The following is a 144,179-nucleotide window of genomic DNA, read 5'->3' as shown; positions in this document are numbered from 1 at the left end:
CTCTGGATTATTACCTGATGCATGTGCAAATTGGTATACAACAAATAAGATTAAAGAGATGAATGCGTGGCTCAAAGACTGATGTGAGAGAAATGGGTTCTGGTTTGTGGTACCAGTATTGGGGAAAGTGGGGTCTGTACCGTTGGCACGATCTACATCTGAACCGTGCTGGGGCTGGTGTCCTTGCAAGCCACATAATAAGGAAGTAGAGGGGTTTTTAAACTGAATAGTGGGGGCAAGGGATCAAATTTGGGAAGATGTGGTAAACCAAAGAGGAGAAACAAGGCAAAAGAGACAGGTATTAATATGGGAAATGATAAACAGACTGTGACAGGAAGGGACAGAGAGAACCAATCCAGGAATACATCAGCAGATAAAGCTAGAGGGTACAAAAATAAAAAAAGGACAAAACTAAAGGCATGGATAGAAGATTAGCTAGCTAACAGGAAACAGAGAGTTGGCATAAATGGGTCTTTCCTGGTTGGCAGGATGTGAAAGTGGTGTGCCACAGGGATCAGAGCTGGGGCTTCAACTTTTTACAATTTATATAAATAACTTGGATGAAGGGACCAAGGTATGGTTGCTAAATGACGCAAAGATAGATAGGAAAGTAAATTGTGAGGGAGCCTCTGAGAATGTCTGACTCCTGTCTGGCTGTGGGCAGCTCGCTTGTGCTCCATGATCAGGGCCATCTCAGAAATGCAGCTCGGAAAGGTTTCACATCTGAGTGACAAGAGCACTGCTCATCAGTACAAGTAGCCATAGGCATTCTTGGGAGTTAATTGACAATAGTGAACATTATGTATAAGTGATTAACACCTGGGCCCATAGCCAGGTGGTTATGGCACTGGGTTTGTAACCCCAAGATCAAAAGTTCAAATCTCACAATGGGAAACAATGTAACTTCATCTGAAACAGATGGAAATGTGTTTGTACTTGAAAGAGTTACATCCTCTTTGAGGCTTGGCCTAAATAGCCAAGTGGTTATGGTACTGGGTTTGTAACCCCAAGATCAAGAGTTCAAATCTCACAATGGCAAACTATGAAACAATGTAACTTCATCTGAAACAGATGGAAACAGGTTTACTCAAAAGAGTATCAAGAGTTCAAATCTCACAATGGTAAACAATGTAACTTCATCTGAAACAGATGGAAATGTGTTTGTACTGCTGATCGCCGCCATGTTGTGGTATCGGCTGGTCACTTTGACCCCTCCCCCGGACTTTGTCACAAGAATCCAGAGATTGTTAGTCGACTTCTTCTGGGACAAAAGATTGCACTGGGTCGCTGCCAAGGTTCTGAGTCTCCCGCTTAGGGAGGGTGGTCAGGCGCTAGTGTGCCTACGCACACAGGTGGCGACTTTCCGCCTTCAGACCCTGCAGCGATACCTCTACGTTGAGCCTCCTCCTAGATGGTGTGCCCTGATGACGTATTTCTTCCGTCAGGTGCACGGCCTGAATTATGACGTGCAGCTCCTGTTTATAGAACAGCTGGGCCTCGGTGGCTCCTTGCAGGCGTTGCCCGTCTTTTACCAGGACCTGATCAAAGTCTGGAAAGTGGTCGCCTCGCGACGCAGCTCTCCCCCGTCAGGAGTAGCGGCTATCGTCAGAGAGCCGCTGCTCAGGAATCCGCCCCTCCGTCCTTTTCAGTGGTTGGCAGAGAGGAGGGCTGTGGCCGCAGGGGTGACCAGGATCGGGGACGTGCTGGGTGGCAGAGGACTGGGCTGGATGCTCCCGCAGGAGTTGGCGCGACGCGCGTCTGTGGGTGTCCAGGTCGCAGCCGATGCCATCCAAGACCTGAGAACGGTCGTGCTCGGACCCGACGTTATTTTGGGTCTTGAGGCGGCCCAGGTGCGCGGTGGTCTTCCGTCTGAGCGTTCCCCTGTTCGGACGGAATTCCACATTGGCCCCAAGCCCTGAACCCTCCCTCGGGTGCTGGTGCCCCGCAATATGAGCCGCCTCGGGGACATGCCCTCTGTGCCTTTTGGCACAGCAAAGAGGGGCTTTTTGTATGGACTGCTGCTGCACACCTTCCATTTTCTCGCCCTTGTCCGTCGACCGGACACGCCCTGGCGTGCCTTGTTGCCGTCCGGCGGCGGAGGCCCTCGATGGGAGGCCCTCTACGGAGGTGTCCTCCCCCTTTCTATCGGGGACCTGGGTTGGAGGGTGTTGCATGCAGCAGTCCCTTATAATAAGAGGATGCATAGGTTCACGGACTCTCAGGACACATGCCCTTTTTGCGGTCTTGTGGAGTCCGTGGACCATGTATACATAGGGTGTTGTAGGCTGCACTCCCTTTTTAGTTATTTGAAAAACCTTTATTGATGTTTTGTTTGCACTTCAGCCACAAGCTCCTGATCTATGGGCACCCGGTGCGGAAGGGGGTCGGGAAGGAGGAGGACCTCCTCGTGAACCTGCTCCTGGGCCTGGCCAAGTTGGCCATTAACAGGTCCAGGCAGCGGGCGATCGACGGGGGAGTCCCGCCCGATTGTTTGTCCCTCTTCCGCGGCTACGTTCGCTGCCGGATGTCCCTGGAGAAGGAGCACGCGGTGTCTGCTGGCACTCTCGAGGCCTTCCGTGCTCGGTGGGCACCGCGGGGACTGGGGTGTTTTGTTGACCCCTTTAATCACATTTTGATTTAAAGTTTGTAAGTTTCCTTTAAACTTTGTTCTTGGTTTTACAGCTGACCTGAATTAGGGGCTGTGCCTGATTTATCCCAATTTTGTTGATTTGGTTTTCATTTAAAAGATTATCAAGAGTTCAAATCTCACAATGGCAAACTATGAAACAATGTAACTTCATCTGAAACAGATGGAAACAGGTTTACTCAAAAGAGTATCAAGAGTTCAAATCTCACAATGGTAAACAATGTAACTTCATCTGAAACAGATGGAAATGTGTTTGTACTGCTGATCGCCGCCATGTTGTGGTATCGGCTGGTCACTTTGACCCCTCCCCCGGACTTTGTCACAAGAATCCAGAGATTGTTAGTCGACTTCTTCTGGGACAAAAGATTGCACTGGGTCGCTGCCAAGGTTCTGAGTCTCCCGCTTAGGGAGGGTGGTCAGGCGCTAGTGTGCCTACGCACACAGGTGGCGACTTTCCGCCTTCAGACCCTGCAGCGATACCTCTACGTTGAGCCTCCTCCTAGATGGTGTGCCCTGATGACGTATTTCTTCCGTCAGGTGCACGGCCTGAATTATGACGTGCAGCTCCTGTTTATAGAACAGCTGGGCCTCGGTGGCTCCTTGCAGGTGTTGCCCGTCTTTTACCAGGACCTGATCAAAGTCTGGAAAGTGGTCGCCTCGCGACGCAGCTCTCCCCCGTCAGGAGTAGCGGCTATCGTCAGAGAGCCGCTGCTCAGGAATCCGCCCCTCCGTCCTTTTCAGTGGTTGGCGGAGAGGAGGGCTGTGGCCGCAGGGGTGACCAGGATCGGGGACGTGCTGGGTGGCAGAGGACTGGGCTGGATGCTCCCGCAGGAGTTGGCGCGACGCGCGTCTGTGGGTGTCCAGGTCGCAGCCGATGCCATCCAAGACCTGAGAACGGTCGTGCTCGGACCCGACGTTATTTTGGGTCTTGAGGCGGCCCAGGTGCGCGGTGGTCTTCCGTCTGAGCGTTCCCCTGTTCGGACGGAATTCCACATTGGCCCCAAGCCCTGAACCCTCCCTCGGGTGCTGGTGCCCCGCAATATGAGCCGCCTCGGGGACATGCCCTCTGTGCCTTTTGGCACAGCAAAGAGGGGCTTTTTGTATGGACTGCTGCTGCACACCTTCCATTTTCTCGCCCTTGTCCGTCGACCGGACACGCCCTGGCGTGCCTTGTTGCCGTCCGGCGGCGGAGGCCCTCGATGGGAGGCCCTCTACGGAGGTGTCCTCCCCCTTTCTATCGGGGACCTGGGTTGGAGGGTGTTGCATGCAGCAGTCCCTTATAATAAGAGGATGCATAGGTTCACGGACTCTCAGGACACATGCCCTTTTTGCGGTCTTGTGGAGTCCGTGGACCATGTATACATAGGGTGTTGTAGGCTGCACTCCCTTTTTAGTTATTTGAAAAACCTTTATTGATGTTTTGTTTGCACTTCAGCCACAAGCTCCTGATCTATGGGCACCCGGTGCGGAAGGGGGTCGGGAAGGAGGAGGACCTCCTCGTGAACCTGCTCCTGGGCCTGGCCAAGTTGGCCATTAACAGGTCCAGGCAGCGGGCGATCGACGGGGGAGTCCCGCCCGATTGTTTGTCCCTCTTCCGCGGCTACGTTCGCTGCCGGATGTCCCTGGAGAAGGAGCACGCGGTGTCTGCTGGCACTCTCGAGGCCTTCCGTGCTCGGTGGGCACCGCGGGGACTGGGGTGTTTTGTTGACCCCTTTAATCACATTTTGATTTAAAGTTTGTAAGTTTCCTTTAAACTTTGTTCTTGGTTTTACAGCTGACCTGAATTAGGGGCTGTGCCTGATTTATCCCAATTTTGTTGATTTGGTTTTCATTTAAAAGATTATCAAGAGTTCAAATCTCACAATGGTAAACAATGTAACTTCATCTGAAACAGATGGAAATGTGTTTGTACTGCTGATCGCCGCCATGTTGTGGTATCAGCTGGTCACTTTGACCCCTCCCCCGGACTTTGTCACAAGAATCCAGAGATTGTTAGTCGACTTCTTCTGGGACAAAAGATTGCACTGGGTCGCTGCCGAGGTTCTGAGTCTCCTGGTTAGGGAGGGTGGTCAGGCGCTAGTGTGCCTACGCACACAGGTGGCGACTTTCCGCCTTCAGACCCTGCAGCGATACCTCTACGTTGAGCCTACTCCTAGATGGTGTGCCCTGATGACGTATTTCTTCCGTCAGGTGCACGGCCTGAATTATGACGTGCAGCTCCTGTTTATAGAACAGCTGGGCCTCGGTGGCTCCTTGCAGGCGTTGCCCGTCTTTTACCAGGACCTGATCAAAGTCTGGAAAGTGGTCGCCTCGCGACGCAGCTCTCCCCCGTCAGGAGTAGCGGCTATCGTCAGAGAGCCGCTGCTCAGGAATCCGCCCCTCCGTCCTTTTCAGTGGTTGGCAGAGAGGAGGGCTGTGGCCGCAGGGGTGACCAGGATCGGGGACGTGCTGGGTGGCGGAGGACTGGGCTGGATGCTCCCGCAGGAGTTGGCGCGACGCGCGTCTGTGAGTGTCCAGGTCGCAGCCGATGTCATCCAAGACCTGAGAACGGTCGTGCTCGGACCTGACGTTATTTTGGGTCTTGAGGCGGCCCAGGTGCGCGGTGGTCTTCCGTCTGAGCGTTCCCCTGTTCGGACGGAATTCCACATTGGCCCCAAGCCCCGAACCCTCCCTCGGGTGGTGGTGCCCCGCAATATGAGCCGCCTCGGGGACATGGCCTCTGTGCCTTTTGGCACGGCAAAGAGGAGCTTTTTGTACGGACTGCTGCTGCACACCTTCCATTTTCTCGCCCTTGTCCGTCGACCGGACACGCCCTGGCGTGCCTTGTTGCCGTCCGGCGGCGGAGGCCCCCGATGGGAGGCCCTCTACGGAGGTGTCCTCCCCCTTTCTATCGGAGACCTGGGTTGGAGGGTGTTGCATGCAGCAGTCCCTTATAATAAGAGGATGCATTGGTTCGCGGACTCTCAGGACACGTGCCCTTTTTGCGGTCTTGTGGAGTCCGTGGACCATGTATACATAGGGTGTTGTAGGCTGCACTCCCTTTTTAGTTATTTGAAAAACCTTTTATTGATGTTTTGTTTGCACTTCAGCCCCACGCTCCTGATCTATGGGCACCCGGTGCGGAAGGGGGTCGGGAAGGAGGAGGACCTCCTCGTGAACCTGCTCCTGGGCCTGGCCAAGTTGGCCATTAACAGGTCCAGGCAGCGGGCGATCGACGGGGGAGTCCCGCCCGATTGTTTGTCCCTCTTCCGCGGCTACGTTCGCTGCCGGATGTCCCTGGAGAAGGAGCACGCGGTGTCTGCTGGCACTCTCGAGGCCTTCCGTGCTCGGTGGGCACCGCGGGGACTGGGGTGTTTTGTTGACCCCTTTAATCACATTTTGATTTAAAGTTTGTAAGTTTCCTTTAAAACTTTGTTCTTGGTTTTACAGCTGACCTGAATTAGGGGCTGTGCCTGATTTTTCCCAATTTTGTTGATTTGGTTTTCATTTAAAAGATTATCAAGAGTTCAAATCTCACAATGGTAAACAATGTAACTTCATCTGAAACAGATGGAAATGTGTTTGTACTGCTGATCGCCGCCATGTTGTGGTATCAGCTGGTCACTTTGACCCCTCCCCCGGACTTTGTCACAAGAATCCAGAGATTGTTAGTCGACTTCTTCTGGGACAAAAGATTGCACTGGGTCGCTGCCGAGGTTCTGAGTCTCCTGGTTAGGGAGGGTGGTCAGGCGCTAGTGTGCCTACGCACACAGGTGGCGACTTTCCGCCTTCAGACCCTGCAGCGATACCTCTACGTTGAGCCTACTCCTAGATGGTGTGCCCTGATGACGTATTTCTTCCGTCAGGTGCACGGCCTGAATTATGACGTGCAGCTCCTGTTTATAGAACAGCTGGGCCTCGGTGGCTCCTTGCAGGCGTTGCCCGTCTTTTACCAGGACCTGATCAAAGTCTGGAAAGTGGTCGCCTCGCGACGCAGCTCTCCCCCGTCAGGAGTAGCGGCTATCGCCAGAGAGCCGCTGCTCAGGAATCCGCCCCTCCGTCCTTTTCAGTGGTTGGCGGAGAGGAGGGCTGTGGCCGCAGGGGTGACCAGGATCGGGGACGTGCTGGGTGGCGGAGGACTGGGCTGGATGCTCCCGCAGGAGTTGGCGCGACGCGCGTCTGTGAGTGTCCAGGTCGCAGCCGATGTCATCCAAGACCTGAGAACGGTCGTGCTCGGACCCGACGTTATTTTGGGTCTTGAGGTGGCCCAGGTGCGCGGTGGTCATCCGTCTGAGCGTTCCCCTGTTCGGACAGAATTCCACATTGGCCCCAAGCCCCGAACCCTCCCTCAGGGGCTGGTGCCCCGCAATATGAGCCGCCTCGGGGACATGCCTGTGCCTTTTGGCACGGCAAAGAGGGGCTTTTTGTATGGACTGCTGCTGCACACCTTCCATTTTCTCGCCCTTGTCCGTCGACCGGACACGCCCTGGCATGCCTTGTTGCCGTCCGGCGGCGGAGGCCCTCGATGGGAGGCCCTCTACGGAGGTGTCCTCCCCCTTTCTATCGGGGACCTGGGTTGGAGGGTGTTGCATGCAGCAGTCCCTTATAATAAGAGGATGCATAGGTTCACGGACTCTCAGGACACATGCCCTTTTTGCGGTCTTGTGGAGTCCATGGACCATGTATACATAGGGTGTTGTAGGCTGCACTCCCTTTTTAGTTATTTGAAAAACCTTTTATTGATGTTTTGTTTGCACTTCAGCCCCACGCTCCTGATCTATGGGCACCCGGTGCGGAAGGGGGTCGGGAAGGAGGAGGACCTCCTCGTGAACCTGCTCCTGGGCCTGGCCAAGTTGGCCATTAACAGGTCCAGGCAGCGGGCGATCGACGGGGGAGTCCCGCCTGATTGTTTGTCCCTCTTCCGCGGCTACGTTCGCTGCCGGATGTCCCTGGAGAGGGAGCACGCGGTGTCTGCTGGCACTCTCGAGGCCTTCCGTGCTCGGTGGGCACCGCGGGGACTGGGGTGTTTTGTTGACCCCTTTAATCACATTTTGATTTAAAGTTTGTAAGTTTCCTTTAAACTTTGTTCTTGGTTTTACAGCTGACCTGAATTAGGGGCTGTGCCTGATTTATCCCAATTTTGTTGATTTGGTTTTCATTTAAAAGATTATCAAGAGTTCAAATCTCACAATGGCAAACTATGAAACAATGGGCTTGGCCTAAATAGCCAAGTGGTTATGGTACTGGGTTTGTAACCCCAAGATCAAGAGTTCAAATCTCACAATGGCAAACTATGAAACAACGTAACTTCATCTGAAACAGATGGAAACAGGTTTACTCAAAAAAAAGAGTATCAAGAGTTCAAATCTCACAATGGCAAACTATGAAACAACGTAACTTCATCTGAAACAGATGGAAACAGGTTTACTCAAAAGAGTATCAAGAGTTCATTTTCTTAACGATCTCGTGGAGGCAATTGTGGATTCAGTTGGTTTCCTGATACTGAGGAGAGAAGCTGTGTGGTGTTGGTGTTGCCGCTCCTCAGTGTTTCAACTGTTTCTGCTGCTGCCTTTGGGGTTGTTGCTTCTGCTGTGTGCTGCTGCTGCTCCTCCAGTGCTGCTGCCTTGCCCCTGTGGTGCCAAAGGAGAGAGAGGGAGAGAAGAGAACAGTTGCTGCTGTTGTTACAGGACAGGAAGGCCAGGAGGCCAGGACTGAGTTGAAAAACAACATCCTAGGTGGGTGTCTGAACTGTGTATTTTTGTTTAAGGTGGGGGCAATTAAGGACTGTGTTTTGTAGGGGGAGGCAAGAAGACTGCCAGAGGAGTTGGGGAAGGAAGAGAGGGAGGGTGTGTGTGTGTGCTGAAACCATCTTTCTGCCACCCCTCCCCCCAACCCAGCCCTTTTCCCAGTAAGGTCAGCAATAGCTGGTGAAGACATCGCCTCCCCCTGCCTGAAGAACATCAGGCCCCCACCCACCGTCCATCCACCATCGAGGACACCCACCTGGACATTTACCTCTTTCCCTCCTGTGCCTCCCTGTCTTTTACTCCTCTCCCTCCTCTCCTCTCCTGCCTAAAAGAGGGGAGGTTGTTTCTACCTCTCTCCCCCACCCCCTTTCCTCAAACAAAATGGCCAATCCTTCCCAGGGTGGGCGTGGCTCTGGCCCTAAGGCCAATTCACCATCGCCTGTGGCCGGGCCCTCGAAGGCTAATGTGGAGGCGGTTTCGTCACCGGTGGCAGGGCCTCAAAAAAAGAAAACCTATGCGGGGGTGGTTGCTTCTGCGGCTCCAGCTGCTCCCGCTGCCCTGTCACCATTCCGCCTCCTGACCAGGGCCCTTGGGGTAAAGAGCTATGCTCACCCTGAAATGACAATAGAGGCCTGCGTAAAGGCTATGGCTGGGGTCGTCAGCCCCTCAGCCATTGTCGCTGCCTCTAAAATGTACGGGAAGGCCATATTCTTCTTGAGGTCCGAGCGGGCGGTGCACCTCGCCCTGCAAAAAGGACTCACTGTGGGCGGGACTTTTCTGGCGGTGGACCCCCTTGAGGCCACCGCCCAGAGAATTATTATTTTGAACGTCCCGCCTATTCTATCCAGTGAGCACCTCCTCCCCCACCTTAATAAATTGGGGGAGGTCAGGTCGGGGGTTGCACCAATCCCGCTCGGCCTCAAAGACTCGGCCCTCCGCCATGTGTACTCCTTCCGGTGCCAGGTATTTGTCTGCTTGGCCCGGGAGGAGTGCCTGGAGGGGGCCTTCATTATCAATTTTGAGGGGACCGCCTATCGGGTCTTCTGGACCGTGGAGGGCGTGCGGTGCCATGCTTGTAAGGAGGCGGGGCACGTGAGGAAGAACTGCCCCGCCTCCAAGGCCACGAGCCCCACCCAAGCGGCCACGGCTGGCACCGCCCCTCCTCCCCCTGCCACCACTCCATCTCCCTCCCCGCAAGGGGAAGCGACGCCGGCGGCCACTGCCATCTCGGCTGCCGGTGAGGCGGGGGGAGAGCCCCCGCGCCGTAAGAAGGCGCGGAGGAAGACCCGCAACCTGGAGGCGGCCCCTGAAACGCCCCAAAACCCCCAAACACCTGCAAGCACTGGCTCGGGGGAAAAGACATCATCCGGCCCCGGCGTCGTGTCCGCGTGTGGGCCCGGGCCCGTGGGTGCTAAGGCGCCGAGTGCTGGGCCCGGCGTCATCCCTGCGCGTGCTCCCGGGGCCGGCAGGGAAAAGACGCGGGACCCCGAGCCGGGGAATCTAACACCCAAAACCCAGAGGGTGGAGTGTCCGGGAGGGCTGGACAAGGAGGAGGGGGCCTCGGAAATGGAGGTCTCCCTAGCCCCCAGCCTGACCCGGAAGAGACGTCACGCTTCGGAGGAGGAGGTGGGTGATGCCCAAACTGAAGAAGTTGGGTGTGTCCCTTCCCCCGATGAAGAGGTGGTGGCGTCTCCACCAAGTAAAATCTCGCCCTGTCCTCTGGGGGAACTCAAAACCCCTGCACCGACTCCCACCACTGTTACCCCCGTCAACCTGCTGCAGTCCCCTGAACAGGGCCCCTCGGGGGTAAATGAAGGCACCTCCCTTGAGGTGGTGCCCGACTCAGGAACCCTCGATACCCCCGAGGTACTTTCTGGCTCGTCGGGGGACTGTAGCTTTCAAAATTTAAAAAATGTTAACGGGTCATTGGGTGGCAGCGAAAAGGAAGGCCTTCCCGCTCCCTCCCAAACCTTAGCACCGGGCGTCCTAGTTTTGGGTCAGGAACTTGTCCTGAACTCCCCGGACGACCCGGTGCCGGGAGGAGAGCGGGCATCAGAACTGCCGCTGCCCTCTGACCCAAAACCTTTAGAGGAGACCAGAGAGGACCCCTCTGGCCTTGATCCTGGGGGTGGGATCGAGGTACAGGTGGGGCCAGCTGGCAGCTCCGAATCAGCCCCCGTACTCAATGCGGGGGAGGGGTCGGAAGCTGGAGGCGACGACCTGGAGGAGGACGGGGTGTCCATGGTGAGCGCTGGAGATTACGCTGAGTCGCTCTCAAGCGAGGCGGTGGATCCCCTGGTGCCCGCCACTGACTCCCCCCTCATCCCCCCAAGGGAACTCCGGGACTTTTTGGGAAGTCATCGCGGTCGCCGACACAGGGTTCAGTTGGCCTTGGACCGGTGGCATTCTTTTCCGCTGGTGTTCTGGTTCACTCGCGAGGCTCTCAAGTCTCCTGAGTTGGATAGGAACGCACGGCGGACGGTCCAAACGTTTCTCGCTGGGCTCCTGAAGGAGAGGAAGGACTAAAAAGTCCTCTTCTTCTTTTTAATGACTTAAGGTGAAGGTTTGATGTACCTTTGACAATGAAGACGACTATAGCCAGCCTCAACATCCGCGGCAGCAGGGCCGCACAGCGCAGGTTCCAGAACTTCTCGGTCCTCAGGGACGGGAAGTATGCGTTGTGCTTCCTGCAAGAAACCCATACCGTTCCGGGAGACGAAGCCACGTGGCTCCTGGAGTGGCGAGGGGGGGTCTACATGAGTCACCTAGCCTCCAATTCTGGCGGGGTGGCTATCTTGTTGGCCCCGTATTTTCAGCCGGAGATCTTGGGGGTCAAGGAGCCGGTGCCAGGCCGGTTGCTGCACCTGACTGTGCGTCTAGGGGGGGGGCGGTGCTTCACTTTGTGAATGTGTACGCTCCCCTGGGCACGCAGCAGGAAGCGAGCTTCTTTGAAGAAGTGTCCACTCATCTCGGCTCCATCGACGCTGGCGAGTGCATCGTCCTCGGGGGGGATTTCAATTGCACCCTCGGGGTCCGGGACCGTCACGGTAGCCCGCACTGCACGCGAGTTGTGAGTAAGTTGCGGGACCTGGTCAGGTCCTTCGACTTAGCGGACGTCTGGCGAAATCTCCATCCTGACTCCAGCGTGTTCACCTTTGTGTCACCTGGAGTCAGAGCGTCCAGACTCGACCGCCTTTACGTTTCGAAGGCGTATGTGTCCTGCGTTCCGGCTGCTTCTATACAGCAGGTTCCGTGCACGGACCACCGTCTGGTGTGGGCGGAGCTCACTTCGTTCTGCGCTCGGACGGGGTCCGCGTACTGGCATTTTAATAACCTGTTGTTGGAAGACCAGCGGTTGCTGGACTCGTTCCGTCGCTTCTGGGCCGGCTGGAGAAGGAAGCGGGGAGGCTTCCCCTCCTTGAGTCTATGGTGGGACGTGGGCAAGACTCACGTCCGAGTTTTCTGTCAAGAGTACGCGAAGGAGTCGACAAAGAGACGCAAATCCAGAGTCGAGGAGTTGGAGAAGGAGGTGCTCGACCTGGAGGCACGTCTCTGTCAGCCCGACGTGGACCCGGCCCTGCGGTTGGTGTACGATGAGAAGAAGGGCGCGCTGCGGGACCTGCAACTGGTCGGGTCTCGGGGCGCGTTCGTGAGGTCGCGGATCTGTTTCCTTAAGGAGATGGACCGTGGCTCTCCCTTCTTCTACTCACTGGAAAAAAGGCACGGGGTCCGTAAGCAGCTCTTTACGCTGCTGGGCGATGACGGATCCCTTGTCTCGGATCCGGAGGGCATCAGGGCCATTGCCCGAGATTACTACACTGCCCTGTTCTCTCCGGATCCGTCCAGTGAGGAAGCTTGCAAAGTTTTGTGGGAGGACCTGCCGCAGGTCGGCCCGGAGTGCGCCGGAAAGCTTGACTCCCCTATAAGTCTGGGGGGGCTGACCGGCGCACTCGACGGTCTTTCTAGGTGCAAAACCCCGGGACTAGACGGGCTGACCGTGGAGTTCTTCAGGGCGTTCTGGGACGTCTTGGGGAGCGACTTCGCGGGGGTCCTGGGGGAGAGCATTGCTACCGGGGAGATGCCCCTTTCGTGGCGCAGGGCCGTGATTGCCCTGCTGCCGAAGAAGGGGGATCTCCGCCTTCTTAAAAACTGGCGCCCGGACTCCCTCCTCAGCACGGACTACAAAATCTTCGCCCGAGCCATGTCTTCTCGGCTCGGCACCGTGCTGGACCACATGATCCACCCTGACCAGTCCTACACCGTCCCGGACCGAACCATTTTTGATAACATCCATCTGGTCCGGGACATCATCCACCATTCCCAGAGGGCTGGTCTGTCGAGCGCCTTCCTGTCTCTCGGTCAGGAGAAGGCGTTCGACAGGGTGGATCACGAATACTTGCTCGGAACTCTGCGAGCTTTCGGGTTCGGGACGCATTTTGTCGCCCGGATCCGACTTCTGTACACCGCCGCGGAGTGTCTAGTGAAGGTTAACGGGTCCCTGACGGCGCCCCTTCGCTTTGGGAGAGGGGTACGTCAGGGCTGCCCCCTGTCTGGCCAGTTGTATTCTATTTGCGTGGAGCCTTTCCTGTGCCTCTTGCGGAGGAGGTTGTCGGGATTGGTTCTGCGTGGGCCGGGCATCGGGGTGGTCCTTTCGGCTTACGCCGATGACGTGCTCCTTATGTTTAGTGACCCGGCTGACCTGCGGAGGATGCGCGAGTGCCAGGAGGTCTACTCTGCCGCTTCTTCTGCCAGGATCAACTGGGGTAAATGTTCTGGACTCCTGGTCGGCCAGTGGCAGATGGATCCCCTACCCGAGGAGCTCAGGCCTTTCACCTGGAGCAGGACCAGCCTCCTCTACCTGGGGGTCCATCTCTGCCCCGCTGAGGAATCCTGGCCGGCAAACTGGCAGGAACTGGAGACGAAAGTCACCGCTCGCCTGCGGCGCTGGACAGGACTGCTCCAAGTGCTATCTTACCGAGGTCGAGTTCTGGTCATAAACCAGCTGATCGCCGCCATGTTGTGGTATCGGCTGGTCACTTTGACCCCTCCCCCGGACTTTGTCACAAGAATCCAGAGATTGTTAGTCGACTTCTTCTGGGACAAAAGATTGCACTGGGTCGCTGCCGAGGTTCTGAGTCTCCCGCTTAGGGAGGGTGGTCAGGCGCTAGTGTGCCTACGCACACAGGTGGCGACTCTCCGCCTTCAGACCCTGCAGCGATACCTCTACGTCGAGCCTCCTCCTAGATGGTGTGCCCTGATGACGTATTTCTTCCGTCAGGTGCACGGCCTGAATTATGACGTGCAGCTCCTGTTTATAGAACAGCTGGGCCTCGGTGGCTCCTTGCAGGCGTTGCCCGTCTTTTACCAGGACCTGATCAAAGTCTGGAAAGTGGTCGCCTCGCGACGCAGCTCTCCCCCGTCAGGAGTAGCGGCTATCGTCAGAGAGCCGCTGCTCAGGAATCCGCCCCTCCGTCCTTTTCAGTGGTTGGCGGAGAGGAGGGCTGTGGCCGCAGGGGTGACCAGGATCGGGGACGTGCTGGGTGGGGGAGGACTGGGCTGGATGCTCCCGCAGGAGTTGGCGCGACGCGCGTCTGTGAGTGTCCAGGTCGCAGCCGATGCCATCCAAGACCTGAGAACGGTCGTGCTCGGACCCGACGTTATTTTGGGTCTTGAGGTGGCCCAGGTGTGCGGTGGTCTTCCGTCTGAGCGTTCCCCTGTTCGGACGGAATTCCACATTGGCCCCAAGCCCCGAACCCTCCCTCGGGTGCTGGTGCCCCGCAATATGAGCCGCCTCGGGGACATGCCCTCTGTGCCTTTTGGCACGGCAAAGAGGGGCTTTTTGGACGGACTGCTGCTGCACACCTTCCATTTTCTCGCCCTTGTCCGTCGCCCGGACACGCCCTGGCGTGCCTTGTTGCCATCCGGCGGCGGAGGCCCTCGATGGGAGGCCCTCTACGGAGGTGTCCTCCCCCTTTCTATCGGGGACCTGGGTTGGAGGGTGTTGCATGCAGCAGTCCCTTATAATAAGAGGATGCATAGGTTCACGGACTCTCAGGACACGTGCCCTTTTTGCGGTCTTGTGGAGTCCGTGGACCATGTATACATAGGGTGTTGTATGCTGCACTCCCTTTTTAGTTATTTGAAAAACCTTTTATTGATGTTTTGTTTGCACTTCAGCCCCACGCTCCTGATCTATGGGCACCCGGTGCGGAAGGGGGTCGGGAAGGAGGAGGACCTCCTCGTGAACCTGCTCCTGGGCCTGGCCAAGTTGGCCATTAACAGGTCCAGGCAGCGGGCGATCGACGGGGGAGTCCCGCTCGATTGTTTGTCCCTCTTCCGTGGCTACGTTCGCTGCCGGATGTCCCTGGAGAAGGAGCACGCGGTGTCTGCTGGCACTCTCGAGGCCTTCCGTGCTCGGTGGGCACCGCGGGGACTGGGGTGTTTTGTTGACCCCTTTAATCACATTTTGATTTAAAGTTTGTAAGTTTCCTTTAAACTTTGTTCTTGGTTTTACAGCTGACCTGAATTAGGGGCTGTGCCTGATTTATCCCAATTTTGTTGATTTGATTTTCATTTAAAAGATTATCAAGAGTTCAAATCTCACAATGGCAAACTATGAAACAATGTAACTTCATCTGAAACAGATGGAAATGTGTTTGTACTCGAAAGAGTTACATCTTTCGACCAGACATGCCCTGGCATGCCTTGTTGCCTTGGGGACATGCCCTCCGTGCCTTTTGGCACGGCAAAGAGGGGCTTTTTGTACGGACTGCTGCTGCACACCTTCCATTTTCTCTCCCTTGTCCGTCGACCGGACACACCCTGGCGTGCCTTGTTGCCGTCTGACAGTGGAGGTCCCCGATGGGAGGCCCTCTACGGAGGTGTCCTCCCCTTTCTATCGGGGACCTGGGTTGGAGGGTGTTGCAAGGAGCAGTCCCCTATAATAAGAGGATGCATAGGTTCACGGACTCTCAGGACACGTGCCCTTTTTGCGGTCTTGTGGAGTCCGTGGACCATGTATACATAGGGTGTTGTAGGCTACACTCCCTTTTTAGTTATTTGAATAACCTTTTATTGATGTTTTGTTTGCACTTCAGCCCCACGCTCCTGATCTATGGGCACCCGGTGCAGAAGGGGGTCGGGAAGGAGGAGGACCTCCTTGTGAACCTGCTCCTGGGCCTGGCCAAGTTGGCCATTAACAGGTCCAGGCAGTGGGCGATCGACGGGGGAGTCCCGCCCGATTGTTTGTCCCTCTTCTGCGGCTACGTTCGCTGCCGGATGTCCCTGGAGAGGGAGCACGCGGTGTCTGCTGGCACTCTCGAGGCCTTCCGTGCTCGGTGGGCACCACGGGGACTGGGGTGTTTTGTTGACCCCTTTAATCACATTTTGATTTAAAGTTTGTAAGTTTCCTTTAAACTTTGTTCTTGGTTTTACAACTGACCTGAATTAGGGGCTGTGCCTGATTTATCCCAATTTTGTTGATTTGGTTTTCATTTAAAAGATTATCAAGAGTTCACATCTCACAATGGCAAACTATGAAACAATGTAACTTCATCTGAATAGGAACAGATGGAAATGTGTTTGTACTCGAAAGAGTTACATCTTCTTTGCGCAGTGGCAGTATTGTAGCCAATGAGGTTTAACTGAGGTGCGATTATTGCTTATTGAAAACTTTTCCCAATACCCTGCTACGGTGACTTGCAACAAAGTCGCTAATAGCAATTTTTGATAGCCTCTTCGGACTCGAAAGAGTTACATCTTCTTAACTTTCCTTACCCTGCCGCTACATCTTGGTGCTCCCCGGACATCCACAGAGGAGGTGGAGGCAGCCTGCTGACTGTGACGCCCTGTCTGTGATGACTTTGGTGGGCATCCTCTGAAGGACCGAGACTTGGAGGGCCCCAGCCTGCTTTTAGGGTCCTGCTGTGTGGCAGTGGCACCCTCCTCAGCCTGTGGAGCTGGAACTGCGGAGGTCACAGGAAGAGGGAATTCGAATGGGCCGATCACTCCCAGAGTCACCTCAATGGATGGGCCTGGAGTATGCACCTGCTGATCCTCCTCCCTTTGGGTACCCAAGGGCTCCTTGGCGGCTGCCATCCTGCCAGTACTGACCTTGGTGCATCAGCATGCCAGCACTATCGCCTCAGCCTGAAGGCAGATGGGCTCCTCCATCGTGCCTTGCAATCTGAGGAGTGCAGTGGATATCCCTTCCTGTTGTTCCTGACTTTGCCTTTGCAGCTGTGACATGACCGAGTCCAGAGGCTCGTCATCTGAAACAAAAACCGAATTACTGGAAAAACTCAGCAGGTCTGGCAGCATTGGCAGAGAAGAAAAAGGTTGACGTTTCGAGTCCTCATGACCCTTCATCAGTTCTGTTGAAGGGTCATGAGGACTCGAAATGTCAACTCTTTTCTTCTCCGCCGATGCTGCCAGACCTGCTGAGTTTTTCCAGATAATTCTGTTTTTGTTTTGGATTTCCAGCATCCACAGTTTTTTGTTTTTATTTTTAGGCTCGTCATCTGACTTGGACTCAGCAACATTCTGGCTTCCAGCAGTCCTCCAAGTGCTGGGGACCTGGGACTTCCCTGCCTCTGCCTGCTGTCGATCAGAAAGTGTGATGTGCTCACCAGATTGTGGTCCCAAGGCTACTCTAAAGCTAGGTCCCACCGAGGCATGTGTCTCTGCACTGGTGGAGGGTGTGGGTGAGTGCTGTGACGGGACTTCAAGGAGGGTGGCTCCCGATTCCTTTTCAGATGTTTCTTCAGGGCTTGATTGGAGGCCCTGGTCATGGACTCTGTCAGCTGTTCCCCAGATATGCCTGCCAAAGCAAGGGGAGATGCATGGCAGTGGCCTGTGAAACAGGACACATCACTCACTGCATGGTTGTCTGATGGATGTTGCACTGCTGGATCCTCACTTGGTAGAGCAGCGCCGACCTCACTGTCAGCACAGGAATGGTCCAGATCCTCGTCAGCCAGCTGGATGGCTCTGTTTTCAAAGTCCGTGAGGACCTTGATTTCAGGCTTCCCTCCACCAGTCTGCAACCTCTCGCTCTTGTTGTGAGTCAGCTTGTCCTGCATAGATAGAGATGGGGAGAGTGTATCAGGACACCTGCCAAGCCAGATAAGTATACCTGGCCTGTTTGGGTTGTGAGTGGTCCCATGGTTGGGATGAGGCCAATGAAGGTTTGTGTGAGAGAGTGAAGGGTGATATCCCTTGCCTTGACAGTGAGTGAGTGAGGGCCCTGTGGATGTGTGATGGGTTTGTGAGTGTGAGAGTTGAAAGTGATGAGAAGAGTGACTGACCCTGGTGGAACGGAGGAGATCATTCATCCTCTTGTGGCACTGGGTGGCTGTCCTCTTCTGAAGGGCATTGGCACTGACCACTGCTACCATAGCCTCTCAAGCCAGGTTATTGCTGTGCTGCCCATCGTGCAGCCAGAGTTGGGGTAGAGGACAACCCAGTGAACCTCTGCTGCATCCAAGAGGGGCTTGAGGGACTTGCCATTGAACCCGGGGGCTGCAGTCTCTTTCAGTTTCAGGGCCATGTCTTCCATGCAGCAATGGTGAGTTAGAGGCACTGATATGTCTGCTTGTGGCAGCATCGGCGGAGAAGAAGAGTTGATGTTTTGAGTCCTCATGACCCTTCAACAGAACTGATCTTTCTTTATAAGGAGAGGGAAATTGAATGGAAGAAATATAAGACAACTCTGTCAAGCAAGATACCAGTGAGGCAAGTGACCGGGAGGACATAAGACAACAACTGACTGATGCACTGGTAGAAGGAGGTCAAAACAAGTATGCTAAATACCTGCCTGAGCTTTTGAAAGGACAAACTCATCATGGACTCAATGATGAAAACCAGGAACCCAGCAAAAGTTGTTGATGATGCTGAGGCTCCAAGGTCAAACATCATTGAGACCAAAACCAGTAAGCAAATGAGCAGGAACCATATTCAACATACACCTGAGCTGGAAAAGCAAAAAAGATCATCAACACCAGCAATGTCCAGTGAGACATCCAGTGAGATGTCACCAACCAGCAAGGTGACATCACTAACCAGTGAGACAACATCACTAACCTGTGAGACAACATCACTAACCAGCAAAACAACAGCAACAGCGTCAGGAACCGGGGACTTAGAGCCTTTAGCTCTAATATTTTTTTTAGTATCCTTTCCCTGGTGATTGTAAATGTTTTCAGTTTCTCCCTCCCTTTCACCTCCTGATTGACACTTTTTTATGGGTTGTTAATTGTATCCTCTACAATGGAGACAGATGCTTGCCAACTCACCACTGAGAGCAATGAATGGCAAATCTACAAGATGGATCTACAACACCCAACCACCTAAACAGTTTTGGCTTCACCAGGTTTCACCTCATTTTTGTGTGCCTCGTGCTCTTTCCAGCATGTTCTTCTGCACTCCTACTTGAACAAAGGTTGGACTCCTGCCTTGATGATAATGATTAAAACTGCTGTTGCTGTTGGCCCATAGCGCTTCATGGATGCCTGGTTTTTAGTTGCCAGATGTGTTATCAATCCATCCCATTTAGCATAGTGGTAGTGCCACATAACATGATAGAGGGTGTCCTCAGTGTGAAAACAGGACTGGTCTTCACGAGGAACGTGCAATGGTCACTCCTAACGACACTGTCATGGACAGATGGATTGGCGAAGACTGGGTCGTATATGGTTTTCCCTCTTGTTTGTTCTCTCACCACCTTGACAGTCTGACAGCTTTGTCCTTCAGGGCCCTGTTCATCAGCAGTGGTGCAACCAATTCACTCTTGGAGACAAATATTGAAATCCCCCAACCAGAGTACCAGAGTACTGTCTGTGCCCTCGCAACCCCCAGTGCTTCCTCCAAGTTGTGTTCAACATGGAGACATACTGATTCATCAGCTGAGGGAGGGCGGTAGGTGGTAATCAGCATCAGGTTTCTTTGCCTGTATTTTGACATAATGCCATATGCAGGACTCCCAGGGCAACTCCCTCATGACTGTATACCACTGAGCCACTACCTCTGCTGGGTGTGTCCTGGTGGTGGTACAAGACATACCCAGGGATGGTATTCGATTGGTAACTGCTGTTCCCGTCACATTCTGAAATCCACACTCAGTGCCATGCCCCGCCATATGAACACACTCGACCTCTCCTTCCAGCAGCACCGCCGTACCCTTTTTCAAAGCTGCGCGTGCCCCCAGTTTCATTTTAATCTTCGGCTCATCCGACGCCTCAACAAGAAACTTTTTCTCTTTCTCTCAAGTGCTAAGGAACGCAAGCTCCAACAACTCATTGACACCAACACCCATCTAGGACCCTCCACCCCTGCCTGTCCCAACGTCCCCACCCCATCTTCCAATCCCAGCCCCAGCCATGTATTCACTATACCCCCTGACCTTCCCCTCTCTGATGCTGAACGTTCAGTGCTCAGCAAAGGACTTAGTTTCATACCCTTACGCCCTCACCTCAATGAATTTCGGGCTCAGCATGATGCCGTCTTCGTCTCCGGGCTCACTTTTTTGGGCAGGAGTCCCCACCCCATTCAACGGATCCTTTCACCCACCTCCAATATTCTCCCTCCACCTGGACACCTCCCTCTGGATTCTTACCTTCTCTTGATCTTTTCATTGAGAACTGTCGGCGCAACATTAGTCGTCTCAATTTCTCTGCTCCTCTCACCCATTCTAATCTCACTCTCTCTGAACTTACTGCATTCCATTCTCTCAGGTCCAAACCTGATGTTGTCATCAAACCCGCTGACAAGGGTGGTGCTGTTGTCGTCTGGCGCACTGACCTCTACCTCGCGGAGGCTGAGCGTCAACTCGCAGACACTTCCTCCTACCTCTCCCTGGACCATGACCCCACCACTGAACATCAAGCCATTGTTTCCAGGACTGTCACTGACCTCATCTCCTCTGGGGATCTTCCACCCACAGCTTCCAACCTGATAGTCGCCCAACCTCGGACTTCTATCTCCTACCCAAAATCCACAAACAGAACTGCCCCGGTAGACCGATCGTCTCAGCTTGCTCCTGCCCCACAGAACTCATTTCTCGTTATATTGACTCCCTTCTCTCTCCCCTTGTCCAGTCCCTTCCCACCTACATCCGTGATTCCTCTGACACCTTACGTCACATCAATTTCCAGTTCCCTGGCCCCAACCGCTTCCTCTTCACCATGGACGTCCAATCCCTCTACACCTCCATCCCCCACCAGGATGGTCTGAGGGCCCTTAGCTCCTTCCTCGAGCAGAGGCCCGAACAATCCCCATCCACCACTACTCTCTTCCGTCTGGCTGAACTTGTTCTCACACTGAACAATTTCTCCTTCAACTCCTCTCACTTCCTCCAAATAAAAGGTGTGGCTATGGGTACCCGCATGGGCCCCAGCTATGCCTGTCTCTTTATGGGGTATGTGGAACATTCCTTGTTCCAGTCCTACTCCGGCCCCCTTCCACAACTCTTTCTCCGGTACATCGATGATTACTTCGGTGCTGCTTCATGCTCTCGTCGGGACTTGGAAAAATTTATTAATTTTGCTTCCAATCTCCACCCCTCCATCATTTTCACGTGGTCCATCTCTGACACTTCCCTTCCCTTCCTTGACCTCTCTGTCTCAATCTCTGGTGATAGACTGTCCACCAATATCCATTACAAGTCTACCGACTCCCACAGCTACCTCGACTACAGCTCCTCACACCCCACCTCCTGTAAGGATTCCATCCCATTCTCTCAGTTCCTTCGCCTCCGTCGCATCTGTTCCGATGATGCTACCTTCAAAAACAGTTCCTCTGACATGTCCTCCTTCTTCCTTAACCGAGGTTTTCCACCCACGGTCGTTGACAGGGCCCTCAACCGTGTCCGGCCCATCTCCCACACATCCGCCCTCACGCCTTCTCCTCCCTCCCAGAAACATGATAGGGTCCCCCTTGTCCTCACTTATCACCCCACCAGCCTCCGCATTCAAAGGATCATCCTCCGCCATTTCCGCCAACTCCAGCATGATGCCACCACCAAACACATCTTCCCTTCACCCCCACTGTCGGCATTCCGTAGGGATTGCTCCCTCCGGGACACCCTGGTCCACTCCTCCATCACCCCCTACTCCTCAACCCCCTCCTATGGCACCACCCCATGCCCATGCAGAAGATGCAACACCTGCCCCTTCACTTCCTCTCTCCTCACTGTCCAAGGGCCCAAACACTCTTTTCAAGTGAAGAAGCATTTCACTTGCATCTCCCCCAACTTAGTCTACTGCATTCGTTGCTCCCAATGTGGTCTCCTCTACATTGGAGAGACCAAACGTAAACTGGGCGACCGCTTTGCAGAACACCTGCGGTCTGTCCGCAAGAATGACCTAAACCTCCCTGTCGCTTGCCATTTTAACACTCCACCCTGCTCTCTTGCCCACATGTCTGTCCTTGGCTTGCTGCATTGTTCCAGTGAAGCCCAACGCAAACTGGAGGAACAACACCTCATCTTCCGACTAGGCACTTTACAGCCTTCCGGACTGAATATTGAATTCAACAACTTTAGGTCTTGAGCTCCCCCCTCCATCCCCACCCCCTTTCTGTTTCCCCCTTCCTTTTGTTTTTTTCCGATAAATTATATAGATTTTTCTTTTCCCACCTATTTCCATTATTTTTAAATATTTTAAATCTTTTATGCTCCCCCCACCCCCACTAGAGCTTGAGTGCCTTGAGTGCCCTACCATCCATTCTTAATTAGCACATTCGTTTAGATAATATCACCAACTTTTTTTTAAGGGACTCGAACTCAAGTTCTGTCTAAGAGTCATGAGGACTCGAAACGTCAACTCTTTTCTTCTCCGCCGATGCTGCCAGACCTGCTGAGTTTTTCCAGGTAATTCTGTTTTTGTTTTCGATTTGTCTGGGACATTGGCTGGAAGGTATAATTCAGTGAGTATGACTGCTGCATGACCGGTTGAAGGGGCAGCTCTCCCAAATTTGGCACAAGTCACTGATGTTATTGAAGAGGACTTTGGAGGATTGACTGGGCAGGGTGTGCCAGTGAATAGGTCAATGCCTGATAGTCAATTTGGTTTTATTTTCATTATACTTGTTAGGGCTGTTAAGAAGCAACCATAATACTGTGTGTCTAAGATGTACTTGGATTTCCAGAGGGCATTTGACAAGGTGCCACATCAAAGGTTACTACATAAAATAAGAACTCATGGCTTAAAGGAGTAACATGGATGGAGGATTGGTTAGCTAACAGGAAACAGAGTAGGGATAAATGGGTCATTTTCTGGTTGACAAGATGTGCAGTGGAGTGCCACAGGGATCAGTGTTGGTACCTCAACCATTTACAATCCATATCAATGACTTTCCTCAATGATTGGGGAGCTCAGCACATCAAGGGTGAGGTGGTGGCATTGTGGTATTGTCACTGATTAGTATTTCAGAGACCCAGGGTAATGATCTGGAGACCGTTTGAATTCCACCACTGCAGATGGTGAAATTTGAATTCAATAAAAAATTTGAAATTCAAAGTCTGATGATGACCATGGAACTATTGCCGATTGTCCTAAAAACCCACCTGTTCACTAATGCCCTTTAGGGAATGAAATCTGTTGTCCTTATCTGGTCTGGCCTACAGGTGACTCCAGACCCACAGCAATGTGGTTGACTCTTAAATGCCCCTGAACAAGGGCAGCTAGGGATGGACAATAAACGCTGACCTAGCCAGCGGAGCCACATCCCATGAATGAATTTTTAAAAAAGATAAGGCTGAAGCATTTGCAACAATCTTCAGCCAGAACTGCTGAGTGGATGATCCAGAGGTCCCCAGCATCACAGATGCCAATCTTCAGCAAATTCGATTCACTCAACGTGATATCAACAAATGGCTGAAGGCACTGGATACTGCAAAGGCTATGGGCCCTAACAACATTCCAGCAATAGTACTAAGACTGGTGCTCCAGAACTTACTGCCCCCTAGCCAAGCTGTTCCAGTACAGCTACAGCACTGGCATCGACCCGGCAATGTAGAAAATTGCCCAGGTATGTCCTCTAATCAAAAAACAGGACAAATCCAACCCAGTCAATTACTGCCCCATCAGTCTACTCTCGATCATCAGTAATGGAAGGGGTCATTGACAGTGCTATCAAGGGACACTTGCTTTGCAACAATCTGCTCACTGATGCTCAGTTTGTTTTCCACCAGGGCCACTCAGCTTCTGAGCTCATTACAGCCTTGATTCAAACCTGGACAAAAGAGCTGAACTCCTGAGGTGGTGACAGTGACTGCCCGTGACATCAAGGCAGCATTTGACCAAGTGTGGCATCAAGGAACCCCAGCAAAACTGGAGTCAATGGGAATCAAGGGGAAAACTCTCCGCTGGTTGGAGTCAGACCTAGCACAAAGGAAGATGGTTATGGTTGTTGGTCAATCATCTCAGCTCCAGGACATCAGTGCAGGAGTTCCTCAGGGTAGTGTCCTAGGCCCAACCATCTTCAGCTGCTTCATCTTTGTCCTTCCTTCCATCATAAGGTCAGAAGTAGGGATGGTCGCTGATGATTGCACAATGTTCAGCACCATTTGCAACTCCTCAGATACTGAAGCAGTCCAGGTCCAAATACTGCAAGATCTGGACAATATTCAGGCTTGGGCTGACAAGTGGGAAGTAACGTTTGTGTCACACAAGTGCCAGGCAATGACCATCTCCAACAAGAGAGAATTTAACCATCGAATGGCCTACTCCTGTTCCTAATTCAAATGTACATATGTTACAGAAATCTGGTATTTATGGTGTACCACTGCTAGCAATTTTTTTTTTAAATTCCAGATTTATTTAATTAGCTGAATTTAAATCATCAGCTGCTGTGATGGGACCAGGGTTGTGACTTGGCTTGTGAATTGGAGGTGCAAATTCAACTTGAAGGTTATAACATGGCTGAGAGATGGTCAGGACTGAAAACTAAGTATACCAAGTTATAATCTCTTCAAGAAATAAAGGGAAAAAAGGATTGGGGGAAGAGAAGCCCTGGTGATTCAGGATGAAAGGACAAGAGGTTGTGCATATGCTCGGAGCAATGTGTCTGTGCTCTGTTTCCTCAGCATCATTGGGAGATTGCTGGTGGTTAAAATAATTTCTCACAATGCTTCGTAACTATATGGTGTTCATATATCCTGTCTGCCTAGAGTGGCCTGGAGGGACACAAGTCCCTGCCAACCTCACCTGGATCATCAAGGCATCAATTCCTTTTTCTAAGAACTGTAAAGTGTGCAAGATCTGACAAGTCCAGTCTGCATCAACACCATCTTTTCGGATAAAAGCAAAAAACTGCGGATGCTGGAAATCCAAACGAAAATAAAAATACCTGGAAAAACTCAGCAGGTCTGGCAGCATCTGCAGAGAGGAACACAGTTAACATTTCGAGTCCATATGACTCTTCAACAGAACTAAGTAAAAATAGAAAAGAGGTGAAATATAAGCTGGTTTAAGGGGGGGTGGGTGGGACAGTCAGAGCTGAATAGAGGGCCAGTGATAGGTGGAGATAGCCAAAAGATGTCATAGACAAAAGGACAAAGAGGTGTTGTAGACATACCAACTTTTCAGAGTAGGTTTTAGAGTCATAGCAGCATTATGGCACAAAGGAGGCCATTCAGTCCATCTCGTGCATACCTGTTCTCTGTAGAATGATCCAGTCAGTCCCATTCCCCTGATCTATCCCCTTAGCCTTGTAAGTTTATTTCCTTCAAGTGTCCATCCAATTTCTCCTGATTGTTTCTGCTTCAGCACTTTCACAAGGCAATGAATTCCAGGTCTTCACCACTTTGTTGCATTAAAAAAAGAGCTCTTCCTAACACCTTCCCTCCACCCCGCCCCTTATTGTTACCAAAAACCTTCAATCTGTGTCCCCTAGTTCTTATTGCATCTGGAGAAAGCAGAGACAATGGTTATTCACAAAGTTACAAGATCCCAGATAACATCATGGAAGCAACAATGAGAATCTGAGTTTTGACCAACCTTTACTTAGTGATGGTGGGGACTGAACGCAATACGAGGGAATTTTAGGATTGACATTCAAGATAGATTTCAAATTCCAATTAAAATGTACATCTAATTTTATTTACTGCCCACAGCTAGATAGATACATCAGATTAGGATACATATCAAACAAAGCAATGATTCCTCCGAATATCCACAGGTTTCTGTGAGAGTCGTGTGTCAGTGTGTAGATTGTACTAGTATTATAAAGTATTACAAAGTATTGTAAAGTTTTATAAAGAAACACAACCCTGGATGCTCAGTGAATTAGATGAAGCCAGTGTTTTTGGTAGTTTCTTACAGCCGTTGTGGGGGAACTTTCCTTTCTGTGTGGGGGGGGCTGGGGATTGGGGGACGGCATTCCCTCATTAGACAAGAGTTGTCATTCTACCAGGAAGGTCAAGGAAGTCACTCTATGGGGGGAGGGAGAGGAAGGGGCACAGGATGGGATGGTCGCTATACAAAGGAGACCACAGGATGGGGGAAGGTCACAGCATAGGGGAGCAGGAGGTTCACTGGATTGGGCACTCACCGGATGGGGGTCACTGGACAAAGGTGATCTCTGGACACTGGTGTGGGCACTGGACAGGGAAGGGGGGGTCTCAATGGAAGGGGTTCACTAGATAGGAGGGGAGGTGTCATTGTTCTGGTGACAGTCAAGTCTTGCAGCAGTGATTTGTAAATGGTTCCTCCTATTTCGACAGGATCCTGTTTAATGTGGAAGTCTGAGTTTGCTTTGTGCATCAATTAGTGACAGAGTCAGGCAGAGTCCTTCATTAGGAGAAGTTATCAGTGTTCAACAGCTGGTATGGAGCAGGATCAGAGTTCGTCCAGAGACAGATGACCAAAGCTCCCAGGCTCTGAAAACAGAAAAGAATTTTCAGTAAAACTAAAAATGAACAAACTTCAAACACAGATTTTCTGGTTCAGAGTTCATTGCTGAGATAAGTCTTGGTTCTCCCAGATATAGTCAATGTGTGAATTAGTCTCGAGTAATGGCATTACTCCATTTTAGCACTGGTTCCTTGTCGTCATAGAGTCATTTCAGCAAAGGAGGCCATTCCGCCCATCGAGTCCAAGCCAGCTTTCTGTAGAGCAACCCAGTCATTCCCATTCTCCCACTCTATCCCCGTTACCCTCGAATTACCTGCAGACAGAAAACAGCAATGATCCAGCCTAGTGTAAACAATAAGATCCATTGCAGCTCATCTTGTAGGGTCAGGAGGCAGCCCTGGAGTGAGAAAATGCAGAATGATGTTACATTTGGCAGAGACCTGTGCTGTTGAAATCACATCTAACTTCAGAGTCAGCAGCAGTGTGTACCACAAGCAAAATGACGACCATCTCTTTTACCAGATAGTGAGTAGCTCTTGACACTGACAGTGTTGTAGAAAGTGTCCCCATTAACCATCTCAATATGTGCAATTTGACCCCTCCCAATTAATGTGTGCATTACCCTGTCCTCATTCACCATCTCTGTAGCAGTGTTCAGTATCACCCTGTCCTCATTAACCACCTTTATAACTAGCTTCACCTCATCCAATCTCCATTAACCATCGCTGTAGGAAACTGCACATCTGTTTTTATTAACCATCTCTATAACTGTGCAATATCATTAGATATTTCTAGATAATCTCTTCCAGTTTAATAAATCTCCGAGATATCAGTGCTCCCCCACTTCTGGCCTCTTCAGTAACCTGAAAGCGGCAGAACAAGCTGAGAAGGTTATTCAAAAGGCTTTACAGGCATAGAGTACAAAAGGAAGGAAGTTACTATTTAAGCCTTTATAAACCACTGGTTAGATCCCAGCTGGAGGATTGTGTTCAGTTCTAGGCACTACACTTTGGGAAGGATGTCAAGGCTTCAGAAAGGGTAGAGAGGGTGCAGAGGAGGCTTACTGGAATGGCTATTTAGTTTGTGGGAGATTGGAGAAACTGGGGTTGTTCTCTTCGAGCAGAGAAGGTAAAGAGGGGATTTGAAATGAGGTGCTCCAAATCCTGAATGGCTTTGCTACAGTAACAAAATTGTTCCCAGTGGTGGATGGGTTTGTAACCAGAAGACATTATTGAAGGTGACTGGGCGTGAGGAAAACTTTTTTTTAACACTGTCAGTTGTTGTGATCTGGAATGCGCTGCCTGATAGGGTAGTGGAAGCAAAGGAGCTTTCAAAACAGAATTGAATAAATTCTTGAAGTGGAAATACCTGCAGGATTTTGGGACTAATTGGACACCCCTTTTATTTGTTTGGTAGTATAGAATTTGAGTAATGCTGATAAAAGAGACATGTCAAAGTTTTTTGTCTTGCACTCATCAGGACAACTTTCAAGAATAAGGGGAAAACAACAATTTATACTGTATGTGAAGGGAGTGCTGATTGGTTGGCAAAAGGCATTGCCATGAAGCTAGCACAACACGATGGGCCGAATAACCTTCTTCTCTGCTGCAATATTCTATAATTTTACAATTTTGTCACCATTAAGCGACTTGGTAACAGTATGCAATAATACCCTGTCCCCATTAACCATCTCTCTTGCAACACAACGGCCTGTAACTTCTGAGCTTCCAGGAGTGCCTCAGGCATGCGCTGCCCTGCACAGTTCTCTTCTGGTCTGAGTCGGAAGGTCAGGAAAGAAAGGATCGCTGGATTTCCAGGTAGGAAACTAGGAGCGAAGTGGCAATCCGACTCTGATTGGTATTCTGCCAATCGTCAGACCCCCTGTCTCCATTAACGGTCTTAGTCTAACTGCACACTGTTAGGAAGATGGGGTGAAACTGCACGGTTACAAAGACGGTTGTCCCTATTAACCATCTGTGTATCAGAATAGAGTTCGGCCCTGTCTTTGTTCACCAGCATTATGGCTCTGTCTCCAATAACCATTTCTGTAACAACATGCAACATTTGCACTAACCATCACAGTAAAAGCACACAATATCACAATGTTCCCATTAACCATTTACATAACAAAGTGCATGATGCTGTCCCCAGTGTGTCACCATTCCCATCTTGAACCAGCAATGCCGACATTTTAAAATCCTCATCCTAATTTTCAAATTTCTTTCTCTATCTTTGTAACCTTTCCAGCACCACAATTCTTGGGGTTCTCTGCTCTCTTCCACTTTAAGACTTTTTGAGCAACCCCAATTTTAATTGCTTCCGTTAATGATGTGCCTTCAGTTGCTGAGGCCCTAAACTCTGGAGTTCCCTCCCTACACCTCTCCTTCTCAATCTCACTTTCCTCCTTTAAGACACTCCTTAAAACCTCCTCTTTGAGCAGGCTTTTTGTCACCTGTTATAATATCTCTGTTGGATAACCGTCCTGTGAAGCACTTTGTCACTTTATAAATCCATGTTGTTCTTGTTCCTATTAACCATCTTTGTAACATTGTGCAGTTTCAGCCCATCTCCGAGATTACAACAGTGACTGCAATTCAAAAGTATTTCATCGGCTGTAAAGCAGAAGCAGTTTGTGTCCATATGCAGCAAGACCTGGACAATATCCAGATTTGGGCTGACAAATGGCAAGTTACATTAGCACCACACAAGTGTCAGGCAAAGACTATCTCCAACAAGAGAGAATCTAACCATCACCCCTCGACATTCAATGGTATTACCATTGCTGAATCCCCCACTATCAACATCCTAGGGTTACCACTGACCAGAAACTGAACTGGACTAGCCACATAAATACTACATGAGTGGGTAAGAGGCTAGGAATCCTGCTGTGAGTAACCCACCTCCTGACTCCCCAAAGCCTATCTTGGGGGACTTGGGGGGGTGCGTGGGTGCTGGTACGCAGATCACTAAAATGTCCTGAACAGGTGCAGAGAATAACCAAAAGCCCAATGGAGTGTTGAGCTTTATCCCCAGAGGATTAGAACACGAGGGGGTAGGAATCACGCTACAACTATACAAAGCCCTGGTTAGACTGTACCTGGAGCACAGTGAGCAGTTCTGGGCACCACACCATAGGAAGTTGACCTTGGCAGGAAAATAGCATTGATTTACTTGTATGATACCTGAACACCAGAGGGTTAAATTACAAGGAGAAATTACACAAACTGGGGCTGTTTTTCCTGGAACTTTGAAAATGAAAGAAATAAAGTTTGAAGTTTTCAAGATACCGCAGGGAACAGATAGTAAAGATTGAGAGATCGAGAGAAACTATTTCCACTGGTTTGGAAGCCCAGGACTAGGGGCCATTGACTAAAATTAGAATCAGACCTTTCAAAAGTGAAATTAGAAAACACATTTGCACACAAAGGGAAGTAGATATTTAGGAATCTGGGACAGCAGCATATATATTGAGTTAGGTTGCAGATCAACCACCATATTATTGAATGGTGAAACATCCTTGAGGAACTGGATGGCCTCCTGTTCCTATGCCCCCTCTAACCTCAGGTAATATACTCACTGCTGTAACTGTGTGCACTACAATTGGATCCCAATTAACAATTTGTACAACAGTGTGCATTAGAGTCTGGTCTCCAGTAACCATTACTGTAACCATGTGTGGTATAGGCAACTTCCCTGAAGCCCTTGCTGTAACTCTGTGCAAATTAGTCTTGCCCCCATTAACCATGGGCATGTCCTCATTATCCACTGCTGGAACTGCGTAGGTTAGTTAGTCCCGAGTTGACCGCTGTGGTGCTCCAACCTGTGTGTAAAGCAGTTCCGGCTCTTCCAGATCTCCAGTGCAGCTTGTGAGATTCCTGGCACAGCAGCTGTGAGGAATGCTGGCATTTCCACTTTGAAAGAACCATGGAAATTGAGTCCAGTCAGTATAATTCCTCACTCCACAACACTGCATCTGAAATGGAACAAAGCAGAGTCATCACATAAACATCAAAGACTGAGAGAGAATACAGAGGTGGGCAGAGGCTGGGAGAGAGTGGGGGCTTGGGTACAGATTGGGAGAGAGTGGGGGTTGGGTACAGAGTGGGCGAGAGTGGGGGTTGGGTACAGAGTGGGCGAGAGTGGGGGTTGGGTACAGAGTGGGCGAGAGTGGGGGTTGGGTACAGAGTGGGCGAGAGTGGGGGTTGGGTACAGATTGGGAGCGTCAGTAAACACACTGAATCCTGTATCCAGCTCCGATCAGACTCACACTGAATCCGGTGTCCCACTCCGATCAGACTCACACTGAATCCGGTGTCCCACTCCGATCAGACTCACACTGAATCCGGTGTCCCACTCCGATCAGACTCACACTGAATCCGGTGTCCCACTCCGATCAGACTCACACTGAATCCGGTGTCCCACTCCGATCAGACTCACACTGAATCCGGTCTCCCACTCCGATCAGACTCACACTGAATCCGGTCTCCCACTCCGATCAGACTCACACTGAATCCGGTTGTCCCACTCCGATCAGACTCACACTGAATCCGGTGTCCCACTCCGATCAGACTCACACTGAATCCGGTGTCCCACTCCGATCAGACTCACACTGAATCCGGTGTCCCACTCCGATCAGACTCACACTGAATCCGGTGTCCCACTCCGATCAGACTCACACTGAATCCGGTGTCCCACTCCGATCAGACTCACACTGAATCCGGTGTCCCACTCCGATCAGACTCACACTGAATCCGGTGTCCCACTCCGATCAGACTCACACTGAATCCGGTGTCCCACTCCGATCAGACTCACACTGAATCCGGTGTCCCACTCCGATCAGACTCACACTGAATCCGGTGTCCCACTCCGATCAGACTCACACTGAATCCGGTGTCCCACTCCGATCAGACTCACACTGAATCCGGTGTCCCACTCCGATCAGACTCACACTGAATCCGGTGTCCCACTCCGATCAGACTCACACTGAATCCGGTGTCCCACTCCGATCAGACTCACACTGAATCCGGTGTCCCACTCCGATCAGACTCACACTGAATCCGGTGTCCCACTCCGATCAGACTCACACTGAATCCGGTGTCCCACTCCGATCAGACTCACACTGAATCCGGTGTCCCACTCCGATCAGACTCACACTGAATCCGGTGTCCCACTCCGATCAGACTCACACTGAATCCGGTGTCCCACTCCGATCAGACTCACACTGAATCCGGTGTCCCACTCCGATCAGACTCACACTGAATCCGGTGTCCCACTCCGATCAGACTCACACTGAATCCGGTGTCCCACTCCGATCAGACTCACACTGAATCCGGTGTCCCACTCCGATCAGACTCACACTGAATCCGGTGTCCCACTCCGATCAGACTCACACTGAATCCGGTGTCCCACTCCGATCAGACTCACACTGAATCCGGTGTCCCACTCCGATCAGACTCACACTGAATCCAGTGTCCCACTCCGATCAGACTCACACTGAATCCGTGTCCCACTCCGATCAGACTCACACTGAATCCAGTGTCCCACTCCGATCAGACTCACACTGAATCCAGTGTCCCACTCCGATCAGACTCACACTGAATCCAGTGTCCCACTCCGATCAGACTCACACTGAATCCAGTGTCCCACTCCGATCAGACTCACACTGAATCCAGTGTCCCACTCCGATCAGACTCACACTGAATCCAGTGTCCCACTCCGATCAGACTCACACTGAATCCAGTGTCCCACTCCGATCAGACTCACACTGAATCCAGTGTCCCACTCCGATCAGACTCACACTGAATCCAGTGTCCCACTCCGATCAGACTCACACTGAATCCAGTGTCCCACTCCGATCAGACTCACACTGAATCCAGTGTCCCACTCCGATCAGACTCACACTGAATCCAGTGTCCCACTCCGATCAGACTCACACTGAATCCAGTGTCCCACTCCGATCAGACTCACACTGAATCCAGTGTCCCACTCCGATCAGACTCACACTGAATCCAGTGTCCCACTCCGATCAGACTCACACTGAATCCAGTGTCCCACTCCGATCAGACTCACACTGAATCCAGTGTCCCACTCCGATCAGACTCACACTGAATCCAGTGTCCCACTCCGATCAGACTCACACTGAATCCAGTGTCCCACTCCGATCAGACTCACACTGAATCCAGTGTCCCACTCCGATCAGACTCACACTGAATCCAGTGTCCCACTCCGATCAGACTCACACTGAATCCAGTGTCCCACTCCGATCAGACTCACACTGAATCCAGTGTCCCACTCCGACCAGACTCACACTGAATCCAGTGTCCCACTCCGATCAGACTCACACTGAATCCAGTGTCCCACTCCGACCAGACTCACACTGAATCCAGTGTCCCACTCCGACCAGACTCACACTGAATCCAGTGTCCCACTCCGACCAGACTCACACTGAATCCAGTGTCCCACTCCGACCAGACTCACACTGAATCCAGTGTCCCACTCCGACCAGACTCACACTGAATCCAGTGTCCCACTCCGACCAGACTCGCACTGAATCCAGTGTCCCACTCCGACCAGACTCGCACTGAATCCAGTGTCCCACTCCGACCAGACTCGCACTGAATCCAGTGTCCCACTCCGACCAGACTCGCACTGAATCCAGTGTCCCACTCCGACCAGACTCGCACTGAATCCAGTGTCCCACTCCGACCAGACTCGCACTGAATCCAGTGTCCCCACTCCGACCAGACTCGCACTGAATCCAGTGTCCCACTCCGACCAGACTCGCACTGAATCCAGTGTCCCACTCCGACCAGACTCGCACTGAATCCAGTGTCCCACTCCGACCAGACTCGCACTTGAATCCAGTGTCCCACTTCCGACCAGACTCGCACTGAATCCAGTGTCCCACTCCGACCAGACTCGCACTGAATCCAGTGTCCCACTCCGACCAGACTCGCACTGAATCCAGTGTCCCACTCCGACCCAGACTCGCACTGAATCCAGTGTCCCACTCCGACCAGACTCGCACTGAATCCAGTGTCCCACTCCGACCAGACTCGCACTGAATCCAGTGTCCCACTCCGACCAGACTCGCACTGAATCCAGTGTCCCACTCCGACCAGACTCGCACTGAATCCAGTGTCCCACTCCGACCAGACTCGCACTGAATCCAGGTCCCCACTCGGCAGACCAGACACGCACTGAATCTGTGTCCCACTCCGACCAGACTCGCACTGAATCCAGTGTCCCACTCCGACCAGACTCGCACTGAATCCAGTGTCCCACTCCGACCAGACTCGCACTGAATCCAGTGTCCCACTCCGACCAGACTCGCACTGAATCCAGTGTCCCACTCCGACCAGACTCGCACTGAATCCAGTGTCCCACTCCGACCAGACTCGCACTGAATCCAGTGTCCCACTCCGACCAGACTCGCACTGAATCCAGTGTCCCACTCCGACCAGACTCGCACTGAATCCAGTGTCCCACTCCGACCAGACTCGCACTGAATCCAGTGTCCCACTCCGACCAGACTCGCACTGAATCCAGTGTCCCACTCCGACCAGACTCGCACTGAATCCAGTGTCCCACTCCGACCAGACTCGCACTGAATCCAGTGTCCCACTCCGACCAGACTCGCACTGAATCCAGTGTCCCACTCCGACCAGACTCGCACTGAATCCAGTGTCCCACTCCGACCAGACTCGCACTGAATCCAGTGTCCCACTCCGACCAGACTCGCACTGAATCCAGTGTCCCACTCCGACCAGACTCGCACTGAATCCAGTGTCCCACTCCGACCAGACTCGCACTGAATCCAGTGTCCCACTCCGACCAGACTCGCACTGAATCCAGTGTCCCACTCCGACCAGACTCGCACTGAATCCAGTGTCCCACTCCGACCAGACTCGCACTGAATCCAGTGTCCCACTCCGACCAGACTCGCACTGAATCCAGTGTCCCACTCCGACCAGACTCGCACTGAATCCAGTGTCCCACTCCGACCAGACTCGCACTGAATCCAGTGTCCCACTCCGACCAGACTCGCACTGAATCAGTGTCCCACTCCGACCAGACTCGCACTGAATCCAGTGTCCCACTCCGACCAGACTCGCACTGAATCCAGTGTCCCACTCCGACCAGACTCGCACTGAATCCAGTGTCCCACTCCGACCAGACTCGCACTGAATCCAGTGTCCCACTCCGACCAGACTCGCACTGAATCCAGTGTCCCCACTCCGACCAGACTCGCACTGAATCCAGTGTCCCACTCCGACCAGACTCGCACTGAATCCAGTGTCCCACTCCGACCAGACTCGCACTGAATCCAGTGCCCCACTCCGACCAGACTCGCACTGAATCCAGTGCCCCACTCCGACCAGACTCGCACTGAATCCAGTGCCCCACTCCGACCAGACTCGCACTGAATCCAGTGCCCCACTCCGATCAGACTCGCACTGAATCCAGTGCCCCACTCCGATCAGACTCGCACTGAATCCAGTGTCCCACTCCGATCCAGACTCACACTGAATCCAGTGTCCCACTCCGACCAGACTCGCACTGAATCCAGTGTCCCACTCCGATCCAGACTCGCACTGAATCCAGTGTCCCACTCCGATCAGACTCGCACTGAATCCAGTGTCCCACTCCGATCAGACTCGCACTGAATCCAGTGTCCCACTCCGACCAGACTCGCACTGAATCCAGTGTCCCACTCCGACCAGACTCGCACTGAATCCAGTGTCCCACTCCGATCAGACTCGCACTGAATCCAGTGTCCCACTCCGACCAGACTCGCACTGAATCCAGTGTCCCACTCCGACCAGACTCACACTGAATCCAGTGTCCCACTCCGATCAGACTCGCACTGAATCCAGTGTCCCACTCCGACCAGACTCGCACTGAATCCAGTGTCCCACTCCGACCAGACTCGCACTGAATCCAGTGTCCCACTCCGACAGACTCACACTGAATCCAGTGTCCCACTCCGACCAGACTCCACTGAATCCAGTGTCCCACTCCGACCAGACTCACACTGAATCCAGTGTCCCACTCCGATCCAGACTCACACTGAATCCAGTGTCCCACTCCGATCCAGACTCGCACTGAATCCAGTGTCCCACTCCGACCAGACTCACACTGAATCCAGTGTCCCACTCCGATCAGACTCACACTGAATCCAGTGTCCCCACTCCGATCCAGACTCACACTGAATCCAGTGTCCCACTCCGATCAGACTCACACTGAATCCAGTGTCCCACTCCGATCAGACTCACACTGAATCCAGTGTCCCACTCCGATCAGACTCACACTGAATCCAGTGTCCCACTCCGATCAGACTCACACTGAATCCAGTGTCCCACTCCGATCAGACTCACACTGAATCCAGTGTCCCACTCCGATCAGACTCACACTGAATCCAGTGTCCCACTCCGATCAGACTCACACTGAATCCAGTGTCCCACTCCGATCAGACTCACACTGAATCCAGTGTCCCACTCCGATCAGACTCACACTGAATCCAGTGTCCCACTCCGATCAGACTCACACTGAATCCAGTGTCCCACTCCGATCAGACTCACACTGAATCCAGTGTCCCACTCCGATCAGACTCACACTGAATCCAGTGTCCCACTCCGATCAGACTCACACTGAATCCAGTGTCCCACTCCGATCAGACTCACACTGAATCCAGTGTCCCACTCCGATCAGACTCACACTGAATCCAGTGTCCCACTCCGATCAGACTCACACTGAATCCAGTGTCCCACTCCGATCAGACTCACACTGAATCCAGTGTCCCACTCCGATCAGACTCACACTGAATCCAGTGTCCCACTCCGATCAGACTCACACTGAATCCAGTGTCCCACTCCGATCAGACTCACACTGAATCCAGTGTCCCACTCCGATCAGACTCACACTGAATCCAGTGTCCCACTCCGATCAGACTCACACTGAATCCAGTGTCCCACTCCGATCAGACTCACACTGAATCCAGTGTCCCACTCCGATCAGACTCACACTGAATCCAGTGTCCCACTCCGATCAGACTCACACTGAATCCAGTGTCCCACTCCGATCAGACTCACACTGAATCCAGTGTCCCACTCCGATCAGACTCACACTGAATCCAGTGTCCCACTCCGATCAGACTCACACTGAATCCAGTGTCCCACTCCGATCAGACTCACACTGAATCCAGTGTCCCACTCCGATCAGACTCACACTGAATCCAGTGTCCCACTCCGATCAGACTCACACTGAATCCTGTGTCCCACTCCGATCAGACTCACACTGAATCCAGTGTCCCACTCCGATCAGACTCACACTGAATCCAGTGGCCCACTCCGATCAGACTCACACTGAATCCAGTGTCCCACTCCGATCAGACTCACACTGAATCCAGTGTCCCACTCCGATCAGACTCACACTGAATCCAGTGTCCCACTCCGATCAGACTCGCACTGAATCCAGTGTCCCACTCCGATCAGACTCGCACTGAATCCAGTGTCCCACTCCGATCAGACTCGCACTGAATCCAGTGTCCCACTCCGATCAGACTCGCACTGAATCCAGTGTCCCACTCCGATCAGACTCGCACTGAATCCAGTGTCCCACTCCGATCAGACTCGCACTGAATCCAGTGTCCCACTCCGATCAGACTCGCACTGAATCCAGTGTCCCACTCCGATCAGACTCACACTGAATCCAGTGTCCCACTCCCGATCAGACTCACACTGAATCCAGTGTCCCACTCCGATCAGACTCACACGAATCCAGTGTCCCACTCCGATCAGACTCACACTGAATCCAGTGTCCCACTCCGATCAGACTCACACTGAATCCAGTGTCCCACTCCGATCAGACTCACACTGAATCCAGTGTCCCACTCCGATCAGACTCACACTGAATCCAGTGTCCCACTCCAATCAGACTCACACTGAATCCAGTGTCCCACTCCAATCAGACTCACACTGAATCCAGTGTCCCACTCCAATCAGACTCACACTGAATCCAGTGTCCCACTCCAATCAGACTCACACTGAATCAGTGTCCCACTCCAATCAGACTCACACTGAATCCAGTGTCCCACTCCAATCAGACTCACACTGAATCCAGTGTCCCACTCCAATCAGACTCACACTGAATCCAGTGTCCCACTCCGATCAGACTCACACTGAATCCAGTGTCCCCACTCCAATCAGACTCACACTGAATCCAGTGTCCCCACTCCAATCAGACTCACACTGAATCCAGTGTCCCACTCCATCAGACTCACACTGAATCCAGTGTCCCACTCCGATCAGACTCACACTGAATCCAGTGTCCCACTCCGATCAGACTCACACTGAATCCAGTGTCCCACTCCGATCAGACTCACACTGAATCCAGTGTCCCACTCCGATCAGACTCACACTGAATCCAGTGTCCCACTCCGATCAGACTCACACTGAATCCAGTGTCCCACTCCGATCAGACTCACACTGAATCCAGTGTCCCACTCCGATCAGACTCACACTGAATCCAGTGTCCCACTCCGATCAGACTCACACTGAATCCAGTGTCCCACTCCGATCAGACTCACACTGAATCCAGTGTCCCACTCCAATCAGACTCACACTGAATCCAGTGTCCCACTCCGATCAGACTCACACTGAATCCAGTGTCCCACTCCGATCAGACTCACACTGAATCCAGTGTCCCACTCCGATCAGACTCACACTGAATCCAGTGTCCCACTCCGAATCAGACTCACACTGAATCCAGTGTCCCACTCCGATCAGACTCACACTGAATCCAGTGTCCCACTCCGATCAGACTCACACTGAATCCAGTGTCCCACTCCGATCAGACTCACACTGAATCAGTGTCCCACTCCAATCAGACTCACACTGAATCCAGTGTCCCACTCCAATCAGACTCACACTGAATCCAGTGTCCCACTCCAATCAGACTCACACTGAATCCAGTGTCCCACTCCAATCAGACTCACACTGAATCCAGTGTCCCACTCAATCAGACTCACACTGAATCCAGTGTCCCACTCCAATCAGACTCACACTGAATCCAGTGTCCCACTCCAATCAGACTCACACTGAATCCAGTGTCCCACTCCGATCAGACTCACACTGAATCCAGTGTCCCACTCCGATCAGACTCACACTGAATCCAGTGTCCCACTCCGATCAGACTCACACTGAATCCAGTGTCCCACTCCGATCAGACTCACACTGAATCCAGTGTCCCACTCCGATCAGACTCACACTGAATCCAGTGTCCCACTCCGATCAGACTCACACTGAATCCAGTGTCCCACTCCGATCAGACTCACACTGAATCCAGTGTCCCACTCCGATCAGACTCACACTGAATCCAGTGTCCCACTCCGATCAGGACTCACACTGAATCCAGTGTCCCACTCCGATCAGACTCACACTGAATCCAGTGTCCCACTCCGATCAGACTCACACTGAATCCAGTGTCCCACTCCGATCAGACTCACACTGAATCCAGTGTCCCACTCCGATCAGACTCACACTGAATCCAGTGTCCCACTCCGATCAGACTCACACTGAATCCAGTGTCCCACTCCGATCAGACTCACACTGAATCCAGTGTCCCACTCCGATCAGACTCACACTGAATCCAGTGTCCCACTCCGATCAGACTCACACTGAATCCAGTGTCCCACTCCGATCAGACTCACACTGAATCCAGTGTCCCACTCCGATCAGACTCACACTGAATCCAGTGTCCCACTCCGATCAGACTCACACTGAATCCAGTGTCCCACTCCGATCAGACTCACACTGAATCCAGTGTCCCACTCCGATCAGACTCACACTGAATCCAGTGTCCCACTCCGATCAGACTCACACTGAATCCAGTGTCCCACTCCGATCAGACTCACACTGAATCCAGTGTCCCACTCCGATCAGACTCACACTGAATCCAGTGTCCCACTCCGATCAGACTCACACTGAATCCAGTGTCCCACTCCGATCAGACTCACACTGAATCCAGTGTCCCACTCCGATCAGACTCACACTGAATCCAGTGTCCCACTCCGATCAGACTCACACTGAATCCAGTGTCCCACTCCGATCAGACTCACACTGAATCCAGTGTCCCACTCCGATCAGACTCACACTGAATCCAGTGTCCCACTCCGATCAGACTCACACTGAATCCAGTGTCCCACTCCGATCAGACTCACACTGAATCCAGTGTCCCACTCCGATCAGACTCACACTGAATCCAGTGTCCCACTCCGATCAGACTCACACTGAATCCAGTGTCCCACTCCGATCAGACTCACACTGAATCCAGTGTCCCACTCCGATCAGACTCACACTGAATCCAGTGTCCCACTCCGATCAGACTCACACTGAATCCAGTGTCCCACTCCGATCAGACTCACACTGAATCCAGTGTCCCACTCCGATCAGACTCACACTGAATCCAGTGTCCCACTCCGATCAGACTCACACTGAATCCAGTGTCCCACTCCGATCAGACTCACACTGAATCCAGTGTCCCACTCCGATCAGACTCACACTGAATCCAGTGTCCCACTCCGATCAGACTCACACTGAATCCAGTGTCCCACTCCAATCAGACTCACACTGAATCCAGTGTCCCACTCCAATCAGACTCACACTGAATCCAGTGTCCCACTCCAATCAGACTCACACTGAATCCAGTGTCCCACTCCAATCAGACTCACACTGAATCCAGTGTCCCACTCCAATCAGACTCACACTGAATCCAGTGTCCCACTCCAATCAGACTCACACTGAATCCAGTGTCCCACTCCAATCAGACTCACACTGAATCCAGTGTCCCACTCCAATCAGACTCACACTGAATCCAGTGTCCCACTCCAATCAGACTCCACACTGAATCCAGTGTCCCACTCCAATCAGACTCACACTGAATCCAGTGTCCCACTCCAATCAGACTCACACTGAATCCAGTGTCCCACTCCAATCAGACTCACACTGAATCCAGTGTCCCACTCCAATCAGACTCACACTGAATCCAGTGTCCCACTCCAATCAGACTCACACTGAATCCAGTGTCCCACTCCAATCAGACTCACACTGAATCCAGTGTCCCACTCCAATCAGACTCACACTGAATCCAGTGTCCCACTCCAATCAGACTCACACTGAATCCAGTGTCCCACTCCAATCAGACTCACACTGAATCCAGTGTCCCACTCCAATCAGACTCACACTGAATCCAGTGTCCCACTCCAATCAGACTCACACTGAATCCAGTGTCCCACTCCAATCAGACTCACACTGAATCCAGTGTCCCACTCCAATCAGACTCACACTGAATCCAGTGTCCCACTCCAATCAGACTCACACTGAATCCAGTGTCCCACTCCAATCAGACTCACACTGAATCCAGTGTCCCACTCCAATCAGACTCACACTGAATCCAGTGTCCCACTCCAATCAGACTCACACTGAATCCAGTGTCCCACTCCAATCAGACTCACACTGAATCCAGTGTCCCACTCCAATCAGACTCACACTGAATCCAGTGTCCCACTCCATCAGACTCACACTGAATCCAGTGTCCCACTCCAATCAGACTCACACTGAATCCAGTGTCCCACTCCAATCAGACTCACACTGAATCCAGTGTCCCACTCCAATCAGACTCACACTGAATCCAGTGTCCCACTCCAATCAGACTCACACTGAATCCAGTGTCCCACTCCAATCAGACTCACACTGAATCCAGTGTCCCACTCCAATCAGACTCACACTGAATCCAGTGTCCCACTCCAATCAGACTCACACTGAATCCAGTGTCCACTCCAATCAGACTCACACTGAATCCAGTGTCCCACTCCAATCAGACTCACACTGAATCCAGTGTCCCACTCCAATCAGACTCACACTGAATCCAGTGTCCCACTCCAATCAGACTCACACTGAATCCAGTGGTCCACTCCGATCAGACTCACACTGAATCCAGTGTCCCACTCCAATCAGACTCACACTGAATCCAGTGTCCCACTCCAATCAGACTCACACTGAATCCAGTGTCCCACTCCGATCAGACTCACACTGAATCCAGTGTCCCACTCCGATCAGACTCACATCTGAATCCAGTGTCCCACCTCCGATCAGACTCACACTGAATCCAGTGTCCCACTCCGATCAGACTTCACACTGAATCACAGATGTCCCACTCCGATCAGACTCACACTGATCCAGTGCTCCCACTCCGATCAGACTCACCACTGAATCCAGTGTCCCACTCCGATCAGACTCACACTGAATCCAGTGTCCCACTCCGATCAGACTCACACTGAATCCAGTGTCCCACTCCGATCAGACTCACACTGAATCCAGTGTCCCACTCCGATCAGACTCACACTGAATCCAGTGTCCCACTCCGATCAGACTCGCACTGAATCCAGTGTCCCACTCCGATCAGACTCACACTGAATCCAGTGTCCCACTCCGATCAGACTCACACTGAATCCAGTGTCCCACTCCGATCAGACTCACACTGAATCCAGTGTCCCACTCCGATCAGACTCACACTGAATCCAGTGTCCCACTCCGATCAGACTCACACTGAATCCAGTGTCCCACTCCGATCAGACTCACACTGAATCCAGTGTCCCACTCCGATCAGACTCACACTGAATCCAGTGTCCCACTCCGATCAGACTCACACTGAATCCAGTGTCCCACTCCGATCAGACTCACACTGAATCCAGTGTCCCACTCCGATCAGACTCACACTGAATCCAGTGTCCCACTCCGATCAGACTCACACTGAATCCAGTGTCCCACTCCGATCAGACTCACACTGAATCCAGTGTCCCACTCCGATCAGACTCACACTGAATCCAGTGTCCCACTCCGATCAGACTCACACTGAATCCAGTGTCCCACTCCGATCAGACTCACACTGAATCCAGTGTCCCACTCCGATCAGACTCACACTGAATCCAGTGTCCCACTCCGATCAGACTCACACTGAATCCAGTGTCCCACTCCGATCAGACTCACACTGAATCCAGTGTCCCACTCCGATCAGACTCACACTGAATCCAGTGTCCCACTCCGATCAGACTCACACTGAATCCAGTGTCCCACTCCGATCAGACTCACACTGAATCCAGTGTCCCACTCCGATCAGACTCACACTGAATCCAGTGTCCCACTCCGATCAGACTCACACTGAATCCAGTGTCCCACTCCGATCAGACTCACACTGAATCCAGTGTCCCACTCCGATCAGACTCACACTGAATCCAGTGTCCCACTCCGATCAGACTCACACTGAATCCAGTGTCCCACTCCGATCAGACTCACACTGAATCCAGTGTCCCACTCCGATCAGACTCACACTGAATCCAGTGTCCCACTCCGATCAGACTCACACTGAATCCAGTGTCCCACTCCGATCAGACTCACACTGAATCCAGTGTCCCACTCCGATCAGACTCACACTGAATCCAGTGTCCCACTCCGATCAGACTCACACTGAATCCAGTGTCCCACTCCGATCAGACTCACACTGAATCCAGTGTCCCACTCCGATCAGACTCACACTGAATCCAGTGTCCCACTCCGATCAGACTCACACTGAATCCAGTGTCCCACTCCGATCAGACTCACACTGAATCCAGTGTCCCACTCCGATCAGACTCACACTGAATCCAGTGTCCCACTCCGATCAGACTCACACTGAATCCAGTGTCCCACTCCGATCAGACTCACACTGAATCCAGTGTCCCACTCCGATCAGACTCACACTGAATCCAGTGTCCCACTCCGATCAGACTCACACTGAATCCAGTGTCCCACTCCGATCAGACTCACACTGAATCCAGTGTCCCACTCCGATCAGACTCACACTGAATCCAGTGTCCCACTCCGATCAGACTCACACTGAATCCAGTGTCCCACTCCGATCAGACTCACACTGAATCCAGTGTCCCACTCCGATCAGACTCACACTGAATCCAGTGTCCCACTCCGATCAGACTCACACTGAATCCAGTGTCCCACTCCGATCAGACTCACACTGAATCCAGTGTCCCACTCCGATCAGACTCACACTGAATCCAGTGTCCCACTCCGATCAGACTCACACTGAATCCAGTGTCCCACTCCGATCAGACTCACACTGAATCCAGTGTCCCACTCCGATCAGACTCACACTGAATCCAGTGTCCCACTCCGATCAGACTCACACTGAATCCAGTGTCCCACTCCGATCAGACTCACACTGAATCCAGTGTCCCACTCCGATCAGACTCACACTGAATCCAGTGTCCCACTCCGATCAGACTCACACTGAATCCAGTGTCCCACTCCGATCAGACTCACACTGAATCCTGTGTCCCACTCCGATCAGACTCACACTGAATCCTGTGTCCCACTCCGATCAGACTCACACTGAATCCTGTGTCCCACTCCGATCAGACTCACACACTGAATCCAGTGTCCCACTCCGATCAGACTCACACTGAATCCTGTGTCCCACTCCGATCAGACTCACACACTGAATCCAGTGTCCCACTCCGATCAGACTCACACACTGAATCCAGTGTCCCACTCCGATCAGACTCACACTGAATCCAGTGTCCCACTCCGATCAGACTCACACTGAATCCAGTGTCCCACTCCGATCAGACTCACACTGAATCCAGTGTCCCACTCCGATCAGACTCACACTGAATCCTGTGTCCCACTCCGATCAGACTCACACTGAATCCTGTGTCCCACTCCGATCAGACTCACACTGAATCCAGTGTCCCACTCCGATCAGACTCACACACTGAATCCAGTGTCCCACTCCGATCAGACTCACACTGAATCCAGTGTCCCACTCCGATCAGACTCACACACTGAATCCAGTGTCCCACTCCGATCAGACTCACACACTGAATCCAGTGTCCCACTCCGATCAGACTCACACTGAATCCAGTGTCCCACTCCGATCAGACTCACACTGAATCCAGTGTCCCACTCCGATCAGACTCACACTGAATCCAGTGTCCCACTCCGATCAGACTCACACTGAATCCAGTGTCCCACTCCAATCAGACTCACACTGAATCCAGTGTCCCACTCCAATCAGACTCACACTGAATCCAGTGTCCCACTCCAATCAGACTCACACTGAATCCAGTGTCCCACTCAATCAGACTCACACTGAATCCAGTGTCCCACTCCAATCAGACTCACACTGAATCCAGTGTCCCACTCCAATCAGACTCACACTGAATCCAGTGTCCCACTCCAATCAGACTCACACTGAATCCAGTGTCCCACTCCAATCAGACTCACACTGAATCCAGTGTCCCACTCCAATCAGACTCACACTGAATCCAGTGTCCCACTCCAATCAGACTCACACTGAATCCAGTGTCCCACTCCAATCAGACTCACACTGAATCCAGTGTCCCACTCCAATCAGACTCACACTGAATCCAGTGTCCCACTCCAATCAGACTCACACTGAATCCAGTGTCCCACTCCAATCAGACTCACACTGAATCCAGTGTCCCACTCCAATCAGACTCACACTGAATCCAGTGTCCCACTCCAATCAGACTCACACTGAATCCAGTGTCCCACTCCAATCAGACTCACACTGAATCCAGTGTCCCACTCCAATCAGACTCACACTGAATCCAGTGTCCCACTCCAATCAGACTCACACTGAATCCAGTGTCCCACTCCAATCAGACTCACACTGAATCCAGTGTCCCACTCCAATCAGACTCACACTGAATCCAGTGTCCCACTCCAATCAGACTCACACTGAATCCAGTGTCCCACTCCGATCAGACTCACACTGAATCCAGTGTCCCACTCCGATCAGACTCACACTGAATCCAGTGTCCCACTCCGATCAGACTCACACTGAATCCAGTGTCCCACTCCGATCAGACTCACACTGAATCCAGTGTCCCACTCCGATCAGACTCACACTGAATCCAGTGTCCCACTCCGATCAGACTCACACTGAATCCAGTGTCCCACTCCGATCAGACTCACACTGAATCCAGTGTCCCACTCCGATCAGACTCACACTGAATCCAGTGTCCCACTCCGATCAGACTCACACTGAATCCAGTGTCCCACTCCGATCAGACTCACACTGAATCCAGTGTCCCACTCCGATCAGACTCACACTGAATCCAGTGTCCCACTCCGATCAGACTCACACTGAATCCAGTGTCCCACTCCGATCAGACTCACACTGAATCCAGTGTCCCACTCCGATCAGACTCACACTGAATCCAGTGTCCCACTCCGATCAGACTCACACTGAATCCAGTGTCCCACTCCGATCAGACTCACACTGAATCCAGTGTCCCACTCCGATCAGACTCACACTGAATCCAGTGTCCCACTCCGATCAGACTCACACTGAATCCAGTGTCCCACTCCGATCAGACTCACACTGAATCCAGTGTCCCACTCCGATCAGACTCACACTGAATCCAGTGTCCCACTCCGATCAGACTCACACTGAATCCAGTGTCCCACTCCGATCAGACTCACACTGAATCCAGTGTCCCACTCCGATCAGACTCACACTGAATCCAGTGTCCCACTCCGATCAGACTCACACTGAATCCAGTGTCCCACTCCGATCAGACTCACACTGAATCCAGTGTCCCACTCCGATCAGACTCACACTGAATCCAGTGTCCCACTCCGATCAGACTCACACTGAATCCAGTGTCCCACTCCGATCAGACTCACACTGAATCCAGTGTCCCACTCCGATCAGACTCACACTGAATCCAGTGTCCCACTCCGATCAGACTCACACTGAATCCAGTGTCCCACTCCGATCAGACTCACACTGAATCCAGTGTCCCACTCCGATCAGACTCACACTGAATCCAGTGTCCCACTCCGATCAGACTCACACTGAATCCAGTGTCCCACTCCGATCAGACTCACACTGAATCCAGTGTCCCACTCCGATCAGACTCACACTGAATCCAGTGTCCCACTCCGATCAGACTCACACTGAATCCAGTGTCCCACTCCGATCAGACTCACACTGAATCCAGTGTCCCACTCCGATCAGACTCACACTGAATCCAGTGTCCCACTCCGATCAGACTCACACTGAATCCAGTGTCCCACTCCGATCAGACTCACACTGAATCCAGTGTCCCACTCCGATCAGACTCACACTGAATCCAGTGTCCCACTCCGATCAGACTCACACTGAATCCAGTGTCCCACTCCGATCAGACTCACACTGAATCCAGTGTCCCACTCCGATCAGACTCACACTGAATCCAGTGTCCCACTCCGATCAGACTCACACTGAATCCAGTGTCCCACTCCGATCAGACTCACACTGAATCCAGTGTCCCACTCCGATCAGACTCACACTGAATCCAGTGTCCCACTCCGATCAGACTCACACTGAATCCAGTGTCCCACTCCGATCAGACTCACACTGAATCCAGTGTCCCACTCCGATCAGACTCACACTGAATCCAGTGTCCCACTCCGATCAGACTCACACTGAATCCAGTGTCCCACTCCGATCAGACTCACACTGAATCCAGTGTCCCACTCCGATCAGACTCACACTGAATCCAGTGTCCCACTCCGATCAGACTCACACTGAATCCAGTGTCCCACTCCGATCAGACTCACACTGAATCCAGTGTCCCACTCCGATCAGACTCACACTGAATCCAGTGTCCCACTCCGATCAGACTCACACTGAATCCAGTGTCCCACTCCGATCAGACTCACACTGAATCCAGTGTCCCACTCCGATCAGACTCACACTGAATCCAGTGTCCCACTCCGATCAGACTCACACTGAATCCAGTGTCCCACTCCGATCAGACTCACACTGAATCCAGTGTCCCACTCCGATCAGACTCACACTGAATCCAGTGTCCCACTCCGATCAGACTCACACTGAATCCAGTGTCCCACTCCGATCAGACTCACACTGAATCCAGTGTCCCACTCCGATCAGACTCACACTGAATCCAGTGTCCCACTCCGATCAGACTCACACTGAATCCAGTGTCCCACTCCGATCAGACTCACACTGAATCCAGTGTCCCACTCCGATCAGACTCACACTGAATCCAGTGTCCCACTCCGATCAGACTCACACTGAATCCAGTGTCCCACTCCGATCAGACTCACACTGAATCCAGTGTCCCACTCCGATCAGACTCACACTGAATCCAGTGTCCCACTCCGATCAGACTCACACTGAATCCAGTGTCCCACTCCGATCAGACTCACACTGAATCCAGTGTCCCACTCCGATCAGACTCACACTGAATCCAGTGTCCCACTCCGATCAGACTCACACTGAATCCAGTGTCCCACTCCGATCAGACTCACACTGAATCCAGTGTCCCACTCCGATCAGACTCACACTGAATCCAGTGTCCCACTCCGATCAGACTCACACTGAATCCAGTGTCCCACTCCGATCAGACTCACACTGAATCCAGTGTCCCACTCCGATCAGACTCACACTGAATCCAGTGTCCCACTCCGATCAGACTCACACTGAATCCAGTGTCCCACTCCGATCAGACTCACACTGAATCCAGTGTCCCACTCCGATCAGACTCACACTGAATCCAGTGTCCCACTCCGATCAGACTCACACTGAATCCAGTGTCCCACTCCGATCAGACTCACACTGAATCCAGTGTCCCACTCCGATCAGACTCACACTGAATCCAGTGTCCCACTCCGATCAGACTCACACTGAATCCAGTGTCCCACTCCGATCAGACTCACACTGAATCCAGTGTCCCACTCCGATCAGACTCACACTGAATCCAGTGTCCCACTCCGATCAGACTCACACTGAATCCAGTGTCCCACTCCGATCAGACTCACACTGAATCCAGTGTCCCACTCCGATCAGACTCACACTGAATCCAGTGTCCCACTCCGATCAGACTCACACTGAATCCAGTGTCCCACTCCGATCAGACTCACACTGAATCCAGTGTCCCACTCCGATCAGACTCACACTGAATCCAGTGTCCCACTCCGATCAGACTCACACTGAATCCAGTGTCCCACTCCGATCAGACTCACACTGAATCCAGTGTCCCACTCCGATCAGACTCACACTGAATCCAGTGTCCCACTCCGATCAGACTCACACTGAATCCAGTGTCCCACTCCGATCAGACTCACACTGAATCCAGTGTCCCACTCCGATCAGACTCACACTGAATCCAGTGTCCCACTCCGATCAGACTCACACTGAATCCAGTGTCCCACTCCGATCAGACTCACACTGAATCCAGTGTCCCACTCCGATCAGACTCACACTGAATCCAGTGTCCCACTCCGATCAGACTCACACTGAATCCAGTGTCCCACTCCGATCAGACTCACACTGAATCCAGTGTCCCACTCCGATCAGACTCACACTGAATCCAGTGTCCCACTCCGATCAGACTCACACTGAATCCAGTGTCCCACTCCGATCAGACTCACACTGAATCCAGTGTCCCACTCCGATCAGACTCACACACTGAATCCAGTGTCCCACTCCGATCAGACTCACACTGAATCCAGTGTCCCACTCCAATCAGACTCACACTGAATCCAGTGTCCCACTCCAATCAGACTCACACTGAATCCAGTGTCCCACTCCAATCAGACTCACACTGAATCCAGTGTCCCACTCCAATCAGACTCACACTGAATCCAGTGTCCCACTCCAATCAGACTCACACTGAATCCAGTGTCCCACTCCAATCAGACTCACACTGAATCCAGTGTCCCACTCCAATCAGACTCACACTGAATCCAGTGTCCCACTCCAATCAGACTCACACTGAATCCAGTGTCCCACTCCAATCAGACTCACACTGAATCCAGTGTCCCACTCCAATCAGACTCACACTGAATCCAGTGTCCCACTCCAATCAGACTCACACTGAATCCAGTGTCCCACTCCAATCAGACTCACACTGAATCCAGTGTCCCACTCCAATCAGACTCACACTGAATCCAGTGTCCCACTCCAATCAGACTCACACTGAATCCAGTGTCCCACTCCAATCAGACTCACACTGAATCCAGTGTCCCACTCCAATCAGACTCACACTGAATCCAGTGTCCCACTCCAATCAGACTCACACTGAATCCAGTGTCCCACTCCAATCAGACTCACACTGAATCCAGTGTCCCACTCCAATCAGACTCACACTGAATCCAGTGTCCCACTCCAATCAGACTCACACTGAATCCAGTGTCCCACTCCAATCAGACTCACACTGAATCCAGTGTCCCACTCCAATCAGACTCACACTGAATCCAGTGTCCCACTCCAATCAGACTCACACTGAATCCAGTGTCCCACTCCAATCAGACTCACACTGAATCCAGTGTCCCACTCCAATCAGACTCACACTGAATCCAGTGTCCCACTCCAATCAGACTCACACTGAATCCAGTGTCCCACTCCAATCAGACTCACACTGAATCCAGTGTCCCACTCCAATCAGACTCACACTGAATCCAGTGTCCCACTCCAATCAGACTCACACTGAATCCAGTGTCCCACTCCAATCAGACTCACACTGAATCCAGTGTCCCACTCCAATCAGACTCACACTGAATCCAGTGTCCCACTCCAATCAGACTCACACTGAATCCAGTGTCCCACTCCAATCAGACTCACACTGAATCCAGTGTCCCACTCCGATCAGACTCACACTGAATCCAGTGTCCCACTCCGATCAGACTCACACTGAATCCAGTGTCCCACTCCGATCAGACTCACACTGAATCCAGTGTCCCACTCCGATCAGACTCACACTGAATCCAGTGTCCCACTCCGATCAGACTCACACTGAATCCAGTGTCCCACTCCGATCAGACTCACACTGAATCCAGTGTCCCACTCCGATCAGACTCACACTGAATCCAGTGTCCCACTCCGATCAGACTCACACTGAATCCAGTGTCCCACTCCGATCAGACTCACACTGAATCCAGTGTCCCACTCCGATCAGACTCACACTGAATCCAGTGTCCCACTCCGATCAGACTCACACTGAATCCAGTGTCCCACTCCGATCAGACTCACACTGAATCCAGTGTCCCACTCCGATCAGACTCACACTGAATCCAGTGTCCCACTCCGATCAGACTCACACTGAATCCAGTGTCCCACTCCGATCAGACTCACACTGAATCCAGTGTCCCACTCCGATCAGACTCACACTGAATCCAGTGTCCCACTCCGATCAGACTCACACTGAATCCAGTGTCCCACTCCGATCAGACTCACACTGAATCCAGTGTCCCACTCCGATCAGACTCACACTGAATCCAGTGTCCCACTCCGATCAGACTCACACTGAATCCAGTGTCCCACTCCGATCAGACTCACACTGAATCCAGTGTCCCACTCCGATCAGACTCACACTGAATCCAGTGTCCCACTCCGATCAGACTCACACTGAATCCAGTGTCCCACTCCGATCAGACTCACACTGAATCCAGTGTCCCACTCCGATCAGACTCACACTGAATCCAGTGTCCCACTCCGATCAGACTCACACTGAATCCAGTGTCCCACTCCGATCAGACTCGCACTGAATCCAGTGTCCCACTCCGATCAGACTCACACTGAATCCAGTGTCCCACTCCGATCAGACTCACACTGAATCCAGTGTCCCACTCCGATCAGACTCACACTGAATCCAGTGTCCCACTCCGATCAGACTCACACTGAATCCAGTGTCCCACTCCGATCAGACTCACACTGAATCCAGTGTCCCACTCCGATCAGACTCACACTGAATCCAGTGTCCCACTCCGATCAGACTCACACTGAATCCAGTGTCCCACTCCGATCAGACTCACACTGAATCCAGTGTCCCACTCCGATCAGACTCACACTGAATCCAGTGTCCCACTCCGATCAGACTCACACTGAATCCAGTGTCCCACTCCGATCAGACTCACACTGAATCCAGTGTCCCACTCCGATCAGACTCACACTGAATCCAGTGTCCCACTCCGATCAGACTCACACTGAATCCAGTGTCCCACTCCGATCAGACTCACACTGAATCCAGTGTCCCACTCCGATCAGACTCACACTGAATCCAGTGTCCCACTCCGATCAGACTCACACTGAATCCAGTGTCCCACTCCGATCAGACTCACACTGAATCCAGTGTCCCACTCCGATCAGACTCACACTGAATCCAGTGTCCCACTCCGATCAGACTCACACTGAATCCAGTGTCCCACTCCGATCAGACTCACACTGAATCCAGTGTCCCACTCCGATCAGACTCACACTGAATCCAGTGTCCCACTCCGATCAGACTCACACTGAATCCAGTGTCCCACTCCGATCAGACTCACACTGAATCCAGTGTCCCACTCCGATCAGACTCACACTGAATCCAGTGTCCCACTCCGATCAGACTCCCACTGAATCCGGTGTCCCACTCCGATCAGACTCACACTGAATCCGGTGTCCCACTCCGATCAGACTCACACTGAATCCGTGTCCCACTCCGAACAGACTCACACTGAATCCAGTGTCCCACTCCGATCAGACTCACACTGAATCCAGTGTCCCACTCCGTCAGACTCACACTGAATCCAGTGTCCCACTCCGATCAGACTCACACTGAATCCAGTGTCCACTCCGATCAGACTCACACTGAATCCAGTGTCCCACTCCGATCAGTCTCACACTGAATCCAGTGTCCCACTCCGATCAGACTCACACTGAATCCAGTGTCCCACTCCGATCAGACTCACACTGAATCCAGTGTCCCACTCCGATCAGACTCACACTGAATCCAGTGTCCCACTCCGATCAGACTCACACTGAATCCAGTGTCCCACTCCGATCAGACTCACACTGAATCCAGTGTCCCACTCCGATCAGACTCACACTGAATCCAGTGTCCCACTCCGATCAGACTCACACTGAATCCAGTGTCCCACTCCGATCAGACTCACACTGAATCCAGTGTCCCACTCCGATCAGACTCACACTGAATCCAGTGTCCCACTCCGATCAGACTCACACTGAATCCAGTGTCCACTCCGATCAGACTCACACTGAATCCAGTGTCCCACTCCGATCAGACTCACACTGAATCCAGTGTCCCACTCCGATCAGACTCACACTGAATCCAGTGTCCCACTCCGATCAGACTCACACTGAATCCAGTGTCCCACTCCGATCAGACTCACACTGAATCCAGTGTCCCACTCCGATCAGACTCACACTGAATCCAGTGTCCCACTCCGATCAGACTCACACTGAATCCAGTGCCCACTCCGATCAGACTCACACTGAATCCAGTGTCCCACTCCGATCAGACTCACACTGAATCCAGTGTCCCACTCCGACCAGACTCACACTGAATCCAGTGTCCCACTCCGACCAGACTCGCACTGAATCCAGTGTCCCACTCCGACCAGACTCACACTGAATCAGTGTCCCACTCCGACCAGACTCACACTGAATCCAGTGTCCCACTCCGACCAGACTCAGCACTGAATCCAGTGTCCCACTCCGACCAGACTCGCACTGAATCCAGTGTCCCACTCCGACCAGACTCGCACTGAATCCAGTGTCCCACTCCGACCAGACTCGCACTGAATCCAGTGTCCCACTCCGACCAGACTCGCACTGAATCCAGTGTCCCACTCCGACCAGACTCGCACTGAATCCAGTGTCCCACTCCGACCAGACTCAGCACTGAATCCAGTGTCCCACTCCGACCAGACTCGCACTGAATCCAGTGTCCCACTCCGACCAGACTCGCACTGAATCCAGTGTCCCACTCCGACCAGACTCGCACTGAATCCAGTGTCCCACTCCGACCAGACTCGCACTGAATCCAGTGTCCCACTCCGACCAGACTCGCACTGAATCCAGTGTCCCACTCCGACCAGACTCGCACTGAATCCAGTGTCCCACTCCGACCAGACTCGCACTGAATCCAGTGTCCCACTCCGACCAGACTCGCACTGAATCCAGTGTCCCACTCCGACCAGACTCGCACTGAATCCAGTGTCCCACTCCGACCAGACTCGCACTGAATCCAGTGTCCCACTCCGACCAGACTCGCACTGAATCCAGTGTCCCACTCCGACCAGACTCGCACTGAATCCAGTGTCCCACTCCGACCAGACTCGCACTGAATCCAGTGTCCCACTCCGACCAGACTCGCACTGAATCCAGTGTCCCACTCCGACCAGACTCGCACTGAATCCAGTGTCCCACTCCGACCAGACTCGCACTGAATCCAGTGTCCCACTCCGACCAGACTCGCACTGAATCCAGTGTCCCACTCCGACCAGACTCGCACTGAATCCAGTGTCCCACTCCGACCAGACTCGCACTGAATCCAGTGTCCCACTCCGACCAGACTCGCACTGAATCCAGTGTCCCACTCCGACCAGACTCGCACTGAATCCAGTGTCCCACTCCGACCAGACTCGCACTGAATCCAGTGTCCCACTCCGACCAGACTCGCACTGAATCCAGTGTCCCACTCCGACCAGACTCGCACTGAATCCAGTTGTCCCACTCCGACCAGACTCGCACTGAATCCAGTGTCCCACTCCGACCAGACTCGCACTGAATCCAGTGTCCCACTCCGACCAGACTCGCACTGAATCCAGTGTCCCACTCCGACCAGACTCGCACTGAATCCAGTGTCCCACTCCGACCAGACTCGCACTGAATCCAGTGTCCCACTCCGACCAGACTCGCACTGAATCCAGTGTCCCACTCCGACCAGACTCGCACTGAATCCAGTGTCCCACTCCGACCAGACTCGCACTGAATCCAGTGTCCCACTCCGACCAGACTCGCACTGAATCCAGTGTCCCACTCCGACCAGACTCGCACTGAATCCAGTGTCCCACTCCGACCAGACTCGCACTGAATCCAGTGTCCCACTCCGACCAGACTCGCACTGAATCCAGTGTCCCACTCCGACCAGACTCGCACTGAATCCAGTGTCCCACTCCGACCAGACTCGCACTGAATCCAGTGTCCCACTCCGACCAGACTCGCACTGAATCCAGTGTCCCACTCCGACCAGACTCGCACTGAATCCAGTGTCCCACTCCGACCAGACTCGCACTGAATCCAGTGTCCCACTCCGACCAGACTCGCACTGAATCCAGTGTCCCACTCCGACCAGACTCGCACTGAATCCAGTGTCCCACTCCGACCAGACTCGCACTGAATCCAGTGTCCCACTCCGACCAGACTCGCACTGAATCCAGTGTCCCACTCCGACCAGACTCGCACTGAATCCAGTGTCCCACTCCGACCAGACTCGCACTGAATCCAGTGTCCCACTCCGACCAGACTCGCACTGAATCCAGTGTCCCACTCCGACCAGACTCGCACTGAATCCAGTGTCCCACTCCGACCAGACTCGCACTGAATCCAGTGTCCCACTCCGACCAGACTCGCACTGAATCCAGTGTCCCACTCCGACCAGACTCGCACTGAATCCAGTGTCCCACTCCGACCAGACTCGCACTGAATCCAGTGTCCCACTCCGACCAGACTCGCACTGAATCCAGTGTCCCACTCCGACCAGACTCGCACTGAATCCAGTGTCCCACTCCGACCAGACTCGCACTGAATCCAGTGTCCCACTCCGACCAGACTCGCACTGAATCCAGTGTCCCACTCCGACCAGACTCGCACTGAATCCAGTGTCCCACTCCGACCAGACTCGCACTGAATCCAGTGTCCCACTCCGACCAGACTCGCACTGAATCCAGTGTCCCACTCCGACCAGACTCGCACTGAATCCAGTGTCCCACTCCGATCAGACTCACACTGAATCCAGTGTCCCACTCCGATCAGACTCGCACTGAATCCAGTGTCCCACTCCGATCAGACTCACACTGAATCCAGTGTCCCACTCCGACCAGACTCACACTGAATCCAGTGTCCCACTCCGATCAGACTCACACTGAATCCAGTGTCCCACTCCGATCCAGACTCACACTGAATCCAGTGTCCCACTCCGATCAGACTCACACTGAATCCAGTGTCCCACTCCGACCAGACTCACACTGAATCCAGTGTCCCACTCCGATCAGACTCACACTGAATCCAGTGTCCCACTCCGATCAGACTCACACTGAATCCAGTGTCCCACTCCGACCAGACTCACACTGAATCCAGTGTCCCACTCCGATCAGACTCACACTGAATCCAGTGTCCCACTCCGATCAGACTCACACTGAATCCAGTGTCCCACTCCGATCAGACTCACACTGAATCCAGTGTCCCACTCCGATCAGACTCACACTGAATCCAGTGTCCCACTCCGATCAGACTCACACTGAATCCAGTGTCCCACTCCGATCAGACTCACACTGAATCCAGTGTCCCACTCCGATCAGACTCACACTGAATCCAGTGTCCCACTCCGATCAGACTCACACTGAATCCAGTGTCCCACTCCGATCAGACTCACACTGAATCCAGTGTCCCACTCCGATCAGACTCACACTGAATCCAGTGTCCCACTCCGATCAGACTCACACTGAATCCAGTGTCCCACTCCGATCAGACTCACACTGAATCCAGTGTCCCACTCCGATCAGACTCACACTGAATCCAGTGTCCCACTCCGATCAGACTCACACTGAATCCAGTGTCCCACTCCGATCAGACTCACACTGAATCCAGTGTCCCACTCCGATCAGACTCACACTGAATCCAGTGTCCCACTCCGATCAGACTCACACTGAATCCAGTGTCCCACTCCGATCAGACTCACACTGAATCCAGTGTCCCACTCCGATCAGACTCACACTGAATCCAGTGTCCCACTCCGATCAGACTCACACTGAATCCAGTGTCCCACTCCGATCAGACTCACACTGAATCCAGTGTCCCACTCCGATCAGACTCACACTGAATCCAGTGTCCCACTCCGATCAGACTCACACTGAATCCAGTGTCCCACTCCGATCAGACTCACACTGAATCCAGTGTCCCACTCCGATCAGACTCACACTGAATCCAGTGTCCCACTCCGATCAGACTCACACTGAATCCAGTGTCCCACTCCGATCAGACTCACACTGAATCCAGTGTCCCACTCCGATCAGACTCACACTGAATCCAGTGTCCCACTCCGATCAGACTCACACTGAATCCAGTGTCCCACTCCGATCAGACTCACACTGAATCCAGTGTCCCACTCCGATCAGACTCACACTGAATCCAGTGTCCCACTCCGATCAGACTCACACTGAATCCAGTGTCCCACTCCGATCAGACTCACACTGAATCCAGTGTCCCACTCCGATCAGACTCACACTGAATCCAGTGTCCCACTCCGATCAGACTCACACTGAATCCAGTGTCCCACTCCGATCAGACTCACACTGAATCCAGTGTCCCACTCCGATCAGACTCACACTGAATCCAGTGTCCCACTCCGATCAGACTCACACTGAATCCAGTGTCCCACTCCGATCAGACTCACACTGAATCCAGTGTCCCACTCCGATCAGACTCACACTGAATCCAGTGTCCCACTCCGATCAGACTCACACTGAATCCAGTGTCCCACTCCGATCAGACTCACACTGAATCCAGTGTCCCACTCCGATCAGACTCACACTGAATCCAGTGTCCCACTCCGATCAGACTCACACTGAATCCAGTGTCCCACTCCGATCAGACTCACACTGAATCCTGTGTCCCACTCCGATCAGACTCACACTGAATCCTGTGTCCCACTCCGATCAGACTCACACTGAATCCTGTGTCCCACTCCGATCAGACTCACACTGAATCCTGTGTCCCACTCCGATCAGACTCACACTGAATCCAGTGTCCCACTCCGATCAGACTCACACTGAATCCAGTGTCCCACTCCGATCAGACTCACACTGAATCCAGTGTCCCACTCCGATCAGACTCACACTGAATCCAGTGTCCCACTCCGATCAGACTCACACTGAATCCAGTGTCCCACTCCGATCAGACTCACACTGAATCCAGTGTCCCACTCCGATCAGACTCACACTGAATCCAGTGTCCCACTCCGATCAGACTCACACTGAATCCAGTGTCCCACTCCGATCAGACTCACACACTGAATCCAGTGTCCCACTCCGATCAGACTCACACTGAATCCAGTGTCCCACTCCAATCAGACTCACACTGAATCCAGTGTCCCACTCCGATCAGACTCACACTGAATCCAGTGTCCCACTCCGATCAGACTCACACTGAATCCAGTGTCCCACTCCGATCAGACTCACACTGAATCCAGTGTCCCACTCCAATCAGACTCACACTGAATCCAGTGTCCCACTCCAATCAGACTCACACTGAATCCAGTGTCCCACTCCAATCAGACTCACACTGAATCCAGTGTCCCACTCCAATCAGACTCACACTGAATCCAGTGTCCCACTCCAATCAGACTCACACTGAATCCAGTGTCCCACTCCAATCAGACTCACACTGAATCCAGTGTCCCACTCCAATCAGACTCACACTGAATCCAGTGTCCCACTCCAATCAGACTCACACTGAATCCAGTGTCCCACTCCAATCAGACTCACACTGAATCCAGTGTCCCACTCCAATCAGACTCACACTGAATCCAGTGTCCCACTCCAATCAGACTCACACTGAATCCAGTGTCCCACTCCAATCAGACTCACACTGAATCCAGTGTCCCACTCCAATCAGACTCACACTGAATCCAGTGTCCCACTCCAATCAGACTCACACTGAATCCAGTGTCCCACTCCAATCAGACTCACACTGAATCCAGTGTCCCACTCCAATCAGACTCACACTGAATCCAGTGTCCCACTCCAATCAGACTCACACTGAATCCAGTGTCCCACTCCAATCAGACTCACACTGAATCCAGTGTCCCACTCCAATCAGACTCACACTGAATCCAGTGTCCCACTCCAATCAGACTCACACTGAATCCAGTGTCCCACTCCAATCAGACTCACACTGAATCCAGTGTCCCACTCCAATCAGACTCACACTGAATCCAGTGTCCCACTCCAATCAGACTCACACTGAATCCAGTGTCCCACTCCGATCAGACTCACACTGAATCCAGTGTCCCACTCCGATCAGACTCACACTGAATCCAGTGTCCCACTCCGATCAGACTCACACTGAATCCAGTGTCCCACTCCGATCAGACTCACACTGAATCCAGTGTCCCACTCCGATCAGACTCACACTGAATCCAGTGTCCCACTCCGATCAGACTCACACTGAATCCAGTGTCCCACTCCGATCAGACTCACACTGAATCCAGTGTCCCACTCCGATCAGACTCACACTGAATCCAGTGTCCCACTCCGATCAGACTCACACTGAATCCAGTGTCCCACTCCGATCAGACTCACACTGAATCCAGTGTCCCACTCCGATCAGACTCACACTGAATCCAGTGTCCCACTCCGATCAGACTCACACTGAATCCAGTGTCCCACTCCGATCAGACTCACACTGAATCCAGTGTCCCACTCCGATCAGACTCACACTGAATCCAGTGTCCCACTCCGATCAGACTCACACTGAATCCAGTGTCCCACTCCGATCAGACTCACACTGAATCCAGTGTCCCACTCCGATCAGACTCACACTGAATCCAGTGTCCCACTCCGATCAGACTCACACTGAATCCAGTGTCCCACTCCGATCAGACTCACACTGAATCCAGTGTCCCACTCCGATCAGACTCACACTGAATCCAGTGTCCCACTCCGATCAGACTCACACTGAATCCAGTGTCCCACTCCGATCAGACTCACACTGAATCCAGTGTCCCACTCCGATCAGACTCACACTGAATCCAGTGTCCCACTCCGATCAGACTCACACTGAATCCAGTGTCCCACTCCGATCAGACTCACACTGAATCCAGTGTCCCACTCCGATCAGACTCACACTGAATCCAGTGTCCCACTCCGATCAGACTCACACTGAATCCAGTGTCCCACTCCGATCAGACTCACACTGAATCCTGTGTCCCACTCCGATCAGACTCACACACTGAATCCTGTGTCCCACTCCGATCAGACTCACACACTGAATCCTGTGTCCCACTCCGATCAGACTCACACACTGAATCCAGTGTCCCACTCCGATCAGACTCACACTGAATCCAGTGTCCCACTCCGATCAGACTCACACTGAATCCAGTGTCCCACTCCGATCAGACTCACACTGAATCCTGTGTCCCACTCCGATCAGACTCACACTGAATCCTGTGTCCCACTCCGATCAGACTCACACTGAATCCTGTGTCCCACTCCGATCAGACTCACACTGAATCCTGTGTCCCACTCCGATCAGACTCACACTGAATCCTGTGTCCCACTCCAATCAGACTCACACTGAATCCAGTGTCCCACTCCGATCAGACTCACACTGAATCCAGTGTCCCACTCCGATCAGACTCACACTGAATCCAGTGTCCCACTCCGATCAGACTCACACTGAATCCAGTGTCCCACTCCGATCAGACTCACACTGAATCCAGTGTCCCACTCCAATCAGACTCACACTGAATCCAGTGTCCCACTCCAATCAGACTCACACTGAATCCAGTGTCCCACTCCAATCAGACTCACACTGAATCCAGTGTCCCACTCCAATCAGACTCACACTGAATCCAGTGTCCCACTCCAATCAGACTCACACTGAATCCAGTGTCCCACTCCAATCAGACTCACACTGAATCCAGTGTCCCACTCCAATCAGACTCACACTGAATCCAGTGTCCCACTCCAATCAGACTCACACTGAATCCAGTGTCCCACTCCAATCAGACTCACACTGAATCCAGTGTCCCACTCCAATCAGACTCACACTGAATCCAGTGTCCCACTCCAATCAGACTCACACTGAATCCAGTGTCCCACTCCAATCAGACTCACACTGAATCCAGTGTCCCACTCCAATCAGACTCACACTGAATCCAGTGTCCCACTCCAATCAGACTCACACTGAATCCAGTGTCCCACTCCAATCAGACTCACACTGAATCCAGTGTCCCACTCCAATCAGACTCACACTGAATCCAGTGTCCCACTCCAATCAGACTCACACTGAATCCAGTGTCCCACTCCAATCAGACTCACACTGAATCCAGTGTCCCACTCCAATCAGACTCACACTGAATCCAGTGTCCCACTCCAATCAGACTCACACTGAATCCAGTGTCCCACTCCAATCAGACTCACACTGAATCCAGTGTCCCACTCCAATCAGACTCACACTGAATCCAGTGTCCCACTCCAATCAGACTCACACTGAATCCAGTGTCCCACTCCAATCAGACTCACACTGAATCCAGTGTCCCACTCCAATCAGACTCACACTGAATCCAGTGTCCCACTCCAATCAGACTCACACTGAATCCAGTGTCCCACTCCAATCAGACTCACACTGAATCCAGTGTCCCACTCCAATCAGACTCACACTGAATCCAGTGTCCCACTCCAATCAGACTCACACTGAATCCAGTGTCCCACTCCAATCAGACTCACACTGAATCCAGTGTCCCACTCCAATCAGACTCACACTGAATCCAGTGTCCCACTCCAATCAGACTCACACTGAATCCAGTGTCCCACTCCAATCAGACTCACACTGAATCCAGTGTCCCACTCCAATCAGACTCACACTGAATCCAGTGTCCCACTCCAATCAGACTCACACTGAATCCAGTGTCCCACTCCAATCAGACTCACACTGAATCCAGTGTCCCACTCCAATCAGACTCACACTGAATCCAGTGTCCCACTCCAATCAGACTCACACTGAATCCAGTGTCCCACTCCAATCAGACTCACACTGAATCCAGTGTCCCACTCCAATCAGACTCACACTGAATCCAGTGTCCCACTCCAATCAGACTCACACTGAATCCAGTGTCCCACTCCAATCAGACTCACACTGAATCCAGTGTCCCACTCCAATCAGACTCACACTGAATCCAGTGTCCCACTCCAATCAGACTCACACTGAATCCAGTGTCCCACTCCAATCAGACTCACACTGAATCCAGTGTCCCACTCCAATCAGACTCACACTGAATCCAGTGTCCCACTCCAATCAGACTCACACTGAATCCAGTGTCCCACTCCAATCAGACTCACACTGAATCCAGTGTCCCACTCCAATCAGACTCACACTGAATCCAGTGTCCCACTCCAATCAGACTCACACTGAATCCAGTGTCCCACTCCAATCAGACTCACACTGAATCCAGTGTCCCACTCCAATCAGACTCACACTGAATCCAGTGTCCCACTCCAATCAGACTCACACTGAATCCAGTGTCCCACTCCAATCAGACTCACACTGAATCCAGTGTCCCACTCCAATCAGACTCACACTGAATCCAGTGTCCCACTCCAATCAGACTCACACTGAATCCAGTGTCCCACTCCAATCAGACTCACACTGAATCCAGTGTCCCACTCCAATCAGACTCACACTGAATCCAGTGTCCCACTCCAATCAGACTCACACTGAATCCAGTGTCCCACTCCAATCAGACTCACACTGAATCCAGTGTCCCACTCCAATCAGACTCACACTGAATCCAGTGTCCCACTCCAATCAGACTCACACTGAATCCAGTGTCCCACTCCAATCAGACTCACACTGAATCCAGTGTCCCACTCCAATCAGACTCACACTGAATCCAGTGTCCCACTCCAATCAGACTCACACTGAATCCAGTGTCCCACTCCAATCAGACTCACACTGAATCCAGTGTCCCACTCCAATCAGACTCACACTGAATCCAGTGTCCCACTCCAATCAGACTCACACTGAATCCAGTGTCCCACTCCAATCAGACTCACACTGAATCCAGTGTCCCACTCCAATCAGACTCACACTGAATCCAGTGTCCCACTCCAATCAGACTCACACTGAATCCAGTGTCCCACTCCAATCAGACTCACACTGAATCCAGTGTCCCACTCCGATCAGACTCACACACTGAATCCTGTGTCCAGCTCTGACCAGACTCACACACTGAATGCAGTGTCCAGCTCTGATCAGACTCACACACTGAATCCTGTGTCCAGTTCTGATCAGAGTACACTCTATGACAGGAGTCTATCTGTGTGAGCTGTCTGTCAATGTTGGGTCCTGGAGTCTGTCTCTCTGGCAGAGATTTGCATTGATATAGGGCCACACCTTTTCCTGCAGTTGGTCCACTGCCCTACTGTTGATCATGGAATCATTGCCGTTATAGTTCCTGAAGATCTCATTAAAACTATTCAGGTCAGCAGACTCTACCTGGCAAAAAGGAAGAGGACAGGAAATTAAGCAGCTGGAAACTCGTTGTACAGAGAGAGACACCTAGAATGAAAAGGAAGAGAGCTTGGAATTGTTCTTTCACAATTTCAGGATGTCCCAAAGTGCTTTAGAGTAAATTTACAATTTTTGAAGAGAAAAGCAAAGTACTGCATAATCCAGAAATCTGTGCTAAAAACAGAAAATACTCAGCAGATCAGACAGCATCTGCAGAGATAGAAACAGGGTTAACGCTTCAGGTTGATGATGTTTCATCAGTAATTTTGAAGTGTAGTCACTACTGAATTGCCAGCCAATGTGCACAGCAACATCCCACAATGATAATAATCAAATTATTTGTATTAGTTGATGGTTGAGGGATAAATATTGGCCAGGGAGAACTCAACTATTTTTCTTCTAATAATAGCATAGAATATGTTACATTACCTCTAGTTTTACATATTACCTGAAAGAAAGCACCTCTGACAGTGCAGTGCTCCCTCAGCAGTGAAAGGATCAAACTAAATGCTCTGTATCTCAATGCACAAAGCATTCAAAACAAAATAGATGAATTTAGAGCACACATAGAAATAAATATGATAAAACCACTTGTCTTGATTCCATCTCTGCAACATTGAAACCAACATCCACATACTTTACCAGCTCAAGGCTCAACTTCTGCTACTATGCTAACCAGCCTCCTTACCTTAATCCTCCATAAACTTCAACTCATTCAACACATACCACTACGCTTATCCTCATCTGTACATGGCTGCAGGAGGACATGAATTGGGACCTGAATATTGAAGGGTACAGGACATTTAGGAAGGATATGAAGTGAAGAAAAGGTGAAGGCATGGCTCTGTTAGTTGATGATGGTGTTAGCACAATAGAGAGGGATGACCTAAGTTCAGGAAACCAGGATGTGGAAAATGGTAAAGGCAAAATGTTAATTGTGGGAGTGGTGTACAGGTCCCCTAACAGTAACCACATGGTAGGGCGGGGTATAAAGGAATAAATAGTAGGAACTTGTCAGAAAGACACAGCGTTAATCATGGGAGATTTTAACCTACATATAGGCTGGAAAAGTCAGGTGGCCAAAGGTAGCATCGGTAAAGAGTTCAAAGAATGTTCTTGGGATAGCTTCTTAGAACAGCACATTCTGGAGCCAACCAGAGAGCAGGCTATACAAGGTCTGTATTGTGCAACAAGGTGGGCTTAATTAATGATCTCATAGTGAAGGCGCCCCTAGGTAGCAGCCCATAGGATAGTATGATTGAATTTTTACACTCAGTTTGAGGGAGAGCGGAGTGGGTCCGAGACCATATTTTTGAACTTAAATAAAAGCAATTATGAGGGCATGAAAGCAGAGCTGGCTAAAGTGAATTGACAAATTAGGTTAAGACATAAATCAATGGAGATGCAGCGGCTAACATTTAAGGGGATATTTCAGAATACACAGAATAGATACATTCCAACGAGTACGAAAAAGTCTTACTTTTGGTTAACTAGAAAGTTTAAAGATAGTATCAAACTTAAAGAAAAAGCATATAATTGTGCAAGGACAGGTGGAAGGTCACAAGATTGGACAGAATATAAGGAAAGCAAAGGATGGCTAAAAGATTACTAAGGAGGGAAAAATTAGAGAATGAGAGAAAGCTAGCCAGAAATATAAAAACAGATAGTAAGAGTTTCTATAAATATTTTAAGAAAACATGGGTTAACAAAGTGAGTGCTGGTCCTATAGAAAGTGAGTATAGAGAATTGATAATGGAAAACAAGGAGATGACAGATAACAGGTATTTTGCATTAGTTTTCACTATAGAGGATACAAGTAACATCCCAGAAGCAGCTATAAATTAGGAAATGGAAGGGAGGGAGGAACTCAGGAAAATTACAATCACCAGAGCAGTGGCATTGAGCAAATTGTTGGAGCTGCGGGCTGACAAGTGCCTGGGTCCTGATAGACTTTGTCCTAGGATCTTGAAACAAGTGGCTAGTGAGATAGTTGATATATCGGTTTTAATTTTCCACAATTCCCTAGATTCAGGGAATGTCCCTTTAGATTGGAAGGTAGCAAATGTAACTCCACTATTCAAAAAAGGAGGGAAACAGAGAGTGGGAAACTACAAGACAGCTGAACATCTATCACAGAGAAAATATTAGAAACTATATGCAGAGTGCAAGTTCAAGGTAATTAGGCAGAGTCAACATGGTTTTGTGAAAGAAAAATCATGTTTAACCAACTTATTGGCGCTTTTTGAGTAAATAACATGCACTGTGGATAAAGGGGAACCGGTGGATGTAATGTACTTAGATGTCCAGAAGACATTTGATAAAGTGCCACGTCTAAGGTTATTGCATAAAATAAAAACTCATGATATAGGGATAACATATTGGCATGGACAGAAGATTGCCTAGCTAACAGGAAGCAGAGAATAGGCATAAATGGGTCTTTTTCAGGTTGACAAGGTGCAATGAGGGGGTTGCCACCAGGGACCAGTGCTGGGATCTCAACTGTTTACAATTTATATAAATGACTTTAATGAAGCGATGGATGGGATGATTGTGAAATTTGCTGATGACACAAAGATAAATAGGAAAGTAAGTTGTGAAGAGGACATAAGAAGGCTACAAAAAGATATAAAAAGGTTAAGTGAGTGGGAAAAGATCTGGCAAAAGAGAGTATAATGTGGGAAAATGTGAAATTGGCCATTTTGGCAGGAAGAACAAAAGAGAAACTTATTATCTAAATGGTGAGAGGTTGCAGAGCTCTGAGATACAGAGGGACCTGGGTGTCTTAGTGCATGAATCACAAAAGGCTAGTATGCAGGTACAGCAAGTAATTAGGAAAGCTAATAGAATGTTATCACTTATTGCGAGGGGAATGGAGTACAAAAGTAGGGAGGTTATGCTTCAGTTATACAGAGCACTAGAGAGTCCACATCTGGAGTACTGTGTGCAATGTTAGTCTCCTTATTTAAGGAAGGATGTAAATGCAGTGGAAACAGTTCAGAGAACGTTTACCAGACTAATACCTGGAATGAGATTGCTGTCTTATGCGGAAAGGTTGGACACGCTAGGCTTGTATCCACTGGAGTTTAGAAGAGTAAGAGGCGACTTGATTGAAACATATACGGTCCTGAGGGGTCTTGACAGGGTGGATGTGGAGAGGATGTTTCCTCTTGTGAGAGAATCTAGAACTAGGAGTCATTTTTAAAAATAAGGGGTCGCCCATTTAAAACAGAGATGAGGTGAAATATTTTCACTCAGAGGGTCGCCAGTCTTTGGAATTTTCTTCCTGAAAAGGTGGCAGAAGCAGAGTCTTTGAATATTTTTAAGGCAGAGGTGGATAGAATCTTGGTAAGCAAGGGGGTGATAGGCTATCGGGGGTAGGTGGGATGCAGATTTGAGGTTACTTTCAGATTAGCCATGATCTTATTGAACGGAGGAGCAGGCTCGAGGGGCCAAATGGCCCTTGTTTGTATTGTGGGCTCAAGACTTTGGAATGGAATTCATACTCACAATCTTATGACTCACTGGCAAAAGTGCAACCAGGAGGCCAAAGCTGACATTTTGCTTTGCTGGACACTCACGCCCAGTAGAAATATAGCTCAGGTTATCATGGCAGCCTTTAATCACAGAGGAGACAGATTCTACAGTGACCTATCTAGGGTGATGACATAAGAGTATTGAAAAAAACACCATACTCACTCGAACACTGTTGATGTATCCGAGGGTGCCTGTAGTAACCTCCAGACTAAACAGAATCAGGACCAAGTAGAGGAACTGTGAAAGGAAGAGGAAAGGGTGAGAGAGTCAGGTTTACTTTTCAAATAGAAGCAACCACATTGAGCATTGAATTAATAGCCCTGAGCCAAAAATAAACAGCCTCTACCCCACTTCCCTTTCCACACAGTCCAGTTCCCCTCAGTTCTTTTTTGTAATCTCTCTCTCTTTGATTGTAATTATTCCTGCCAGGAGATCTGCTGTCATCATATGTTGCACTCTGTGATGTTTGTCATCCAGCTACACCTAAGTCAACCCCTCTTTCTGCTGCTCTCCACTTTGTTCTTTAGGAGAGATCGCTGTAGTTTTTCAGCTCTGATCAAATGGCCAAAATACTGACATTTTCTTTTCTGGATGTCACTTTTTAGGGTTCTTTTTATTCTTGCCATTTCAAACACCTCTTCATTTGTCTTATGATCTGTATATGGAGTGTGTAGCATATGTCTTAGTACCCACCCTTCAAAGGTCTTGATTTTTTTCCACAGATCTTTATTTATTGTCCAGGTTTCTGAGGCAAACAGGAAAGTGGAGAGAATGGAGCATCTTATGAGTTTTTTTCCTTGTTACAAGTTTGAGTTTGTGTTGGATCCAGTGCCCTTGGTTTGCTGGGGCTAAAGGATCCAGGTTTTATGCTTATTTCAGGGTGTCAGTTGGTACAGAGACAGGGAACATCAGGAGATCGTTGTTAGAATAAATGCATGCTGTTTATTTACAAACTAAGCTCTGCAGTTACACCTGTGTGATCACAACTTAAAACTCTGTCTTCACTCATCAGTGACTAACTCAAGACTCTCTCACATAGAGGTAAGGCGGTCTACTCTGCTATTCGATATTAAGATCATGTGACCTTTACATTACAATACTTGTCTTAAAGGTATATTACATATCAGATTACTACATCCCCTTTACTGAAAAATACATTTTACAATTTTTCAATATATCAAGTTATTGATACAGATCAATTATTTACAAAGTCAGTCTCTCTGGGGGTTTCCTTATGCATGTAGAACGTCTCAGCTCTACAGCTTCTGAAGTTTGCTTTGGAATCTCCCTTACTGAAGTCGTCTGAACATCTGGTTCTACAGTAGGTACCTGTAAATTTGTTTCTTTGATTCCTTCAGATACAGTCAGCCCTTCAAATACATTTATACTTGGTTGAGTTCTTTCAAAAGGAAATGTTGATTCAGTCTCGAACATTGGTGGAATCGCTTCTGAATATTTGGTTTCTCCAATTCATATGTGATCCACATGTCTTCTTACAATTGAATCTCCAACTTCCACGTGACAGGAAAGAGGTCCCATTACAGCACTTATTTCACCAAACAACCATGCTGGTCCTTCTCTAAAATTTTTCACAAATACCATCTCTCTTCCATTCTGTCCCAACTGTGACAATCATGTCCCATTTTCTGATTTTCCTGACTTCTTCCCCCCAAGTTTGGCATGATTAGGCTCAGTCTCGACTAGAGATGATGCTTCATCAAGAAAACACCTGTTTTCAACTGAGGGGTGGCTCTACAATGGAAAATAAGGAAAATAAATCATGCTAATTTAGTCACTATTGAATCTCCAGGTAATTCCTTCATACCAGATTTGAATGTCTGTACTGCTGTCTTGGTGAGTCCATTTGAAGAAGGGTGGTATGGAGATGTTTTTGCATGAACAATACCATTGAGGCTTGTAAATCGGTTAAATTCAGCACATTAAATATTGTTCCATTATCTGATACTAGCACTCCAGGTAATCCATTTATAGCAAAACTTTGTCGTAGCTTGTCTATTGTCGCTGAAGATGTGGGTGACCTCACTTCGTATATATCCATCCATTTTGAATGAGCGTCTATGACAAGGAGAAACACTGTTCCCATAAAAGGTCCCACATGGGCGATGTGTACTCGCACCTGGCCATTCCCAGGGGTGTAACGATGCTGTTGCAGGTAATTTTTGCACTTGTTGACACTGCATACAACTTCTCACTAAGGTTTCTATTTCTCCATCCATTCCCCACCACCACATATAGCTACGTGCTATTGCCTTCATTTTGGAAATTCCGGGATGTGAACTGTGAAGTTCAGGTGATAATGGCTTTCGTTCTTTTGGAGGAACAATCAGTCGAGCCCCCCCACAATAAAATACCTTCTTGGTTGGTTATCTCGTATCTTATCTTGAAATACGGTTTCATTTCATCAGACCCTTGTGCTTGTGACCAACCATAAAGAACTTGATTTCTCACTTTGAATAAGACTGGGTCTCGGTTCATCCAATCTTTAATTTGTTTAGCACATATCGGTGATGAGTGCAGGAAGTTCAATAACAAAACGTATTCCTGAGGAATTGGAACATACTCATCTTTTACTTGCAAGGGTGGAGTGCATCTGCATTTGCAATTTGACTTCCGGGTCTTTGAACAAAAATACTCATATGCTGTCAAGATTAATGCCCATCTTTGTACTCTTGCTGAGGCTATAGAGGGTGTAGCCTTGTTTTCACCAAATAGTACCAATAATGGCTTGTGGTCTGTTATGATAGTAAAATGACGATCATGTACATATTGATGGAACTTTTTAACACTGAAAATGATTGCCAGACCTTTTTTTTCAATTTGTGAGTACTTTTTCTCTGCTGTACTAAGGTTTCTCGACACATACCCTATAGGTTGTTCTGATCCATCATCCATTCGACGGGAAAGCACTGCTCCCACTCCACAAGGTGATGTGTCACACGTTAATATCAACTTTTTCTTTGGATCAAAATGTACAAGAAGTGTAGGAGATTACAGTAACTGTTTCACTTTTGTGAAAGCTTCTTCTTGTGGTGTTTGCCATGACCATTTCTGGTTTCTCTTGAGCAAGTAATACAGTGGAGCCAGTTCTGTTGACAAAGCAGGCAAGAAATGTCCATAGTAATTGATCATCCCCAAGAATGATTTCAGTTTGGATGTATTCTTTGGTGCTGGGGCTTCTTTCACGGCTTTCACTTATTCTTTAACTGGATGTAGGCCTTGTGAATCTACCATGTGACTTAGGTAAGTTACCACTTTTGCCTGGAATGTGCACTTTTCCTTTTTCAATCTCACTTCAACTTGTGAAAAACATTTCAGAACTTGTTCCAAGTTCATCAAATGTTCCTTTTCAGTGAGTCTAGTCACGAGAACATCATCCAAATAGAAACACAGAAACAGAAAAAAATAGGAGGAGTAGACCATTTGGCCCTTCGAGTCTGCTCCGCCATTCATTATGCTCATGGCTGATCATCCAATTCAATAGCCTGCTTCCGCCTTCTCCCCATATCCTTTGATCCCTTTCGCCCCAAGAGCTATATCTTCTTGAAAACATATAATGCTTTGGCCTCAACTACTTTCTGTGGTAGCAAATTCCGCAGGCTTACCACTCTCTGGGTGAAGAAATATCTCCTCATCTCAGTCCTAATCTACCCTGTATCCTCAGACTGTGGCCCTTGGTCCTGGACTCCCCCTCCATCGGGAACATCCTTCCTGCATCTACCCTGTCTAGTCCTGTTAGAATTATATAGGTTTCTATGAGATCCTCCCTCATTCTTCTGAACTCCAGCGAATATAATCCTAACCGACTCAATCTCTCCTCAAATGTCAGTCCTGCCATCCCAGGAATGAGTCTGGTAAACCTTCACTGCACTCCCTCTTTAGCAAGTACATCCTTCCTCAAATAAGGAGACCAAAACTGCACACAATATTCCGGGTCTGGTCTCACCAAGGCCCTGTATAATTGCAGAAAGATATCCCTGCTCCTGGACTCGAATCCTCTTGCTATGAAGGCCAACCTTCTTTACTACCTGCTGCACCTGCATGCTTACCTTCAGCGACAGGTGTACAAGGACACCCAAGTCTCATTGCGCATTCCCCTCTCTCAATTTATAGCCATTCAGATAATAACCTGCCTTCCTGTTTTTGCTACCAAAGTGGATAGCCTCCCATTTAGCCACATTATACTGCATCTGCCATGCATTTGCCCACTCACTGTCCAAATCACTCTAAAGCATCTCTGCATCCTCCTCACAGCTCACCCTCCCACCTAGCTTTGTGTCATCTGCAAATTTGGAGATATTACATTTAGTTCCCTCATCTAAATCATTAATATATATTGTGAACAGCTGAGGTCCCAGCACCGATCCCTGTGGTAACCCAGTAGTCACTACCTGCCATTCGGAAAAAGACCCATTTATTCCTACTTTTTGTTTCCTGTCTTCCAACCAGTTTTCTATTCATTTCAATACACTACCAATGCCATGCACTTTAATTTTACACGCTAATCTCTTACGTGGGACTTTGTCGAAAGCCTTCTGAAAGTCCAAATAAACCACATCCACTGGCTCCCCCTCATCAACTCTACTAGTTGCATCCTCGAAAAATTCCAGTAGATTTGTCAAGCACGATTTCCCTTTTGTAAATGCATGCTGACTCTGTCTGATTCTGCCACCTGTTTTCCACGTGCTCAGCTATTAAATCTTCTAAAATGGACTCTAGAATTTTCCCCACTACCGACGTTAGGCTGACTGGTCTACAATTCCCTGTTTTCTCTCTACCTCCTTTTTTAAATAGTGGGGTTACATTAGCTACTCTCCAATCTGTAAGATCTGTTCCAGTGTCTATAGAATCTCGGAAGATGACCACCAATGCATCCATTATATCTAGGGCCACTTACTTAAGTACTCTGGGATGTAGATTATCAGGCCCTGGGGATTTATTGGCCTTCAATCCCATCAATTTCTCCAACACCATTTCCCTACTAACACTGATTCCTTTCAGTTCCTTCCTCTCACTAACCCCTGCATTCCCCAACATTTCTGTTATATTATTTGTGTCCTCCTTTGTGAAGACAGAACCAAAGTATGTACTTAGTTGGTCAGCCATTTCTTTGTTCCCCATTATAAATTCTCCTGATTCTGACTGTAAGGGACCTACATTTGTCTTCACCAATCTTTTTCTCTTCACATACCTATGGAAACTTTTACAGTCAGTTTTTATGCTCACCACAAGCTTACTCTCGAACTCTATTTTCCCCTGAATTCTAAACTGCTCCCAATCCTCAGGTCTGTTATTTTTTCTGGCCAATTTGTAAGCCTCTTTCTTGCATCTAATACTACCTCTAATTTCCCTTGTAAGCCATGGTTTGGCCACCTTTCCTGTTTTACTTTTGCGCCAGACAGGAATAAACAATTGTTACAGTTCACCCATGCGCTCTTTGAACGTTTGCCATTGACTATCCACCGTCATCCCTTTAAGTAACGTTTCCCAATCCATCAAAGCCAACTCGCATCGCATACCATCGCAGTTTCCTTAATTAAGATTCAATACCCTAGTCTCAGAATCAACTACGTCACTCTCCATCTTGATGAAGAATTCTATCATAATATGGTCGCTCATCCCCAAGGGGCCTCGCACAACTAGATTGCCAATTATTCCTTACTCATTACACAATACCCAGTCTAGGGTGGCCTGTTCTCTAGTTGGTTCCTCAATGTATTGGTCCAGAAAACCATCCCGTATACACTCCAGGAATTCCTCCTCTACAATATTGTTACTAATTTGATTTGCCCAATCTATATGCAGATTAAAGTCACCCATAATTATAGATGTTCCTTTATTGCATGTGTTTCTAATTTCCTGTTTAATGCTATTCCCAACATCACCAGTACAATTTGGGGGACTATATACAATCCCAACTAATGTTTTTTGCCCCTTGGTGTTTCTCAGCTCTACCCATACGGATTCCACATCGTCAGAGCTAATATCTTTCCCCACTATTACGTTAATTTCCTCTTTAACCAGTAATGCACTCCACCGCCTTTTCCTTTTTGTCTGTCCTTCCTAAATACTGAATACCACGGGATGTTCAGTTCCCATCCCTGGTCACCCTGCAGCCATGTCTCCGTAATCCTGACTGTATCATACCTGCTTACATCTATTTGCGTGGTTAATTCATCCACTTTATTGCCAATGCTCCTCGTATTAAGGCACAAAGCCTTAAGGCTTGACTTTTTAACATTACTTGTCCCATTCCCACTATTTTTCACTGAGGCCCTGTTTGATTCTTGCCCTTGATTTCTCTGCCTATCACTTTTCTTATTCTCCTTTCTGTCTTTTGTTCTGGTCCTTGATTCCCCCTCTTCTGACTCCTTGCATTAGCTCCCATCCCCCTAGTTTAAACCCTCCCCAACCACTCAAGCAAATATTCCCCCTTGGACATCAGTCCCAGTCCTGCCCAGGTGTAACCCGTCCAGTTTGTGCTGGTCCAACCTCCCCCAGAGTGTCCCAATGTCCCAGGAATCTGAAACCCTCCTCCTCACACCATCTCTTCAGCCACGTATTCATCCGATATATCCTGTTATTTACACTCTGACTAGCACGTAATCCTGAGATCACTACCTTTGAAGTCCTACTTTTCAACTTACTTCCTAACTCCCTATATTCTGCTTTTAGAAACTCATTCCTTTTTTTTACCTATGTTGTTTGTACCAATGTGTACCACGTCCACTGACTGTTCACCCTCCCCCTTCAGAATGTCCTGTAGCTGCTCTGAGACATCCTTGACCCTAGCACCAGGGAAGCAACATACCATCCTGGAGTCTCGTTTGCGGCTACAGAAATCCTTCCTGTAGTTAGGCGACCAGAACTACACACAACACTCCAAAGTTGGCCTCACCAATGTCTTATACAACCTCACCATAACATCCCAACTCCTATACTCAATACTTTGATTTATCAAGGCCAGTATGCCAAAAGCTTTCTTTACAACCTTGTCTACCTGTGACGCCACTTTCAGGGAACTATGTATCTGACCTCCCAGATCCCTTTGTTCCTCCGCACTCCTCAGTGCCCTACCATTTACTGTGTATGTCCTACGTTGGTTTGACCTTCCAAAATGTAACACCTCACACTTTTCCGCATTAAATTCCATCTGTCATTTTCTGGCCCATTTTTCCAGTTGGTCCAGATCTCTCTGCAAGCTTTGAAAGCTTTCCTCGCTGTCCACAACACCTCCAATCCTCGTGTCATCAGCAAACTTGCTGATCCAATTCACCACATTATCATCCAAATCATTGATATAGACAACAAACAACAATGGTCCCAGCACAGATCCCTGAGGCACACCACTAGTCACAGACCTCCAGTCTGAGAAGCAATCATCCACTACCACTCTCTGTCTTCTCCCACACAGCCAATTTTGAATCCAGTTTACAACCTCTCCAAGGATACCAAGTGTCTGAACCTTCTGAACTAACTTTTTAAACAGGGTTTATACAGACTCTGCTTGCAGTTAATTAGATAACTGGCTTAAACAGGTTTTCAGAGGCTAGATCTGAGTCTAGAGTATAAAAACAGGCCATTTTACAATGCCGACTTTGTCTGCACTGGAGTGCTGCTCTGGGCTGCAGCAGAGTGCTTAAGTTTGGAGTTTGGCTACAGAGGGAGGAGGGAACGAGGTGATCCTTTGAGTGCCGTGAGTATGGTTGGGTAAGTATTTATTACTTTTATCGCTTATAATTTTTGAGGTCTTATTTTGTGGTTCATCATTTGTAACAACAAAGAGCAGGGAAGAAGGGCCCTAGAGTAATTGATATTATTTGATATGAAGTATCTTCCAAAAGGTTTAATTTAATTTAAAGGGGTAAGTCATGGCAGGAGAGCTCAAAGCTGTGGTGTGCTCCTCCTGCTCTATGTGAGAAGCCGGGAATATTTCCAGTGCGCGGGGCTAACATGTGTGCAGCATGTCTCCAGCTGCAGCTCCTGGAAGCCTGAGTTTTGGAGCTGGAGCGGATGCTGGAGACACTGTGGAGCATCCTATGGAGAGTATCGTGGATAGCACATGTGAAGAGGTGGTCAGAGAAGATCTACTAGGATGTTGCCGGGTCTTAAGGAGTTGAGTTACAGGGAAAGATTAAACAGGTTAGGACTTTATTCCTTGGAGCGTAGAAGAATGAGGGGAGATATGATAGAAGTTTACAAAATGATGAGGGGTATAGACAGAGTAAATGCGATAGGCTCTTTCTACTTAGATTAGGAGGCTAAACGTAGAGGTATCGCTGCAGGGTCTGAAGGCGGAAAGTCGCCACCTGTGTGCGTAGGCACACTAGGCCTGAACTTCCTCCCTAAGAGAGAGACTCAGAACCTCGGAGCGACCCTGCAATCTGACGTCCAGAAGAAGTCGACTAACAATCTCTGGAGTCTTGTGACAAAGTCCGGGGGAGGGGTCAAAGTGACCAGCCGATACCACAACATGGCGGCGATCAGCTGGTTTATGACCAGAACTCGACCTCGGTAAGATAGCACTCGGAGCAGTCCTGTCCAGCGCCGCAGGCGAGCGGTGACTTTCGTCTCCAGTTCCTGCCAGTTTGCCGGCCAGGATTCCTCAGCGGGGCAGAGATGGACCCCCAGGTAGAGGAGGCTGGTCCTGCTCCAGGTGAAAGGCCTGAGCTCCTCGGGTAGGGGATCCATCTGCCACTGACCGACCAGGAGTCCAGAACATTTACCCCAGTTGATCCTGGCAGAAGAAGCGGCAGAGTAGACCTCCTGGCACTCGCGCATCCTCCGCAGGTCAGCCGGGTCACTAAACATAAGGAGCACGTCATCGGCGTAAGCCGAAAGGACCACCCCGATGCCCGGCCCGCGCAGAACCAATCCCGACAACCTCCTCCGCAAGAGGCGCAGGAAAGGCTCCACGCAAATAGAATACAACTGGCCAGACAGGGGGCAGCCCTGACGTACCCCTCTCCCAAAGCGAAGGGGCGCCGTCAGGGACCCGTTAACCTTCACTAGACACTCCGCGGCGGTGTACAGAAGTCGGATCCGGGCGACAAAATGCATCCCGAACCCGAAAGCTCGCAGAGTTCCGAGTAAGTATTCGTGATCTACCCTGTCGAACGCCTTCTCCTGATCGAGAGACAGGAAGGCGCTCGACAGACCAGCCCTCTGGGAATGGTGGATGATGTCCCGGACCAGATGGATGTTATCATAAATGCTTCGGTCCGGGACGGTGTAGGACTGGTCAGGGTGGATCATGTGGTCCAGCACGGTGCCGAGCCGAGAAGACAAGGCTCGGGCAAGGATTTTGTAGTCCGTGCTGAGGAGGGAGACCGGGCGCCAGTTTTTAAGAAGGCGGAGATCCCCCTTCTTCGGCAGCAGGGCAATCACGGCCCTGCGCCACGAAAGGGGCATCTCCCCGGTAGCAATGCTCTCCCCCAGGACCCCCGCGAAGTCGCTCCCCAAGACGTCCCAGAACGCCCTGAAGAACTCCACGGTCAGCCCGTCTAGTCCCGGGGTTTTGCCCCTAGAAAGACCGTCGAGTGCGCCGGTCAGCTCCCCCAGACTTATAGGGGAGTCGAGCTTTCCGGCGCACTCCAGGCCGACCTGCGGCAGGTCCTCCCACAAAACTCTGCAATCTTCCTCACTGGACGGATCCGGAGAGAAAAGGGCAGTGTAGTAATCTCGGGCAATGGCCCTGATGCCCTCCGGATCCGAGATAAGGGATCCGTCGTCGGCCAGCAGCGTAAAGAGCTGCTTACGGACCCCGTGCCTTTTTTCCAGTGAGTAGAAGAAGGGAGAGCCACGGTCCATCTCCTTAAGGAAACAGATCCGCGACCTCACGAACGCGCCCCGAGACCCGACCAGTTGCAGGTCCCGCAGCGCGCCCTTCTTCTCATCGTACACCGACCGCAGGGCCGGGTCCGCGTCGGGCTGACGGAGACGTGCCTCCAGGTCGAGCACCTCCTTCTCCAACTCCTCGACCCTGGATTTGCGTCTCTTTGTCGACCCCTTCGCGTACTCTTGACAGAAAACTCGGACGTGAGTCTTGCCCACGTCCCACCATAGACTCAAGGAGGGGAAGCCTCCCCGCTTCCTTCTCCAGCTGGCCCAGAAGCGACGGAACGAGTCCAGGAACCGCTGGTCTTCCAACAACAGGTTATTAAAATGCCAGTACGCGGACCCCGTCCGAGCGCAGAACGAAGTGAGCTCCGCCCACACCAGACGGTGGTCCGTGCACGGAACCTGCTGTATAGAAGCAGCCGGAACGCAGGACACGTACGCCTTCGAAACGTAAAGGCGGTCGAGTCTTGACGCTCCGACTCCAGGTGACACAAAGGTGAACACGCTGGAGTCAGGATGGAGATTTCGCCAGACGTCCACTAAGTCGAAGGACCTGACCAGGTCCTGCAACTTACTCACAACTCGCGTGCAGTGCGGGGTACCGTGACGGTCCCGGACCCCGAGGGTGCAATTGAAATCCCCCCCGAGGACGATGCACTCGCCAGCGTCGATGGAGCCGAGATGAGTGGACACTTCTTCAAAGAAGCTCGCTTGCTGCTGCGTGCCCAGGGGAGCGTACACATTCACAAAGTGAAGCACCGCCCCCCCCAGACGCACAGTCAGGTGCAGCAACCGGCCTGGCACCGGCTCCTTGACCCCCAAGATCTCCGGCTGAAAATGCGGGGCCAACAAGATAGCCACCCCGCCAGAATTGGAGGCTAGGTGACTCATGTAGACCCCCCCCTCGCCACTCCAGGAGCCACGTGGCTTCGTCTCCCGGAACGGTATGGGTTTCTTGCAGGAAGCACAACGCATACTTCCCGTCCCTGAGGACCGAGAAGTTCTGGAACCTGCGCTGTGCGGCCCTGCTGCCGCGGATGTTGAGGCTGGCTATAGTCGTCTTCATTGTCAAAGGTACATCAAATCTTCACCTTAAGTCATTAAAAAGAAGAAGAGGACTTTTTAGTCCTTCCTCTCCTTCAGGAGCCCAGCGAGAAACGTTTGGACCCTCCGCCGTGCGTTCCTATCCAACTCAGGAGACTTGAGAGCCTCACGAGTGGACCAGAACACCAGCGGAAAAGAATGCCACCAGTCCAAGGCCAACTGAACCCTGTCTCGGCGACCGCGATGACTCGCCAAAAAGTCCCGGAGTTCCCTTGGGGGGATGAGGGGGGAGTCAGTGGAGGGCACCAGGGTATCCACCGCCTCGCTTGAGAGCGACTCAGCGTAATCTCCAGCGCTCACCACGGACACCCCGTCCTCCTCCAGGTCGTCGCCTCCAGCTTCCGACCCCTCCCCCGCATTGAGTACGGGGGCTGATTCGGAGCTGCCAGCTGGCCCCACCTGTACCTCGATCCCACCCCCAGGATCAAGGCCAGAGGGGTCCTCTCTGGTCTCCTCTAAAGGTTTTGGGTCAGAGGGCAGCGGCAGTTCTGATGCCCGCTCTCCTCCCGGCACCGGGTCGTCCGGGGAGCTCAGGACAAGCTCCTGACCCAAAACTAGGACGCCCGGTGCTAAGGTTTGGGAGGGAGCGGGAAGGCCTTCCTTTTCGCCGCCACCCAATGACCCGTTGACATTTTTTAAATTTTGAAAGTTACAGTCCCCCGATGAGCCAGAAGGTACCTCGGGGGTATCGAGGGTCTCTGAGTCGGGCACCACCTCAAGGTAGGTGCCTTCAGTGACCACCGAGGGGCCCTGTTCAGGGGACTGCAGCAGGTTGACAGGGGTAACAGTGGTGGGAGTCGGTGCAGGGGTTTTGAGTTCCCCCAGAGGACAGGGTGAGACTTTACTTGGCGGAGACGCCACCACCTCTTCATCGGGGGAAGGGACACACCCAACTTCTTCAGTTTGGGCATCACCCACCTCCTCCTCCGAAGCGTGACGTCTCTTCCGGGTCAGGCTGGGGGCTAGGGAGACCTCCATTTCCGAGGCCCCCTCCTCCTTGTCCAGCCCTCCCGGACACTCCACCCTCTGGGTTTTGGGTGTTAGATACCCCGGCTCGGGGTCCCGCGTCTTTTCCCCGCCGGCCCCGGGAGCACGCGCAGAAACGACGCCGGGCCCAGCACTCGGCGCCTTAGCACCCACGGGCCCGGGAGCACACGCGGACACGACGCCGGGGCCGGATGATGTCTTTTCCCCCGAGCCGGTGCTTGCAGGTGTTTGGGGGTTTTGGGGCGTTTCAGGGGCCGCCTCCAGGTTGCGGGTCTTCCTCCGCGCCTTCTTACGGCGCGGGGGCTCTCCCCCCGCCTCACCGGCAGCCGAGATGGCAGTGGCCGCCGGCGTTGCTTCCCCTTGCGGGGAGGGAGATGAAGTGGTGGCGGGGGGAGGAGGGGCGGTGCCAGCCGTGGCCGCTTGGGTGGGGCTCGTGGCCTTGGAGGCGGGGCAGTTCTTCCTCACGTGCCCCGCCTCCTTACAAGCATGGCACCGCACGCCCTCCACGGTCCAGAAGACCCGATAGGCGGTCCCCTCAAAATTGATAACGAAGGCCCCCTCCAGGCACTCATCCTGGGCCAAGCGGACAAATACCTGGCGCCGGAAGGAGTACACATGGCGGAGGGCCGAGTCTTTGAGGCCGAGCGGGATTGGTGCAACCCCCGACCTGACCTCCCCCAATTGATTAAGGTGGGGGAGGAGGAGCTCACTGGATAGAATAGGCGGGACGTTCGAAATAATAATTCTCTGGGCGGTGGCCTCAAGGGGGTCCACCGCCAGAAAAGTCCCGCCCACAGTGAGTCCTTTTTGCAGGGCGAGGTGCACCGCCCGCTCGGACCTCAAGAAGAATATGGCCTTCCCGTACATTTTAGAGGCCGCGACAATGGCTGAGGGGCTGACGACCCCAGCCATAGCCTTTACGCAGGCCTCTATTGTCATTTCAGGGTGAGCATAGCTCTTTACCCCAAGGGCCCTGGTCAGGAGGCGGAATGGTGACAGGGCAGCGGGAGCAGCTGGAGCCGCAGAAGCAACCACCCCCGCATAAGTTTTCTTTTTTTGAGGCCCTGCCACCGGTGACAAAACCGCCTCCACATTAGCCTTCGAGGGCCCGGCCACAGGCGATGGTGAATTGGCCTTAGGGCCAGAGCCACGCCCACCCCGGGAAGGATTGGCCATTTTGTTTTTTTTTCTTTTTATATTTTTTTTTTATATATATATAGGGAGGAAAGGGGGTGGGGGAGAGAGGTAGAAACAACCTCCCCTCTTTTAGGCAGGAGAGGAGAGGAGGGAGAGGAGTAAAAGACAGGGAGGCACAGGAGGGAAAGAGGTAAATGTCCAGGTGGGTGTCCTCGATGGTGGATTGACGGTGGGTGGGGGCCTGATGTTCTTCAGGCAGGGGGAGGCAATGTCTTCACCAGCTATTGTTGGCCTTACTGGGAAAAGGGCTGGGTTGGGGGGAGGGGTGGCAGAAAGATGGTTTCAGCACACACACACACACCCTCCCTCTCTTCCTTCCCCAACTCCTCTGGCAGTCTTCTTGCCTCCCCCTACAAAAACACAGTCCTTAATTGCCCCCACCTTAAACAAAAATACACAGTTCAGACACCCACCTAGGATGTTGTTTTTTAACTCAGTCCTGGCCTCCTGGCCTTCCTGTCCTGTATCAACAGCAGCAACTGTTCTCTTCTCTCCCTCTCTCTCCTTTGGCAGCACTGGAGGAGCAGCAGCAGAAGCAGCAGCAGCACACAGCAGAAGCAACAACCCCAAAGGCAGCAGCAGAAACAGTTGAAACACTGAGGAGCAGCAACACCAACACCACACACCTTCTCTCCTCAGTATCAGGAAACCAACTGAATCCACAATTACCTCCACGAGATCGTTAAGAAAATGAACTCTTGATACTCTTTTGAGTAAACCTGTTTCCATCTGTTTCAGATGAAGTTACATTGTTTCATAGTTTGCCATTGTGAGATTTGAACTCTTGATAGTTTTGCCATTGTGAGATTTGAACTCTTGATACTCTTTTGAGTAAATCCGTTTCCATCTGTTTCAGATGAAGTTACATTGTTTCATAGTTTGCCATTGTGAGATTTGAACCCTTGATACTCTTTCGAGTACAAACCTGTTTCCATCTGTTTCAGATGAAGTCACATTGTTCCATAGTTTGCCATTGTGAGATTTGAACTCTTGATCTTGGGGTTACAAACCCAGTACCATAACCACTTGGCTATTTAGGCCAAGCAAAGCATGGTCAACTGCTATCAGCTCTTTTGAGTACAAACCCATTTCCATCTGTTTCAGATGAAGTTACATTGTTTCATAGTTTGCCATTGTGAGAGTTGAACTCTTGATACTCTTTTGAGTAAACCTGTTTCCATCTGTTTCAGATGAAGTTACATTGTTTCATAGTTTGCCATTGTGAGATTTGAACTCTTGATCTTGGGGTTACAAGCCCAGTACCATAACCACTTGGCTACTTAGGCCAAGCCAAAATTACATTGTTTCATAGTTTGCCATTGTGAGATTTGAACTCTTGATACTCTTTTGAGTAAACCTGTTTCCATCTGTTTCAGATGAAGTTACATTGTTTCATAGTTTGCCATTGTGAGATTTGAACTCTTGATCGTGGGGTTACAAACCCAGTACCATAACCACTTGGCTATTTAGGCCAAGCATTTTTTTTTAACCACTTGGCTATTTAGGCCAAGCATTACAAGTAACTCTTTCGAGTATAAACACATTTCCATCTGTTTCAGATGAAGTTACATTGTTTCATAGTTTGCCATTGAGAGATTTGAACTCTTAATCTTGGGGTTACAAACCCAGTACCATAACCACTTGGCTATTTAGGCCAAGCAGTAACACTTTCAATATGAACAGTTCAGTAATTGCAACCAATAATATTGATCAGTATTATGCCTTGGTATACGAGTTCAGTAATAACCATCAGCTGTATCCCCTTCCCCCATTCTGGCTCACTGATTTCCAGCCTGTACTTACGGCTCCTTGTTGGCAGTGGCTCTGGCTGACTGCGGCACACAGTCCCACAATTCCGGTGAGTACTAGCAGTCCAGCAACCACAAAGCAGAGGCTGGCCGGCAGCAGCAGGTCATTGTTCCCTATGAAATGCCGGTAACTCCTGTAGATAAAGAGGAAGAAGAGCCCTCCGAGGCTGGGCACCATGGCACTGCCCTTAAAACAAATGACAAACTGACACATGAGGACAAAGACAATGCTCAGACAGCCCATTCCACTCCCAACTTTACCTTCATATCAGTGCGGCTGTCAGGTTGGAAACTGAAGCCCAGCATTGAGCCTCCATCGGCAGCTTAAGTAAAGCAGAGAAAAGGATTGGGATGAGGGTGGGTATGTGAGATTTGGATATTGCTGAGCTCCCCTATTCCCTAAAACCTCAATCTGCAATGAGATGATGGGAATCACAAAGTTGAGTTTCCAGGTGGCAAGAGCCAGCAGTCCAATGACAGGGAGGGAGATAGAGCCCACCAGGGGAAGAGGAGACATAGAGAGAGGAGACAGAGAGAGTGAGAGAGCCCAGGGAAAGATCATAGGAAACAGGAGCAGGAGTAGGCCATTTGGCCTCTTGAGCCTGCTCCGCATTCAACTACGGCATAGCTGATCTCATATCTCAACGCCACTTTCCTACACTATCCTCACATCCTTGATATCTTTAAGATCTAGAAATCTATCAATCTCAGTCTTTAACATACTCAGTGACTGGGCCTCCACAGCCCTCTGGGGTAGAGAATTGCAAAGATTCACCGCCCTTAAAGTGAAGAAAATCCTCATCTCAGTTCTAAATGACCTACCTCTTACTCTGAGACTGTGTCCCCTGTCGACTCCTGTAAGAATTTTCCATGAAATTGCCACTCATTCTTCTAAACTCTAGAGAGTACAGGCCCAATCTCCTCAATCTCTCCTCATAGGGCAATCCCCCCATCCCAGGAATCAGCCTGACAAACCTTTGTTGCGCTCCATCTATGACTAGTATATCCTTCCTTAGATAAGGAGACCAAAACTGTACACAATACTCCAGATGTGATCTTACCAAGGCTCTATACAATTACAGCAAGACATCTTTACTCTTGTACTCAAATCCTCTTGCAATGAAGACTAACATACCATTTCCCTTCCTAATTGCTTGCTGCATCTGCATGTTAGCTTTCAGTGTCTTATGAACAAGGACATCCAGGTCCCTTTGGACATCAACACTTCCCAACCCCTCACCATTTAGGAAAGACAATGCTTTTCTGTTTTTCCTCCCAAAGTGGATGACTTCACATTCTTCCACATTCTATTCCATCTGCCACATTCTTGCCCACTCACTCAGCCTATCTAACTCCCCTTGAAACCCCTTTGCATCCTCCTCACAGCTCACAATCCCACCACGTTTTGTGTCATCAGCAAACCTGAAAATTAGTCATTTGATAGCACAGAACTTGAGTTTTGCTGAAAAAAGACATTTTCTCAAAGCTTTCTGTCTTGCACTCATCAGGACAATCACAAGATTGCATAATGTTCAGCAGCAATCGCGGCTCCTCAGATACTGAAGCAGTTCATGTCCAAATGCAGCAAGGCCTGAACAATATCCAGACTTGGGCTGACAAGTGGCAAATAACATTTGCATCACACAACTGCCAGGCAATAACCATCTCCAACAAGAAAGAACCCAACCATTGCCCCTTGGTATTACTATCGCTGAATCGCCATCTATCAACATCCTGGGGGTTACCGTTGACCAGAAACTGAACTGGACTACCAATGACCGGCTACAAAAGCAGGTCAGAGGCGAGGAATCCTCTGGCAAGTAACTCACCTCCTGACTCCGCAAAGCCTGTCCACCATCTACAAGGCACAAGTCAAGAGTGTTTTGGAGTATTCTCCACTTGCCTGGACGAATGCAGCTCCAACAGCACTCAAGAAGCTTGACACTATCCAGGACAAAGCAGTTTGCTTGATTGGCACCCCTTCCACATTCGCTCCCTCCACCGCCGACGCAAAGTAACAGCAGTGTGTATCATCTACAAGCTGCATTGCAGGAATTCACCAAGGCTCCTAAGACAGCACTTTCCAAGCTGACAATCACTACCATCTAGAAGGACAAGGGCAGCAGACAAATGGGAACACCACAACCTGGAAGTTCCCCTCCAAGTCACTCACCATCCTGACTTGGAAATACTTCAATGTTGCTGGGTCAAAATCCTGGAACTCCCTAACAGCACTGTGGGATTACACCACAGGGACTGCAGAGGTTCAAGAAGGTAACTCATCACTATCTTCTCAAGTGCAATTAGGGATGGGCAATAAATACTGGCCTAGCCAGTGACACGCACATCCCAGGAAAGAATTAAAAAAAAAACAAATGTCAGGGGAAGCAACAGCTTTATACTGAATGAGAAGAGAGTGCTGATTCATTGACAAGTGGACTCTGATTGGTAGAGGTGTTGCCATGAAGAATGCACCAGTTAATGGTGACTGACAGTGAACTGCCAAGCATTGTTTGAAATTCAAACCACATAGTTTGACTCTGATTGGTCAAGGCATTGCCCTGAGGAATGAACCAATGAATGGCTATCACTTATTTCGCTGAAACAGGCACAATGTGTGAACATGTTCTTTCTGTCTGCAAAGAACAGGGCCCTGTGTAGTAATATGCGTAGCTTCCAGTGCATGCAAATGCACCACACTGCAAACCTGACTGATAATATTAAATTGATTGTCAGCGTAATTCTTAGCAATTGAGGATTATTTAGCAAATATTGTCCAATCGCAGAATCACATCTAATGTTGGACACTGTTTTGCAAGCATGGGCTTGCAACCCAACCCAACCAGCCAATGTTTGCAAAACTCAAAACACAGTGTCCAACATTAAATGTGATTCGGTGACTGGACAACATTTGCCAAATAATCCTCACTGTGCTAAGAACTACGCTGATAAGCAATTTAAGGTTGTCAGTCGGGCTAGCAGTGTGGCACATTTGCATATACTGGAGGTTATATATATTAATATACAGGGCTCTGTTCTCTACAGACAAAAAGAATATGTACACACATTGCGCCTGTTTCAGCTCAACAAAATAAGTGATAGCCATTCGCTGTTTCATTCTTCAGAGTCAAGCAACTTGGTTTAAATTTCAAACGTTGCTTGGCAGTTAACTGTCAGTTACTATTCACTGGTGCATTCTCCATGGCAACGCCTTTACCAATTACAGTCCACTTGCCAACCAATCAGCACTCTCTTCTCATACAGTTTAAAGCTGTTGCTCCCCTGACATTGGTATTCTTGTGATTGTCCTGATGAGTGCAAGACAAAAAGCTTCGACAAAACGTCGTTTTTCAGCAAAACTTGGAAATTTTATATTTGGTCCCCATCTACAAGATGCACTGCTCCTTAAACAGCACCTTCCAAACCCACAACCACTATCATCTAGAAAGACAAGTGCAGCAGATAGATGGGAACACCACCACTTGGAAGTTTCCCTCCAAATTACTCATCTTCCCGACTTAGAAATATATTGCCATTCCCTTCACTGTCCCTGGGTCAAAATCCTGGAACACCCTCCCTAACAACACTGTGGCTGTACCGACACCACATGGACTGCAGTGGTTCGAGAAAGCAGCTCACCACCATCTTCTCAAGGACAACTAGGGATGGGTAATAAATGCTGGCCTAGCCAGTGAAGTCCACATCCCTTAAATGAATTAAAAAAAGCCTTCTGAAAATCCAAATACACTACATCCACTGGTTAACTCCTATCTATTCTGCGAATTACATCCTCAAGAAACTCCAACAGGTTTGTTAAACATGATTTCCCTTTCATAAATCCATGTTAACTGTCCAATCCGACCATTATTTTCTAAGTGTCCACATCACATCCTTTATAACAGATTCTATTAGCAGATCTGCTGGACTCTGTTTTCTCTCTCCCTCCTTTCTTAAAAAGCAGTGTTACATCTGCTACCTTCCAATCCGCAGGAATAGATTGAATTTTGAAGGATGATCACCAATGCATCCACTATCGCTACAGCTACCTCCTTCAACATGGATGCTGAACACACCCCTTTACCCTACCCCACCTGCCCCTTGACCCAACCCGCCCCCTGAGCCTCCACCCCACCAGCCCCCTGCTCCCCACCAGCACCCCCAACTCCCAACCCCTCAGCCCCCTGAATCCCCCCAACCATCTCCCCCACTACCAACGCCCTGACCCCCCCACCAGCCTCCCGCCCCCCCACCACCCCCCTGACCCCGCCTCCCCCACGACAACCCCTCCCCACCATCCCCCCAGATCCCCCCAGCCTCCACCACCCCAGCCTCGCCCCCCCCCCCACACTCCCCAGCCTCGCCCCCCCCACCACACTCCCCAGCCGCGCCCCCCCCACCACACTCCCCAGCCGCGCCCCCCCACACCCGCAATCCCCAGCCTCGCCCCCCCACACCCGCAATCCCCAGCCTCGTCCCCCACAACCCCCCCCACCCCCAGCCTTGTCCCAAATCCCCAGCCTCGCACCCCCACAAACTCCCACCCCCAGACCCGCCGCCCCCCAATCCCCAGCCTGGCCCCCCCACACCCTCCTGCACCCCCAGCCTCGCCCCCCACACTCCCCATCCTCGCCACCAACACTCCCCAGCCTTGCCTCCCCCCCCCAATCCCCAGCCTTGCCCCCTCCCACAATCCCCAGCCTCGCCACCCCCCAATCCCCAGCCTTGCCCCCCCACACCCTCCTGCACCCCCAGCCTCGCCCCCCACACTCCCCATCCTCGCCACCCACACTCCCCAGCCTTGCCTCCCCCCACAATCCCCAGCCTTGCCCCCCCCACAATCCCCAGCCTTGCCCCCCCCACACCCTCCTGCACCCCCAGCCTCGCCCCCCACACTCCCCAGCCTCGCCACCCACAATCCCCAGCCTTGCCCCCCCCCACAATCCCCAGCCTTGCCCCCCCCCCACAATCCCCAGCCTTGCCCCCCCCCCCACAATCCCCAGCCTTGCCCCCCCCCCACAATCCCCAGCCTTGCCCCCCCCCCACAATCCCCAGCCTTGCCCCCCCCACAATCCCCAGCCTTGCCCCCCCCCACAATCCCCAGCCTTGCCCCCCCCCCACAATCCCCAGCCTTGCCCCCCCCCCACAATCCCCAGCCTTGCCCCCCCCCCCCACAATCCCCAGCCTCGCCCCCCCAACGCCTCCGCACCCCACCACAACCCTTGTACCCCACCCGCCGCAGTCCCCAAAATCCCCCGACACTCTCCCAAACCCCCCCACCTTCCCCAACCTGCCCCAAACACCACCCCCCAACCGCCTGACCCCACCACCGCAGCCCCGCCCCCACAATCCCCAGCCCCGCCCCCAATCCACAGGCTCGCCCCCCCACAAACCCCACCACCCCGCCCCCAATCCCCAGCCTAGCCCCCCCTCAACCAAAATCCCCCACCAACACCCTCAACACCCCCCCCACCCAGAACTGCCCCGAACACCTCCCCCCCTCCCCTCCGCGACCTTAAACATCACCTTCACCCCATTCCCTTATTGAGATTGGAGCTGTGTTTCAAGGTAAAAGACATCACACCCAGTGGGGGGGCGAGATAGTCTGGGGGTGAAAGGGATTTAATTAGCCCCACCCCCCACAATCCATCCATCCCGGCCTTACCGAGAGCAGCGGCCCCATCAGCAGCAGCAGCTTGGAAATCTGGGCCGAGCCGCACATGCTCGATCTCCGAGCCGGGACTGGGCCCGGATCCCGGAGCCGCTGGGATCGGAAGCCGAGTTCAAGCGGGAAACGGGGCGGCTGCAGCCGGGAGAGCCGCAGGGCCCGGATGAAGGAAGCGGTGCCGAGAGCGGATGAGATCCGAGGACGGGGGGCGGAGCGGGGAAAGGAGGAAATCGGGGGGCGGGGGGCGGGGGGGGGAGGGAGGAGGAGGAGATCGGGGTGGGGGGAGGAGGAGGAGATCGGGGGTGGGGGGGTGGGAGAAGAGGAGATCGGGGGGAGGGGGAGATCCGGGGGGAGGGGGTGAGGGGAGGGGAGGGGGAGATCCGGGGGGGGGGAGGGGGAGATCCGGGGGGGGGGGAGGGGGAGATCCGGGGGGGAGAGATCCGGGGGGGGGGGAGGGGGAGATCGGGGGGGGGGGGAGGGGGAGATCGGGGGGGGGGGAGGGGAGGGGAGATCGGGGGCGGTAGGAGGGGAGGGCGAGATCGGGGGAGGGGTGAGGGGAGGGGGAGATCCGGGGGGGGAGGGGGAGATCCGGGGGGGGAGGGGGAGATCCGGGGGGGGAGGGGGAGATCGGGGGGTGGGGGAGAGGGAGATCGGGGGGGTGGGAGGGGGAGATCGGGGGGGTGGGAGGGGGAGATCCGGGGGGAGGGGCGGGAAGGGGAGGAGAGGGGGAGATCCGAGGGGGGGAGGGGGAGATCCGAGGGGGGGAGGGGGAGATCCGGGGGGGGGGAGAGGGGGAAATCCGGGGGGGGGGGAGAGGGGGAAATCCGGGGGGGGGGGAGAGGGGGAAATCCGGGGGGGGGGGTGGGGAGAGAGGGGGAAATCCGGGGGGGGGGGTGGGAGAGAGGGGGAAATCCGGGGGGGGGGGGGGGGGGAGAGAGGGGGAAATCCGGGGGGGTGGGAGAGGGGAGGGGAGGGGGAAATCGGGGGGGGGGGTGGGAGAGAGAGATCGGGGGGGGGTGCGGGGGGAGAGGGGAGGGGAGGGGAGGGGGAGATCCGGGGGTGGGGGGGGAGGGGGAGAGCGGGAAGGGAGAAGGGGGAGGCGGGAAGAGGAGGAGTGGGGAGCAGGGAAGGGGAGGGGGGGAAGAGGAGGAGTGGGGAGCGGGGAAGGGGTGGGGAGAGCAGGGAAGGCGAGGGGAGAAGGGAGGGGGGGATAGGGAGGAGGGGGAGGAGAGGGGGAAGGGAGGAGAGGGAGGGGGAGGAGAGGGAGGGGAGGAGGGGGAGTGGGAAGAAGAGGGGGGACGGGATGGGGAGGAGGGGGAGGGGCTGGAGTGGAGAAGAGGAGGAGGGGGTGGAAGGTGAAGAGGAGGAGGGGTTGGAGGGGGAAGAGGAGGAAGGGGTGGAGGGGGGAAGAGGAGGAGGGGGAAGAGGAGGAGGGGCGAAGACAAGGAGGGGCCGAGAGGGGAGGAGTAGGGAGGGAAGAGGGAGAGGGGGAAGAGGAGGAGGGAAGACGAGGGGAAGGGGGATGGGGTGTGGGGAGAGGCAGGGTGGGAGGGTGGAGGAGGGCGAGGAGGTGGGAGGGGGAAGAGGAGGCGGGAAGAGGGGGAAGAGGAGGAGTGGGGAGCAGGGAAGAGGAGTGGGGAGCAGGGAAGGGGAGGGGGAGCAGGGAAAGGGAGAGGGAGCAGGGAAAGGGAGAGGGAGCAGGGAAAGGGAGAGGGAGCAGGGAAAGGGAGAGGGAGGAAGGGGAGGGCGGAACGAGAAGGGAGGAGGGGGAAGAGGGGAAGGGAGGGGGAAGTGGGAAGAGGAGGGGGGAAGAGGATGAGGAGGGATGGGGAAGCGGGGGAGGGCGGAAGAGGGAGGGGGAGGACAGAGGGGGAAGATGATCGAGTTCAGGTGTGGAGTGGAGAAGGGGCGTGGGGAGGAGTGGTGGAATTGGGGGGGAGGAGTGGTGGAATTGGGGAGGAGGAGGGGGAAGGGGAGGAGGAGGAGGGGGAAGGGGGGGAGGAGGAGGAGGGGGAAGGGGGGGAGGAGGAGGAGGGGGAAGGGGGGAGGAGGAGGAGGGGGAAGGGGAGGAGGAGGAGGGGGAAGGGGGGGGAGGAGGAGGAGGGGGAAGGGGAGGAGGAGGAGGGGGAAGGGGGAAGGGGAGGAGGAGGAGGGGGAAGGGGAGGAGGAGGAGGGGGAAGGGGAGAAGTGGAGGAGGGGGGGAAGGGGAAGGGGAGGAGGAGGAGGAGGGGGGAAGGGGAGGAGGAGGAGGAGGGGGAAGGGGAGGAGGAGGAGGAGGGGGAAGGGGAGGAGGAGGAGGAGGGGGAAGGGGAGGAGGAGGAGGAGGGGGAAGGGGCAGGAGGAGGAGGAGGGGGAAGGGGAGGAGGAGGAGGAGGGGGAAGGGGAGGAGGAGGAGGAGGGGGAAGGGGAGGAGGAGGAGGAGGGGAAGGGGAGGAGGAGGAGGAGGGGGAAGGGGAGAGGAGGAGGAGGGGGAAGGGGAGGAGGAGGAGGGGGAAGGGGAGGAGGAGGAAGGAGGAGGGGAGGGGGAAGGGGAGGAGGAGGAGGGGGAAGGGGAGGAGGAGGAGGGGGAAGGGGAGGAGGAGGAGGGGGAAGGGGAGGAGGAGGAGGAGGAGGGGAAGGGGAGGTGGAGGAAGGGCAAGAGGAGGAGGGGAGGAAGAAGAGGAGGACAGGAGGAAGTGGATGAGGAGTGTGGAGGAAGGGGAAGGGTAAGGGGAGAGGGAAGGAGGAGGGGGGAGGAGAAGTGAGGGGGAAGGGGGAAAGGGGAGTGGGGAAGGGGCAGCGTGAGAGGGGGAGCAGGGAAGGGGGAGTGGGGGAAGTGGAGAAGGGGAAGGGGGAGGGGAGAAGGGGAAGGGGGAGGGGGGAAGGGGGAGGGGGGAAGGGGGAGGGGGGAAGGGGGAGGGGGGAAGGGGGAGGGGGAAGGGGAGGCAGGGAGGGGGGAAGTGGAGGCGGGAAGGGGAGGGGGAAAGTGGAGGCGGGAAGGGGAGGGGGAAAGTGGAGGCGGGAAGGGGAGGGGGAAAGTGGAGGCGGGAAGGGGAGGGGGAAAGTGGAGGCGGGAAGGGGAGGGGGAAAGTGGAGGCGGGAAGGGGAGGGGGAAAGTGGAGGCGGGAAGGGGAGGGGGAAAGTGGAGGCGGGAAGGGGAGGGGGAAAGTGGAGGCGGGAAGGGGAGGGGGAAAGTGGAGGCGGGAAGGGGAGGGGGAAAGTGGAGGCGGGAAGGGGAGGGGGAAAGTGGAGGCGGGAAGGGGAGGGGAAGTGGAGGCGGGAAGGGGACGGGGAAGAGGAGGCGGGAGCAGGGGAGGGGAGGGAGGGGAGGGAGGGGAGGGAGGGGGGGGAGGGGAGGGAGGAGGGGGAGGAGGGGGAGGGAGGGGAGGGAGGGGAGGGAGGGAGGGAGGAGGGGGAGGGAGGGGAGGGAGGAGGGGGAGGGAGGGGAGAGGAGGAGGGGGAGGTAGGGGAGAGGAGGAGGGGGAGGTAGGGGAGAGGGGAAGGGAAGAGGGAAATTGGGGCAGGGGAGGAGGGAGGAGGGGAAGGGGGCAGGGGAGGAGGGAGGAGGGGGAAGGGGGCAAGGGAGGAGGGGGAAGGGGGGAGGGGGAAGGGGGCAGGGGAGGAGGGGGGAGGGGGAAGGGAGGAGGGGGAAGGGGGGAGGGGGGAGGGGGAGGGGGGGAGGGGGAAGGGAGGAGGGGGGAGGGAGAAGGGGAGACGGAGGGGGGAGGGAGAAGGGGAGACGGAGGGGGGAGGGAGAAGGGGAGAAGGAGGGGGGAGGGAGAAGGGGAGACGGAGGGGGGAGGGAGAAGGGGAGACGGAGGGGGGAGGGAGAAGGGGAGACGGAGGGGGGAGGGAGAAGGGGGGAGGGGGAAGGGGGGAGGGAGAAGGGGGGAGGGGGAAGGGAGGAGGGGGGAGGGGGAAGGGAGGAGGGGGAAGGGAGGAGGGGGAAGGGAGGAGGAGGTAGATGAGGGGGAGGGGTGGAGTGGAGGGGGGAAGAGGGGGAGTGGCAGGAGTGGCGGAACGGAGGAAGAGGATGGGGAAGAGGAGGAGAAGTGAGGGGGAATGGGGGAGGTGTAGGGGGAAGGGAGGGGGAGGAGGAGTGAGGGGGAAGGGAGGGGGGAGGGGGTGTGGGAGAGGGGGAAGGGGGAGCGGGATAGGGAGAAGGCGGAGATGGGAAGGGGAGGGGGAAGAGGAGGAATGGGGAGCAGGGAAGGGGAGGGGGAGCAGGGAAGGGGAGGGGGAGCAGGGAAGGGGAGGGGGAGCAGGGAAGGGGAGGGAGGAGGGGGAGGAGGAAGAGAGGAAGAGGGGAGGGGAGGAGGGGGAAGAGGAGGAAGGGAAGAGGGGAAGGGAGGAAGGGAAGAGGGGAAGGGAGGGGGAAGGGGGTGGGGGAAGGGGGGAGGGGGAAGAGGAGGAGGGTGAGAGGGTGAAAGAGGAGGAGGGGAGGGGGCAAGAGGAGGAGGGGAGGGGGGAAGGGGGGAGGGGGAAGGGAGGAGGGGGAGGGGGAAGGGAGGAGGGGGAGGGGAGGGGAGGGGAAGGGAGGGGAGGGGGAAGGGAGGGGAAGGGGGAAGGGAGGAGGGGGTGGGGGAAGGGAGGGGGAGGGGGAAGGGAGGGGGAGGGGGAAGGGAGGAGGGGGTGGGGGAGGGGGAAGGGAGGAGGGGTGGGGGAGGGGGAAGGGAGGAGGGGGTGGGGGAGGGGAAGGGAGGAGGGGGTTGGGGAAGGGAGGAGGGGGTTGGGGAAGGGAGGAGGGGGAAGAGGGGAAGGGAGGAGGGGGAAGAGGAGGAGGGGAAGAGGAGGAGGGGAAGAGGAGGAGGGGGAGGGGGAGGGGAAGAGGGGGAGTGGGGAAGAGGGGGGAGTGGGGAAGAGGGGGGAGTGGGGAAGAGGGAGGGGCAGGGCAGAGGGGGAAAATGAGGAGGGGGAGGATGGAGGGGGAAGATGAGGAGGGGGTTCGCATGTGGAGTGGAGAAGGGGAGGGGGGAAGAGGAGGAGGGGGAAGGAGTGGTGGAACGGAGGAGGAGCAGGGGAAAGGGGAGGAGCAGGAAGAGGAAGAGGAGGGGAGGAAATGGAGGAGGAGTGTGGGGGAAGGGGAGGGGGAGGATGGAGGGGGAAGATGAGGAGGGGGTTCGCATGTGGAGTGGAGAAGGGGAGGGGGGAAGAGGAGGAGGGGGAAGGAGTGGTGGAACGGAGGAGGAGCAGGGGAAAGGGGAGGAGCAGGAAGGGGAAGAGGAAGAGGAGGGGAGGAAATGGAGGAGGAGTGTGGGGGAAGGGAAGGGGGAGGGAAGAGGGAAGGGAAGGAGGAGGAGTGAGGGGGAAGGGGAAATGGGAGTGAGGGAAGGGGGAGGTGAAAGGGGAGTGAGGGGAGGGATAAAGGGGAGTGAGGGGAGGGGGAAGGGGAGGTGGGGAGTAGAAGTGAGGGGGAAGGTGAAGGGGGAGTGAGGGAAGGGGGAGGGGGAAGTGGAGGCTGGGAAGGGGAGGGGGAAAGAGGAGGAGTGGGGAGCAGGAAAGGGGAGGAGGGGAAGGGAGGAGGGGGAAGGGAAGAGGGGAAGGGAAGAAGGAGGAGGGGGAAGGGAAGAGGGGGAGTGAGGGAAGGGGGAGGGGGAAGTGGAGGCGAGGAGGGGGAAGGGAAGAGGGGGAGTGAGGGAAGGGGGAGGGGGAAGTGGAGGCGGGGAAGGGGAGGGGGAAAGAGGAGGAGTGGGGAGCAGGAAAGGGGAGGAGGGGAAGGGAGGAGGGGGAAGGGAAGAGGGGAAGGGAGGAGGGGGAAGGGAGGAGGGGGAAGGGAGGAGGGGAAGGGAAGAGGGGAAGGGAGGAGGGGGAAGGGAAGAGGGGAAGGGAGGAAGGGGAAGGGGGAGGGGGGAAGGGGGAAGGGGGAGGGGGAAGGGAAGACTGGGAGGGAGGAAGGGGAAGGGGGAAGGGAGGAAGGGGAAGGGGGAAGGGAGGAGGGGGAAGGGAGGAGGGGGAAGGGGGAAGGGAGGAGGGGGAAGGGGGAAGGGAGGAGGGGGAAGGGGGGAAGGGAGGGGGAAGAGGAGGAGGGGAAGCGGGGCAGGGGGGAATGGCAGAAGAGGGAGGCGGAGGACGGAGGGGGAAGATGAGGGGAGGGAGTGGAGTGGGGAAGAGAAAGAGGGTGTGGAGTGGGGAAGAGAAGGAGTGGGTGGAGTGGGGAAGAGGAGGAGGGGGTGGAGGGGAAGAGGAGGAGGGGGTGGAGGGGAAGAGGAGGAGGAGTTGGAGGGGGAAGAGGAGGAGGGGTGGAGGGGGAAGAGGAGGAGGGGTGGAGGGGGAAGGGGAGGAGGGGTGGAGGGGGAAAGAGGAGGAAGGCGTGGAGGGGAAAGAGGAGGAGGGGCGAAGAGGAGGAAGGCGTGGAGGGGGAAAGAGGAGGAGGGCATGGAGGGGGAAAGAGGAGGAGGGCATGGAGGGGGAAAGAGGAGGAGGGCATGGAGGGGGAAAGAGGAGGAGGGCATGGAGGGGGAAAGAGGAGGAGGGCATGGAGGGGGAAAGAGGAGGAGGGGCGGGGAGGGGAGGGGGAAGAGGAGTAGGGGGAGGTGGGAAAAGGAGGGAGAGGAAGGGGGAGAGTGGGGAGAAGGGGTGGCGGGAAGAGGAGGAGTGGGGAACAGGGAAGGGAGGAGGGGGAGCGGTGAAGGGAGGAGGGGGAGGAGCGAAGGGATGAGGGGGAGTGGGAAGAGGAGGGGGGAAGGGGGGAGGGCGGAAGAGGGAGGGGGAGGGCGGAAGGGGTAGTTGAGGGGGGAGGGGGTGGAATGGGGAGGGGAAGGGAGGTAGGGGTGGAGGGGAAGGGAGGTGGGGAGGAGGGGATGGGAGGTAGTGGAGGGGGGAAGGGAGGAGGGTGAGGAGAGACGGGGAAGGGAGGAGGGGGAAGAGGAGGGAGAGGGGGAAGAGGGGAAGTCTGACTGACTAACTGACTGTGCTGAGTGGGTGCAAGTCTGACTGACTGGCTGAGTGGGTGCAAGTCTGACTGACTGTGCTGATTGGGGGAGAGCAGGGAAGGGGAGGCGGGAAGAGGAGGAGTGGGGAGCAGGGAAGGGGAGGGGGAAAGGACGAGGAGGGGGGGACCGGGGGAGGGACGAAGCGGGGAGGGGGAGGGGGGAGGGCGGGGGAGGGCAGAAGGGGAAGTTGAGGAGAGGGAGGGGGTGGAGTGGGGAAGAGGGGGAGGGGCTGGAGTGGGGAGGAGGAGGGGGAAGAGAAGGAGGGGCGAAGACGAGGGGCAGAGAGGGGAGGAGTAGGTGGAGGGGGAAGAGGAGTAGGTGGAGGGGGAAGAGGAGTAGGGGGCGGGGGAAGAGGAGTAGGGGGCGGGGGAAGAGGAGTAGGGGGCGGGGGAAGAGGAGTAGGGGAGGGGAAAGAGGAGTAGGGGAGGGGAAAGAGGAGTAGGGGAGGGGAAAGAGGAGTAGGGGAGGGGAAAGAGGAGTAGGGGAGGGGAAAGAGGAGTAGGGGAGGGGAAAGAGGAGTAGGGGAGGGGGAAGAGGAGGAGGGGAGCTGGGAAGAGGAGGAGGGAGAGTAGGGAAGACGAAGGGGGAGGGCGGAAGGGGGATGGGGTGTGGGGAGAGGAGGGGTGGGAGGGTGTGGGTGAGGAGGGGGGAGGGAGGAGGGGGAGAGAGGGGTGGCAGTGAAGAGTGGGAGGGAGGGAGTGGAGGGGAAACGATTTAGACTTGAATGTAGGAGGGTTGATCAGTAAATTTGTGGATGACACGAAAATTGGTGGGGTGGTAAATAGTGGGGAGGATAACCTTAGATTACAAAAATATAGACGGGCTGGTCAGTGGCAAATTGAATTTAATCGGCTAAGTGTGAGCTGATGTACTTTGGCAGGACAAACGGCACGGGAATACAAGATGAATGGTAGGACCCTGGGAAGTACCGAGGACCAGAGGGACCTTGGTGTGCATGTCCACCGGTCCCTTAAGGTAGCGGGACAGGTAGACAAGGTGGTTAAGAAGGCATATGGGATACTTGCCTTTATTAGCCATGGCATAGAATATAAGAGCAGGGAGGTTATGCTGGAAATGTATAAAATGCTGGTTAGGCCACAGCTAGAGTATTGCGTGCAGTTCTGGAATCCGCATTATAGGAAGGATGTGATTGCACTGTAGAGAATGCAGAGGAGATTTACCAGGATGTTGCCTGGGCTGGAGGAACATAGAAACTAGGAGCAGGAGTAGGCCATTTGGCCCTTCGAGCCTGCTCCGCCATTCATTTTGATCATGGCTGATCATCCAACTCAATAGCCTGCTCCCGCTTTCTCCCCAGACCCTTTGATCCCTTTCGCCCCAAGAGCTATATTTAACTCCTTCTTGAAAACATAATGTTTTGGTGTCAATTACTTTCTGTGGTAACAAATTGCATGGGCTCACCACTCTCTGGTGAAGAAATTTCTCCTCATCTCAGTCCTAAATGGTGTACCCCGTATCCTCAGACTGTGGCCCTTGGTACTGGACTCCCCCACCATCGGGAACATCCTTCCTGCATCTACCCTGTCTCGTCCTGTTAGAATTTTATAGGTTTCTATGAGATCCCCCCTCATTCTTCTGAACTCCAGCGAATATAATCTTAATCGACTCAATCTCTCCTTATATGCCAGTCCCGCCATCCCAGGAATCAGTCTGGTAAACCTTTGCTGCACTCCCTCTATAGCAAATACATCCTTCCTCAGGTAAGGAGACCAAAACTACACACAATATTCCAGGTGTGGTCTCACCAAGGCCCTGTACAATTGCAGCAAGACATCCCTGTTCCTGTACTCGAATCCTCTGGCTATGAAGGCCAACATAGCATTTGCCTTCTTTACCACCTGCTGCACCTGCATGCTTACCTTCAGCGACTGGTGTACAAAGACACCCAGGTCTCGGTGCACATTCCCCTCTCTCAATTTATAGCCATTCGGATAATAATCTGCCTTCCTGTTTTTGCTACCAAAATGGATAACCTCACATTTATCCACATTATACTGCATCTACCATGCATTTGCCCACTCACTCAGCTTGTCCAAATCATACTGAAGCATTCCTGCATCCTCCTCACAGCTCACCCTCCCACCCAGCTTTGTGTCATCTGCAAATTTGGAGATATTACATTTAATTCCTTCATCTAATATATATCGTGAATAACTGGGGTCCTTGCACTGATCCCTGCGGTACCTCACTAGTCTCTGCCTGCCATTCAGAAAAAGACCCGTTTATTCCTACTCTTTGTTTCCTGTCTGCCAACCAGTTTTCTATCCATCTCAATACACTACCCCCAATCCCATGCGCTTTAATTTTACATGCCAATCTCTTTTGTGGGACTTCTGAAAGTTCAAATAAACCACATCCACTGGCTCTCCCTCATCAACTCTACTAGTTACATCCTCAAAAAATTCCAGTAGATTTGTCAAGCATGACTTCCCTTTCATAAATCCATGCTGACTCTGTCTGATTCTGCCACTGTTTTCCACAAGCTTAGCTATTAAATCTTTAATAGCTTTAGTTATGAGGAGAGATTGGATAGACTGGGGTTATTTTCCCTGGAGCAGAGGAGATTGAGAGGGGACATGATCAAGGTGTATAAAATTATGAGGGGCAGAGATAGGATAAGACAGGAAGGAACTTTTCCCCTTGGTGGAGGGATCAATAACCAGGGGGCATAGATTAAAGGTAAGGGGCAGGAGGTTTAGAGGGGATGTGAGGAATAATTTTTTTACCGAGAGGGTGGTGGGAAACTGGGACTTACTGCCTGAAAGGGTGGTAGAGGCAGAAATCCTCATAACATTTAAGAAGTATTTGGATGTGCACGTGCGATGCCATGGCACACAGGGCTATGGGCCTAGTGCTGGAAAATGGGATTAGAGTAGTTAGGTACTTGCTGACTGGTGCAGACTCGATGTTTGTAGACCTTTATGACTCTATGACACTATTTATAATCTATATAATTTAGATGAGGGAATCCAAGGTAATATATTGAAGTTTATTGATAATACAGACTAAGATGGGAAAGTAGGCGATGAGGCTGCTAAGAGACTGCCGAAAAGTTAAGACAGGCCAAATGAGTGGGCAAAAATATAGCAGATGGAATATACCCTGAAGAAATATGAAGCTGTACACTGTGGTAAGAAAAATAGAAAAGCAGAATATCTTTTAAATGGTGAGAGACTGGGAAATGTTGGTATTAAAAGTGACTTATACATGACTCACAAGAAGTTAATAAGGAGCTACAGTAAGCAATTAGGAAAGCCAATTGTATCTGCAAGTGAGGGAGTCTTGCTACCATTATATAAGGTCTTCGTAAGATCATACCCAGAATGCTATGATGTCACTAGAGTGATTTCTGCAATCTTTTCTCAGAGGACAATACTCTCTAGAATTTAAAAGAATGAGAGCTGATCTCAATGAAAAAATTCTTAAGGGATTGGCAGGGCATAGAATCACAGAAATTTATGGCACAGAAGGAGGCAGTCAGCCAATCATGCCCATGCTGGCAACAGAAGAACTATCCAGTCTAATGCCAGCTCTTGGCCCATATGTATGTTACGACATGTCAAGTGCATATCCAAGTTTTTATTAAATGTGATGAGTTTTTCTGTTTCTACCATGACCATCATCATCTGAGCAAAAAATTATGAACTCTCTCTATCCTTCTGCCAATGACTTTAAATCTATGCCCTCTGGTTACTGATCTCTCTGCTAATGCAATAGCTCCTTCCTATCTGCTCTATCCAGGCCCCTCATAATTTTATAGACCCCAGTTAATTCTCCCCTCAGTCTCCTCTGTTCCAATGGAATCAACCCCAGCCTATTCAATCTTTCCCCATAGCTAACATTCTCCAGTCCTAGAAATATCTTTGTAAATCTCTTCTGTACTCTCTTGAGTGCAGTCGCATCCTTTCTGTCATGCTGGGGCTGGAACTATACGCAGATGTGTCCCTGCTCTTCTAGGCCTTGGCTAATAAAGGAATTTTTCTCATATGCCTTCTTAACTGCCTTGCCTACCTGTGCTGCTACCTCAGGAATCTGTGGACATGCACTCCAGGTCCCTCTGTTCCTCTACACTTCTCAGCATCCTACCATTTATTGTGTATTCCCTTGCCTTGTTTGCACCTCCATACATACATTACACCACACTCCTCTAGGTTGAATTCCATTTGCTTCTTTCCTGCCCACCTGACCAGTGCTTTGCTATGTTCCTCCAGTTTAAAGCTTTCTTCCTCACTGTCAACCACACATTCAATTTTTCTATCATCTGCAAACTTCTTAATCAAGCCCCTACATTTTAGTCCCAATCATTGATTTATATATAATGAAAACCAAGTGACTTAGTACTGAGTCCTGGAGAACCCTGCTGGAAACAGCCCCCCAATCACAAAACACCCATCGATCTTTAATCTTAGCTTCCTGTCTTGGAGCCAATTTTTGGATCCAACTTGCCACTTTCTGTTTTTTTTAAAATTCATGCATGGGATGTGGGCTTCGTTGGCTGGGCCAGCATTTATTGCCCATCCCTAATTGCCCTTGAGAAGGTGGAGGTGAGTGGTCTTTTTGAACTGTTGCAGTCCATGTGGCGTAGGTACACCCACAGTGCTATTAGGGAGTTCCAGGATTTTGACCCAGCGACAGTGAAGGAACGGCAATATATTTCCAAGTCAGGATGGTGAGTGGCTTGGAGGGGAACTTCCAGGTGGTGGTGTTCCATAGATCTGCTGCCCTTGTCCTTCTAGATTGTTGGTTATGGGTTTGGAAGGTGCTGTCTAAGGAGCCTTGGTGAGTTCCTACAGTGCGCCTTATAGATGGTACACACTGCTGCTGTGTACGTCAGTGGTGGAGTGAGTGAATGTTTGCGGCAGGGGTGCCAATCAAGTGGGCTGCTTTGTCCTGGATGGTGTCCAGCTTCTTGAGGTGTTATGGGAGCTGCACCATACAGGCAAGTGGAGAATATTCCATCACGTTCCTGACCTGTGCCTGTAGATGGTGGACAGGGTTTGGGGAGTCAGGAGTTGAGTTACTTGCCAGAGGATTCCCAGCCTCTGACCAGCTCTTGTAGCCACAGTATTTATATGGCTAGTCCAGTTCAGTTTCTGGTCAATGGTAACCCCCAGGATGTTATAGTGGGAGATTCAGCGATGGTAATGCCATTGAAAGTCAAGGGATGTTGGTTAGATTCTCTCTTGTCAGAGATGGTCATTGCCTTTATGAGAATAGATGTTATTTTTAAAAAATATTTTGGGGAATATTGTATTATTCTGTAAAAAAGGGTGGGTGTCTGTGTGTGTGTGTGTGTGTGTGAGAGAGATTTAATTAAGCTGGGCAAGAGTTTGATAGAAGTCAGGCTCTGTGGGGATTTGGAAACATGATAAGATTAGAGGTGTTAAGTTTGAGGTACAAGTAAATAGGTTAGATCTAACATTTACATTTTTAGATAAGTTGAGAGGTTGTTTGAATTTCCAAGGGGAGTCAAATGCGACATCTTGCAGGAGTTCATAGGTGAACAAGTAGTGGGGAAATGATATTTTATTGACCTAAAAGCAAAGACAAGGTGGCAGCATGAAAGATCTTATATTTGTAAGGGTTTGAGTTTCAAAGGGGTGGTTCACCAGCTATCCACTATAACTCTAATATCCCTTTCTCCCCTTCCATCTCAGTCCCATTGTTCTCACACCCCTTTGAAACTCAAACCCTTACACATATAAGCTTTTTCATGCTTCCACCTCGTTTTTGTTTTCAGGTCAATAAATTATCATATCCCCACTCCTTGTTTACCTATGAACTTCTGCGGATGCAAATATTTTAAGCGAGAGATGGCTAGAGCTATTGAGATGTTTTGGGCTGCTGCAAGCAGTTTGCTTTCGAAGTAAATTCCATAGCAAAATGGAAGAGTGTGCAGGTCATTTATACAGCAGTCTGCCTTGTGTTATATTACAAGATTCCATATTTAAATATCTATAAGGGAACATTGCCTGGATGGTGTTTACTTGTGGGTTTGACTAAATTGAATTGGGGGAATGTTTTGTAAGGCTAACCTTAATTGTATAACTGTAATCTTGTGTGTTTAAGTTTTTTATTGTTCATAAAACTTTTACTTTTAATTTTAAAAGGCCAAAAGTGTTACTGGACCTCTTACTGCTGAGATCAGTACATCGTCTTCTCATTATTAGAATACAAAAAATATGGTTGTAGCCCGTAAACCAAGTTTCCCTCTGGAATTTGGTTTGCGCAGCAATTAACACCGGCTGTCATAACACATTTTGGGGGCTCATTGCTGGATTCTTAAAATTCCTTGATTGGGTTGAAGTTTGTGATTCCAAGGGATACAAGTACGAGAAGAACGCTGAACTCAGGAATCTTGCATTGAGGGGTTTCAAACTGGTTAGACTGCAACATGGCTTTAGTAATTGCTATGACTTTTCTGAGAGTATAAAATGTATCTGTGGACTATTTGAAATCTCTGACTAAAACTCAGTTGAAAGGATTAGCAGAGAAAGTGCAGGTGGAGATAAATGTGGAATTTCGTAAGGCTGATATAGTTAAATTACTTACCCAGCATTTAAAGTTGGAGGAAGGGGTACCTGAAATGATTGTGTCACAGCTGGAGGTAGTAAGACTTCAGTTGCAAATTAACAAGCTTGAACTTGAACAGGAAGTGCAACTGAAAATAATTGAATTGGAAGAAATAGAAAAAGAAATTAAAAACTTGAGTTAGAAAGAAAAGGATAGATTAAAACAAATAGAACTTAAAAAAATCTCAATGGGAAAAGGAAGAGCTGGAAAAGGAAAAGAAAAGATTACAAGAAAAGATTACAAGAGATAGAAACTTTAGAGAGAGAAGTTAGCAATTGAGGAAAGATAAAGGGAAAGAGATAGCTTGAGAGAAAGAAGCCAGAAAGTATGAATTGTCTAAAATGAAATTTAGAATGAAGGAAGAAAGGAGTGATTTAGATGGTGACTTTGATTCCTTGGAGGAGTTTGATTATCTAAAAATCTTCAGTTATTTACAGATGATGGAGTTAAAAGATATTTCACCTCATTTGAAAAGATAGCTATGAAATTGTAATATGATGGTCCAAGCATGTCTTGGCCAATTCAAAATGTTTTTTCAGATACAGCAATGAATGTGTGTGCAAGCTTATCAGAGTCTGCAGCTTTTGAGCCAGTAAAGAAAGCAATATTAAATGTGTATGAGCTTGTCCCTGAAATTTATCAGTTGAAGTTTAGGGATTTAAGGAAAAGACTTAATCAGACTTATGTAGAGTTTGCAAGAGAAAAAGAAATAGCCTGGGACCAGTGGTTCAGGGCATTAAAGTTAGATAAGACTTTTGAAAATGTAAGAGAGGTTATGATTATGAAAGAATTTAGAAAAAACATTCCAGTAAACATTAAGACATATTTAGATGAAAGACAAAGTTAAAAGATCAGGGAAGCTGTGGTTTTAGCCGATACGTACTATATTTCACACAAACAGTTAAGTGTAAGAAAAGGGTCATATGCAAATCAACAGGGAAGTTGAAAATTTAGAAAACCTAGTGATGATAAAAATGTTAGTAACAAGGATCAAGCTGAAGGACACCGGTCTATTGAAGATGGAAAGGTGGAAAGTAGAGTTGAAGGAAGGAAACTGATATGGTATCACTGTAATAAGGCAGGACACATGAGATCAAGTTGTTGGAAGTTAAATGGTAAACCAATTGTGGTAATTGGAACTCAGTAAACTTCTGGAAATAAGAGTATTGTGGGCTCTGAGAGCCAGTGGCAAGAAAACACATTGTTTTTTTGTACAGGTGGAGCAGGAAGAATAGAAGTGGGAATGTGTTCACAACTTACCCAAGGAGTTCTGAGGGGCAAGTTGTAGAGATGTTGAAAGAATTTATATTTGAAGGGAAAATATATCCATGTGTACAGGAAAGAGCAGGAAAGGAGGTCAAAATTTTAAGGAATACTGGGGCTAGCCAATCCTAAATGTTATGGGATAGCACTACCTGTATTCCAGAAGGGTTATTGCAGGACAAAATATTAATTAAGGGAATCCATGGCAAAGTCAAACCTATTTCATTGTGTAAGGTAAATTTGAAAAAGGATAGATGATTGTTGGGGTAGTGGAGAAATTGCCCATTGCAGGGGTTCAGTTTATTTTAGGGAATTATATAGCTGGATCACAGATATGAATGATGCCTACTGTAGTAGAGCAACCTGTTGAGACACAAGCAACAGAGGTGTTACAGAACAAGCATGCTGGATTGTTTCCAGATTGTGTGGTAATGAGATCACAAGCACATTAGTTTAAATAGGAAGAGGAGGAATCTAAAAGACAGGGGGAGGATACTGAAATTCAGTTGGCTGGATCAATCTTTGAAAAGATTACTCAGGAGGAGAATATTAAAAAAGATGAAGTTGAGGTGTTTAGTTCAGTGCAGTTAGTGGCCTTACGCAGAAGGATTTAGATTTAAAGAAATTATTCAGACAGTTTATTCTAAAACAGAAACAGAATGCATTTTATTACATTAAGAACAATGTGTTAATGAGGAAATGGAGACCATCTCATACTCCAGCAGCTGAGAAGTGGATGGTAGTACACCAAGCAGTGATACCATCTGGCATATTGGAATGAAACTTTGAGAGTGGCTTATGAAATTCCAATGGCTAGACATTTGGGAATTAGGAAAACTCAAGTTAAGATACAAAAAACATTTCTATTGGCCTGGAATATAGAAAGATGTGGTCAAATTCTGTCAAATATGTCACACATGTCAGTTGATAGGAATGCCTCAGGTAGTGATTAAGCCTGCACCTTTAATTCCAATTCCAGCATTTGAGGAACCTTTTAACAGGGTCCTGCTTGATTGTGTAGAACCCGTCCCTAGGACTAAAAGTGGAAATCGGTACTTAGTGACAATCATGGATGTGTCCACCAGATTTCCAGAAGCAATACCTTTAAGGAAAATTACAACAAAGCTGGTTGTAGAGGAGTTGACCAAATTCTTTACAGGATATGGATCAGCAAAAGAAATACAGTTAGACCAGGGATCGAATTTCATGTCACAGCTGTTTAAGAAAGTTTAAGCAAATGGTGGTGCAGTGGTTAGCGCTGCTGCCTCACAGCTCCGGGAAGCTGGGTTCAATCCTGACCTCGGGTGTCTGTCCATGTGGCATTTGAACGTTTTCCCCATGTCTGCATGGGTTTCCACTAGGTGCTCCAGTTTCCTCCTACCGTACAAAGACGCGCTGATTAGGTGCATTGGCTATGCTAAATTGTCCCCCAATGTGAACGTCTGTGTATGCGTGCATGAGTGTGTTCGTGCACCCTGTGATGGACTGGCGTCCTTCTCTGGGTGTACCCCGCCTAGTGCCCAATGCCTGTCGGAACAAGCTCCAACTCCCTGCGACCCTGAATTGGGTGAATACATACATATTTAAATATGTATGAAGGGAGTGTTGCCTGGAAAGTGTTTACTTGTGGGTTTGACCAAGTGGAGAGGAATGTTTTGTAAGATTAACTTTAATTGTGTAACTATAATGTGTGCATAAGTTTTTTTGTTAATAAAACTTTTAATTGAAAAAAACCCAGAAGTGTAACTGGACCTCTTACTGCTTGTTATTAGAATACATATAAAAGCCAAGTTTCCCTCTGGGATTTGGTTTGCGCAGCAATTAACACCAGCTGTGGCCATGTTCTTTGGGAACTGGGCTGACCGATCCTTTGTCCCCTTCACTGTCAGGGCTGATGGCCTGAAGGTGCTGGGGATATGGTTCGGAGGGACCAGGGCACGCGTTAGAAACTGGAAGGAGTGAGTGTCTATGGTGAAAAGGAAACTGGGCATGTGGGAGCGACGCTCCCTCTCCATTGCGGGTAAGAACCTGGTCATCAGGTGTGAGGCACTCTCGCTGTTGCTGTACGTGGTGCAGGTCTGGCCCATTCCACACTCCTGTGTGGTGGCGATCACCCGAGCCATCTTCCGCTTTATCTGGAGGTCGAAAATGGATCATGTCCGCAGGGACACGATGTACAAGCCTCTAGATAAAGGGGGAAAAAACGTGCCCAACATCGCCCTCATACTGGTGGCCACCTTTGTGTGCGGTTGCATCAAACGGTGCGTAGACCCTTAGTATGCAAACACCAAGTGTCACTACATGCTGAGGTTCTACCTGTCCCCGGTGTTGTGAAGGATGGGTCTGGCCACGATACCGCGGAACGCTCCAAGTAGTTGGACCGTGCTGTACCACCTGTTCCTCGGAAAATTTATGCAGAGAAACACCTTCGAAACCACAAGTCCGTCAGGCAGTGGTCGGCACGTAACATCTTAAAGGCCCTGAGGGAAAAGGAGAGGGTGGATCATGTGGGATGGTTCCCTGAGCAGACTGACAAAGTAATTTGGCAGAATGCCTCATCACCAGAACTTTCCAACAAACACCAAGACGTAGCTTGGCTGGTGGTGAGAAAGGCCCTCCCCGTAAGATCCTTCCTACACGCCAGGAGTCTCACCCCCTCTGCACGTTGCCCTCGAGGAGGCTGTGGTGGGGAAGAGACCGTTGTTCACCTCCTTGTAGATTGTGTCTTTGCAAAGAAGGTCTGGAGAGGGATGCAGTGGTTGCTGTCGAGGTTCATCCCGAGCAGTTCTGTGACAGAGGACTCTGTGCTCTACGGGCTGTTCCCAGGGATACACACCGAGACAAACATCAACTGCAGCTGGAGGATCATCAACTCGGTGAAAGACGCTCTTTGGTCTGTCCGAAACTTGTTGGTTTTCCAGCGCAAAGAGTTGTCCCCGACCGAGTGTAGCAGACTAGCACTTTCCAAGGTCCAGGACTACGTGCTGAGGGACACAGTTAAGCTTGGGGCGGCCGCCGCAAAGGCACAATGGGGAAGGGTCGCTGCCTAAGACCTTTCTGCCACAGTGCACTGGGGGGCTGGGAACTGTAAAGAGCCCCTCAGGCTGTACAGATTAAAATGTATGTCTGCCAATGTTTGAAATATTCATTGTTTTTTCTGATACACCTTGTGTTTCAGTTTGTAAAAGTTGAACCTGTTTGTATTTTTGTAATGGTGATTTAAAATGTTCGAAATGTTTTTGAAGATTTATGAATAAAGTATATTTTTGCAAAAAAAAAAATTAACACCAGCTGTGGTCATAACATCTGGCACTTGTGTGGCACGAATGTCACTTGCCACTTGAAAGCCCAAGCCTGGATATTGTTCAGGTCTTGCTGCATTTGGACATGGACTGCTTCAGTATCTGAGAAGTTGCAACCATCAGCGATTATCCCCACTTCTGACCTTATGATGGAACAAAGGTCATTGACGAAGCAGCTGGAGATGGTTGGGCCGAGGAAAGCTAATAGAATGTTATCATTTATTGTGAGGGGAATTGAATACAAAAGCAGGGAGGTTATGCTTAAGTTCCACAGGACATTAGTGAGACCACATTTGGAGCACTGTGTACAGTACTGGTCACCTTATTTAAGGAAAGGAGGGAAATGTGTTAGAAGCAGTTCAGAGAAGGTTTACCAGACTAATACCTGGAATGGGTGGGTTGTCTTATGAGGAAAGGTTGGGCAGACTAGGCTTATATCCGCTGGAGTTTAGAAGAGCAAGAGGCGACTTGATTGGAACATGAAAGATCCTGAAAGGACTTGACAGGGTGGTTGTGGAGAGGATGCTTCCTCTTGTGGGAGAATCTAGAACTAGGGGGCACTGTTTAAAAATAAGGGGTCACTCATTTAAAACAGAGATGAGGTGAAATGTTTTCATTCAGAGGTTTGTGAGTCTTTGGAATTCTCTTCCTGAAAAGGTGGTAGAAGCAGAGTCTTTGAATATTTTAAAGGCAGGGGTGGATAGATTCTTGGTAAGCAAGGGGGTGATAGGTTATCGGGGGTAGGCGGGATCCAGATTTCAGGTTACTATGAGATCAGCCATGATCTTACTGAATGGCGGAGCAGACTTGAGGGGCTGAATGGCTTACTCCTGCTCCTTGTTCATATGTTTATATGATTTCCCATTCGTAAATCCATGCTGACAATGCCCAATTAGATCATGATTATCCAAGTATCCATTTACCAAATCCTTTATAACAGATTCTAGTATTTTCCCTACTATTAATGTCAGGCTAACAGGTCTGTAGTTCCCTGTTTTCTCTCTCCCTTCTTAAATAGTGGGGTGACATTTGCTACCTTCCAATCTGCAGGAACCGTTCCAGAATCAATGGAATTTTGGAAGTTGATCACCAATGTATCCACTATCTCCATAGCTACTTCTTCTGGGATGTAGAATATCAGATCTCGGGGACTTATCAACCTTCAGTTCCATTAATTTCTCCAATAGAACCCTCTTACTAACACTGATTTCCTTCAATTCCTCATTCTTCCTAATCCCTTGGATTCCTAATTCTGGGGGATTTCTTGTATCTTCCTCAGTGAAGACACACAAAGTCATCAAAGAACAAAGAAAAGTACAGCACAGGAACAGGCCCTTCACCCCTCCAAGCCTGCGCCGATCATATTGCCCTTCAAACTAAAACATTTTGCATTTCCGGGGTCCATATCCCTCTATTCCCATCCTATTCATGTATTTGTCAAGCTGCCTCTTAAACACCACTACTGTACCTGCTTCCACCACCTCTGGCAACAAATTCCAGACACTAACTACCCTCTGCGCAAAAAACTTGCGTAAAAAAAGTTTTCTCCTCTCACCTTAAATCTATGTCCCCTAGTAATTGATTCTTCCACCCTGGGAAAAAGCTTCTGACTATCTACTCAGTCCATGCCACTCATAATTTTGTAAACATCTATTAAGTCGCACCTCAATCTCTGTCGCTTTAGTGAGAACAATCCGAGTTTCTCCAACCTCTCCTCATAGCTAATAATCTCCAGACCAGGCAGCATCCTGGCAAACCTCCTCTGCACCCTCTCCAACGCCTCCATATCCTTCTGGTAATGTGGTGACCAGAATTGCATGCAATATTCCAAGTGTGGCTTAACCAAGGTTCTATACAGCTGCAGCATAACTTTCCAGCTTTTATACTCAATACCCCTACCAATGAAGGCAAGTATGTCATATGCCTTCCTGACTACCTTATCCACCTGCGTTGCCACTTTCAGTGACCTGTGGACCTGTACACCCAGATCCCTCTGCCTGTTGATGTATTTAAGGGTTCTGCCATTTACTGTGTAATTCCTGCCTGTATTAGACCTTCCAAAATGCATTATCTCATATTTGTCCGGATTAAACTCCATCTGCCATTTCTCCACCCAAGTCTCCAACCGATCTATATACCGTTGTATCCTTTGACAATCCTCTTCACTATCTGTAACTCCTCCAAACTTCGTGTCGTCTGCAAACTTACTAATTAGCCCAGTTACATTTTCCTCCAAATCATTTACGTATACCACAAACAGCAAAGGTCCCAGCACTGATTCCTGCGGAACTCCACTAGTCACAGCTCTCCATTCAGAAAAGCCCCCTTCCACTGCTACCCTCTGTCTTCTATGACCAAGCCAATTCTGTATCCATCCTGCCAGTTCACCTCTGATCCCGTGCGACTTTACCTTCTGTACCAGTCTGCCATGAGGGACCTTGTCAAAGGCCTTACTGAAATCCATGTATATAACATCCACTGCCCTTCTTTCGTCTTTGTCACTTGCTTGAAAAACTCGATCAAGTTAATGAGACACGACCTCCCCTTCACAAAACCATGCTGCCTCTCACTAGTATGCCCATTTGCTTCCAAATGGTAGTAAATCTTGTCACGAAGAATCTTCTCCAATAATTTCCCTACCACTGACATAAAGCTCACCAGCCTGTAATTTCCTGGACAAAAACAGAATTACCTGGAAAAACTCAGCAGGTCTGGCAGCATCGGTGGAGAAGAAAAGAGTTGATGTTTTGAGTCCTCATGACCCTTCAACAGAACTCAGTAATTTCCTGGATTATCCCTGCTACCCTTCTTAAACAATGGAACAACATCGGCATTCTCCAGTCCTCTGGGACCTCACCCGTAGCCAGTGAGGATACAAAAATTTCTGTCAAGGCCCCAGCAATCTCCTATGCCTCCCTCAGTACTCTTTTCACTTCTCTGCCATTTCTCTATTCCCACTGTAAATTCGGCTGATTCTGCCTGTTGTCATGAAAGTATAATATTTTTCTGGTTTATTGTGAAGTAGGTTTATGGGGGTAAGTATAGTTGGGTCTATCTGTGTGTGATTTAATTACATTTGTAATAAAGCAGACTGCAAGCTTAAATCATCCAAAGAAGCTAGCTGCTTGACATGCTAATGGGTAAACATGGATGCTGACTTAGCATGTAAGGTGTGAAAGAAATTCACTTTTTTAAATAAATAAAGGGAGATTTGGATTTCAAAGCAATCTTAGTCTGTTTATAACTAGCCAAATAAGTAAGGCTAAGGAATGTGTTTATTTTTTCCCAAAGATTACTGGCAATATTGGTACCATGAAAGTTTTATGTTATGAGGAGGATACAGTTTCAAAGACATATTATGGAACAATAGAATTTACATATTAAAGAGAAACAATATAAAGGAGAATGAAAGGTTATGTGTCAAAAGGCCATGTAACATCTAACAGGCGTGTGTGAAATAGCCTTAATAGGTGTGAAAGAAATTCACTTTTTTTAAATAAATGAAGGGAGATTTGGATTTCAAAGCAATCTTAGTCTGTTTATAACTAGCCAAATAAGCAAGGCTAAGGAATGTGTTTATTTTTCCCAAAGATTACTGGCAATATTGGCACCATGAAAGTTTTGTTATGAGGAGGATACAGTTAGAAAGACATATTATGGAACAATAGAATTTACATATTAAAGAGAAACAATATAAAGGAGAATGAAAGGTTATGTGTCAAAAGGCCATGTAACATCTAACAGGCGTGTGTGAAATAGCCTTAATGGAGCATCCAGCATTTGTGCATAAGTCTGCTGTATAAGTAAACTGAAGTTGGAGAAAAGCCATTTGGAATTCCACTGTCTGGGGTATTGTTAGCTTGTTGAGTTTGTTTTAAATCTAAAATCTATTGTGGACCGTTGCCTTAAAGGGAATGTAACTGGGAGTCAGGTTAATTAGGAATTTTAGGAGTTATTATAGTAGTAATTGTAGTCTGATGTAAATGCTTGACATATTTTATTCTGTTAATAAATATTTTAATGTAATGTTTAAAAAATCTCTAAAGGTCTTGGTAGACTTATTAATTCTGAATTAAGTGCACACATCTCATAATAAATACAAATTGCAAAACCATTGTGATTGCGCAACCAAGTTTCCCTTGTGGATTTGATCCACCTCATAACAAACTGGGGGCTTGTCCGAGATTTTTGAAATTCCTTGATTGGTTTGGTGTTTGTGAATCTTAAGGTTACGAGTACGAGAAGCACATTGAATTCAGGAGTTGGTGTGAGGGATTTTTAAAGTGGTGAGACTGCAAAAATGGCTGTATCTATGGCTAAAACTTTTTAGGAAATAGAAGATATAACTCTGATTGGGTTGCAAAAAGTATCTAAGGGTGAGTTAACAGAATTGGCAGATAAGTTGCAGTTCAGGTTAACTGTAGGGGCAAAGAAAGCAGATGTAGTTGAAGTGATAGCACAACATTTGAAGTTGGAAGTGATACCTGACACTAGTGAGTCACAGCTGGGGGTAGTGAGACTTTGGTTACAAATGAAGAAGGTTGAATTTGATTGGAAATAAAAAGACTTAAACCAGAGGCAATAGAAAAAGGAGAAAAAGAGAGTATTTCAAAGAGAAATGGAAATCCAAACCTCAGTAATTAATAAACTTTACAATTTAAGATTAAAATAAATAGTGGACTCACTCATTTCTCACTTCCCTTCTGCTAGTGTCTCTTAATTAATTATAAGGTAGCTCCAGCTACTTAAGGTTATACTTGTATTTATTTTAAAAAGTGTTTTATTTCCCAAAATTCAGCTACTTTCAGATACTCACTAACCAAACAAATTATGGCCTTCCTGTGATTGTCACTTTTTTTTCAAACTCTTCAAATCTTACAGAAGGCCTTTTGAAAATTCAAATATGTTACAATCTACTACTTTACCCTTGTTTACTTTTTCTGTTACAGCTCTAAAGAATAAGAATCTTTGAGTGCTGACTACTTGATTATATTTTGTTTCGGGATGTTTCTCTATTCCATCTTTGAGCAAAGATTATGTTGTCTTTCCAACAACTGATGTTATGCTAACTGGTCTATAGTTCCCTCAACTTGTTCTATCCCTCTTTTATGGGAAGAACATTTTCCCTCTGCCAGTCCTCTGGCACTAACAATGTGCTATAGATTTTATATTTATATATACGTAAAACAGTGCCTCTTCCCCTAACATCTTGTAATGTGCATGGATACAATCCATCTTACACTAAGATTGATTGGTTTATCAATTACCTCTCCTCATTATATCTTAAATGTCTTTACATCTTCTATTCATATCAAGCCCATCGTGTTGGTCTCATTTGTAAATATTGAGGCAAAGTAACTATCCAGTATTTTGGCCATTGCACTATAATTCACTGTGTAAACCATTCATTGCATTTTTTGTTATTTGTGGCTGTAGAATACGTTAGTATTTCTTTTTATATTCCTTGGTCATTTAATTTTCTAGTTCCACATTGCTCTCCTAATTCTGCCCTTGTAGCCACAGTATTTATATGGCTAGTCCAGTTCAGTTTCTGGTCAATGGTAACCCCCAGGATATTGATAGTGGGGATTCAGTGATGGTAATGCCGTTGGATGTCAAAGGGTCATTGCCTGACACTTGTGTGGCACAAATGTTACTTGGAATTGAATTGTCGAATCCAGAGGTGAGAAAGTCATTGATGAGACTTTCGGCAAAAGATGGTCTGAATCCACCGCAGAGTCAGACAATGTTACTCACTGAGGTGGAAGATCTTGATAATGTGGTTAGAACTCAACAGCAACATCCACCACCTAAAATGATAAGGACAGCAAGGGAATGAGAACACCATTAACTCCTATTTCTCCTCTAAGTCACACAACATCCCGACTTGGAAATATATTGTTGATTCTTCATTGTTGCTGGGTCAAAATACTGGAACTCCTTAACTAACAAGACTGTGGAACTGCAGCAAGGCTCATCACCTGTTTAAGGACTTCTAGGGATAAGCTAACCTTAAGGCACTGAGGTAGCGAACAGCCTGATTCAACCTGTGACAGTGGCTAGGAAAGAGGATCAAATTGGTGCCAAGCAAACTGAGTTTATGGCAGATGCTGAAGTTGAGGTTTTGATCCAAGAACTCTGACTCCAAAGTTACCTGGGCCAGTCAGCATGGTGTAGTCCCAGCAGTTACTAGTGCCCCCACTGGCACTGCTGGGACTACAGAGTTGCTGGCCATCTGATTGACTGGCAGCTCTCTAAGACAGGACTTCCAAGAAAGCGGCTGAAGTCTCACTTAAAAGCAATTAACACTACTCCCAGTGTTAAATTGCTGCAGGGCAGCTGTCAGGATTGTGGGCGGGCTACCCCATCCACCCCGATGTTATTAGCCGGAGGTGGCTGGGGAGCATGCCTCCAATGAATGAGCGGGCAGTATTTAATGAAGGCGACAGTGGTGGCGTCTCAGCCACTGGCTGCAGAGTCAGCAAGACTCCTGCATCACCTTTTTTAGGGATCGAGGACCAATCAGAGGCTTGTAGCTCTTCTGCACTCAGCAATACCACCATGGAGGCTGTTGCTGGTAGGACACCCACTCATCAATATCCCAGGTCACAGGTGGGGTTTGCAGGTTGGGTGTCTCATGGCTTTCAGTGCTGCCCCCCGTTTCTAATGTTGGGCCCCTCAATCAGGCACTGTGTGTCTCCAAATGAGGAACCCCCTCCAACCGAGTGCCAACAAACAATCCCTCACAGGGTGGTTGCAGTGCTAATACACGGTGAGCCCTGTGCCTGCCACAGCAAGATGAGGCCCTGAAATAAAAACAAAGTGCTGGCAATACTCAACAGGTCTGGCAGAATCTGTGCAGAAAGAAATAGTTAATGTTTCGAGTCAGATATGAATCCTCTTCAGAATGTCTGTCTTCTTCGGATGAAGCCCTTAAGCGGACACTTACTGTCCCTGACAGAATTGGCTGGAGGCACGGAGTTGATGAGGTCCCAACATACCAACAAACTCACCATCAGCCACAATCCATGAAGCTGAACTACTGGCGGAGGGGCCTTTGCTGGGGTGGGGAGGGGTGGGGCCTGTTAAGGGGGCGGGGGGTAGTTGTGTTGTGCGGCCTGTGATGGGGTGGGGCTGGTTCTGGGGAAAGGGCCTGAGCTGAGGCAGGGCTTGTGAAGGGGGCGGGGCTGGTTCTGGGGTGGGGCTGGTTTGGGGTAAAGGGCCTGTGAAGGGGGGGGTGCAGGGCTGGTTTCGGGGTGGCGCCTGTGAGGAGGCAGGCTGGTTCTATGGGGGGGGGGGGGTACCTGTGCTATGGGCAGGACCTGTGATGGGGAGGGGTCTTTTCTGGGGGGGGGGGGGGGGGGGGGGATGGGCTGTGCTATTGGTAGGGACTGTGATGGGGATGGGCCTATGCTATGGGTGGGGCCTGTTCTGGGGAGGGGCCTGTGATGGGGTTGGGCCTGTGCTGTGGGTGGGACTTGTTCTGGGGGATGGGCCTGTGCTATGGGCGGGGACTGTGTTGAGGATGGACCTGTGCTATGGGCAGGGCCTGTTCTGGGGAGGTGCCTGTGCTAGGGGCGGGGACTGTGATGGGGATGGACCTATGCTATGGGCAGGGCCTGTTCTAGGGAGGTGCCTGTGATGGGGCGGGGCCTGTGATGGGGATGGGCCTGTGCTATGGGCAGGAACTGCTCTGGAGGTGGGGCCTGTGATGGGGATGGGCCTGTGCTATGGGCAGGGACTGCTCTGGGGGCGGGGCCTGTGCTATGGGCCTTTGTTTGAGCGGTTTGGGGATGGTTTGTTGCTGCCGGGCAATCGCTGTTGCATCCGGGCTCTTCCCGTTAGAAACGCCGCAGTTAGAGATTTGTTGGCTTATTGTTGATGAGTTTAGGCTTTCTGATGTGAAGGGAACCTGCTGATTTTTGTGAGTGCTTTTTTCTCCTTCAGAAGTTTTATTAGTTTGCGAGTTTAGAGTGGGGGAGGGGGCGGGTCTTAAAGGGGTCGCGGATGTGCCGCTCCGCAGTTAAAGGGCCAGCGAGGGCTGTGAAATACCAACAACTCACTGATGGTTCTGCTTCTTTCAGCAAAACACATTTCATCAAAAAAATCACACTCACCATAAAACATTTGTTTAATTTCCATAGTTTCCTTTCTGCATCGCTTTCCTCTTCAGGCCGTTTCTCTCTGAAACCCCATTCTGCAGAAACACAGCGTTTCTCTCACTTGATCTACATTTCCCTCAATATTGTGGCCTGAACCACAAAGATATTCCGGATTACTTTACCCGCTGCGGGAGATTCCGTTCTAACCAATTTCTCTTCAAAATGCCGAGCAATTTTAGCTTTATAACTGCTATCAACAAAGATATTTTCCATACAAATCTATGTGACAAGGCTGACTGTCCCCTATCTGGTACTTCAGAATAAACTCCAAATTCCTCTCGACAGTCTAATTTCTCTTGTTTTTCCTCACTGTTTAGTTTAATCTTCTACTCTGTTAGCGGACACCCAAACTTCTGCTTCTGGTCCTAGCCCGAGACTGTTCTGTAGTTCTCCATTCATTGTGTAATCTATTCAAGCTACTACTTACACTTCCATGTCGTTCAGCACTGTTAGTGTAAGATCTATCTCTCTCTTGTGCCCGCGGTGACTTTCTCTGGTATGTCATCATTTTCTAACACGAGTCACTATTCGAATTTGAACATCCTGAACATTCAACCAGTGTTTAAACTTGCTAGTAGTTTTTTTCCCCCCTGCAGATCCCACAATTATTTCATTCCTCCATTCACTAGACCCCTCTGAAATATATGTCACCCCAGTTCCCACCCTAGGCAGTTGGTCTTTGGATGTGATAACCCTGTCCTGTATGTCATGGTCACTCAGCCCACCACCATCCAACCCCTGATCTATTGTATTCTGTTCCTGAGGACTGTCATCACAAAACACACGAGTATGAGAGATACCGGTTGCCTCATCACCTTCTATCAGCCGCTCAGGTTCTGAGAGTTTGTAATCAATCTTGATTAGCCACAAGGATGACATGTTGGATAATCACTGTCTTAACCATCACATGCTATTATCTCACCAGAGCCTTTCTTTTGTAATCTGAGTTGGTCTACTTCAGATGGTTTTGTATGAAGCTTTAGATCTCTGAATTTTCTCAGCCTTAATGAAAACCCTTCTCCCATGTAAAGCATTCAAAGGTGCAAAAAACAGGTGGAACTCATTGTAAACCCATCTAGGGTTGAGTAAATTGGGATTCCTCCTATTGACCAATTGATAGGGATTATAGCCTCCAACAATCTTTTGCATGAACCTCATGTCAGTGCAATTCTCAACTTGCAGTTTGGTTGATCTAATATTTTATACAGCATTTAATTTTTCGCTGCATGATTCCTTTGACAGGAGTTCCAGCTGTGATGTTCATGACCACAATGCTCATGTTTTTATGCATGTCTCTAAACTCATCATTAGCAAATTCACCTCAATTATCAATCAGGAACTTACTGGTGCTCCACATCCGGCCCTTATCTATTTCTCCATGACCTTGTCTATTACCACCCATTTGTCCTTGTCATTCTATTATTGTAGAAAGACTAAATCTGGTTGCCATGTCTATAAAGTGTAAGGTGAAAATATTTGTTGTTGGCCCTTACCCTTCAGATTCATGGCAGTGACCGTGCCAATGGAACGCTTACAATACAACATGGGGATGTCCTCCAATATTTGTATAGATTTCACACTTTACACTAACTTCTTTTTTTGATGACTAGAGCAGTCATACTTTCTTCTGTGAGAACTGAAAAAAATTCATCAATTTTGCTTCCAATTTCCACCCTTCTCTCACCTTTACTAGTCCATCTCCAACACATCCCTTCCCTTCCTTGGCCTCTCTGTCTACATTTCTGGTGATAGGCTGTCTATGAATATTCATTATAAACCAACTGATTCCCACAGCTACCTTGACTATACTTCCTCACACCCTGCTTCCTGTAAGGACTCCATTCCATTCTTCCAGTTTTTCCACCTCCTTCACATCTGTTCTGATGATGCTACCTTCCAAAACCTTTTTCTTCAACTGAGGATTTCAAACCCCTCCCCCGACTGTGGTTGATATATGAACAAAAATTAAGGACAGCATTAGGCCACTCGTTCCCTTGAGCCTGCTCTCTCATTTAATAAGATTGTGGTTGATCTGATTGTAACCTCAATCCCACATTCCTGCTTACCCCCAATAATTTTTGCTTACCACTTCTCACCATTTGCTTATTAAAAATCTATCCACCTCTTAAAAAATATTCAAAGACCCTGCTTCCACCGCTTTTGAGGAAGAGTTCCAAAGACTCACTACCCTCTGAGAGACAAAATTTCACCTCATCTTTGGGCAACCTCTTACTTTTAAATGTGACCATGTTGACTCTGCCTGATTACCTTGAATTTTTCCAAATGCCCTAATATAACATCATTAATAATAGCTCCTAACATTTTCCCTGTGACAGACGTTAAGCTAACTGGTCTGTAATTTTCGGCTTCCAGTCTCCCTTTTTGAATAAAGGATTAAAATTCACTATTTTCCAATCTAATGGGACCTTCCCTGAATTAGAGAATTTTGGAATATCAACCATGTCTGACCCAATTCCCACACTTCTGCTCTCACCCCTTCCCCTCCCTCCCAGAACTGCGATAGGGTTTCCCTTGTCCTCATTTTCCAACCCACCAGCTTTCACATTTAAGGATCATGCTCCACTATTTCTGCGATACCCAGATCCACTCCTCTATCATCCTCAAAATCTTAACTCCCTCCCAAGGTAGCTTCCCAAGTGATTGCAGGAGGTGTAACACCTGCTCTTTTATCTCTCTCCTCACTGTCCAAAGCCCCAAACATTCCTTCCAGGTGAAGTGGCAAGTTACTTGTACTACTTTTCATTTGATCTACTGTATTTGCTGCTCCTAATGTGGTCTCCTCTGCACTGGGGAGACCAAATACAGACTGGGTGACCACTTTGTGGAACACCTTGCTCAGTCCCAAGCATAGCCCTGGTCTTCTGGTTTCTTGCTATTTTAATTCACTACCTTGTTCTGATGGCAACATTTCTGTCATTGGCCCACTGCAATGTTCCACGAAGCTCAACACAAGCTTGAGGAACAGGAGCTCAACTTCCAATTCAGCATTCTGTAGCCTTTTGAACTCTTTTTTCCCCCCCAAGTTTCAGTCTATATCTTGCTTTCATGTCTTTGCTTTGAGACAGAGCTGTTCGTTATCCTGCCATTAACACTCACTTGGAACAATGCTTTGTTTCTTTATTACAACCATTCGCACTCCCTTTGCCTTTTGTTCCATGAGATCTTTGTTATTTAAACTCTTCCACTCTCTAACCTATCCCAGATTTTCCCTTTTGCTCTTTTTTCTTTGCCCACATTCCGTGAATGAACTGGCTGGGCCAGCATTTATTGCCCAATTGTCCTTGAGAAGGTGGGGGTGAGCTGTCTTCTTGAACCGCTGCAGTCCATGTGTTGTAGATACACCCACAGTGCTGTTAGGGAGGGAGTTCCAGGATTTTGACCCAGCGACAATGAAGGAACGGCAATATATTTCCAAGTCAGGGTGGTGAGTAACTTGGAGGGGAACTTTCAGTGTTCCCATCTATCTGCTGCCTTTGTTCTTCTAGATGGCAGTGGTTGCGGGTTTGGAAGATGCTGTCTAAGGAGCCTTGGTGAAATCCTGCAGTGCATTTTGTAGATGGTACACACTGTGCCCCTGTGCATCGGTGGTGGAGGGAGTGAATGTTTATGAATGCGGAGCTGCTTTGTCCTGGACGATGTCCAGCTTCTTGAGTGTTGTTGGAGCTGAACTCATCCAGGCAAGTGGGGAATATTCCATCACGCACCCTTGACTTGTGCCTTGTAGATGGTGGACAGGCTTTGGGGAGTGCGGACATGAGTTACCCGCCACAGGATTTCTAGCCTCTGACCTGCTCTTGTAGCCACAGTATTTATATGGCTAGCCAGTTCAGTTTCTGGTCAATGGTAACCCCAGGATGTTGATAGTGGGGGATTCAGCATTAGTAGTGCTATTGAATGTCAAGGGACAATGGTTAGATTCTGTCTTGCTGGAGATGGTCATTGCTTGGCCTTTGTGTGGTGTGAATCCAGTCCAAGCCTGGATATTGCCGGGGAGGCACTGACATAGTGATCTTGTCACTGGACTAGTGTTCCAGAGACCCAGGGTAATGCTCTAGGGACCTGGGTTCAAATTCCACCACGGCAGATGGTGAAATTTGAAGTCATTAAAAATCTGGAATTAAAAGTCTGATGATGACCATGAAACCATTGCTGATAGTCGTAAAGAAAACCTATCTGGTTCACTGATGTCCTTTAGGGAAGGAAATCTGCTGTCCTTACCTGGTCTGGCCTACAGGTGACTCCAGACTCACAGCAATGTAGTTGACTCTTAAATGCCTTCTGAATGGGGGCAATTAGGGGTGGGCAATAAATGCTGGCCTAGCCAGTGACACCCACATCCCATGAACAAATAAAAAAGGTCTTGCTGCATTTGGACATGGACTACTTCAGTATCTGAGGAGTTGTGAATGGTGCTGAACGTTGTGTAGCGAACATCCCCACTTTTGACCTTATGATCATTGAAAGGTCATTGATGAAGCAGCTGAAGATGGTTGGGCCAAGGACACTACCCTGAGGAACTCCTGCAGTGATGTCCTGGAGCTGAGAGGATTGACCTTTAATCCTGGTTCCCATTGACTCCAGTTTTGCTAGGGCTGCTTGATGCCACACCTGGTCAAATACTCCCTTGATGTCAAGGGCAGTCAGTCTCACCTCCCCTCTAGAATTCAGCTCTTTTGTCCATGTTTGAACCAAGGCTGTCATGAGGTCAGGAGCTGGTGAAACCCAAACTGGGCGTCAGTGAGCAGGTTATTGCTAAGCAAGTGTCGCTTGATAGCACTGTCGATGACCCCTTCCATTACTTTACTGATGCTTGAGAGTAGACTTAATGGGCAGTAATGAGCTGGCAGTAATGAGCTGGGTTGGATTTGTCCTGCTTTTGGTGTACAGGACATACCTGGGCAATTTTCCACATTGCCAGCTAGATGTCAGTGTTGTAGCTGTACTGGAACAACTTGGTTAGGGGTGAAGCAAGTTCTGGAGCACAAGTCTTCAGTACTATTGCCGGAATATTGTCATGGCCCATAACCTATGCATTAGCGAGTGCTTTCAGCCGTTTCTTGACATCACGTGGAGTGATATCAAGTGAGTTGTTTAATTATCCAACACCATTCATGACTGAATGTGGCAGGATTGCAGAGCTTAGATCTGAACTGTTGGTTGTGGAATCACTTAGTTCTGTCTGTCACTTGCTGCTTATGCTGTTTGGCACGCAAGTAGCCCTGTGATGGGTTGACACCTCATTTTTAGGTATGTCCGGTGCTGCTCTTGGCATGCCCTCCTGCACTCTTCATTGAACTTCTAGTACCACCTCACCTCCCCCCAACCTCCCCTTTCAACAGCATAAAACCCATCACATTTGTACCTTCTTTCAGTTCCGAAGAAGACTCATACTCAAAACATTAACTCTTTCTCCTCCCATAGATGATGCCAGACCCTTGCTGAGTTTTTCCAGCATGTTCCGTTTTTATTACAGATTTCTAGCCTCTGCAGTATTTTATTTTTATCTTCTGTGAGCCCCGTGTACTCTTCCTCAACCATGCCAGCATCCTTTAGCAAGATTTCAAATCTTTGACAAGAAGGATGTAACACAGTTTGCTTTTTTTTCCTTTCTGATTCTTGTCACCTGATGCCATTAATACTTCTGTAACATCCTGATTAGAAACATCAGTTCCAGTTAGGGATGCAATAATATTGATAATTCACTGTAGATTCACTGACTTTCCAAAAACAATTGCGATATCATATTCCATGTCCAGTTTCATTTGTGCCTTTTTCATGTCAGGCTTACTGAACAGCAAGGGTACAAAGAACAAAGAAAAGTACAGCACAGGAACAGGCCCTTCGGCCCTCCAAGCCTACGCTGATCATATTGCCTGTCAAACTAAAACATTTTGCACTTCCGGGGTTCGTATCCCTCTATTCCCATCCTATTCATGTATTTGTCAAGCTGCCTCAAAAACACCACTATCGTACCTGCTTCCACCACCTCCTCTGGCAGTGAATTTCAGACACTCACTACCCTCTGCGTAAAAACTTGCCCTGCACATCTCCTCTAAAGTTTTCTCCTCTCATCTTAAATCTATATATCCTAGTAATTGACTCTTCCACCCTGGGAAAAAGCTTCCGACTATCTACTCTGTCCATGCCACTCATAATTTTGTAAACTTCTATTTTTTATTTATTTAAACTTTTATTATTATTATATTAATTATTATTTAAAGGTCACTCTAATGAGAACAATCCAAGTTTCCCCAACCTCTCCACATACCTAATAACCTCCAGACCAGGCAGCATCCTGGTAAACCTCCTCTGCACCCTCTCCAAAGCCTCCATATCCTTCTGGTAACGTGGCGACCAGAATTGCACGCAATATTCCAAGTGTGGCCTAATCAAGGTTCTATACAGCTGCAGCATGATTTCCCAGCTTTTATACTCAATCCCCCTGCCGATGAAGGCAAGCATGCCATATGCCTTCCTGACTACATTATCCACCTGCGTTGCCACTTTGTGACCTGTGGGCCTGTATACCCAGATCCCTCTGCCCGTCGATGCACTTAAGAGTTCTGCCATTTACTGTATAATTCCTACCTGTATTAGACCTTCCAAAATGCATTACCTCGCATTTGTCCGGATTAAACTCCATCTGCCATTTCTCCACCCAAGTCTCCAACTGATCTGTATCCCATTGTATCCTTTGACAATCCTCTTCACTATCTGCAACTCCTCCAACCTTAGTGTCATCTGCAAACTTACTAATTAGCCCAGTTACATTTTCCTTCAAATCATTTACGTATACTATGAAAAGCAAAGGTCCAGCACTGATCCCTGCAGAACACCACTAGCCACAGCTCTCCATTCAGAAAAGCCCCCTTCCACTGCTACCCTCTGTCTTCTATGATCGAGCCAATTCTGTATCCATCTTGCCAGCTCACCACTGATCCCATGCGACTTTACCTTCTGTACCAGTCTGCCATGAGGGACCTTGTCAAAGGCCTTACTGAAATCCATGTAGATTACATCCACTGGCCTTCCATCGTCGATCATCTTTGTCACTTCCTCAAAAAACTCGATCAAGTTAATGAGACACGACCTCTCCTTCACAAAACCATGCTGCCTCTCACTAATACGACCATTTGCCTCCAAATGGTAGTAAATCCTGTCACGAAGAATCTTCTCCAATAATTTGCCTATTAATTATTTTTTAAATAATTATAATTAATTATTAAATTAAACAATTAATTATAAATAATGTACCTGACTACAGACCACACCAGAACTGATCAATTGGCTTACTCTAGCTATTTTGTATGGAATCACCATCCTTTTCAGTGACCTCGACGTGTTGTCATCACCAAAGCTAAAACAAGTGTAACTTTCATACTTCTTAACCTTGCAACAATCCTAACTACTAAGTGAATCTAAGTAACATTTTAACTAGTCTGTTCTGCATACGGTTGAAGTACAATCACTATCTAACATTGCACAATAGACTAACACATCCATCACCAGCTTAAAGCTCCTTGTGACTAGTACAATTCCTTCTAATTGACCATTATTATCTGTGTCATGTGTCATGTTTTTCCATTTTGAGCAGTTCATCTCATAATGATATTTTGAGTCAAACCTGAAGCACCGTTTCACTGTTCCCTGAGGATTGCTGGGGCTCATTTGTCTATTATTGCTATTCCAATCCTGTCTTCTGCTGTGATATCCATATCTACTCATTCATCCTCATTCTTCCTATCAGTAACTCTTCTGTTGTGTTGATACCTGCATCCAGTACCTAGGCAATCTCGAAATGTGGTAATCTTTGAGTCCTCCATCCTTTGGGACACTGTGGGATGTGCCACCAAGGCTCCTGGAAATGACCGCATCCCCAGGAACTTTTTTAAAGGCAGCAGACTCTGATCTAACAGGGAGTCTTTGCCTGAGAACCAATCCAGCTCACAAAATACCTTGCTTCTGATCTTGTGTTTGTAAGGAAGTGACAACGCCATGGCAATAACTTGTTTTCTCTTTGGTTGGGTCATAACTCATGTCCACATATTCACTTCATTCCTCTGCTGGTAACTTGATACAGACTCTGAACACATTGAAGAGTAATTAGACCCTGACAATTTACACTTGCGTTTTGCCATTTTCCACAATGGCCACTGGAACACAATACAAGAATTAGGAGCAGGAGTCAGCTATTTGGCCCTTTGGTCCTGCTCCGCCTTTCAATAAGATCTGATCTGACTGTGACCTCAACTCCATTTTCCTGTCTGTCCCCATAACCCTTGATTCTCTTGTCAATAAAAAAAATCTAACTAACTCAGCCTTGAAAATGATCCAGCTTCCACTGCTCTCTGGGGAAGAGAATTTCACAGACTAACAACCCTCAGAAAAAATATTTTGTCCTCAGTCATAAATGGGAGATCCCTAATTTTCAAATTATGCCCTAGTTCTAGACACCCACCACAATGGGGAAGCATCCTCTCAGCATCCACCGTGACAAGCCCTCTCAGAGTTTTCTGTGTTTCAATAAGATCACCTCTCATTCTTCTAAACTTCAATGAGTATATGTCCAACCTGCTCAACCATACCTCATAAGACAATCCTTCATCCCAGGAATCAGTCGAGTGAACCTTCTCTTAACTGCTTGTAATTCAATTATATCCTCTCTTAAGTAAGAGGACCAAAATTGTACACAGTGCTCCAGACACAGCCTAGCAAAGGTCCTGTACAGCTGCAGCAACACTTGCCTACTTTTATTCTTGCAATAAGCATCAATATTCCATATACCTTCCTAATCATCTGCTGTACCTGCATACCAACTTTTTGTGATTCATGTACCAGGATACCTATAGAGTTCTTCAGTCTCTCTCCATTCAAATAGTATACTGCTTTTCTATCCTTCATGCCAAGGTGGACAAATTCACATTTTCCCATATTATACTCCATCTATCAATTTTTTGCTAATCACTTAACCTATCTAAATTCCTTTGTAGGCTTCTTTTGTCCTCTTGAGAACTTACTTTCCTTACTATCTTTATGTCATCAACAAATTTAGCTACCATACATTTGGTCCCTTCATCCAAATCATCGATATAGATTGTAAATAGTTGAGACCCAGCACTGATCCCTGTGGCACTTCACTAGTAATGGCTTGCAATCCGAAAATGGCCCACTTATCCTTACTTTCTGCTTTCTGTTAGCTAACCGATCCTCTATCCATGCTAATATGTTACCTCCTACATATAAGCTCTTATTTTGTGTGATAACCTTTGATGTCTTTGGAAATCCAAGTACACCACATCTACAGGTTCCTCTTTTTCAACATTGGTTGTTAGTGCTTCAAAGAACTCTAATAAATTAGGCAAACATGATTTCCCTTGCACAAAGCAATGTTGACTCTGCCTGATTGTATTGTGATTTTTTTAATGTCCTGCTATTACCTCCTTAATAATGCATTCTAGCATTTTCCCTATGACGGATGTTAGGCTAATTGGCCTATAACTTCCTACTTTCTCTTTTCCCTCATTTCTTGAATAGAGGTCTTACATTAGTGATTTTCCAATCTGCTGGGATCTTTCCAGAATCTGGGAATTTTGGAAGATTATAACCTATGCATCTACCACCTCTGCAGCCATTTCATTTAAGACCCTAGGATGCAGGCCATTAGGTCTAGGGGACTTGTCAAACTTTAGTTCTAATAGTTTTTTCCAGTACCTTTTCCCTAGTGATTGCTTTCAATTCCTCCTTCCCTTTTAGCTCTTAATTTTCAAGTATTGTTGGGAATTTTTTTTGAGTCTTCTACAGTGAAGACAGACACAAAATACATGTTCAACTCTTCCACTGTTTCCTTATTTCCTATCATTAATTCCCCCAGTCTCACCCTCTAATCGAACAATGCTCACTTTACTTATCCTTTGTAAATATTTATAAATCTCTTACTGTCTGCTTTTATATTTGTAGCTATCTTTCACTCATACTCTATTTTCTCCCTCATTTTTGTTTGGTTATTCTTTGCTGGTTTCTAAAATCTGTCCAATCTTTCGACCTACCACTAATCTTTGTAGTATTGTACACCTTTTCTTTCTATTTGATACTATCCTTAACTTCCTTAGTCGGCCACGGATGGAGCACCCTTCTCATAGGTGCTTTCTTTCTCAATGGAATTTTGTCTTTGCCGAGAGTAATGAAATATTTCCTTAAATGTCTACCACTGTTGCTCTACAGTCCTACCTTTTAACCTATTTTCCCAGTTCACTTTGGCCAACTCTGTCCTCATACCTTTATTTAAGTTTAAGACACAAGTCTTAGACCCACATTTCTCCCCTCTACCTGAATGTGAAATTCTATCATGTTATGATCCTTATTACCTAGAGGCTCCGTTACTATATGGTCATTAATTAAACCTGTTTCATTGCAAATTACCAGGTCTAAAATAGCTTGTTCTCTGGTTGACACTAGAATGTAATTGCTGTTAAGAAATTGATCGGAACACACTCCACGAACTCATCTTCAAGGCTATCTTTGCCAATCTGATTCATTCAATCTATATGAAGATTAAAATCAACCATGATTATTGCAGTACCTTTCTTACAAGCCCCCATTATTTCTTCCTATATACTCTGCCTACAGTGTAACCAATGTTAGGGGGGCCTATAAACTACTCCCACAAGTGAGTTCTTACAATTGCTATTTCTGATCTCTGCCCAAACTGAATATACATTGTGATCAACTGAACTAAAGTCATCTCTCACTATTGTACTAATGTTATCCTTAATTAAAGAAGTTACCCAACCACTTTTTCCTACTGACCTTCCGAAAGACTTAGGTCCCAGCCTTGGTCACCTTGGGACCACAACTCTTAAATGGCTAACAGGTCATATATATTTATTTCTATTTATGCTATTAATTAATCCATTTTGTTATGAATGCTGTGTGCATTCAGATACAGAACCTTTAATTCTGTCTTTTTATCATTCTTGCACACCCTAGCCTTATCTGCTGGTGCGCTCATAAATTTATATGCTCCGTCCCTTCCTGCCACAGTCTGCTCATCAGTAGCCTTGTTGCTAACCCTGCTCTGTTGCCTTGCCCTTTCTCTTTATTTTACCACATCTCCTCTCACATGATTCCATCCCCCTATTTAGGTTAAAGCCCTCTCAGCTGCCTTAGTTGTATGACTTGCCAGAATGGTTCAGGTAAAGACAGTCCATTGGTACAACTCCCACTTTCCCCAGTATTGGTGCCTGTGCTCCATGAATTGAAACCAATTTCACCCACACCACTCTTTGAACCACGCATTTAACTATAATCTTACCCATCTAGAGTAGGTGGTAGCTTAGTGGTATTGTCACTGGACTGGTAATCCAGAGACCTGGGGTAATGATCTGGGGACCCGGCAGGTGGTGGAATTTGAATTCAATAAAAAGCTGGAATTTAAAGTCTGATGATGACCATGAAACCATTGTCAATTGTTGTAAAAACCCATCTGGTTCACTAATGTCCTTTAGGAAAGGAAATCTGCTATCCTTACCTAGTCTGGCCTACATGTGACTCCAGACCCACAACAATGTGGTTGATTCTTAAACGCCCTCTGAACAAGGACAACAAATCCTGGCCTAGCCAGCGACGCCCACATCCCATGAATGAATAAAGAAAAAGCAATTTGCTCGTGGCTTAGGTAGTAATTCAGAGATTATTACCTCCATGGTGCCGCTTTTTAAATTTAGCCCCTAGCTGCTCATAATCGCTGGACCATGACAACTGGACTTCTCTCTCCCATTACAAGTTCCTCTCCAGTCCCGTATCCTGGAAGCTGGCAGGCAATGCAGCCTTCTGGACTCATGCTCTTGGCTACAGGGAACTGCGTCTATCCCCTGACTGCTACCACTACGTTTTTAGTTACTCCCAGCACTTGAATGGCTCCCTGCACCATGGTGCCATGGTCAGTTTGTTCATTCACCCTGCAGCCTCTGCTCTCATCCATACAAGCTGCAAGAATCTCAAACCTGTTGGATAATTGCAAGGGCCGAGGCTCCTCCATTTCGGCCTTCTCGATCCCCATACCTGCCTCACTTGCATTCGCACCCTCCTGTCCCTGACCATAGATCAAATCAGAAAGCCCTAGCTTAAGTCTGCCTTCTAGAACAAAGTGTCCAGGTAACTTTCCCCCTTCCTGATGCATTGCAGTGTCTGAAGCTCAGCCTCCAATTCATTAACTCTGAGCCAAAGCTCCTTAAGCTGCAGACACAGTTGCTGTGGATCACACTGGTGTCCACCAACTTCGACATACTACAGCTGCAACACATCACCTGCCTTCCTTTATTGTGTTTTAATTAACTAATTATTTTCTTAATTAAATTTTAATTAATACCACTAGTCCTGCTTGTGCTTGCCTCCTTATTGTAATAATGGTGTATTTACCTTGATTAAAAATTCCTAGTTTAGATAAGAGAAAGAGAAAATGCTCACCAAAAATCAATCCTGATGAATTCCCTGTTACGTCATGCTTCGATTTTCTTTAGAATACTCTGAACCCACAGACTCACTGCATCCTCCCACTGCTGCCCGAACTCTCGCTGCTGTCTGTAGGTTACCCTCTATTTCTGGGAAGCAGCTTGTGTCTTCTACAGCTACTGGAGGCTGAAATAAGGGAGAGAAAGGAGCCCTCTGTCCCCTCTGCACTGAATTCCCAGATGAGCCAAATTCCCATCTTTGTACATCTCACCCAAGTGTAGTTTCCCCTGCATGCGACCCCTTATTCCATGCAGTTTGAAAACCTGTCTACTTTTATAGAGCCGCTAGACTTGTAATCTTCTGTTTGAAAAGTATTTTTCTTCCCTTAGGTTACAACCTTCACCTTTAGGCCATCATTCTCTGCTACCATGTTATATTTCTGATAGCTAGTTGGTGAAGGAAGAATCCAAAGCCAGTCTTTACTTGGAATAGACTTATTCATGGAGTGAAACATTTCAGGTATAAATCTCCTGATTCTACTCAACCCCTTTCTCAGTAAGTGTCTCTTTATATGTGCTCAAGTAACCATTAACAAGAATGTTCCCAAGAAATTAGAACTGCTTGTTGTGAACTTTTATCCTGCACTTACAGTGAAGACTTCTAAATTTATTTCACAGAGTATTACAAATGGAGGATTTATGAATGGGAGGCTCAAATCAAACATCACATCCAGAACTGACAATTGTTTGATTCATCAGGTCATGAATATCACCGACCTTGCAATATAGAAGGAAAAACATTTGTTGTGTCTGTAGGAAAAGATCAGTGTGACTGGAAAAGCAGAGTGGGTGAGAGTGTGCCAGTGCTTTAAGAGCACTGAAGAGCTTTAAGACCGCTTGAAGAAAATCAATACACTATTCACACCATTACACATGTTCCGTGTGTGTTTGTCGAAATAATTCTAAAACGGTCTACTGGTGATCTGCCAACTCATCAGTACAGAGGAGAGGCTACTTATGTGCAGTCATGGTGGGAAGAAGTTTAGTCAACAGTCCAACCTGTCAGCACTGCAGAGTGTTCACTCTGGGGAGAGGCCGTTCACTTGTTCCATGTGTGGAAAGGGCTTCTCTCGTTCATCAAATCTGCTAGCACATAAGCGAGTTCATACTAGAGAGAGGCCGTTCAGCTGCTGCACCTGTGGCAGGGGCTTCTCTCGTTCATCAAATCTGCTGGCGCACCAGCGAGTTCACACCGGGGAGAGGCCGTTCAGCTGCTCTACCTGTGGGGAGGAATTCACTCGATCATCTAGTTTGCAGACACACCAGCGAGTTCACACTGGAGAGAGGCCATTTAGTTGCTCCACATGTGGGAAGGAATTCACTCGATCATCCCATCTGCTGAGACACCAGCGCATTCACACAGGGGAGATGCCTTTCATCTGCTCTGTGTGTGGGAAAGGATTCACTCAATCTTCCAACCTGCTGACACACCAGCTTGTTCACACTGGGGAACGGCCGTTCACCTGTTCCATGTGTGGGAAGGGATTCACTCGGTCTTCCCACCTTCTGACACACCATCATACTCATGCGGGAGAGAGGCCATTTACGTGCTCCGTGTGTGGGAAGACATTCATTCACTCCTACAGTTTGTTGACGCACCAGCGAGTTCATACCGGGGAGAGGCCATTCATTTGTTGTGTATGTGGGAAGGGATTCGCTCGATCATCAAACCTGCTGTCACATCAGAGTGTTCACACTGGAGAGAAGCCGTTCATCTGCTTCCTTTGTGGAAATAGATTCACTCGTTCCTCTAGCCTGTTGGCACACCAGCATGTTCATACAGGGGAGAAACCATTCACATGCCGTGTGTGTGGGAAGGGATTCACCCGCTCAGCCAACCTGGTAACACATCGACGTGTTCATACTGGAGAGAGACCATTTATATGTTCCGTGTGTGGAAAAGGATTCACCCGTTCATCGAACCTGCTGACACACCAGCGAGTTCACACTTAATTAGTGGGTGGATTCTGCTGCTAATAACATCCAGGACTCGACCAGGTTCATTCTGGCAGTTGAGATTTCTTTATGCTGATCTTAATAATCCCTAGAGCTGGATTGGATTTTAACATTGAATATATGTATGGCATTTAGAGTTTAGCATCACCAGCCACACCTGTAAGTGGATCTTACATTCCCTTACAGTTGGAGTGTTCCCTTTCCTGCTCCATATCTCCATAACAAGATGAGAGATTGTAAGAGACCCTTTGTAACCAACTGCATATGATTCTACTGTCATCAAGAGTACACTAAATATTTAGTCTCACACAATTGGGTTTAACCAATATGTTTTGTAAGGATATTCAAACACTTTAACAGCTGTCAATAAAGTTTGCCTGTGGCCTGCCATTATAATTCTCCAAGATAGTGTCTTTTCCCAACCAGCTGTCAATTACAGATGACTCCATCCAATCAAAGGCCCTGTCCAACAATTGGCAGGAGTGGTAGCTGGTGAGATTCTGTTGCTCATTCTCAGACTGATTTTAGAATTTAAAGTAAACCGAACAGTGTATTTTTGGAAATGGCAGAGAGCTGAGACAGATTTAGATAGGGATAGAGGCCATTTGTTTAATGGTAGATGAAAAAAGACAAAGAAAATGCAGCAATTGGAGGCTGAGAGAGAACATCAGTGGAGGAAGGAAGAGAGATCATACTGAGAATTCCAACACTAAAGAGGAAGTACCAGTGAAATGAAGAGAACTTTAGCTAACCTGACAGAAACATATTTCAACAGCAAGCATACTAGGTGAATGTCTTGTTTTAACAGGGAAATGGTAATTTTCTGTAGGTGCTCCAGTTGGTGGCACCATTGAGTAGAGATACTTCGGCAAATTATCTTGTACCACTACATAGTGTACTACAAACTGTGATAGTGTAAAATGGTTCATTTGTCATTTAATACATGAAGCTTGAAGGCAAAATTTAATGAATTCTGGACAATTTTGCTTAGAATGAACCATTGACAAAGGTTTGGAAGGTTTGGTTAGACAGTAAAAATGTAAAAGATGCAAGGGTCTTTGTCATTTAATATTAATGTTAAATTTCAGGGTTATTTCAGAATGGTTTTGCTTGTCCAGGAGAGTCAAACACTCAAGTACCTGGGAGCTGATTAAGTGCAGGGAAATCATCACATGGGGAAGGGGGGGGTGTGGGTGGTGGGCTGCTAGGATTCCTAATTCTCCCCTTCCTGGACACATCCTGAGAGAAAAATCAATGGAGAAAAATATGGGAGGTTGGAGAGAGATTGTTTGATGGTGAAAAATAATCCAGGCAGATAATGAAGCTGTTGGCTTTTCATTGGTGGGAAAGTTGAGATACCAAAAGATGGAGGTGTGTGGAGCAGTTGGAGGTCATGTGATGGGGCTTCCTGGATTTTAAAAATTTATTTAGCTGGTCTTGGGATACAAGCACCGCTGACAAAGCATTTATCGATCATCCCTAGTTGCCCTTGAGTAGTAGTGAGCCACCTTCTTGAAATGCTGCAGGTTTATTCAGTGCTGTAACGGAGCGAACTCGAGGATTATGACCCAGCAACAGTGAAGGAACAGTGATTTAGTCAGGATGGTGTGTGGCTTGGAGGGGAACCTGCAGCTGGTGGTGTTCCCATGCATTTGCCACTGTTGTCCTTTTAGGTGGAAGAGGCCGTGAATTTGGAAGTGCTGTCAAAGGAGCCTTGCTGAATTGCTGCAGTGGGTCTTGTAGGTGGTACACACTGCTGTCACTCTGCATCAGTAGTGGTAGGAGTGAATGTTTAATGTGTTGGAGGGGATCCTAAATAAGCAGGCTGCTTTGTACCAGATGGTGTTGAGCTTCTTGAGTGTTATTGGAGCTGCACTCATCCAGACAAGTGGAGAGCATTCCATCATACTCCTGACTTGTGCCTTGTAGATGTTTGACAGGCTTTGGGGAGTCAGAAGGTGAGTTACTCACTGTGGAATAGCTAGCCATTGCCAATGTGAATATCAAAGGGAGATTGTTAGACTCTCTCTTTTTGGAGCTGGTCAATGTCTGGCATTGGGAAGGGTAAAACTCCAAGAAGTATGACTAAGCAGCAGGTTAGCGTGTGGGGGAGTGGATTCAACTTCATGGAAAATTATGAAAAAACTGAAGAGAAAGGAGAGCCCAGGAGAGGCTATTAAAGTCTCCAGAACACAAAATAGGACAGAGTGTTTGGAAAGGGCTAGGAATCTAACTTCAAGCACATCAGATAAAGGGACGACAATGAGAAAGGGGACGGGAAATACAGGGCTGAAGGTGTTAAATCTGCATGCACGCAGGATACAAAATAAGGTAAATGAGCCTGTGGCGCAGATTGAAATTGGCAGGTGTGATGTGGTGGGCATCACGGAGACATGGCTGCAAGGGGATCAGGACTGGGAGCTAAATATACAAGGGTATACATCCTATCGAAAAGATAGGCAGGTTGGCAGAGGGGGTGGGGTTGCTTTGTTAGTAAGAAATGAAATTAAATTGATAGCAAGATATAACATAGGGTCAGATAATGTAGAATCCGTGTGGGTAGAGTTGAGGAACCACAAAGGTAAAAAAAACATAATGGGAGTTATGTACAGGCCTCCGAACAGTAGTCAGGATGTGGGGCACAAGATACACCAGGAGATAGAAAAGGCGTGGAAGAAAGGCAAAGTTATAGTGATAATGGGGAATTTCAATATGCAGGTAGACTGGGAAAATCAGGTTGGTGGTGGATCCCTAGAAAAGGAATTTGTGGAATGTCTACAAGATGGCATTTTGGAGCAGCTTGTGGTGGAGCCCACTAGGGAACAGGCAATTCTAGATTTAGTGATGTGTAATGAGGCAGATTTGATAAGGGAGCTTAAGGTGAAGGAACCCTTAGGACGAAGTGACCATAATATGATAGAATTTACCCTGCAATTTGAAAGGAAAAAGGTAGAATCAGGTCTAACAGTATTACAGTTGAATAAAGGCAACTACAGAGGCATGAGGGAGGAGCTGGCCAGAATTGACTGGGAGATGAGCCTAGCAGGAAAGACAGTGGAACAGCAATGGCAGGAGTTTGTGGGAGTAATGTGGGAGACACAGCAAAAATTCATCCCTAGGAAGAAGAAGCATACCAAAGGGAGGACGAGGCAACCATGGCTGACAAGGGAAGTCAGGGACAGCATAAAAGCTAAAGAGAAAGCATACAATATGGCAAAGAGCAGTGGGAAACCAGGGGATTGGGAAGCCTACAAAGACCAACAGAGGACAACTAAAAAAGAAATAAGGAGGGTGAAGATTAAATATGAGGGTAAACTAGCCAGTAATATAAAAGAAGATTGCAAGAGTTTTTTTAAAGATATATAAAGGGTAAGAGAGAGGCAAAAGTGGACATTGGGCTGCTGGAAAATGACGCTGGAGAAGTAGTAGTGGGGAGCAAAGAAATGGCGGAGGAACTGAATAGGTACTTTGCGTCAGTCTTCACGGTGGAAGACACGAGTAACATCCCCAAAGTTCAAGAGAGTCGGAGGGCAGAGGTGAGTATGGTGGCCATTACCAAGGAGAAGATGCTAGGAAAACTGAAAGGTCTGAAGGTGGATAAATCACCTGGACCAGATGGATTACACCCAGAGTTCTGAAGGAGATAGCTGAACAGATAGTGGAGGCATTAGTGGTGATCTTTAAGCAATCACTCGAGTCAGGGAGGGTCCCAGAGGACTGGAAAATCACTAATGTAATCCCCCTGTTTAAGAAGTGATTGAGGCAAAAGACGGGAAATTACAGGCCGATAAGCCTGACCTCAGTCATTGTTGAGATTTTAGAGTGCATTATTAAGGATGAGATTTCAGAATACTTGGAATTGCATGGTAAAATAGGGCAAAGTCAGCATGGTTTCATCAAGGGGAAGTCATGCCTGACAGATCTGTTAGAATTCTTTGAGGAGGTAACGAGTAGGTTAGACAAAGGAGAGCCAATGGATGTTATCTACTTGGACTTCCAGAAGGCCTTTGACAAGGTACCACACAGGAGGCTGCTCAGTAAGATAAGAGCCCATGGCATTAGAGGCAAGGTACTAGCATGGATAGAAGATTGGCTGTCTGGCAGGAGGCAGAGCGTGGGGATAAGGGGGTCCATCTCACGATGGTGGCCGGTGACTAGTGGAGATCCGCAGGAGTCAGTGTTGGGACCACAACTTTTCACTTTATACATTAATGATCTAGATGATGGAACTGAGGGCATCCTGGCTAAGTTTGAAGATGATACAAAGATAGGTGGAGGGACAAGTATTGAGGAGGTGGGGAGGTTGCAGAAGGATTTGGACAGGTTAGGAGAATGGGTAAAGAAGTGGCAGATGGAATACAACGTGGGGAAGTGTGAGGTCATGCACTTTGGTAGGAAGAATAGAGGCATAGACTATTTTCTAAATGGGGAGAGAATTCAGAAGTCTGGAGTGCAAAGGGACTTGGGAGTCCTAGTCCAGGATTCTCTTAAGGTTAACTTGCAGGTTGAGTCGGTAATTAGGAAGGCAAATGCAATGTTGGCATTTACTTCGAGAGGACTAGAATATAAAAGCAGGGATGTGGTGCTGAGGCTTTATAAGGCTGTGGTCAGACCACATTTAGAATATTGTGAGCAATTTTGAGCCCCGTATCTCAGGAAGGATGTGCTGGCCCTGGAGAGGGTCCAGAGGAGGTTCACAAGAATGACCCTAGGAATGAAAGGCTTAACATATGAGGAATGTTTGAGGACTCTGGGTCTATACTCGATGGAGTTTAGAAGGATGAGGGGGGATCTGATTGAAACTTACAGAATATTGAAATGCTTGGATAGAGTGGACATGGGGAAGATGTTTCCATTAGTAGGAGAGACTAGGACCCGAGGGCACAGCCTCAGAGTAAAGGGAAGACCTTTTAGAACAGAGATGAGGAGAAAATTCTTTAGCCAGAGAGTGGTGAATCTATGGAATTCATTGCCACAGAAGGCTGTGGAGGCCAGGTCATTGAGTGTATTTAAGACTGAGATAGATAGGTTCTTAAACAAAAACAGAATTACCTGGAAAAACTCAGCAGGTCTGGCAGCATCGGCGGAGAAGAAAAGAGTTGACGTTTCGAGTCCTCATGACCCTTCGACAGAACTTGAGTTCGAGTCCAGGAAAGAGCTGAAATATAAGCTGGTTTAAGGTGTGTGTGTGGGGGGCGGAGAGATAGAGAGACAGAGAGGTGGAGGGGGTTGGTGTGGTTGTAGCGACAAACAAGCAGTGATAGAAGCAGATCATCAAAAGATGTCAACAACAATAGTACAATAGAACACATAGGTGTTAAAGTTAAAGTTGGTGATATTATCTAAACAAATGTGCTAATTAAGAATGGATGGTAGGGCACTCAAGGTATAGCTCTAGTGGGTTTTTTTTTTATATAATGGAAATAGGTGGGAAAAGGAAAATCTTTATAATTTATTGGGAAAAAAAAGAAGGGGGAAACAGAAAGGGGGTGGGGATGGGGGAGGGGACTCACGACCTAAAGTTGTTGAATTCAATATTCAGTCCGGAAGGCTGTAAAGTCCCTAGTCGGAAGATGAGGTGTTGTTCCTCCAGTTTGCGTTGGGCTTCACTGGAACAATGCAGCAAGCCAAGGACAGACATGTGGGCAAGAGAGCAGGGTGGAGTGTTAAAATGGCAAGCAACAGGGAGGTTTGGGTCATTCTTGCGGACAGACCGCAGGTGTTCTGCAAAGCGGTCGCCCAGTTTACGTTTGGTCTCTCCAATGTAGAGGAGACCACATTGGGAGCAACGAATGCAGTAGACTAAGTTGGGGGAAATGCAAGTGAAATGCTGCTTCACTTGAAAGGAGTGTTTGGGTCCTTGGACGGTGAGGAGAGAGGAAGTGAAGGGGCAGGTGTTGCATCTTTTGCGTGGGCAAGGGGTTGTGCCATAGGAGGGGGTTGAGGAGTAGGGGGTGATGGAGGAGTGGACCAGGGTGTCCCGGAGGGAGCGATCCCTACGGAATGCCGATAAGGGGGGTGAAGGGAAGATGTGTTTGGTAGTGGCATCATGCTGGAGTTGGCGGAAATGGCGGAGGATGATCCTTTGAATGCGGAGGCTGGTGGGGTGATAAGTGAGGACAAGGGGGACCCTATCATGTTTCTGGGAGGGAGGAGAAGGAGTGAGGGCGGATGCGCGGGAGATGGGCCGGACACGGTTGAGGGCCCTGTCAACGACCGTGGGTGGAAAACCTCGGTTAAGGAAGAAGGAGGACATGTCAGAGGAACTGTTTTTGAATGTAGCATCATCGGAACAGATGCGACGGAGGCGAAGGAACTGAGAGAATGGGATGGAGTCCTTACAGGAAGTGGGGTGTGAGGAGCTGTAGTCGAGATAGCTGTGGGTGTCGGTGGGTTTGTAATGGATATTGGTGGACAGTCTATCACCAGAGATTGAGACAGAGAGGTCAAGGAAGGGAAGGGAAGTGTCAGAGATGGACCACGTGAAAATGATGGAGGGGTGGAGATTGGAAGCAAAATTAATAAATTTTTCCAAGTCCTGACGAGAGCATGAAGCAGCACCAAAGTAATCATCGATGTACCGGAGAAAGAGTTGTGGAAGGGGGCCGGAGTAGGACTGCAACAAGGAATGTTCCACATACCCCATAAAGAGACAGGCATAGCTGGGGCCCATGCGGGTACCCATAGCCACACCTTTTATTTGGAGGAAGTGAGAGGAGTTGAAGGAGAAATTGTTCAGCGTGAGAACAAGTTCAGCCAGACGGAGGAGAGTAGTGGTGGATGGGGATTGTTCGGGCCTCTGTTCGAGGAAGAAGCTAAGGGCCCTCAGACCATCCTGGTGGGGGATGGAGGTGTAGAGGGATTGGACGTCCATGGTGAAGAGGAAGCGGTAGGGGCCAGGGAACTGGAAATTGTTGATGTGACGTAAGGTGTCAGAGGAATCACGGATGTAGGTGGGAAGGGACTGGACAAGGGGAGAGAGAAGGGAGTCAAGATAACGAGAAATGAGTTCTGTGGGGCAGGAGCAAGCTGAGACGATCGGTCTACCGGGGCAGTTCTGTTTGTGGATTTTGGGTAGGAGATAGAAGCGGGCCGTCCGAGGTTGGGCAACTATCAGGTTGGAAGCTGTAGGAGGGAGATCCCCAGAGGAGATGAGGTCAGTGACAGTCCTGGAAACAGTGGCTTGATGTTCAGTGGTGGGGTCATGGTCCAGGGAGAGGTAGGAGGAAGTGTCTGCGAGTTGACGCTCAGCCTCCGCGTGGTAGAGGTCAGTGCGCCAGACAACAACAGCACCACCCTTGTCAGCAGGTTTGATGACAATGTCAGGGTTGGACCTGAGAGAATGGAGTGCAGTAAGTTCAGAGAGAGACAGGTTAGAATGGGTGAGAGGAGCAGAGAAATTGAGACGACTAATGTCGCGCCGACAGTTCTCAATGAAAAGATCGAGAGAAGGTAAGAATCCAGAGGGAGGGGTCCAGGTGGAGGGAGAATATTGAAGATGGGTAAAAGGATCCGTTGAACTGGGAGAGGACTCCTGCCCAAAGAAGTGAGCCCGGAGACGAAGACGGCGGAAGAAGAGTTCAGTATCATGCCGAGCCCGAAATTCATTGAGGTGAGGGCGTAAGGGTATGAAACTAAGTCCTTTGCTGAGCACTGAACGTTCAGCATCGGAGAGGGGAAGGTCAGGGGGTATAGTGAATACACGGCTGGGGCTGGGATTGGAAGATGGGGTGGGGACGGAGGGACAGGCAGGGGTGGAGGGTCCTAGATGGGTATTGGTGTCGATGAGTTGTTGGAGCTTGCGTTCCTTAGCACTTGAGAGAAAGAGAAAAAGTTTCTTGTTGAGGCGTCGGATGAGCCGAAGAATAAAATGAAACTGGGGGCACGCGCAGCTTTGAAAAAGGGTACGGCGGTGCTGCTGGAGGGAGAGGTCGAGTGTGTTCATATGGCGGCGCATGGCACTGAGAGTGGATTTCAGAATGTGACGGGAACAGCAGTCCGAGAAACGTTTTATGTCCCGGAGATACCTGTAATCCTGGGTGGGTTCGAAACATGAGGGGTGGAATTTCAGTTGAAATCCATGTGGGGTAAGTCGGAGACGGAGACAGTCACTGAGAAAGGAGATATGGCTGTGAAAGCGGGTTTTAGTAAACACCTTGTCAAACACTAGGAGAGAAATGGAAAGCAATGAAGGTGAACAAGGCAACAGAGAAATCCGGAAATCTTGTCGCAGAGAGGAACAGAACTTCTTCAAGGAGGTAGGCATTTCTTGAAGAGCAGTGGCAGTCAATTAAACACAGAGATAAAAACAAAAAAACTGCGGATGCTGGAAATCCAAAACAAAAACAGAATTACCTGGAAAAACTCAGCAGGTCTGGCAGCATCGGCGGAGAAGAAAAGAGTTGACGTTTCGAGTCCTCATGACCCTTCGACAGAACTTGAGTTCGAGTCCAGGAAAGAGCTGAAATATAAGCTGGTTTAAGGTGTGTGTGTGGGGGGCGGAGAGATAGAGAGACAGAGAGGTGGAGGGGGTTGGTGTGGTTGTAGCGACAAACAAGCAGTGATAGAAGCAGATCATCAAAAGATGTCAACAACAATAGTACAATAGAACACATAGGTGTTAAAGTTAAAGTTGGTGATATTATCTAAACGAATGTGCTAATTAAGAATGGATGGTAGGGCACTCAAGGTATAGCTCTAGTGGGTTTTTTTTTTATATAATGGAAATAGGTGGGAAAAGGAAAATCTTTATAATTTATTGGGAAAAAAAAGAAGGGGGAAACAGAAAGGGGGTGGGGATGGGGGAGGGGACTCACGACCTAAAGTTGTTGAATTCAATATTCAGTCCGGAAGGCTGTAAAGTCCCTAGTCGGAAGATGAGGTGTTGTTCCTCCAGTTTGCGTTGGGCTTCACTGGAACAATGCAGCAAGCCAAGGACAGACATGTGGGCAAGAGAGCAGGGTGGAGTGTTAAAATGGCAAGCAACAGGGAGGTTTGGGTCATTCTTGCGGACAGACCGCAGGTGTTCTGCAAAGCGGTCGCCCAGTTTACGTTTGGTCTCTCCAATGTAGAGGAGACCACATTGGGAGCAACGAATGCAGTAGACTAAGTTGGGGGAAATGCAAGTGAAATGCTGCTTCACTTGAAAGGAGTGTTTGGGTCCTTGGACGGTGAGGAGAGAGGAAGTGAAGGGGCAGGTGTTGCATCTTTTGCGTGGGCAAGGGGTTGTGCCATAGGAGGGGGTTGAGGAGTAGGGGGTGATGGAGGAGTGGACCAGGGTGTCCCGGAGGGAGCGATCCCTACGGAATGCCGATAAGGGGGGTGAAGGGAAGATGTGTTTGGTAGTGGCATCATGCTGGAGTTGGCGGAAATGGCGGAGGATGATCCTTTGAATGCGGAGGCTGGTGGGGTGATAAGTGAGGACAAGGGGGACCCTATCATGTTTCTGGGAGGGAGGAGAAGGAGTGAGGGCGGATGCGCGGGAGATGGGCCGGACACGGTTGAGGGCCCTGTCAACGACCGTGGGTGGAAAACCTCGGTTAAGGAAGAAGGAGGACATGTCAGAGGAACTGTTTTTGAATGTAGCATCATCGGAACAGATGCGACGGAGGCGAAGGAACTGAGAGAATGGGATGGAGTCCTTACAGGAAGTGGGGTGTGAGGAGCTGTAGTCGAGATAGCTGTGGGTGTCGGTGGGTTTGTAATGGATATTGGTGGACAGTCTATCACCAGAGATTGAGACAGAGAGGTCAAGGAAGGGAAGGGAAGTGTCAGAGATGGTTCTTGATTGGTAAGGGGATCAAAGGTTACAGGGAGAAGGCAGGAAAATGGGGTTGAGAAACTTATCAGCCATGATTGAATGGCGGAGCAGACTCGATGGGCCGAACGGCCTAATTTCTGCTCCTATGTCTTATGGCATGTCTGTTACTTGCCACTTATAAGTCCAAACCTGAATGTTGCCCAGGTCTTGCTGCATATGGACACGGACTGCTTCATTACCTGAAGAGTTGCAACTGGAACTGAACACTGTACAATCATCCCCACTTCTGGCCTAATGATGGAGGGAAGGTCATGGTTGTTACTAGGACACTCTCCTGAGGAACTCCTTCAGTCATGTCCTGGGGCTGAGTTGTTTGCCTCTAACAGCCACAACTAATCCTTTGCATTAGATTGACTAGCAAGTGGAGGGTTTTCCCCGATTCCCATTGACTTTGAAGTAAGTGTGACATCAAGGTAGCATTTGATTGAGTGCAGAACCAACGAGCCATACAAAAATTAATTTAATTTAGATTTAAATAATTTAACAGTTTAAAGATGAGATGGTTTGAGGTACATTACCATGAGGGGAAAAGGTAGAACAAACAAAGCCAGAGCTCCGTGAATGACAAAAGAGACAGACGATAAGATGAAGCAAAAAATGCTGGGGCAGAACAACCGTGCCTCCCACCACCACCAACTCCCACCCTGGCCAATTCTGAAACGGTCTGCCAACAGTGCCAGAAGCAAGTTGCTCTTCACCAGTGGTGTGGGATGATCTCTTGTTTGCAGGACTGGTGTCTGCATTGGAGTTCCTGAAAGCACGTCATGTGGTGGTGGCAAATTTCTGCGCATAGCTGGTGTCACCATTTGCATCATTTGTCAGCTTGTCATGATTATTTTGAGGGCTTTCTTGTCTCTTTTGACATTCTTGATACAGAGCTTTGGGCACTCACTGGTCTCTTGGCATGGGTTATCTCCCTGAATAGCATTTCCATGGGATGCAGCCATCTTCCATCTTGTGTACATGCCCAAACCAGTGACTAGTGCCATGTCCCAGCTGTTGTTTGCAATGGGCAAGGTACAGACCAAACCCAACCAGCCCTTGCTTGCAAAACTCAAAACAGTTTTCAACATTAGATGTGATTCCACGATTGGGCAACATTTGCTAAATAATCCTCAGTGTATTAACAATTACGCTGATGATCAATTTAAGACTTGTCAGTTGGGCTTACAGTATGGTGCATTTGCGTGTACTGGAAGCTACATATATTAATACACAGGGCCCTGTTCTTTGTGGACAGAAAGAACATGTACACACATTGTGCGTGATTCAGATAAACAAAATAGTAACAGCCATTCACTGACTCATTCCTCAGAGCAATGCCTTGACCAATCAGGGTCAAGCTGCCTGGTTTGAATTTAAAACAATGCTAGGCAGTTAACTGTCAGTCACCATCAATTGGTGCATTCTCCATGGCAACCACTGTACCAATCAGAGTCCACTTGCCAACCAATTCTCTTATACCGTATAAGTTGTTGTTTTCCCCTTTTATTGATATTCTTGCAAAGTTTCCTGATGAGTACAAGACGAAAAGCTTTGACACGTTTCTTTTTTTCAGCAATACTCAAGTTCTGTACTACCAAATGACTATTAGGGGCTTAGAGTACAAAAGCAAAGACATTATGATAAACTTTTATAAAACATTGGTTCAGCCTCAACTGGAGTATGGGCACCACACTTTAGGAAGATTGTGAAGGCATTAGAGTGAGTACAGAAAAGATTCATGAAACTGATTCCAAGGATGAGAAATTTCAGTGAAGTGGATAGGTTGGAGAAGCTGGACTGTTCTCCTTGGAGAGTAGAAGATTAAGAGAAGATTTGATAGAGGTGTTCAAAATCATGAGGGTTCTAGAGAGAGTGGATAGGGAGAATATTTTTCCATTGTTGGAAGGATGAAGAACCAGAAGTCACTGATTAAAGTGTTTAGCAAAAGAAGCAATGGTGACATGAGGAAATAGTTTAGTATATAGCCAATGGTCAGGATCTGGAAAGCACTATGAAAGTATGATGGAGGCAGATTCAGTTCGAAACAGAATTAGATAGTGATTTGAAAAAAGATCTGTAGGACTACATGGAAAAGGCAGGAGAATGGGACTAGGTGAGTTGCTGGGTGAAAGCTGATGCAGACACAATGGGCTGAATGGCCTCCTGTGCTGTAACCATCCTTGTTCATCCTGAAACTAGATGGTGAAGTAGGAAACTAGGTGCCAATATTTTACTTAATACTGAATTATTTACAGAATTCAGCATTACAAATGTCTGCCTTCTTTCTAATCAGCACCAAGTTCCCAGAAGTTTCTTTTTATACTCTTTTAATAAAATAAATCTCGATAAATTAAACAAATCAATAAATGAGAAGGGATGACATCCTCTGGTACATCCACTGTAACAAAAATCAAAACATCAAAGGAAACTTAGCTAACTAAACCAAAATATCATTCCAGGGTGGGGGTGGGGAGCTGACGATGCACCCCAGCTTAAAGATTGCCCATCCATTGTGTGGTAGAGTGGTGATGTGAGCATCCTCTGCTGGTAGCAGAAGCTTCCTACACCTGGTATTCCTAGGCAGTCTCCCATCCAAATACTAAACAGGCCTGAGTCTGCTTAGCTTCCAAGAGCAGACACTTTCAGACTCGTATGGCCATAGGGAAGTCTAGACATGATATTTTGACACAGTATCTAATGATGTACTCCTTGTATAATCTGCACTGAATATTAGATTTTGTTTTAAAGCATACCTTCACACTCATTTTTCCTCCTTTGGGGAGCAGGTGGAAGGATTCCCAGTGGTTGGTTATCAGCTCCTTCTGTGGCCAACAAGTCCTAGCAGGGACTTGAACCTGGAGTTTATGGTCAGAGGTGAGGGAACTGCACCACATGACCTCCCTTAAGTCTTGCTTTATATGTGCTCAGGGTACTTAATCAATGCCCATCACCTGTTTATCCTTAACCTTAATAATAGAATTGTTAATTGTATGAGTATATAATAACAACATTATTCTGGATCTAATCATGTTTAACTCTACCTAAATTCAACACATTCTTGGGGAAGGTATCTTCTGTCAGACACTTATTTTCTCTCTCTTCAAAAAGCTGCTTTACCTCTTCTGCCCTCAATGTCCATCTCCCACAGCCCTTTTTTCCTCTAAGGTCCTTGAAGTTCGATTGCCTCCAACCTGCCTTGTATTCTGAATTGCATCCTTTTTTAAAATCTTTTCAGACCACCTTAGTCACAAATAATGTGTTCTATGACCATGATCATGGTGCATTCCTCCTCCACTTTCTGATTTATAGTCAACATTGTGACCATGCCAATGCTTCTCAAGTCCTGCTTTGTGGGACTTTCCTGGTAGAGTTCCATTAAATGTATGAGGCACATCTACAACAACAAATTCTCTTCTGATTCCATTTACCATCTGCTTTGAGATTCCCCATGAAATTCCTCACATACTTGCTGCTATTTAGCAGCATCATCTGCAGATATGAAGGATCCACTTTCACATCTATGCTAAAGTCATCCAAGTATACCTTTCTAATAGCTCGCTTAACTGTTCGATGGTTTCTCTACTGTCAGGCTTAGCATTGAGTCTTGAGATAAGAAAGGCAGTCAGTTGAATAGGTTAATGTCCAGACGTGAATAGTTAGCAATGTTTCCAGAATTTGTACAATCTTGTCCTTATGAACTGGAATGGATAATCTGCCTTTCTCTGGAAGCATACGAACAAGATTCAAGAAGGTAGCTACACAAACGCACCTTCTCTCTCACTCCCACACAAACGCACCTTCTCTCTCACTCCCACACAAACGCACCTTCTCTCTCACTCCCACACAAACGCACCTTCTCTCTCACACCCACACAAACGCACCTTCTCTCTCACTCCCACACAAACACACCTTCTCTCTCACTCCCACACACACTTTCTCTCTCACTCCCCCACACACCCTCTTTCTCACTCTCACAGCACACACCCTCTTTCTCAATCCCCACACATATACCCTTTCTCATTCCCCACACACGCACCCGCTTTCTCATTCCACACACACGCACCTGCTTTCTCACTCCCACACACACCTTCTCTCTCATTCCCGCACAGGCACCCGCTTTCTCACTCCCACACATACCTTCTCTCACATTCCAAGAAACACCTCTCACTCCCACACACACCACCTCTCTCACTGACACAGACGTTCCTTCTCTCTCAATCCCACACACGTTCCTTCTCTCTCACTCCCACACACAAATTGTCTCTCACTCCCACACGCAACTTCTCTCTCACTCCCACACGCAACTTCTCTCTCACTCCCACACGCACCTTCTCACTCACTCCCACACGCACCTTCTCTCTCACTCCCACAGGCACCTTCTCTCTCACTCCCACACACACACACCTCTCTCAGTCCCACACACACCTTCTCTCTCACTCCCACACACACCTTCTCTCTCACTCCCACACAAACGCACCTTCTCTCTCACATGCACCTTCTCTCTCACTCCCACACGCACCACTCTCTCACTCCCACACCCACTCTCTCACTCCCACACCCACACCCTCTCTCTCACTCCACTTCACAAACACACCCTCTCCTTCACTCCCACACACACACACACCCTCTCTCTCACTCCCAAACGCACCCTCTCTCTCACTCGCACACAAACGCACCTTCTCTCTCACTCCCACACACAACTTCTCTCTCACTCCCACACACACCTTCTCTCTCACTCCCACACACACCTTCTCTCTCATTCCCACACACAACTTCTCTCTCACTCCCACACACACCTTCTCTCTCACTCCCACACACAACTTCTCTCTCACTCCCACACACACCTTCTCTCTCACTCCCACACACACCTTCTCTCTCATTCCCACACACAACTTCTCTCTCACTCCCACACACAACTTCTCTCTCATTCCCACACACACCTCTCTCATTCCCACACGCACCTTCTCTCTCACTCCCACACGCACCTTCTCTCTCACTCCCACACACACACCTCTCTCAGTCCCACACACACCTTCTCTCTCACTCCCACACACACCTTCTCTCTCACTCCCACACAAACGCACCTTCTCTCTCACACGCACCTTCTCTCTCACTCCCACACGCACCTTTTCTGTCACTCCCACACGCACCACTCTCTCACTCCCACACCCACTCTCTCACTCCCACACCCACACCCTCTCTCTCACTCCACTTCACAAACACACCCTCTCCTTCACTCCCACACACACACACACCCTCTCTCTCACTCCCAAACGCACCCTCTCTCTCACTCGCACACAAACGCACCTTCTCTCTCACTCCCACACACAACTTCTCTCTCGCTCCCACACACACCTTCTCTCTCATTTCAACACACAACTTCTCTCTCACTCCCACACACAACTTCTCTCTCATTCCCACACACAACTTCTCTCTCATTCCCACACACACCTCTCTCATTCCCACACACACCTTCTCTCTCAATCCCACACACGCCTTCTCTCTCACTCCCACACACACCTTCTCTCTCACTCCCACCTTCTCTCTCACTCCCACACCTACCTTCTCTCTCACTCCCACACCCACTCTCTCACTCCCACGCCCCCACACACACCCTCTCTCTCACTCCACTTCACAAACACACCGTCTCCCTCACTCCCACACACACACCCTCTCTCTCACTCCCCCACACACCCTCTTTCTCACTCTCACACCACACACCCTCCTTCTCATTCCCCAACCACACACCCTCTTTCTCATTCCCCACACACGCACCCGCTTTCTCATTCAACACAAACGCACGCGCTTTCTCACTTCCACACACACCTTCTCTCTCATTCCCACACAGGCACCCACTTTCTCACTCCCACACACACCTTCTCTCACATTCCAACATACACCTCTCACTCCCACACACACCTTATCTCTCACTCCCACATGCACCTTCTCTCTCACTCCCACACGCACCCTCTCTCTCACTACCACACGTACCCTCTCTCTCAATCCCACATGCACCCTCTCACTCACTCCCACACGCACCCTCTCACTCCCACACGAACCATCTCTCTCACTCCCACACTCACCCGCTCTCTCACTCTCTCACTCACACACGCACCCCCTCGGTCACTCCCACATGCACACTCTCTCTCACTCCCACACAAACGCACCTCTCTCACTCCCACACAAACGCATCTGCTTTCTAACTCCCACACAAACGCACCTTCTCTCTCAATCCCACACACACCTTCTCTCTTACTCCCACACACACATTCTCTCTCACTCCCTCAAACACCTCTCTCACTCCCACACACACCTTCTCTCTCACTCCCACAAACACCTTTTCTCTCAATCCCCCACCCACACACACACCCTCTCTCTCACTCCACTTCACAAACACACCCTCTCCCTCACTGCCACACACACGCACACCCTCTCTCTCAATTCCCCACACAACCTCTTGCTCACTCTCACACCACACACCCTCTTTCTCATTCCCCACCCACACACCCTCTTTCTCATTCCCCACACACGCACCCGATTTCTCATTCAACACACACGCACGCGCTTTCTCACTTCCACATACACCTCTCTCATTGCCACACAGGCACCCGCTTTCTCACTCCCACACACACCTTCTCTCACATTCCAAAATACACCTCTCACTCCCACACACACCTTATCTCTCACTCCCACACGCACCCCCTCTGTCACTCCCACACACACCCTCTCTCTCACTCCCACACACACCCTCTCTCTCACTCCCACACGCAACCTCTCTCTCACTCGCACAAGCAACCTCTCTCACTCCCACACAAATGCACCTCTCTCAGTCCCACACAAATGCACCCTCTCTCTCACTCCCACACACATGCACCCTCTCTCTCACTCCCAGACGCACCCTCT

At 49.7% G+C, this 144,179-nt stretch overlaps 2 protein-coding genes and 1 pseudogene across 4 annotated transcripts; 2 read left to right on the top strand and 1 right to left on the bottom strand.

Annotated features, from left to right (window-relative positions):
• The first annotated feature begins 15,976 nt into the window (after nucleotides 1–15,976).
• LOC121287683 lies at nucleotides 15,977–16,126 on the top strand (annotated as a pseudogene).
• Nucleotides 16,127–25,447: 9,321 nt separating this feature from the next.
• LOC121286751 (tetraspanin-3-like) lies at nucleotides 25,448–86,987 on the bottom strand. Its single transcript, XM_041203783.1, has 7 exons — nucleotides 86,751–86,987; nucleotides 81,084–81,275; nucleotides 66,297–66,371; nucleotides 62,484–62,585; nucleotides 30,043–30,195; nucleotides 26,536–26,619; nucleotides 25,448–26,248 (listed from the first exon to the last, which is right to left on the bottom strand). Exons 1-7 carry the CDS (start codon nucleotides 86,805–86,807, stop codon nucleotides 26,165–26,167), a joined length of 747 nt encoding a protein of 248 aa, XP_041059717.1. The 5' UTR covers nucleotides 86,808–86,987; the 3' UTR covers nucleotides 25,448–26,164.
• A 25,623-nt stretch (nucleotides 86,988–112,610) lies between these two features.
• LOC121287044 (zinc finger protein 436-like) lies at nucleotides 112,611–127,861 on the top strand. Of its 3 annotated transcripts, none has more exons than XM_041204492.1 (3): nucleotides 112,611–112,747; nucleotides 125,846–125,975; nucleotides 126,134–127,861. In XM_041204492.1, the coding sequence occupies exon 3, from the start codon at nucleotides 126,473–126,475 to the stop codon at nucleotides 127,466–127,468; it is 996 nt and encodes a 331-aa protein (XP_041060426.1). In that variant the 5' UTR covers nucleotides 112,611–112,747; nucleotides 125,846–125,975; nucleotides 126,134–126,472; the 3' UTR covers nucleotides 127,469–127,861. The 3 variants fall into 3 exon arrangements, with proteins under 3 accessions (XP_041060426.1, XP_041060423.1, XP_041060424.1); XM_041204489.1 differs by having other exon boundaries at nucleotides 125,846–126,011; XM_041204490.1 differs by lacking the exon at nucleotides 125,846–125,975.
• The last annotated feature ends 16,318 nt before the right edge of the window (nucleotides 127,862–144,179 follow it).

This window comes from Carcharodon carcharias, chromosome 14 (genome assembly GCF_017639515.1).
Source record: "Carcharodon carcharias isolate sCarCar2 chromosome 14, sCarCar2.pri, whole genome shotgun sequence".
Classification (NCBI taxonomy): Eukaryota; Metazoa; Chordata; class Chondrichthyes; order Lamniformes; family Lamnidae; genus Carcharodon; species Carcharodon carcharias.
This window is presented reverse-complemented; position numbering and strand designations above follow the sequence as displayed.

Excerpts from the sequence above, each read along its gene's own strand:
- LOC121286751 (XM_041203783.1), bottom strand. The coding sequence starts at position 86,807 with ATGTGCGGCTCGGCCCAGATTTCCAAGCTGCTGCTGCTGATGGGGCCG. Across the intron at positions 81,276-86,750 it reads TGATGGGGCCGCTGCTCTCG|GGCAGTGCCATGGTGCCCAG; the intron begins GTAAGGCCGGGA and ends ATTTGTTTTAAG. Across the intron at positions 30,196-62,483 it reads TGGACCAACTGCAGGAAAAG|ATGCAGTGTTGTGGAGTGAG; the intron begins GTGTGGCCCTAT and ends GTTCCATTTCAG.
- LOC121287044 (XM_041204490.1), top strand. The coding sequence starts at position 126,473 with ATGTGCAGTCATGGTGGGAAGAAGTTTAGTCAACAGTCCAACCTGTCA.